This window comes from Pinus tabuliformis, chromosome 6 (genome assembly GCF_031772625.1).
Source record: "Pinus tabuliformis cultivar Carrire ecotype Pingquan chromosome 6, CPIR1, whole genome shotgun sequence".
NCBI lineage: Eukaryota > Viridiplantae > Streptophyta > Pinopsida > Pinales > Pinaceae > Pinus > Pinus tabuliformis.
Genome location: NC_142292.1, coordinates 41530559 through 41674737, shown reverse-complemented (window position 1 = coordinate 41674737; position 144179 = coordinate 41530559). Strand labels below are relative to the sequence as shown.

The 144179-nt window shown below is 40.4% G+C and overlaps 2 protein-coding genes across 4 annotated transcripts; one reads left to right on the top strand and one right to left on the bottom strand.

Annotated features, from left to right (window-relative positions):
- Positions 1–24459: 24459 nt before the first annotated feature.
- On the bottom strand, positions 24460–141380 carry LOC149257122 (protein EIN6 ENHANCER-like). Of its 3 annotated transcripts, none has more exons than XM_089413622.1 (4): positions 141154–141380; positions 124484–124712; positions 72913–73028; positions 24460–24908 (listed from the first exon to the last, which is right to left on the bottom strand). In XM_089413622.1, exons 1-4 carry the CDS (start codon positions 141154–141156, stop codon positions 24777–24779), a joined length of 480 nt encoding a protein of 159 aa, XP_089269748.1. In that variant the 5' UTR covers positions 141157–141380; the 3' UTR covers positions 24460–24776. The 3 variants fall into 3 exon arrangements, with proteins under 3 accessions (XP_089269748.1, XP_089269745.1, XP_089269750.1); XM_089413619.1 differs by lacking the exon at positions 141154–141380 and adding an exon at positions 134450–135043; XM_089413624.1 differs by lacking the exon at positions 141154–141380 and adding an exon at positions 134450–135029 and having other exon boundaries at positions 72961–73028.
- LOC149257123 (uncharacterized) lies at positions 59362–72634 on the top strand. Its single transcript, XM_089433834.1, has 3 exons — positions 59362–59878; positions 59961–60154; positions 72629–72634. The coding sequence occupies exons 1-3, from the start codon at positions 59425–59427 to the stop codon at positions 72632–72634; spliced, it is 654 nt and encodes a 217-aa protein (XP_089289960.1). The 5' UTR covers positions 59362–59424.
- Positions 141381–144179: the final 2799 nt, after the last annotated feature.

Below are 144179 nucleotides of genomic sequence, written 5' to 3'. Positions count from 1 at the left end.
TATGGATGCAATATAGCTTTCATTGTTCCCTGTCATTAAAAGATCATCTACATATACCACTAGATATACAACTGTTTTGCCAACTTTCTTGACAAATAAAGTTGCATCATCAAGATCAAAATGATTGAAGTTGAGTTTCAAAAGATGCTCAGTTAGTTTTTCATACCAGGCTCATGGTGCTTGTTTGAGGCCATACAAGGACTTCACAAGTTTGCATACTTTGTGTTCATGTCCTTTCATAGAAAATCCTTCAGGCTAGGACATAAAAACATTCTCTTTTAGATCTCCATTCAAGAATGCAGTTTTTACATCCATTTGATGAACTTTCCAACCGTTCTGAGCAGCTAGTGCAAAGAGTGTCCGGATGGTTGCCCATTTTGCTGTGGGGGCAAAAGTTTCCTCATAATCGACCCCTTCCTTCTGTGCAAAACCTTTTGCCACAAGCCTAGCTTTGTGCTTGTCAAGTGAGCCATCAGCTTTGTACTTGTTCTTGTAGACCCACTTGCAGCCAATTGGTTTGGTTCCAAATGGAGGATCAACCAGCTTCCAAGTGCCATTCTTTATGAGGGCATCATACTCCTTCTGCATCACTTCTTTCCATTCATCATGAGAAGCAGCTCTTTGAAGGAAGTTGGTTCAAAATCTATAGACAAGTTCAATTCACAATCATAAGTAACATCCATATCAACAGGTGAATTAGAATTATCTACATCACCTCCATCTTGTCGGTTTGTATTTCTGGTTCCTGTTTTTCCAATTTCATCAGGATGAACACTTTCAAGTGTCTTTGTCAGCCACTTTGGGGGACCTTTCTGAGATGGTCTAGGCTGTTCTGTTGATTGAGTTGGGACTGAATCAAGATTAAGTCTCCCAATTCTATCAATTACATCACTTAAAGCATCATCCGTTGTTGGAGTGTCATGCAGTGGAGATTGTTCTTCAGAAGGAGATTCCACATGTTGATATAGTATAGGAATCCCCCCTTCAAGATGTGGAATCTGATTATCAAACTCTTGGAATGATTTCGGTTTTGTGAATCTATCCAAGCGATCAAGTTGCCGCTCAACAACACTGTCAGATTTGGATGATTCAAGAAAAATGACATCTCTAGATAAAACAAACTTTTTATTTACTTCATCATAGAGGCGGTATGCTTTAGATGTGTTTGAATACCCCAGGAAGATACACTTACGACTTCTAGCACCAAGTTTGTTTCTATGTACCTTTGGTATTAAAGCATAACAGGTGGAACCAAATATCCTGAGATGTTTTACCGAAGGAACATGTCCATACCACAATTCATAAGGAGTCTTGTTTCTTATAACACTAGATGGACATCTATTCTTTATATATGCAGCACATAGAACGGCATCAGCCCAAAACATTGTCTTTACATTTTTGAAGAAAAGCATGGATCGTACCATATTCAAAATTGTTCTGTTCATTCTTTCAGCTACACCATTCTGTTGAGGATTATAAGGCACAGTTGTTTGATGTTTAATCCCATGTTGGCGAAGATAGTGTTCAAATTCATTTGATGTATATTCTTTTCCATTATTAGTGCGAATAGACCCAATATGAGATTGTGCATCATTTTCAATCCACTTATGAAAATTCTTGGATGTTTGAAAAGCATTAGATTTATTCTTCAATAAGTAAACCCAAAACATTCTGGTGTAATCATCAATAAATGTCATGATATATTTATTTCCATTTGAAGAAGGAACAGGCATTGGACCACATAAATCTGAATGAATAAGTTCAAGCTTCCTATGTGCTCTTGAATGTGAATCATGAAAAGACTGTTTGCTATGCTTTCCTAGAATGCAAGCATCACATTTCTTATGTTTTCTAGGAATTGTAGGCAAACCAGCAACACCATTTTTCTTCAACAAGCGAAGACTATCATAGTTTAAATGTCCAAATCTAGCATGCCATAATAAACTTGATGGAAGTGTACCTTCTTCATGATGAGAAATATATGAAAAATGTTGTGCATGAGCAGAGGTTCCTTGCAATTTAAGAAGTCTTTCTTCTTCTATACCCCTCATGACAAGTGAATGGTCAGATGCCTTTCTTACCTCAAGCTTTCCATCAAACATATGAATGGAGTGACCTTGCTGGCAGATGTGGACCAAGGACAGCAAGTTTCTCTTGAGTTGTGGGAGATATAGAACATGATCCAGAAGAAAGTCTGGAAGACCAGGCAGTTTAAGCCTGATTGTGCCAAGCCCTGATGGCTTGATTTTTGACTGATCTGCAAAGTATACTGCTCCATCAACATTGTCAGTGAAATCTTCAAAAAATTCTTTCCTATGAGTCATATGACAGGTTTCTCCTGAATCAAGCAACCAGTCATTTTTCGAAGAAGTAAGTGAAGCATTAAACAAGTCTTCATTTACTCCAATGTTACATTGTGCCTCAATATAGTGAGAGGATTCAGGTGCTTTACCTTTGTCTGTGTCATCAATTTTACCTTTTTGCTGGTTTCTTCTCTGCTCAACCTTGTCCCATGGTAGCTTGCATGTAGAAGCATCATGTGATCCATTTCGTTTGCAGCGAATGCAATGCAGATCTGCCTTTTCTGCTTGAGGATGTCTGCCCCCCCTGCCTCTGAAGTATCTTCCTCTTCCTCTTCGTCCACCTCTTCCCCTTGTAGAATCTTGAGCAGGATGCTTTTCTTTATGAGCAATGCAAACAGTCTCTTCAGAAGATTCAGGGACTGTTTTCTTTCCAAAGGCTTTCTCTCTTTCAGCAAACTTTTTCACAAGAGAGTCAAAGGTTATATCTTTAAGATTTCCATTTGCTTGTAATGACTGAAGATAATTGGAGTAGGTAGGATAGAGTGCTTTGAGAAAGGCAATAAGAGAGATATCCAGCTCAACCTTAGTGGATTTAATATCATGCATTATAGACTTTATTTCAGATGCAAGAGCAAGAGGATCATTATTTTTCAGTTCAAGAGTGAAGAGTTTAATCATGAGCTGAACAACTTCAAGTGCAGAATTTGTATCATAGAGTTCTTTCAGCTTTTGTAAAGCTTCAAAGGCAATGGAAAAGGATGAAATATGAAGACTTACTTCTTCATTTACAGATGCTGCGATCAATGCATAGGCTTTGTTGTTCTTGTTTTCCCAAATGGCGAGTTCTTTGTTTGATGTAGGCTGCACAGGGTCTTTGTCTTCTTCTCCGACACACACTCCTTTCCACAACTCATTGTAGATGAGGGTGTGTTTTACCATCCGAGACCATTCAGAATAGTTCTCCTTGCCAGTGAGAACTATTCCGACCATAGAGATGATTGAATGCATTCTATAAAAAAATACTTCTTCTGAAAAGAAAAACTTTTGCTGATAAAAGGAACTTCTGATGAAAAGAGAAACTTTTGCTGATAAAAGGAACTTCTGATGAAAAGAGAAACTTTTGCTGATAAAAGGAACTTCTGATGAAAAAAAAACTAAAAGTTTTGTTGCAAGCTTTCCTAGCCTATTCCTTCTGCCACAGATTCCAAAAAAATATCAATCTTTAGATGTTTAAGACACTCGTTCCTTTATAGCCAAAAACTGTCACATGCTACAGAGTAATTCTATGCATTTTACTTGTTCTCGGCGCATTGCAGTATTCTATGTATCTACCTTTAGCATTTCGGTTTTGGCTCGACATCGGTCTCAATACAGTTTATATAATGCCTCGGCATCGGTCTCAATACAGTATTCTATGGCTTGGCATCGGTCTCAATACATTTTATATAATGCCTCTCCAACCTTTCACTGTAATTGCTGACGGCTGCTGGCCGAGCAGGTCTTCAGAGCATCTCCCCAACGCTCCCCATCGTGCTGATAACGATTGATTTCACTGTGGAACTGCTTTCGTATTATAAAGAGAACCCGGTAATGCTCAATGTCGAGAATCTGTGGAGGTTGAAGGAACGGCAGAAGCTGAGTGAAAAGGTTCCGGAAAAATGCGAGGAGGAATTACGGAATACACAGAGGGAAATTTCACGGATTCGGCGTGCACAATTAGGTGGCGGATCATCAGAAGAAGAATTGGAAATCCAGATATTTAAATGAGTTCTTGAGACCATACGGGACCTGCAACTTTGTCTTGTGGCAAAGAGACAGGAGGTGATAGACTACATGCTCGTCAGTCATAGATATTAACTATTTGAAAATGTAGATTTTTTTTATGGTTTCTAAGAACATTGGTAGTTTAGTGACGGTGAAAGGGATGCTGCGTCCGATTCAACATAAAAACCCTGCAATAATCTCACTTGTGGGGCGTGATGGCATCAAAAGGTGCAAAGACGAGGATGTAAGTCTACAGGAGAGGGCTCCATTCCATCAACAATAAGAGATTCGAAATCAAGAAGTGGAATGCCAGTCAAACGTTCATAAAACAATGCGCAAATTTCTGTATAGTTTTACCAAAAAAAATGGGATAGAAGAATATCAAATAACACAGGCATTCAGGCAAACGTTCATAAAAACAGTGTGCAGACTCCAGGACAGAAGCACAGATGCGCAGAGAAAACGGATGCGCAGTCTCTCAGGACAGAGGCACGGATGCGTAGAGAAAACGGATGCGCAGTCTCTCAGGACAGAGGTTTCATGAGGCAGCAGAAACCTGGCAGAGGCAGGAGTTACAGCTATTTCTGGGACCTGTGCTCTGATACCATGTCAGGCCAGGGTAACTCCAGAATGAGCGGAGGAAAGAACTGATGATTTATTCATTAGCTAACATATTATTTATATACATACATATGATGGATCAGTTCATCTTCTAGATGACTGTCCAGTTCACCCATCCGTTTCGGATTAGGTGTCAACAAAATCTTCCTCTTCCTTTTTGGCATCACAAGGTACTAAAGGACATTGGTGTTACCTTGGGCACTTCAAAAAAAGGATGTTGAAAGAACAGAGAAAGGTTTATTTACCTTTGCTCGTATATGTGCAGATCCTATCAATGAATCTAACCCTTGGATTATGAAAAAACAACATTCAGATGTCGTACATGTTTCCAAACATGACACTTACGAGATTGTTGTCCACAAGCCAAAAATCCCCCAAAAAAGAAAAAGGAGCAAGTTTGTAAAACAAAAGGTTGGCAGCCTTTTGATCCCATTTTTTCGGACAATGAAGAAGAGAAAATCAAGGACTACCCTCCCAAAAACAATGATATGAGCACTCAAATCCTGACAAACCCGTACAACTCATGCAGAATGTTATAGAAACAAAAATAATCCCTAAATCTGATCATTTTGGAGTTATGGCACGCAAGGATGATGAGTTGGAGGATTCAAAAAGAGTCTATGTTTTAGAAAGTTCAGATTCTGATAAACAACACCTCGTTGTGGTAGTTGTGACTAAGTTAGAAATTGTACCTCTTGATCCACCTTCAAGGGCATGGAAAAAGGTCCCAAGAAAGAAAGGAAAGAAAGAGAAGTTAAGTGACTATAATAACACTTAATTTCTCTTTTGTTTTTGTTTTGGTTTTGGTTTTAGAGTCAACACACTGTCAATCTACGCTCACAAAGCTATAGTGTTGTTCATATTGAATGCTTCTAGCATCTAGAAAATGTAATTTGGCTCCTTTCTAAGTTGCAATGAGATTACGGTTTTTTTCCAAGGAAAAAAAGAATAAGGCATTTTCATCAAGAGTTTAGGTTTCCACAGGCATAACTAACCTAACATTTCTTAAATGCACTGAGGGGTTATAAAAAATAAAATGACTTCTTTACGAGAAATAATAGCTTTCTTGCTGGGGATGTAATTTTCAGCATACCATGTTAAAAATTTGAGAAAATGGAACGTTTAGGGAATGATGAACTAAGCTAAGTAGAATTACCACAACAATGAGGTATCTGTAAACTCTTAAAGCGTTGGAATGCTTCATCTCTTAGTTTAAAAAGGCCAAATTGGCAATGGGTATCACACATGTCTAGAAACTAATAGGTTGAGAGGTTTAAGCACTCTTGGGGTTAGACATTTTGACCTTCATTCTAAAATCAATTTAGCAAAAAATTCGAAAGTACTCTGAATAATTTGAACAAACTGATCATGACCTTTAAAGGGAAGAGCTTCAATCCCCCCAACTAGTAGTCATTTGGTCGGTTTTTGCTTTTCACAAACTCACATATTACAAAAAATCCATCCTTATTATTATATAACTAACCCATTTAATGTCGAACACGCGACACTCCTTGATTTGCTAGTGACATATGAAAACCTTTACTTTTGCGCTTTGGATTTCTGTACATATTGACATCATGTCTAGGTGGGTCCACGTGGACCAATACTTGATTACCACGTGCTTCGATTCTTGACTTGGATGTCTTGTTCGATTTGTCTCGTTGACTACGAGGCCCACCGCTATCCCATCAACTTCTTAGAGTGGTTTTTGAGGGGGTCAGAGTGTTTTTGACATTAGGGGATCCTGAAATGCATGTACACTTGCTACGTAAGTTAGCAATAAATCGCTTGGAAACTATTTGGTCCCCTGCTACCCCAATCCTATTAATCCTATTAATTTTAATTTTAATTTCAATCCTAAAGAACATTGTGCACAAGAAAAGTTGAAAAAAAAAAAGCTACAACAAGTCTATCAACAATGTCAATGTCCACCCTATCACACTTCCATGTCAATTATTGACTAGGAACTCAAGTCAACCTCTTTGAATCCACAATGATTGAAACCTCAACAATGCAATGAACTACCAAGAGTAGCCTACAACTAAAAGCCCTCACTCTATCACAACTCAACCCTCCTATCCATCAAGATCCCAAACACCATACTCAATTCCCTACAAAAGGAAAACTTCCATACAATGTGCTAGAAGCACCTAGGCTCATTCCTTGGTCTCATCAAAGTTACCTCAATTTCCCTTTCCATTAGGATGGCATTCTCTACATGTTGACAAAATTGTTTTAGATTTAAGGCATGGGAGCTACTCAAATACTTTATAAGAACATTTAATAATTAACAAATATGCAAATTTTGATTTTAGAATATTAATAAATGCATATCAATTTATTTGTTCATAGTAACAAATGAATATGAACTATATATATATATATATATATATATTGTTGGCATTATGATACAGGTGTTGTCCTTAATGGAAACTCACTCAAATGAAAGATCACAGTGCAGTAGGTCAACAACAAAAAATTACATATCAGACTCCAATGAATGAAGAAAGAGAGGTATATGCAGGTTCACCTTATCCAAGTTGCGTATACATGCAGGTTTACAAAACAAAAGGAGCGTATACGTAAAAACACACTTTCACAGAAGGAAAAGCACGTATATCTTGGAAAACCAAAAGTTTTGGTCCAAGATATTTGATTGGTCCGAAATATTTGGTCCAAGGTATTGGTCCTAAGTAGTTCTGGTCCATGGTATTGAGAAAGGCATAAAACTATATAAGGAGGAGAAGATCATTAGGCCAGGGGTGTGCAAGGATTTGAATATCTTATGAAGCATTGGATCATATTTGCAAGTTAATGAGCTTTTGATGGTTTGCTTGATCTGATCTAAGGATGTACCTAAATGGCTGATGAAGGTTGATGGACCGGGATCATAAAGGCTCAAGAGTATTATCATTATGTGGTTTGATCTTGAACAGTCTAGATCTGAATACTGACGCATGTTTTATTTTGTAAATATGATGATCTGGGTATGATTGAAGTTTGGAATAGTTGTGATGTTTTAAGTTAGCATTTACATATCTGTACGTAGGTTAGCTTTCGTAAAAGAGCGTATACACGTTGGTTCAACATATCAAAGTAACATATACATCATAAATTTGAATTTGCATATCTGTACGCTGGTTCCCCTTGGTAAAAGTGTGTATACACATTGGTTCGACACATGGAAGTAGCATATACTTTATGAAGTATGATGTTTAAAGTTTCCGTTGTTTCTGTTTGTTGTTGCAGAGTTCTGGGTTTTGCTTTGTGTTTTGGTAACTGTATTCTGGTGACAATGTTCTGAATGATCAGATTGATTGATTGTGATTTGCTTCAGTGATGATGGGTTGTCAAGTGATTGATTGATTCAGTGGTGGTTGATTCAGAAAGTGATGACTGAGTTTCAGTAATTAGGTGATGCAGATATATTTGATGGTTGTATTGCAGTTATGATTTTCTAAGTTTCAATGTTGTTGATGGGTCTAGTATGAAAATTGGATGAAACGTGGTCTTCAGATTATGGTGTTGTGTTCTATGAGTATCCAGTCCGAAAATTCATGAAACGTGGTCTCTAGTGGAAGAGTGGAGTTTTCTGTAAGCTGACACCTATGTACTAGTAAACATATTGGCTAGTACAAGAGCTAGGGGGTTGTAACTCCCTTCTAGTAGTAGCTGGAGAACAAGAGAAGGTTGTAGCCTTTTGCAGGTGAGTGCCTGCATACTGATATGAGTCTGCACCAATACAAGATAGTAAACAGATTTTCTTATTATTAAAAAGAAGACAGACGATAGCAGCAGGTGGTTTTTACCCACATTGGGTTTCCACATTATATCCCAGTGTTCATGTGTGTTGCTTATGTGTGATGCTTTATTCTGCTTTTACTGCACTGTCTAATAAATCTTTGATATACTGGTTTAAGCTCAATACATGATAAATTGTCTAAATCAAAAGTTCTCTGCATATACGCTGGTTGCTTTAAGTACAGTCGCATGTACACGCTAGTTCACTTCACTGAAGTAGCGTATATAAATCTGTTTGGGAAATAAAATTATAGATCTGATAATACTAATTCACCCCCCCTCTCAGTATTATTTGCAAAAATTGGTATCGGAGCAGGTCCTTCAGAAGAAGCTTGATCGCTTGAAGGGAGATCCATCATCATGAGTAATCAAGAAAGCGTGGGATCCATCAGACCGCCAATCTTTGATGGGAGCAATTTTGTTTATTGGAAAATAAGAACCACAACCTATCTACAATCACTTGGAACAGATGTCTGGGAAATTGTGGAAGGAGGATATACATTTCCAACAACAATTCCTACAGATACGACAGGTAAAAAGCAATATGAAACCAATGCCAGAGTTGTCAATACTTTATTGGGAAGTTTGTCACAATCAGAGTTTGTCAAAGTCATGCAGCTCAAATCAGCGAAAGAAATATGGGACAAAATCATTCTGAGCTACGAAGGAGACTCAAGTAAAACATGCTAAGCTTCAAACTCTCAGAATTCAGTATGAAACTCTCAAGATGCACAGTGATGAAAGTATAGCTAGTTACCTCTTACGTATAGATGGGGTTGTTAATTGTATGAAGAGTCTGGATGAAGAAATAAAGGAAGTTACCTTAGTTGAGAAAGTTTTGAGATCCTTGTCTGCTAAATTTGAATCAAGTGTGTCTGCCATAGAAGAAAAACAAGATCTGCAAGCTATCACTATGACACAGCTTCAAGTAATTTTAACTACCTTTGAGATGAGAAAAGGAGGACCATCAGATATGAGAGAAGTCGCATTTAAAGTTTCAGCAAAAGGAAAGGAAAAACACAATGAATCAGCACATATTTCAGAATAAGAAGATGAGGTAGACTTTGTCCAGAAGCTTCAACAGGGTTCCGAAAGATTTAGAGGTAAGCTACCCTTCAAATGCTTTGCCTGTGGCAGAGTCGGTCATTATGCCACCAAATGTCCTCATAAAGATAAATATGAAAAAGGGAAAGAATATGCAAAATGGAATAGAAAACAAGTTGTAAATAAAAGGAGTTACTACACTCATGAAAATAGCGATGGTTTATCAAATAGTGATGAAGATGAAAATAGTAATGATTATAGACTTCTAATGGCTTATGATGATGATAATTTTGGGATGCTTTAGAAGACGATGACCTTCATGAAGAAATCTCTAAACTCAAAATCTGTTTACAAGAAAAGAATATGATTATAGATACCTTGACATAGCAACTTGCTGAAAAAGAAAAACACAATGAAAAACTAGAATGTGAAATTGTGGGTTTAAGAAAGGATCTTGAGAAAACGAAATCTCTCAATCTTAGATTTGCTAAAGGGTCAGAAACTTTAAATGAAATTATCAAAGTGCAGTGTTCTTCTCTGATAAAGACAGGTCTTGGATATACTGAAAAAGCATCTCAATCACAGAAGCCGTCAACCTCCACCAAAAGCTATCTTGATGTAGAAAAGACCAGTGAACAGTATGACAATCGTCAGCAAAGGCATAAAGAAAATCACCAAGTAAATCAAACTCAATTTACTCCAAGGATGAATAGAAGCCACAACCAACCTCAGATAAATCATACTCAATTTGCTCCAAAGATGAATATAGAAACTACAATCCCCAGGTTAATAGAGTCGATAGTCGCAGGAACTTCTTTAATGGGCAATGTTTTTCATGTCATAATTTTGGACACAAAGCTGCTCAATGTGTTGCTTACAAAACCATCATGGCTAGAGAAGCACGAAATCAAAGGAATGTAACAGAGATCAAGAAAATTTCCTATAATAACTTTTCTCTTCTTGAAAATGAAATAGAATGCTCAATCTGTAACAACTTTGGTCATAGAGAATCTAAATGTAGGAGAAAATTTCGGCAAACATCTCAAAATGAGCAAACTCCATTAAATCCCAAGATATGGAGAACGAAAGAATCTCAAACAAAAAGATGTGGTATAGCCTTGTATGCAGAAGGACAAGAAAATCAGTGGTACATCGACAGTGGATGCTCAAAACACATGACAGGTGACAAAGAAAAACTTCACTCATATAATGCCTTAGAAAAGGAAAATAATGCCTCATTTGGAAACGACACTCCTGCTGTCATAATAGGTAAAGGCTCTGTTTTCTTGAAAGAAAAAGTTAAAGCTGGAAATGTTATGTATGTAAGCGGTTTAAAGCATAACATGTTGAGTGTCAGTGAAATGTGTGATCAAGGAAATGAAATGGTGTTTCGATCAAACGAATGTATTTTTCGTGAGCTTGATACAAGAGAGACCATGATCAAAGGTACAAGAACTCCAAACAACTTATACATACTCAAGGGAGGACAACAACAGTGTTATCTAAGCAAAAATGATAAAAATTGGCTATGGCATAGAAGATTGGGACATCTAAACTTTTCTCAAATAAGAAAAACATGCAGATTCAAGGTTGTTTGTGATCTTCTGGATATTAGCATCCCTGAAAATACAATATGCAAACCATGTCAAATCGGTAAGCAAACCAGAGCTCACTTCATTGAAAAAGAAGGGTCAGCTAGTAAGCCTCTTGAACTTGTCCATACTGATTTATGTGGACCATCAAGTAAAAAGTCACCTCGTGGAAAAGAATACTTTATTTTGTTCATTGATGATTTTTCCAGAATGTGTTGGATAGGTCTTCTAAAGCATAAAGATGAAGTATTTGAAAAGTTCCAAGCCTTCAAAGCTTTGGTTGAAAATGAATCAGATCGAAAAATCAAATGCCTCAGATCTGATCGAGGAGGAGAATTTACCTCGGATGAATTATTTGACTTTTGTGAACAACATGGAATAAAAAGGCAATTCTCCACCGCAAAGACTCCTCAGCAAAATGGAGTGGTAGAAAGAATGAACAGAATTGTTCAACAAATGGCTCGAGCTATGCTAGATGAATCTGGAACTCCTGCAACCTTCTGGGGTGAAGCTGCATTCGCCGTCGTAACTATTCTCAACCAAGCAAATGTTCGGGTAAATAGCACTCAAGCTCCACATGAACTTTGGTATGGTAAGACTCCTACTGTAAAATATTGTAAAGTTTTTTGAAGCAAATGTTATATCAAAAGGACTGATGAAAAACTTGGTAAGTTTGAGCCCAGAGCAGATGAAGATATTCTTATTGGTTACTCTTCCCGAAGTAAAGGATATAAATGTTATAATAAAAGACTTGGGAAAATTGTTGAAAGTATTGATGTTGTAGTTGATGAAGCATGCAAAAATCCAAATTAGATAAAAGTAAAAGATTATAACAATGAGAAAATGGAGATTATTTTCCCACATCAAATCACAATGATATTGAAGAAGAAACCAATGAAGCACCAGAAGAAGAGATAACGGTAGAAGAAAAGACTCCATCCAGGTATGCTCAGAAAAATCATCCAGAAACTCAAATTTTAGGGGAAAAAAGAGGCAAGAATACAGACAAGAAGAACTATTACAGAAACCTCAAGCTATCTAGCATTACCATCCTCCATCGAACCTCAAAATGTAAATGAAGCATGCAAAGATGAATGTTGGGTCAAGGCCATGAATGAAGAACTTGAGCAAATTGAAAAGAATAATATTTGGGAATTAGTTCTTAGACCTCATGATAAAAATATTATAGGAACTAAATGGATATTCAAAAACAAGCTGAATGAAAATGGAGAAGTCATTAGAAACAAGGCCAGACTTGTTTGTAAAGGGTATGCTCAACAAGAAAGTATAGATTTTGAAGAAACTTTTGCACCTGTTGCTAGACTTGAATCCATAAGGATGTTTCTTGCTCTTTCTAGCGTTCAGAAATTCAAAGTGTACCAAATGGATGTAAAATCTGCTTTCCTTAATGGAGATTTAGAAGAAGAAGTTTATGTTGAACAACTAGAATGATTCATTCTTGGAAATGATGCAAAACTTGTATGTAGACTCAAAAAATCTCTCTATGGTCTGAAACAGGCTCCAAGGGCCTAGTATTACCGCCTTGACAAATATCTACACCAACAAGGTTTTACAAAAGGTTTAGCAGATAGCAATCTATATACAAAGATTGAAACTCATAAATTACTATTTATTATTGTTTATGTTGATGATATCATTTTTGGTAGCAATGAAGAATTCATGAGTCAAAATTTTGCTTCAGTGATGCAGTAAGAATTTGAAATGTCCTTGCTTGGTGAACTTACCTATTTTCTTGGTCTGCAAGTTCAACAAAATAAAGATAGTATTTTCCTTTCACAAACCAAATATCTCAAACAAATCTTGAAAAGGTATGGCATGGAAGATTCTAAACTTGTATGTGCCCCAATGGTAACATGATGCAGTATCAGCTCAAATGATGAATCAGCGGTAGTACATCAACCAATTTACTGATCCATGATTGGCAGTCTGCTTTATCTAATAGGTACCCGACTTGACATCATGCATGCAGTAGAAATCGTTGGAAGATTCCAACCAAATCCAAAGGAATCACACCTTTAGGGAGTCAAAAGAATTTTCAAATATCTTCAAGGAATTCAGAACTTTGGTTGATGGTATCCTAGAGATATAGATCTTACTCTTCATGCATATACAGATGCAGATTGGGCAGGAAGTGTTGATGACAGAAAAAACACTAGTGGTGGTGCATTCTATATGGGTTCCAGGTTAGTGTCTTGGTTCAGCAAAAAACAAAAGTCAATTGTTTTATCTACAACTGAAGCTGAATATGTGGCTAATGCATCTTGCTTCACACAACTACTTTGGATGATGCAAACCTTGCAAGACATTCAAATCACATGTACTCCACCTATCTTCATTTTATGTGATAATACAAGTGCCACCAGTGTTTCAAAGAATCCAGTCATGCACTCCAAGACCAAGCACATACCCATCAAATACCATTTTCTACATGAACAAGTGCTTGAACAAAAGGTCAAATTGGAGTATGTTCCCTCCAAGGATAGGTCGCTGATATATTCACTAAACCATTGCCCAGAGAGACATTTGAATATCTCAAACAGAAGCTGGGAGTAGTTACTACATCCTGCTGTTAAATCCAATTTTTCAGAGAGAGGTTATTATACGTGTGTTTCATGAAGTATAGTCGCGTACACACACGGGTTTCTATGGGTCAAGGAGCGTATATGTTTTTCAGACAAGAAAAACAGTGGGGCATGCTCTGATATGGGTGCTCTGACTAATATTGATGTCTATCGATATGCTTTGTTCATTAATTTTTATCTAACTGACAAAGATGCCTTGATCATTGACCTGTTAACAATGCACAAGTAACATAGGTTCAGGGGAAGCATTAGCCTTCACGTACATTCAGCATTGTTGGCATTATGGTTGTTGAGTCAGCTATGGCTTCAAATATTTATACCATTTGTTGCTTAAGTCATGTAAAAGTCTAGGGTGTGATATGTCTTCTCATACATTTGAATGAGTCCTCTTGGACAATAATGTAATTTGTATCCCCACTTTACATGGGATGGATGATGTAATATTTATTGTCTCTGTCATGTATAAACAATTGGTATATCCCCACTTGGTTGGGTGAATGAGTCAAATTTGGTATATCCCCACTTACTTGGGAGATGGATGTATGTATGAGTCATTGGTGACAGGAAAGTCATGCTCACATAGTTGAGTTATAGTCATGTTATTCTTTTAGAAAATATTTTTTGCAGACTCTGCTTGTGCTCAAGGGGAGCATGGACGGTTTCGGTGCATCTCAGCATGTACAAAAAAGGAGAGCTCAATCAGAGAATTCAGCGTGTACTCAAGGGGAGCATGAACATCATAATGTATGTCAAAGGGAGAAAATATCTTGGTCCACCCTTTGCCCTTGATGTCAAAGGGGAAGAGTGACTTGGTGTTGTTGTTGCCATCAAGTCCAAAGGGGGAGATTTTTGGCATTATGATACAAGTGTTGTCTTTGATGGCAACTCACTCAGATAAAAGATCACAGTGAAACAGGGCAATAACAGAGAATTACAGATCAGACTCCAAAGAATGAAGAAAGAAAGGTATATGCAGGTTCACCTTGTCCAAAATGCATATACATGCAGGTTTACTGAACAAAAGGAGCGTTATACGTACACACGCACTTTCACAGAGGGAAAAGTGTGTATATCTTGGAAAATCAAAAGTTTTTGGTCCAATATATTTCTTGGTCCGAGGTATTTGGTCCAAGATATTGGTCCTAAGTAGTTTTGGTCCATGGTATTGAGAAAGGCCTGAAACTATATAAGGAGGAGAAGATCATTAGACCAAGGGTGTGCAAGGATTTGAATATCTTATGAAGTGTTGGATCATATTTGCAGGTTAATGAGCTTCTGATGGTTTGCTTGATCTGATCTAAGGATGTACCTATATGGCTAATGAAGGTTGATGGACCGAGATCATAAAGGCTCAAGAGTATTATCATTATGTGGTTTGATCTTGAACAGTCTAGATCTGAATACTGACGCATGTTTTATTCTTTAAATATGATGATCTGGTATAATTGAAGTCTGGAATAGTCATGATGTTTTAAGTTAACATTTACAGATCTGTACGTAAGTTTGTTTTAGTAAAAGAGCGTATACAGGGTAGTTCAGCATATCAAAGTAGTGTATACATCATAAATTAGAATTTGCAAATCTGTACGCTGGTTCCCCTTGGTAAAAACACGCAGGTTCGGCACATGGAAGTAGCGTATACCTTATGAAGTATGTTGTTTAAAGTTTCAATTGTTTTTGTTTGTTGTTGCAGAGTTCTGGGTTCTGCTTTGTGTTCTGGCGACTGTATTCTAGTGACAGTGTTCTGAATGATCAGATTGATTGATTGTGATTTGTTTCAGTGATGATGGGTTGTCAAGTGATTGATTGATTCAGTTGTGGTTGATTCAGAAAGTGATGATTGAGTTTCAGTGATTGGATGATGCAAATATATTTGATAGTTGTATTGCAGTTATGATTTTCTAAGTTTCAATGTTGTTGATGGATCCAGTATGAAAATTGGATGAAACAAGGCCTTCAGATTGTGGTGTTGTGTTCCAGGGGTATCCAGTCTAAAAAATCATGAAACATGGTCCATGGTGGAGGAGTGGAGTTTTCTGTAGCTTGGCACCTATGTACTAGTAAACATATTGGTTAGTACAAGAGCTAGAGGGTTGTAGCTCCCTTCCAATAGTAGCTGGAGAACGAAAGAAAGTTGTTGTCTTTTGCAAGTTGGTGCCAGCGCACTGGTATGAGTCTGCACCAATACAAGATTGTAAACAGATTTTCTTATTATTAAAAAAAAGACAAAGACGACAACAACAGGTGGTTTTTACCCACATTGGGTTTCCACTTTATATCCTGGTGTTCATGTGTGTTGCTAATGTGTGATGCTTTATTCTTTTACTGCACTGTCTAATAAATCTCTGATATACTGGTTTAAGCTCAATGCATGATAAATTGTCTAAATCAAAAGTTCTATGCATATACGTTGGTTGCTTTAAATACAGTCGCATGTGCACGCTAGTTCACTTCACTGAAGTAGCGTATATAAATCTGTTTGGGAAATAAAATTATAAATTTGATAATACTGATTCACCCCCTCTCAATATTATTTCCAACAATATATATATAAACTTGTGACCAAGGTACACATCAAATTAGTGTATGAGGCCCCTTTGTTTGTGGGAGAAAGGATCCACCATGCAACAATTTAATTACTAATATGTTCTTTTTTGTTTGTTCCTCATGTTGTTGTTAGTTTGTCACTATTTGTGATAATTGTTGTAGCCATGTCATAGTTACTTTGTCAATAAATGATAAGGTATTTGCCACCAAAACAAGCCCCTATCACTAAAATGGCCATCAAATTGTCACTTACATGTCATGAAATCATCACCTTCCTATCATTAATATCATTGCATTTCTTAATTTTGTCACATTTCTTGCAGTAGTTTGACATAACTACATTGCAAAATCATTATCATATTTATAATTGCCATTACAAAATCATCACTATTTTTAAATCCATTCTCATTGTAAAACTAAAAAGTTCAAATAAAGCCCATTGTTGTATCATATTGTGATTGTTCATTGTCATATTTATTGTTGTATCATGTTGTGGTTTTTCATTGTCATATTTATAATTGTCATTACAAAATCACCACGGCCTTCCCTACATTTTTAAATCCATGCCCTATAAAAATTTAAAAAAAAAAAAGATCACTATTTTAGTATCATGTTTTGTAGTTGTTGCTTGCTGGTAATTTTTCTTCTTGAATAATTTATTCATTTACATGCATTGGGTGCCTTTCTATTTTGTTTGCCCATGAATCTTACATGATTGGAGTGATACCATACATAATGAATGACTCGCCATCAATAAATTTTAAATTTAAACAAACAAATACACATGGATAGATTTGATTACAAATAAATATTTGTAAGAATTGATAGCCATTTACATCAAATCCTACCAGCATTCTGGAGGGAGTTTATAAAGCTCTCACTAGCTATAAATTTTATAATTACCAAATTAGGTTCACTCATGCAAAAGAATTTTAATATCAATTTTGTTGTAAAGCACTGAGACTTACAAACACCATAAAATTAGGTTCACTCATGCAAAAGCAGTAAAGCACTGAGACTCACAAACACCATAAAGTTCTATTACATCTGTTTGTACTTTATGAACATTTTTCAGTATTCACTGCCTTGTTTACTTCCAAAAATCTGGTGAAAAGAATTTCAAAAATTTAATCCTGAGAAAGTTTGAATCATTTTTTATGGTGAAAATAGATTCAACGCCATCAAAAACATGTGGGGCACCCAAAATCCCCTGAAGCTTAATAGATATACCTTAGACTTCCAAAAAAAAATTACCATAATTTTTCAAAATTTCCATTGTTTTCCGAACCATTGTTTTCCATGGTTTTTGGAACAAAATTGTGGCCCATTAAACTCCCCTTCACTATTTTATCATTGACAATGAACCTCAATAGAGAATCCAACTGATTGTATTTGATTGATGTAAACATGGACAAAAGCCTACATGACGCTGACACTGAATTCCTCCGTACCATTATACTAATAGTTGGTTAGTAGACTATATATAACCATGCCTGCATGATTCATAACCTGACCAATTACACGTACTCGTTTTTTCTCTTCTGTTGTATCTATAATAACCTATCTAGCCCTAACCCATTCATCACAACGACGCTAGAACAATTTCACATTGAATGATCACCTTAGTTCTCCCAGAGCCCCGAAGACAACATGAAGACAACATGCAGCATTCATTTCAACTACACCAAAGAGAATCAGAAACCAAAAAGCACCGATACAATCCTCGTCTCGAAGACAACATGCAGCATTCATTTCAACTACACCAAAGAGAATCAGAAACCAAAAAGCACCGATACAATCCTCGTCTCTTAATTTGGTTCTGGTAAAGACAATGACTGTCTAACACCTGTATTAACTCAATCTGTGGAACTCTCGACTTTTATTATACTTTGATAACAAGCATACCTGTCTTCCTGTGGTATCACAGTTTGAGGAGCTTTTGATGCTCAGTTATGAGAAACGAGCTCATTTTTCAAGAAAAGCTCTCCTCCATTCTGTTGGAATGTTAATTCCAACTGCAAGCAGCAGGCAGACGTGGGCAGCCGACTCAGCCAGCACGCTGCACCCAAAACCACCAGAACAAAACCACAAACCCGCTTGAGGCATATCGCACCGCTCTTTGGTATGGAGTGGTTTCCGTACACAAGGGCCCGATAAAATTTGGTGCAGACGCGTGTCACTCGCCTGACGTAAGCCAACGTAATTTATCGGAGGCTAAAGTTCGGCAGCAAACTGGCTTCCGATATTCTTGTCAGCCGTCCGATGGGGTTCTTCGTCCTCCGCCGTCCATCATTTAAACTTGCACTCGAGCCAGCATTTAAACATTTACGTGGAGTAAAAAAAAGTCTGGTTGACCGCCGAATTGTCAGTGAATGAATTGACCGCCATGCTGAGAATTAAATGGGTTCGTAAGTTGTTGGTAGAACCTTAAATTTTATTTACACGGAAGCATGGGCACAAAAATGTTTTTCTTATGTTATTTGTTTTGTGCGTTGACCATTTTTATACATATGCATTACAATGAAAAGAATGTATGTTGTAGTGTATAATGTAAGGAGAGTATGCATCGCACAGTTGTGCGTAGAGTGATAAGGGGCAGTGAATGTTCATATTTTGCGTGAAGAATATTGAGGAGTGCATATGAAAAAGAAAACAAGGGAGCGCACATGTGTGTAAATTTTTTTTAACCAGCGTGAAGCAGGAAAGATATTGCACAGCAGTGCATAAGAGAAGATGCATGGGAGTTTAGTTTTGTGAATGCACAGCAGTGCAAAACATATGAATAACCAGGAGTTGAAAGGTATTTTTGTGTGTTGCTTAAACGAATGAAAAACGCATTGTAATATGAATGATTGTGAATTTTTATTTTTGAAAATGAAATGCAATGTAAAATTTTACTGCATATATAAATTTATTTTTACAGCAGTAAGTGTAAAATGTTTTTCATAGCAGTGAATGTGAAAAGGGGTTTTACAGCAGTAAACCCAGCACAGTAAAATCTCAGGTGGAAACTGAGTTTTGTTTTGATGGGTGAAAGTAATTTTGGTGAATCCCTCTCAGCAAAGAGGATGAATATGTATCAGAGTTGGCTGAATGTATTTTTGGTAAATCCCTTTGAGTGAAAGAGGATGAATGTTGTTTCAGTATTTATATTTTAATGAATAGAAAAGTTTTTATGGCTGTGTAATACTCTGTTCTGAGATTTTTTTTAAAAGCTTCCCTGTGCAAAAAGATCCTGTGGCAAAAGGAAACAGAGCATTGCCTCTGTGGTGTTTGTTTGTTTGGTTTTGGTATTTTCCCATTGAAAAATAGCCAACAGTGGTATCAGAGCTGGTCCAGGCTCTTTGATGGTGACAGAGCAGGCTTAGGCTCCTGAAAAGTGTCAAAGAAGCTGAAGGAAAGACTCTTGTTGCAGCAGCAGTAAAACTTCTCCAGCAGTGTGAAGACTCAGCCAAAGGGATTCAGGTATTTCTCAAGTTTTTGAGTTGCTGTTGAAGAAACAGTGAGTCATTTTAAAAACACAGTCAGGGATTTTAAAAATAGTTAAGAATGGCAAGATCAAAGAAGAAAGTGTCCAAATCCCCTAAGGTTGTGTCTCCCTCTTCTATTAAAATAGAAAACAATCTATTTGAAAGCATTGTATTTGAGGCTTCAAAGTTTAATGGAAATTTTGATATGTGGGAAATAAAAATGAGGGCTGTCTTACAGTCTCAAGGGATTGAAGTCTGGGAATCAGTGATTGATGATAGCAAGATGGATAAAAAATCCATGGAGTATGATGCACAAGCAGCAAAACTAATCTTGGATGGACTGCCTGATTCAGTGAAGAAGAATCTTGGAAAATATACATCAGCAAAGGATATATGGGACAGACTGCATGACCTTCATGCAAAGGGAGCACTGACCATGACAATGAGTCAAGAAGAACCCATCATAGAAGCTGAAAATGAAAAGCTTGACCTCATCAAGCTTCAAGTAAAAGAAAGGGATGAAGAGCTAGCCAAGCTCAAGAATGAGCTTGACCAATGCAAGAGGAAACATCATGAAGAAGTCACATCCATGACAAAGCAGCTGAATGAAGCAAAGAAGCAGGCACAAGAAGCTGAGAAGAAAATGGAGAGCAGTCAAGCAGAAATCTCCAAAATGAAGTCAGATATTATCTCCCTTAAAATAGCAGCAGCTGAAGCTACTCGTAGCAAAGAAGAAACTGAGGAACAACTAGCAGAGAAAAATAATGTATGTGAAAAGTTGGAAGAAGAGATTGTCCTCCTCAGGAAAAAGGTTGAAGGGATGAACAAGATCATGAAGAGCTCTCAAGCTTTGGATGACATGCTCAGCTATCACAGATCCCCATTTGACAAATCAGGACTTGGGTATGTAGGTGAACCCTCAAACAAGGATGAAGATGCTTTAGGCAAAGGAGATGTGAAGAAGCCAGGAAGAAGGTGTGATGCTCCTAGTTCCAGCAAAGGCAAGGAGAAAAATGAAGGCTGCAATAGAAGAAATCTTGCTCCAAGTAGAAAATCAGCTCCAAGAAGAAATGTAGCTGATGTCAAAGAGGCAAGAGGCAATGGTGATCATCAAAGAATCTCAAGGCAGCAAGGCTTCAGAAGTACATCAAGGAAACCTCCATCTCCCAGGTACCAGAGTTCATTTTTTGGTTATTGTTATGCTTGTTCAAACTTTGGTCATATGGCAAAAGACTGTAGAGCATTTCATGGAGATAGATGTTGTGGTCCCCAACAATCTCCAAGAAATAATTCCACAAGAAGAAATCATGAATTCTTATTCATGAATAAAGTTGAATGCTTCAAGTGTCATAACATTGCGCATATGGCACGTGACTGTAACTTAACATGGGCTCTTACACAAGCTAGACCCATGCAAAAGAAGAAAGTTACACAAGTGTGGAGAAGGAAGGAAATACAGTGTGAAAGTCCCTTTGAGCTTTGCAACTGATCTAAGTTTCTTTTAAGAAAACTTTGCTGAAAGAAGATGATGCATACAGTGAAGGGGAGCTTGTAATTTTTTTTGTTGAACTGTCTTAACAGTCACTCTTTGATGAAGACCTTTTATAAAGGAAAAATATGAAGTTAAATCTGCCATAGAAGCAGAGAAGAAAAGTATGCAAAGCATGGAGACCCTCACAGCATGGGAAGATAGAACATAAAACAACAGTTTTTGAATTTTTTTTTGTTATGGAGCACATGCATTGAAATGCATAGCAATGGAAGGTAGTTTCCTTCTATGTAATGTGATAGAACATACTCACAGCAGAGTGAGTACAATACACAGCAGTAAAAAAATGTAATGTTTTTTCTTCATATGCAATGCAGCATGCAAAGAAATGCATAAAGAAAAACAGGGACAACAGATTTTTAATGCACATGGGTGAATGATAATGTGTGGCAGCAGAAAAATGAAAGGAACTGCACAGCAGTGCATTGTGTAAATAAAAAAAATGAATGGAGACTAAGATTGTGTGAAGCAAGGGTGTAAAAGGAAAAGGCAGCAGCTCGTGTTAATTTTTTTTGTTGTGTGGAGAATGCAGCGCAAAATAGCGTGAGGATGATTTCTCTCTATGTGCAAGTAATGGAGAGTAAAGAGTTAGTGTATGGGCACACAGCAGTATGATGAAACAAAAGGCAGCCACAGTGCAAATTGCAGAGGCAACGCAGCAGCAAATAAAAACCCAGGGATGACAGTCTATGGTTATGGGTATGGACAGCAGTGAATATGAAAAATGCAGCAGCAAGAAGTTATGGACAGCAGCATGATGGCAAGAAGGAGAAGCACAGTAGTGCGAAGAAAATGAAACCAGAACTAAGAGAGAATGAAGAAATGTGTTTTTACACAGCAATGCAAATAAGAAAATGCAGCAGCATGAAGTTTTTGTTGAAGAAATGAAAGGTGATGGACAGCAGCAGAGGTAAAAGAAATTTTTCCTTACAGCAGTAAATGTAAGTATAGTGAATGTGTTGTTCATTGAATTGAAATGCAACATATGCAACAGCAGTGAATGTAAGAAATGTTTACACACAGCAGTGTAAATTTGTAAGGTGGGACAGAGTAATTGTTCCAGAAAAGACAGAGTATTATGTCTTTGAAGAATGCACAGCAATGCAGAGTTTGCAAAGAAATGTAAGTGAAGTGCAGCAACACAACAGCAAGTGTAGACACAGCAGTGTGGGGTAGACGCAGCAAAGAAGATGGCACAACAGTGCAGTAGAGAATATGCAGCAGCATAAAAGAACAGTGCAATGATTGTTTGTTTTTGAAACTGCATGTAAAGCAGTGTCTGTTTGTAATCCCTCTATTAATGAGGAAGGTGCTTTTCAGCACAGTCATTTGGTGAAACCCTCTATTAAAGAGGAAGGTGCTTTTCAGCACAGTGTCATGGTAAATCCCTCTGTTGAGAGGAAGATGCTCTTTAGCATAGTTTGGTAAATCCCTCCGTTAAGAGGAAGATGTTTTTTTACACAGGTGAATCCCTCTGTCAAGAGGAAGGTGCTCTTCAGCACATTGTTATGGTGAATCCCTCTGTCATGAGGAATGTGCTCTTAAGCACAGTCTCAGGTAAATCCCTCTATTAAGAGGAAGACAACTTTGTTGTTTGTGGAACTGCATCAGAAGCAGTTGGTGAATCCCTCTATGTGAGGAAGATGTCTTTGTAACAGCAGTGTTGGTGAATCCCTCGATGTGAGGAAGTGTTTGGGTAAGATTGAATGCCCAGCAGTTGAAATTAAAGGGGAGTGTTGGAATGTTAATTCCAACTGCAGGCAGCAGGCGGACGTGGGCAGCCGACTTAGCCAGCACGCTGCACCCAAAACCGCCAGAACAAAACCACAAACCCGCTTGAGGCATATCGCACCGCTCTTTGGTATGGAGTGGTTTCCGTACACAAGGGCCCGATAAAATTTGGTGCAGACGCGTGTCACTCGCCTGACGTAAGCCAACGTAATTTATCGGAGGCTAAAGTTCGGCAGCAAACTGGCTTCCGATATTCTTGTTAGCCGTCCGATGGGGTTCTTCGTCCTCCGCCGTCCATCATTTAAACTTGCACTCGAGCCAACATTTAAACATTTACGTGGAGTAAAAAAAAAAAAAGTCTGGTTGACCGCCGAATTGTCAGTGAATGAATTGACCGCCATGCTGAGAATTAAATGGGTTCGTAAGTTGTTGGTAGAACCTTAAATTTTATTTACACGGAAGCATGGACACAAAAATGTTTTTCTTATGTTCTTTGTTTTGTGTGTTGACCATTTTTATACATATGCATTACAATGAAAAGAATGTATGTTGTAGTGTATAATGTAAGGAGAGTATGCATCGCACAGCTGTGCGTAGAGTGATAAGGGGCAGTGAATGTTCATATTTTGCGTGAAGAATATTGAGGAGTGCATATGAAAAAGAAAACAAGGGAGCGCACATGTGTGTAAATTTTTTTTAACAGCGTGAAGCAGGAAAGATATTGCACAGCAGTGCATAAGAGAAGATGCATGGGAGTTTAGTTTTGTGAATGCACAGCAGTGCAAAACATATGAATAACCAGGAGTTGAAAGGTATTTTTGTGTGTTGCTTAAATGAATGAAAAACGCATTGTAATATGAATGACTGTGAATTTTTATTTTTGAAAATGAAATGCAATGTAAAATTTTACTGCATATGTAAATTTATTTTTACAGAAGTAAGTGTAAAATGTTTTTCACAGCAGTGAATGTGAAAAGGGGTTTTACAGCAGTAAACCCAGCACAGTAAAATCTCAGGTGGAAACTGAGTTTTGTTTTGATGGGTGAAAGTAATTTTGGTGAATCCCTCTCAGCAAAGAGGATGAATATGTATCAGAGTTGGCTGAATGTATTTTTGGTAAATCCCTCTGAGTGAAAGAGGATGAATGTTGTTTCAGGCTTTATATTTTAATGAATAGAAAAGTTTTTATGGCTGTGTAATACTCTGTTCTGAGATTTTTTTTAAAAGCTTCCCTGTGCAAAAAGATCTTGTGGCAAAAGGAAACAGAGCATTGCCTCTGTGGTGTCTGTGGTGTTTGTTTGTTTGGTTTTGGTATTTTCCCATTGAAAAATAGCCAACACATTCCATTTATTGAGATTACAAAAATCAGTGTTACATCGACCTTCCGTCATTAATTTTAACCACTGCATTTTCCCATTAAAATAGCTACTAGTATGATAATATGATAGTTGTTTTATTATTCATAGCATTTGAAGAAATGTAAACATGCTGATTAAACCACGCCAGAACCAAGGGAACTGAAAGAACTCCCAGGTACAACACGGTAAAGAATCAACATACAACAGCAAAAGGGCCGCCCTAGGCATGTAATTCTCCATCTCAAAAGTTGAGATTTTAAAACATAGTATATCTAGAACAAGAAAATTCATAGCATTTCATATACAAGCACCTAGAAAGAATCTTTTATGAAACAGAATATCTTATGAATTCTTGTAATGCAGAAATGACTGCATTCGAGGTAAGGATTCAAGCTATTTCAATACAACCGCGGCATTCCTAAGAGCCAAGTAACCCTGAATATATTCCTCGGGAAGGTATCTTATGCGCTTGAAAAAATCAACATTGGCAAATCGAATTTTGGTTCTTGGATCCGTATATGGAGCCTGCATAATAAAATCAAGTATTCAAAAGAAACCATTAAAACCCAACAATTAAACATGTACAAAGCAACTATATTCCATGGCAACTGAAAATAATCAAAGCAAATTCCACTGTGCAATAAAGGCCCCTATAACAACACGAGTAATCTGATGATACGAGTGGCACAGCGATGTGTCACGTCTGTAAGCCTTTTCAATGCATGAATCAAAACTGACATTCACAGTAAGAGAGAATACGACTGGTGAAAATGCAGCTTTCAACTACCCATTCTGTTGTCAAAAGTTCACCATTCTTATTACATTATTGCTTTACATATATTACCAAAGCTTACTGACCAAACAGATTCCTTTTCTAAAAAGTACAAATAATGCTAACAGTATTTTAGTAAAGTCAAGTCCTTTTGTATGCATTCAATGGTCAGTATTCTGAATATCAATATGCCCAGAATCACATAACCATCCCATTCATGGCAGAACCAAAACTCAAGTCCCTCACTTGCAATAAGCTGTAACATAAAATATGAGAGCTTTACCACATGCACAAACTGAATGACAGGAAGGTCCCTAGAAAAGTCTGCATGTCTTGTTGACAGCAGGTAAGTACACGGGAAGTGCAGGACAACCGAACTTGGAAGATTATGGCTTACAAAGTACAGGACCACAGGCTATATAGGTTGTGACAAATTCGCAAGAGTTGGTAGCCAGAGTAGAAATTGATGTCAGGCTTGCATTCGCATAAAAGTTACAGGCATTTTTATAGCTTTCAGTTTCTCTTTCGATTAGAATAAATGAATGATTTTAATGACATCCACGAGGCTGAGCAGCCTATGGGACCCAGAAGAATAACAACCTTAACTCATCTTCATATTCCTTTTGATGTCAGATCTTCTGCTATGAGTCTTGACTAAAAGGCTAGCAATTTGATTGATCTTATCTTTGTCAAATAAATGGTGCATGTTGTCAACCTTTAGATTGTTTTCATATTGAATGTGGATATCCTTATATGCTGCACACTCCATGACAAAGTGTCATTCTGTCTCCACAACACCCTTACGGTAGAAAATGCAAGTTCAGCCTTCCCACACTTCCTTGGGGTTCTTCCACTTGCGAGTTTCACATCTAAGGTGATGTGACCCTGTCCTCAACTGTGCCACTAGCACCCTTGCTTTTCCTTTAATAGCTGCTCCTAAATATGTTTTCTCACCATGGTCACAAGTTGGATTGAACTCTTTGATGTAGTATGCTTTTTTACGCCCATTGTGATTGGTCCACATGACAGTCTTAAATTTTTCCATCACAATTTTTTTTATTTCTTCATTGGTGCTAGGGCATTCATGCAGCTTGATATTCCACTTACTCGACCACTTTTTGTTTTGCTTCATCCAAGTTTTCTTCCTATGATCTAATCCCTCTTCCATAGCTATCTTGGGCCAATGCTGGTTATCCATGTTTCTAGTCTTATTTAAATAGCTTATTAACCTGGTTATCGTTGTTGCCTCCAATGGAAAAGTGTCTGCTTCAACCAAAAGGATTTTGTATGGCACTGTGGCTTCAACTTTGAGATTGCTAGTGATTAGATGTTTTTGTATTCTTTCTAACTGCCTCCACTGCAAGTTGACATGCTGCTTCCCCATACTTCACAATTGTAGAGAACAACCAGCGCAACCAACAAACCAAAAAAGGTTTTCTTGGTTTTCCAATCCCAAAGTTCAGCTTTTCTGCACCTATTTTGGAGTAAGTATGAGACTCTCCATCCTCCTTGAATTATTTTTGTCCTTCAATTCTTATTATTGTTCACTTGCATGCCCACCTTCCAGCAAAAGTGTTATAAGGCCTTTCAGTGTTCTCTTAATCCATGCATATGCGTTGTTTTTGAGATTAGGATAAGATCATCTACGTATAGAAGCAACTCTACCACGTAGCTTGCTAGATGAACGCCTTTCCCATCCGCTTTGCTTAACCAAGCTTCTAGCTTATCAATATATAAACCGAACAAAGTGGGGGATGGAGGACATACCCGTTTGACACCAATATCACTACCAAAACATTCAGATATTCCTACACTTGTTTTGATTTTAGCTCTAGCCTTCTCATAAAGTCTATGCACTGATGCTCTATACTCATCTGGGATACCCAACTCTTCCATCATATTCCATAGTTTGTCTATAGGCACTATGTCAAAGGCTTTCTTGAAGTCCACAAAACAACAATAGGTTGTTTCACCTTGCTTGTCCCAAACTTTCTCTATCAAATGTCTAAGGGTGATATAGTGGTCAATGGTAGAGTGTCTATGTCTAAAGCCGGCTTGTCCTTTTGCCCTTTTTCCCTTACTTTATGCCCAACTATTGATTCTTTGCTCTATCATGCTCCCAAAAAGCTTGCCCATGAGGGGGTTGACCATAATAGTGCGGTATTAGGGGGGTTATTGATATCTCCACTCTTAAAGACAGGAATGACCACACTAGTAGTCCACTCTCCTAGAAAGTCGTCCTAGATGATCCCATTGAAAATTCCTTTTAAAGGAGGAGAAAGTAGCTCCGCTCCCCATTTTAGGAATTCAGCTTTAAGCCCGTCTATGTCTTCTGCTTTACCGCTTGCTAAATTCTTTATTCCCTGCTTGATATCTTCCTCTATGAATAGTTCCACTAAAGTGTTCACTGTAGGGGGGTATCTTTCTCGTGCACCCGCTCATAGAGGAGCCTTGCATACTCCAACCATTGGCCACCTGTAATATTGTTTTCAGCCTGCTTTCTCCTTTGTTGTAGCTCTTTCCAAAATCCTTTGGGGTTGTGCTTTACAAGAGAGATTAACTCCTTTCTTCTTCCATTTACATATTCTTCTCCTTTTATTCTATTAATTTTTCATTTCTTCTTTGTTTCTTTGCTCCACTTTCTCTCTTTTAGAGATCTCATGGTTTCCTTGCATTCTTCATCATACCATCGATTTTTCGGAAAAGTACTTGTAGTTCCCTTCTTGGGGCGGGACCTTTTGCATGCACTTAAGGCCCTATGAATTGTTGGGATCAACGAACTGCAATGAACATGGCAGCCAGCCTCAGTGTTTGTCTTATCTGCCATGCCATGCTCTATAGTCTGAAATTGATGCTTAAGAGCAGCATTGAACCTTTCCTTGTTTTCCTAATTTACGAGAATTTTTCCTTTGTAGAGAGCTTTCTTTTGTATTCCTAGATTTTGCCTATTGTGTGGACTACTATGGGCAAAATCGAGCTTAACAAATAGAGGGGCATGGTCAGATTTCATTTCGATAATCCCCAATATCGAACTTCAGCAGTCTAGAGGTGAAACTTTGGGAGCATATTACATAATCTACCACACTTTGACCATTGTAAGTTTTGCATGTGATCCCTCCTGAAGTTGGCCACCTTCTCATTCCATTACAAATAACCATGTCAAACAAACTACAGATTCCCAGTAATTCTACCCCAAAGTGCATCACACCCCAATTTTCATCTTGTGAATCCCTTTCCCAAGGTTCACCAGCCCCCTCTTCCAACCATAGGGGATTGTTTTCTCCTCTTTCTTCATTGCTCAACTAGAGGGATTGGTTGTTCGTTGTCCTTGTGTTAAAGTCACCTATTAACAATATTTCCCCAAGAGGGTTGAATAAAGATATATCTCTTCATTGAGGGATATGGGTCTTCATTGTCTAAATTTCTTCTTTTATAGATCTTTGAACTTTTTGGGACAAAGTAACAAGCCACCAACCTGAAAGTAATCTCCTTTGTTGTTATTTGCAGCGAAATGTATTGTTTATTCGAATCCTCTTTTTCTACTTTTACAATTCCATCCCATTTTTCACTTATTAACACTGTGACTCCCCTGTGTCCTTTGCCTGTCTCATTCCTTTTGTTCCAAACTGAAATCTTCTTGTAACCCTCGAAATCTGGAACCTTGCATCCATCATGCTCGTGTGTTTCTACAAGAATGATAATATCTTCCCTTCTGCTATGAGCCCCAATCCTAGACCTCTTCTCCATGGATAACCTCTACAATTCCAACTTACTCACTGTAAGCAGTCTAGTGGGGCCCCTATTTCCTATTTCTTATTTGGGAACCGGTCACTGATTTGAGCTTTCTCATTCTTCAACCATGCCCATTTTCCCTCATTTCTTGTTGCTTTCACTTTTTCCCACTCCTTTCTTTGTTGATCTTGTTGAGCAAGAGTCAAGTCCTCATCTAGGTAGATGCGTGTGCCTCTAAGCAATCCTCTATTTCTAAGGATCATATTCTTATCCTCTATACTCCTCAAGATAACTCTTACATGTCTATCTCTTCCTCCCTCTACCTTCTTTCTAATCCTACTTGCTTGATGAATACACCCTATCCGCTTAAATTGATCTTTAAGGAAGTCCCTTGCTAAGATGTCGCTCCTTTCATTTTCCCCATAGTCCCTCAACCCTCTGATAATGATATTCGTAGCCTTGCATTGCTTGTCATGTACTTTTATTTGAATTTTGATTTGCTTCTCAATGATTCCTTTTTTATTGTTTGATGACCCACTTACAACTTGCAAGTTGTGACCATGATTTAGCCTTTTCAATTTGATATTTTAGTTTATTTTCTTTAGTTTCCAATTCGGCCAATGTTAACTGAATCTCCTTTATTTCTGGTGTGTCCTCTTCTTTTACCAATTCTGACTTCTCAAGGTCGGTTACCCTTATCTATTCTAATTCTTGTTTCAAGGCAACCACTTCTTGCTGCCCTTTTTCAAGTTTACCCTGCATGTTTGCGATTTGTTCCTTAACAACTTTATTTTCCCTCTCTAATCTGCCCTTGAACTTCACAATTTCATTTACTTTGTTACCTTCATACTACTTATTCGCTTATAAAATTTCAAGTCTCCTTTTCATGCTCATGGGCTCTTCTACATATAGTCCTGATGACCACATTAATGGTGTTGATGTGAGACTATATAAGCCTTTGTTGCCATGTTTATCTGCTCTTTTATCTTCTTTGTTTGCTACAAAACCCTCTGTTTTGTTTAGACTTGATTTGAGACCCCTAATAGCTTCTCTTTGCCCTACATTAGTCTGAGAGACCTTGTTGGATATGTTGTTTACTTCGGCAGGATCACTGCGAATTTTTCGGATCTACCTACACCTTAAAATCCCCTTATATTGTTTTACGTTTACAAAAGCCAATCTCGCGTCTGTGTTGTAAGTGCTCGTCTGAAGAAAATCTACCATAGAAGAACCCCATGATCTTGTTGAATCCTCCACTATTATGGCAGGGTGAGGAAATGAAGTTCCATTAATGAGCTGAAGGTTGTGTTTCCAATAAGAACTCCCACCTACTTGATGCACTTGAGATTACAAACCACCGTTGTACCCTACCCCCTCCACAGTAATCGAATAGTTTGCAACTTTGTATCTTGCTATGTTAAGGAGTGGTATTTGTGTCTCCTCTATGGTGGACTCCTCTCTTAACAACGACAACCTTTCCTTTGGGTCCTTCTCCAGATTAACCATCATATTTGTTTTATTGTGTTTTGTTTTGGTTTTATATTGATCACAATTAATTTTTGCCAGTTTAAATGAAATAAACACAACTCAAATCATAAGAGACAGAAAAGAAAAGGAGAAAACGTCCCTTGGAATCTTTGGCTCCCTCTAAGCATTCTGACACGGACATCGAAACCCCTGTTCTCAGTTGCTCGGTCGTTGCACTGTTCTTGCTGCTCGGTCGCTCAGTCTGCTCAGTCGCTGCAAGCTCCCACTGAACTCTCCCTCGGTCGCTGCATTGTGCTCAGTCACTACAAGATCCCACTGAACTCTCCCTTGGTCGCTGCACTGTGCTCAGTCGCTCAGTCTACTCGCTGCTCAATCTTAATGTCTTTAAATTATCACTCATAACTTGTCAACCAGGGTGCGTAGAGTAATGAAGTATAGATGCACTATATGTGCTAGAAGTTATTCCTTATGTCGCTATGTTCCTGTTAGGGTCTAAACTTAAGATTAGTATGGAGATGGTGTCGTTGATTATATTAATGTCTCGATCCCTAAAGTTATCAGCTAATTTCTTAAGAGTTATTCTGTATTGAATTAGTTTATGGATGATATGAGAGTGCTTCTAACTTCTACTTGTGTTAGATTATTTTGGGATTTTTGTCTTGAGTCTTTAGGCTGCAGCTCTAATTCACTAAGTGCAAGAGAAATCTATCTTATTAAACTGAAAAGAAGTATTGTCTGAATTCAATTGTTAAGAAGAAGGCATATTCCTAATTAGCCATGGCTAATTGGAATATTCGATTTTGTTCGATTTTTGCCTTTTATAGTTATTTGTAAATAAAAAAAGTGAGGAAGGGAGACATAACTCACTTTTAGAATAAAAAGTCACTTCCTAGTAGCACAACGTTGTGACTTAAAGGGGAGCCAAGGAAGCCAAAGGAGGACGCAGAAATGGAGCCCACGCAAACACATGGAGGAACTACGCAGGAGGAAAGGAACACGTGGCAAGAGGGGAATCACACAGGAGGAGGTGAGCCTTGGGATTGAGAGATGCAAAGACTATAAAAGAGAGAGGAGCCCCCTCATTTTGATCATTCCGGTTATGAGCATTTGTTATAGTCATTTCGACTTAGAGCACACTAGCTGTTTAGCTAGTCTGCAGCACTGTTTAGTGCATTGAGTGTCTCTGTTCGGAGATCTCACCCTTAGCCCCGGGGGACTTCGAGTGCTTGCTCGGGCAAGGTATTTCCATTGGCATTCCAGTAGTAGTTTCATTAGCATTTCAGCTGCAGTTTCATCAATATTTTGGAGGACTGTGCAGCACTGGGAGGAGGACGCAGTTCTTTCTGGCAGGAGCCTGGGTTGAGGGTTTGCAGGAGGATTTGTGCTGAGAGGTAGAGCAGGGGATCAGCCCTTGCATATTGGAGAGTTTTGGCAGGAGTTTCAGGTCGTTTTCTAGAGGGTTTCATTCAGTGGCAGCGCAGAGGATAGAGGGACTACGCAGAACCCCAAGGGGGTGATTTTCGAAGGTCAACCTTTTCTGAGGAGGGGAGCAGCACCAAATCCTCATTCGATTTCCAGCAGCAGCAGCACGGCAGATTTCCAGCAGTTGGGACGCAGATCAGTGTGAGGCCATTCCTTTGTTATTATGAGTGTATTTCTTCACCTGCCTTGTGCAAGTCGAGGTGCCGTCTTTCTGATCACCTCTGTACTCATTCCTTTACTCAGTATAATAAAATGGCTTAGTATTTCTTGCTGCATTTCTTGTGTATATGTTTATATTTCATATGAACATTATTGTTGCCGCACTACTATTATATCTCTGTTATTATATCTATGTGATTTTCCCGGCTACTATACCACTTGTGCGTTTTTCTGGTTGAGAATTTGCTGGGGTTTGAGGAATATTCCGGGTTAGAGATATTATAGAAGGAGTAAAGTGTCAGTGCTCAGTGCTCAACAGTCGTTGGATTTGGAAGATCAACGGTCTAGATGATGTTGCTGAGGATGATCCAAAATGGATCTTGGATAGACTTTTAAGTCTAAGTGTTCCTCACTGATCTAAAAATGGGGCTCTTAGGCTTCTTGTCTAACTTACAAGAACCTCTCCCACTTCCAAAGCTTGAATTATTCCCAAGTCTTATTGATTAACCACTGCGGAATTAATAAGTGCCTAATTATATGGGTGTATGTTGTATTTATTTTTGACTGTTAAGTGTTGTAATCACTGTTGCTTATGCTGATATTTTAAATACAAAGAACAGTAACTAATGCAGTAAGTAAAACACACACATAACAGCAAGTTAATTAGGAGTTCACCCACAACTCTTGGGCTACATCTTCGTGAGCTCTAGTTAATTCAACTAGGCTCTCTGGGATTATGGCAGCAGTTCTTTTATAAGTCCTTGACTCAAATCCATCAGTTTACACAGAACACGATGGGCTTACTTTACCATCTCATCCCTGGCTCTTGAAGCTCTGGCTCTTGGCTCCAGCTCTTGCCTCTTGGTTCTGGCTCTTGGCTCTAACTCTAGCTCTTTGGCTCTTGGTTCTGGCTCTTGGCTCTGGCTCTGACTCTAGCTCTTTGGCTTTGGCTCTGGCTATTCAGCTCTAGCTTCTTTCTGCCCTCAGGCTGTTTACAGCTCTCTAGGTTTTTCACTTGAACTCCAAGTGACTCCCTTGGCTGCGTATGCTTCAGCTTTTGCTTTCTGCGTTGCTTATTTGGCTTCTGTGCTGCCTCTTTGGCTTCTGCTTCAGTAGCAAAAACCCAACAACAACCTTCAACAACCCAGCAATGGTCAACAATTCAGCCAGCCCCCCTGCGATTCAGCTCTTAGACTTTCTTTAAGGCATTTCTAGCTTTTCGACTTCCTCAGTCATTCCTCTATCAACCATGATCATGAGGAATCATTCCTGTTCCCAGCTTTGCCGCTTCGCACTTCAAAACGCATCCCTATTGTAGATACGCCCACCTGCAGCGTGGCACAGGGAATGATGGTTGTTTCCCATGGAAAATGAACCGGCAGCCTCCTTTCAAGCGAAAATCCACGAAATACTACGTTTCAGGCTTGAAATGGAAATACACAAGAAAAGCACTATAGGGCACGAAATCCAGACATGAAAGTCCATGGAATCGCCCCTAAAATCCCCATCCGGTCTGCCTTCCATCGCATATCGCAATCACTTCGGCGACATGGCCAATGGCCAAAAATCCATTAAACGGGAAATACAAAGGAAAATCTGAATTCCCGAATTAGAAAATATATGAAATCGGGCTTTTAAACCCCGTCGGGTCGAATCCCGATCGCGGTAGCAAATCGCACGGCCCGAGGTTCTTCTCTTTCGGGATCGCCGACAGCGATCCGCCGATATCGGCGATTGCAGTTGCACTATTGCATCGGCCCAAGGCTTTTGCCTTATGGGTGCATATGCCTGCCTCCGACCCGATCCATTGGTCCTATTATCACCCCAAGAAAATCTCCTAGGTTGTAGCTCAAAGATGCTCGAGAACATTACAAATTCAACTTATTGTTGCAAATGGATGAATGGGAGAGATGATGCTTGTTCAAGCCAGATAACCACTTCTACTATGCTTAACTCTAGACATGTGTGAACACCCCCAGACTACAAGGCTTTAGACCACCAATTACTCACAGTTCAGAGATTGGGTGAATATGGAGAATACTGACCACACCAGCAGATGCACAAGACCTTGTGATGGCCGGCTGCAACCAGTAAAGAGGTCTGCAAATCTAATTCCCTAGTGTACAAACAGGATGACAGCTCTCTGTCACTAAGTGAAAAGAAACCTGAATAACTCATTCACTGATACATACAAGACTTTAACACAGAGGTAGGATGACAGCTCCTCTAATGCTAAACATCAAGAGTTCAGGAAAAACCGCATATCAGGCACAGCCTGGAACAGAATAGAAATGGAAAGTGAGCAACTAACAGCAAAAGAAGCTTGTATTAGCTGAAAATGAAGACGAGATGCTGCAAGTATCAAAGTAGTTACAGTCTCCAGAAGTTGAACCTTACATCAAAACAACAACCATCAACCCTGATTACATCTTGTTTCTGGGTATATATAGAGTTTCATCACAAAGGCACTCGGCCATTCTAGGTATGGAGGGGTCGTAATTAACCACCAACCGCTTTAACTGCCTGGAGGAACTTCTGAGTGCGATTGCTTGCTGTAGTTGATGGATGTGATCTTTTCCTGCGCTCTGTTGTCCTCTCGGGTGGGTGGAGTGTCGTGCAGAATGAAATTCCATAACTATTCAATGCCTTCACCTGCTCGGGCCCTGTCCTTTTCTTTCTCAGCCATACTGTCTATTGAAGGCGGTGGTTGAGGAGCAAATGCACTGGGTACAGGTAAACAGGTCACCTTCATCCTTTCGGGAGCATGGAATGGTTAAGGTACGTGGACTGCACAGTGGGTGGAATAGTCGGATGGCGGAGCGAGACTGGCCGTTAGATTGGGCGGATCAACAGCGGGGATTGCTTGGCAAGGAGTACCGGGAGATATGGAAGTGGAGTGGACGCAGGCCATTGGATCTCGGGCGGACGAATCCAACGGTCATCGGGCGTCGAAGATGCGCGGAGTTTATCGGGCGGGAAGGGCAGTTTTGATCGCACCAGCGTTGGGGTTGGGCAGTAAAGGTACAAGGGCGCGCGATACCACTCAAAGTGTGACGCATGGCAGTGGAAACCGCTCTTCATTGCGCGTTAACGGGCTGTCACTTCGCGGGCGCGGGAAGAGCGAATGCCATCCGATCGCGGCGGAGATGATCGGATGGTGGGGATTTAATTGTGTGGGTCAGTTTGTTTGACGTGACGGGAGGGCCGTTGGATTAGGGTGACGGAGGTCAACGTCCAAGGCTGCGGCAGAAGGGTCTGCGAGGGCGCGCGGTTGTATGGGCGCAGGGTTATGGGGTATGGGATTAAGCGTTCAGGGCTTAAGAACAATGGAGCGTATATGGTTTTTAACAAAAGAGCGTAGGAAATGTGGATGAAGGGAGAGGGAAAGGGGTAAAGGAGAAGATGAGGATGACCATTACAGGCTTTCTTTGAGCACATCCAAGAACCGAGTTTGCCTCCAGCCCTGGAGAATCCATGTTATATAGCGGAGCTAACAGATCCGATCATCGGATATCGCTGATCGAGGGTCCCTTCCACCCGATCGTAAGTCCTCCTCCTTGCCTTTTGCGATGCGATTTCCCAAATAGCCTTTTAGGCTATTTTTAATGAATTTGCCCCCTTTCCAAAGGATAAAAGGAAACTTCTTCCTGCGATTACTACTTCATCTAAAGTCCGTTTTCGCCCATTCAAGTGGCGTTGGATTCAGAATGAGATCTCTGCAATGAGGTTATTTCTAAGAGTAGCATGCAACTTTCATTTTCCTCTGATTTACAAAGGATTTGTGCCATTAGCACCTTTTACCTCTTATATGAAGTCTTTTAGACTTAGAGGTTTATCCAGGGTCCATTTTTTGATCACGCCTTTTCACTAAAGAACTTTTGGTCTCCAAAAGACTGATATACTGATCTGAACAGTAAATGAGGGTGACTCACCCTCTTCTTTTAGCCTCCCTACACTTGCCTTTGCATAGTGCCTCTGAACCAAAGTTTCTGACCACTTCCCTTCTTGAATGGGTTGGTCTTCCTTCTTGCTTTTATGCAGAACTTCTGCTGAAATGGTTATGGAAGGTAGTTTGAACTCTTCTGCCTTGATCATTGACCCAAGGTGGCTCAAACCAATGTGAAGTCATCTGCTCCACAAAACTTTCATTTGTACCTGTTTGACAAGCTGTCAACAACAATTGTTAACAACAACAGAAATACAAACAATAACTAGATGGCCTAAACTCCTACTTCAACAAAAGAAACAGATTCACATTTTGTGAACACCTCAATGTCTTACATCTGCATATAAATGATGGACTAGATACAAGCCCACAAAACATGCCTTTAAACAAATGACCCTTCAAGTCAAGCATGTAGAAAAAGACCATTAGGAATTTAGGACTCTTTTTCAAAAGATGAAACACTTCATCATTATCTCCATTTGGACACCAAGTTAACTTCTCCCAAGTCAACATGGTATCACATGCATGTCAAAGCAATCAACCCTACAAGTTAATTACACATACATGTTCAAAAACAAGGAAATCATCAGCATCCATGTGTTCATGCATATCAATCTTATGCATGCATTTCATCATTCAACTTTCGCTTAAGCACACTGTACTTTCGAAGCTGGAATGAAATATAATGTAGATGCATCAATAGACATGCAATCTTAATCAGATAAGAACTCTAACTGTTCCTTACCAATCCCTTTCAAAGGTACTACCTTTGCACATCAGCATCATCATGTGAATCATTCTAAGACACATCATTCATGGAATCTTCACTTCCATTTCTGCCATCTTCTCTTTCCACTTTCTTTAGCTTTGGCGGAAGCATTGTTGGATTAAATGTCCAAAATTTTGCAGCAAGATGTCCTTGCTTATGGCAGTAAGTGCACTGCATGTGCATCCTCTTGATAGCATGATTTGCCTTGTCCAATGGACCTTTGCCTTCTTGCTTCTTTTCCTTCTTCTGCTTCCTGTATGCGGCCATTCTCTTCCAACATCTAGAAACATCATGCTTATCCAAGCCACAAAAGGAACACGCAACTCTTTCCCATACTTATGTGAAAATTTATCATGCTTTGCAAAATCAAAAGGAATATGTTTAGAACCAGATTTATACCTTTCTCTTTCACCTTTATTGCCTTCATGAGGAGGTGAAGCAAATGAAGAAGTGGCTCCCTTTGGAACACCATCAATCTCTTCAAGGTTGTTAGAGTCTCCCCAACTCTCTAGTTGAAGTGTGTGCTTCTAAACACCTACATCCTGCAATTGATGTTTCAAGCTATTGTATTCCTCTTGAATACAACCTTCACACTTCTGAGGTGGAGGACATCAAACGAAACTCCTCCTTGGGACTATTTCTGATCCGAATTGGATCCATGAAGAATAATCAAAGGAACCATGGTTGTATCAAGTCGAGACAGACTTCAAATAATTAAGAGCAGCAATCAAAAACACCTCTAAAACAGTGGCAGTTAGCAGCCAGCATGGAACGACGAGGACCTTGGTCAAAGCACGCTGACCAAGGCCCATGGAGACTGCGCGGGAGACGAAACTAGCCCCTGGGGAGCCCGGATCGGGAAACAGAGGGAGTTTTTGATGCACGATTAGCACTAATCGCGCATCACTAGGCAAAAACCCTCAAGAAGGAGAGCCCGGAGCGCTCAGTCGCGTGGGAGCCGAGAAAACCGTGGGATAAAAGGCTAAAAGCTAAAGGCGAGACCCGCTCCAAAACCGGCGGTATTGATCAAGGGCATCCTTGGGCGGTAAGCAGTTTTGGTGAAAGTGGAGCGATTCCACTCAGCGCCCGACGCGTGGCAAGCGGAGGAGAGAGAAAACCGCCACTCATCGCGCGCTAATGGTCGAGCAAGTCAACCGCACGAAATGAGCGGATGGCGTTGGATCTGGGGGATCTAGATCTGACGATTGATATCGCGCCCGACGGTAAGACTGGATTTAACGAGGGAATAAGCCGCGATTTAGAAGAATTTGAGGTCCGCTTTGACCGCCAAGGTGGCGGAAGACTCATTCCACGACGTAACCAAAGAATTGAACCGACGAAGCAGGCTGGCATAGTTTGCAGGAGGACAAGTGGCCACTACCTGTGGGTCTGATGATGACGTCGAGACAGGGAACTCCAAGCGCAGCTGCAAGCAGGCGAATCGACGGAGGGGAAGAGAAATCGAATAGCCATGAGCTCGAATGGCTTTAAAGCCATGAACAGAGAACAGAAGGGACACAGAGAGAGAATCGAAGACAGAAGACAAAAAAGAGAACTAGTAAAGCAAAAAGCAGACCGAAGACAGAGGGTCGCGCTGACCAAAGGCAGCATCGAGCACCAGAGAGCTTGAGAGATTCAAGCCATCCCTGAGAGGATCTGTCAGAGCAAAGAGGTCAAAGAGATAGTAAGGAAAAGAGTCTGTGCACTCTAGTGGCTGGCGAAATCCAAGAACCACCCTGCCAAGAAAATCTGTTTCAGGAGACTCATATTGAGCTCCTTCATTGTAATTCTCTGCTTCAAGACACAATAAAAGAAGGCCACCACTGAGAGCTGGACCGGAGATGTAGACCTGGAGGATAGGGTGAACTCCTTATTAATTTCTTGTGTTCTTGTATTTGCTTACTGTATTTCTCTGTTCTTTTCCATTTCAAGTGTCTGTGTATTTTCAATCTGATCGATCCGTTGCCTAAATAACATAGACACACACCAGCACGAGTCTGTAATACCTTCATTTAATAGATCTTTAACTGAGGTCACTCATAGGGTGATTATTAGATCAAGTGGTATCAGAGCTTTAGGTTGTAAGGTTGGACAAGCTTGTGTTGGTTAGCTATTGAATGCTCACTAGATCAAAGCCCAAACTAGGAGAAGGAGAGTTGGTCGAAACTAATCCTGAAATTGGGAGAGTCTATCCTCGGAAGACAATGTCAGAGGAAGGTTCTGTGGGGCCAGACCCTCAATTCATAGAAAGTTTCCTAGCTATAAAGTCTATGGTAGAAGAAATGTATAGGGACTTTAGAAAGCATAAGGATGAAGATTCATCAGGTTCTAAACAAGACAAAGAAGAAGATGAGTCTCATTCCCATGACCACTCAAAAGGAAAAGGGAAAGAGGAAAACTTTCTCACACCTCCTAATAGCCCTGTGCATAATAAGAAAGCATCTTTGATCAAGTTAGATGTTAAATTTGACTTGCCTATATATGATGGAGAGCTAAATGCTGAAAAGTTGGACAATTGGATTAGACAAATTGATGTTTATTGCAGAGTACAGAACATCGACTCAGACAAGAGCAAAATTCAGCTGGCAAGCCTACGCCTAGGAGGCACTGCCTTGGTTTGGTGGGAAGGCAGAACCCAAGCTGACATGAAAAGACATGGTAAGACTATCTCTGTCTAGAGTGACTTTGTTTCTGCAATCAAGAAGCAGTTCTATCCATTGGCCTACATGCAACAAGCCATGATGAGTTGGCAAACTCTTTGGCAGTTGAAAGGGCAAAGTGTGCAAGGGTACACTCAAGAATTTAGAAAGAGAGCATTGATTCTAGGGATCTCATTAGACTCACCAGAGACTCTTTTGAAGTACATTGGTGGTATTCACAGCTACATGAGGCATACCATCCTCATGTTTAATCCCACTAGTATAGATGAGGTATCTGTACAAGCTACTCATCTAGAAGCTAGAGGAAAGAATGGAAATGCAAAAGTTGGGGGACCATTCCAACCCACTACAAGCAAGAGCAAGGAGAAAAGAAAGCAGAAGTGGAAAGCAAGGAAGGCCAACACTGCACAGAAAATCAAGGCTTCATGCACTCACTGTAAAAAGGTTGGGCATGATGATCAGCATTGTTGGATTCTGCATCCAGAGCTGAGACCTAACAAGTCCGAGGGCAAGAAGAAGAAGACTGTTGCAGCTATCCAGAAAGATTTGGGGTCAGACTCGGGAGATGAAACAGCGATTGCAGCCACAAGTATAAAAGGTAAGAATTCTGAAGCATCTACTAGTAATTCTGCTCAATCTATTATTGATGAAGAGCATGAGAGAAAAAGACATGAGCTTTTCCATATTCGAGTTGTTTCCAAATATCAAAAGATTGATACTTTGTTTGATAGTGGCTCACAAGTAAATTTGATTTCTGAAGCAATTGTAAAGAAATTGGGATTAGCAACTACCCCTCACAAGAAACCATACCCATTAGGATGGCTCACAAGAAACCATACCCATTAGGATGGTTGAATGATAAATCACAACTACAAGTGACCAGACAGTGCAAACTCAAGTTTTCTTTTGGGTCAACATTTGTAGATGAGGTTGAGTTAGACATAATTTCTTTGGATATATGTGGAATTGTTTTAGGAAGTCCTTACTTGTATGATAAGAAGACTATTTTCTATAGAGCTGAGAACAAGTATCTACTTGTTAAAAATGGAACCGAATACTTTGTAAGAACTCACAAGCTCAAGAATAATTATACTCTCATAAACTCAGGGTAGATAAAAAGAATGATAAATTCATGCAAAAAATTCTTACTGATGGTTGTAAAGGAAAAGAAACCTGATAAAACCAATGTATTTGAGGGTTGTAATGCTAAACAGCAAGCTGATTTAGAAAAGGTTGTTTCAGAGTATGATGTCTTGTTTCAAGAACCTAAAAGTCTGCCACCCAAAAAGGAAATAGTACATGATATTATTTTGCAGCAAGATGTTCCATTGCCTAACATTGGAATGTACAGGTTTTCTACTTTAGAGAATGTTGAAATCAAGAAGCAGGTGCAGGAGTTGCTCGAGAAGGGGTTCATCAAGCCTAGCACATCACCATGTGGATCACCAATCATTTTGGTGAGAAAGAAAGATGGCTTGTGGAGAATGTGCATTGACTACCGAGCACTGAATAAGATAACAATCAAAAATCGTTATCCCCTTCCTCGCATAGATGATCTTTTAGATCAATTAAAAGAAGTTGTTTATTTCACCAAGCTAGACTTGCACGGTGGATACCATCAGGTCAGAGTTGCAGAGCAAGATGCATGGAAGACTGCTTTCAAAACAAAGCAGGGATTGTATGAGTGGCTGGTTATGCCTTTTGGCTTGACCAATGCTCCTGCTACTTTCATGAGATTAATGAATGATGTACTTAGACACTTTCTTGATGATTTTGTTATTGTGTATCTGGATGACACTCTGATTTTTAGTAAAACATAGGAAGAACACTTAAAGCATGTTAAGCAGACATTAGATGTTTTGAAAAGAGAAAAACTTTATGTTAAACTCTCAAAATGTGAATTTGGCAAAACATCTTTAAATTATTTGGGTCATATAGTAGGGGGTGGTGAATTAAAAATAGATCCCTCTAAAGTGGCAGTCACTGTAAACTGGCCTAAACCCAAGTCTGCTACAAAAGTGAGAAGCTTCTTAGGAGCAGCACAATATTGGAGGAAGTTCATTTCTAACTTTTCCTCAATTGCAACTCCCTTACATGCTTTAACAGGATTGAACAAGGTGTTTCAGTGGGGAGGCAAACATCAGAAAGCCTTCGACACCTTGAAAGAAAAGATTAGTACAGTACCTGTACTAGCACTTCCTAATCTACAAAGACCATTTGAGATCCAAATAGATGTCAGTGGCTATGCCATGGGAGTAGTGTTGACACAGCACAGTAAACCCATATGTTATCATTCTGAGACTTTTAATCCTGTAATAGTCAACTATCCTACATATGATAAAGAATTGTATGCATTAGTTCAAAGTGTGAAAAAGTGGAAACATTACTTAATGGGCAAAAAGACAGTAATGCATACTGATCGTCAACCACTTCAATATTTACACTCCCAAACTAAGTTGCAACAATCAAGACATTTTAGATTTCAAGCTTCTGTGGTAGTTTTCTGGAGTAGCATGATCTGGATTATGGGTTTTCTACAACAGTTTCATTTAGTCATCAGATATAAAAAGGGCATACATAACAAAGTTGCAGATATGTTATCTAGACCCATGATAAATGCATCTACTATACTTAAGCATAATTCTGTACTACATGAAAGCTACATTGAACAATATGCTCAAAATATAGACTTTAAAGATGTATATGCAACTTTGAGTCAAGGCAAAAGAGTAGAAGAATTGGCTTATCATGTAAAGGATCGACTCTTATATCATTGTGGGAAACTCTGCATTCCACAAACAGAGAGAGTAAAGATAATCAAGGAGGCACACACTTGTCTGATATCAGGTCACTTTGGGGTAAGTAAAACAGTTGCACAGCTGCAAAGATTTTGTTATTCGCCGAAAATGAATGAGGCAGTTTCTAGATATGTAAAAGGGTGTACTATGTGTGCCAAAAGCAAGCCCAGCAATAGAAAACTAGGCTTGTACACTCCATTACCAGTTCCTTCTCACCCTTGGGAGAGTGTTTCCATGGATTTTGTTGGAGGTCTGCCTAAATCTAGGAAAGGTCATGATTATCTATATGTTGTTGTGGATAAGTTCAGCAAGATGTGTATTTTGATACCTTGTAATAAACAAATTACAGTTGAACAAACTGCAAAACTGTTCTTTGAACATGTATGGGTTCATTTTGGATTACCCACTTCCATTGTATCTGATCGAAACACCCGATTTGCGGGGGAGTTTTGGTCAAGTCTGTGGGAACTGATGGACACCAAACTGAAGAAAAGCACAGCTTTTCATCCACAAACTGATGGCCAGACAGAAGTAGTTAACAAGGACAGTGATCCAGTTACTCAGAGGATATTGCAGCAAACATCCTAAGCTTTGGGATGAACATTTGTGTTATGTGCAGCATGCTTACAACAGAGCAAAACACTCTTCTACACAGAGATCTCCTTTTGAGACCTGTTTTGATTTCACACCAAGGTCTCATTTGGATTTTGTCTTTGGTAAAGATACCACAGTTGATAGACACAGTGATGTGGACAAGGCAACTAGGTTCATTGAACAGATCCAGGAGATCCACCAGGCAGTACAGGAACAACTGGAAAAGAGCCAAGCCAAATACAAGGCTAGGGATGACAAGCATCGGATGGAGCATAGTTTTCAAGTTGGAGACCAGCTCTGGCTGTATATCAGCAAGGACAGGACGCAAAATGAAGGTAAAAAGCTAAATTCTATCAGGTATGGACCCTTCAAGATACTTGAGAAGATTGGTGAAAATGCTTTTCGCCTTGATCTACCAGCTTACATGCACATCTACTCAGTCGTAAATGCAGATTGTTTGAGATTGTTTGAACCTTCGATGATTGAGGATCCGGAAGAGCAGAGTCAATTGCCTTCTATTGATGACCTGCTACCTAAATATCTTGATGAATTGCAGGAAGACACAGTGCTGGACAGGAAGGTGAGGACAACGCACAGAGGAGATGTTGAGTACCTCAGAATTGGGCTCAAAGGTTCAAAGCCGAGCAGTGCAAAGTGGATTGAGATTCGACAAGTGAGACAGCAATACCCTCACTTAGTCGACACTTGAAAAACCAACTTTTGGTGGTCCAAAATCTTTTTTTAGTGGAAAGGTCGTGATCCGAATTAGATCCATGAAGAATAATCAAAGGAACTTCTTCCCTGTGCCACACTGCAGGGGTGCGTATTTGCAATAGGGATGCGTTTTGAAGCGCGAAGAGGCAGAGCCCATTCAAGTTGCAGCCTCCTTTCAAGCGAAAATCCACGAAACACTGTTTCAGGCTTGAAATGGAAATACACAGGAAAATCACTATCGGGTGCGAAATCCGGACGTGAAAGTACATGGAATCGCCCCTAAAATCCCCATCGGGTCCGCCTTCCATCGCATATCGCAATTGCTGAGGCGGCATGGCTAATGGCCAAAAATCCATTAAACGGGAAATACAAAGGAAAATTTGAATTCCCAGATTTGAAAATATATGAAATCAGATTTTTAAACCCCATTGAGTCCGGTCCCAATCACAGTCGCAAGTCGCACGGCCCGAGGTCCTTCCCTTTCGGGATCACCGACAGCAATCCGCCGATATCGACAATCGTAGTCGCACTATCGCATCGGCCCAGTGCTTTTGCCTTATGGGTGCATATGCCTGCCTCCGACCCGATCCGTCGATCTGATCATCGGAGATCGCTGATTGGGGGTCCCTTCCACCCGACCGTAAGTCCTCCTCTTTGCCTTATGCAATGCAATTTGCCCAAATAGCCTTTTAGGCCATTTTTAATGGAATTTTCCCATTTTCCAAAGGATAAAGGGAAACTTCTTCCTGTGATTACTTCTTCATTTGAAGTCCATCTTCGCCCATTCAAGTTGTGTTGGATTCAGAATGAGGAGATCTCTGCAATGAGGCTATTTCTAAGAGCAGCCTGCGAATTTCATTTTCCTCTGATTTACAAAGGATTTGTGCCATTGGCACCTTTTACCTCTTATATGAAGTCTTTTAGACTTAGAGGTTTATCCAAGATCCATTTTTGGATCACTCACAGATGAAAATGAAAGTCCAAGGATGCTCCTGGAAATAGTCCCATTGCGTAGATATCTTCATTCTGAATCTACTGCAACTTCAGCGGGCTAAAAATGGACTTCGGATGCAGAAGTTATCGCAAAATGAAGTTTGCCTTTGTTCCTTTGAAAATGAGGCAAATTCTTTGAAAAATGGGCTTAAGGCCTTAATAAAAGAAATCACATCAGAGAAAGGCTAAGGGCGGACTTAAGGCAGGCAGAAGAGACCCCCGATCATCGATCTCCGACATATCAAGTCGGAGGCAGGCATGCAGGGGGTGTCAGGACCCCGGGCGAAGCCGATTGCGATATGCGATGAATCGGCGTCGACGATCGGCATAGTCAATGGACAGAACCCTCGAGCCATAGCACTGCGATATGCCGATATGCAATTAGCGATAGCGCCGATGTGAGGGGGCCGATAGTGATACGCCGATATTGCCGGTCGCCAGTCGGTGATCGGCGAACCCCTGATACCAGGGCCAATGCAAAAGCAACTCGCGACCTGCCGATAAAGCGACTTGCCGATGTTGCGATGGGCGATAATGCGATTGCATCTGGACCGTTGGATCGCGAGTCTGATCAGATGGTGGATATTTAACGGGGAATATCGCAACATCGCTATTTGCGTTAAGACCATCGACTGGGGCTCCTGCGTGTTGCAATTGCAATATGCGATCAAAGGCGGACCCGATAAGTTTATAGGCGCGATTTCACAAAATTTGAAATCCAGGTTATGTGGATTTCTTTGTATTTCTGTGTATTTGGGTTTCTCTACTTCACGCAGTACGATTGCAATTGTGATGACAGGACGGACCCGACAGGTTTATAGATGTGATTGTATGTATTTTGAAGTCCGGCTAAACGACTCATGATGTGTTTTTTGCACGTTTGCCTGTGTATTGCCATTATATGGCTAGTTTCGGATTTTATGCAGAGGGAGGCCAAACGACCGGGTTTCTTGTGCCCACCGGTTCATTTTCATTTGTGAACTGATTATTGACATGAAACAGTCGATTCCACGCTTTAGAGGAACTATAACTATTGTGTATTAAATACACATAGAAACATAATTGACAGGGGATTTTTTTTCGCTTGGAGGCCGAGCAAAACACAGATGAGCGCAGAGGTCGAGAAAAACACAGAAAGCATAGAGAGCAGTGGATTCTCGAAGGCCAAGAGAGAGGAAGGCGCAGAGGAAGCTCCAGAAGCTCAAAGAGGCTTAGACGTTGAGAATTTGCCAAGAGGCCAGTGCACAGCGTGAAGTGAATGCATGGGCAAAGTTGGAGCGCTGAGGAACCCATTGGGAAGCTCGGTGTGCCAGAGCGCTTGATAGGAGATAACCACCAGAAATTGCAAAGGCAGAACTAGAGCGCTTAATAGAGCGAAGCCACCAGAGGTTGGAGGCAGCGCATAAATGCTTCAGTGAAGTATCAGACAGCAAAGAGACCGAATGATAGAGCTGTTGTTGGTGCTGTTTGAGTTGAAGACAGAAGGAGGAGTCCAAAGACAGTGAACAATTATGAGGGAGTCAGAGAAGCCAGAAGCTCAAAGGAGCTCAGAGCACTAAATGAAAGAATTAGTCCAGAGAAGCCTAGATCTGTTTGCAGCTAAAGGACAGCCAGGGGTAAGATGGTATTTTGAGCCCATTGGTTCATTTGTAAACCATATGGAGTTGATTCAAGGACTTGTAAAAGAATTCAGCGATAATCCCAAAAAGCCTAATCGAGTTGATTGGAGCTCAAGGAGACGTAACCCAAGATATCAGGGTGAACTCCATATTACATTGTTGTCTTATGTGTTTTCTTTTTTGCTGCTTTATTTACTGTTATATGTGTTTTACATCAACATAAGCAAATGTACATAAGCACTTGAACAGTTAAAAAACAACCACAAGCATACACCTATTTTCAAGCACATTTTTAATTCCGCATTGGTTAATCATCTGGGTCTTGGGAATATTTAAGCTTTGGAAGTGGGAGAGGTTCTTGCAAATTCACAAGAAGCCTCTAGTGCCCCCATTTTCATATCAGGTGGTATCAGAGCTTAAGATTGATTAACCCCATCTTCGAGAAGGTGATACCAAAGTTGGTTATCCCAGAGCAAGAGGTATCAGCTCAGAATGCTTGATTGACAGAGCAAAGATTGCTTGTCTTAAAGGTGTTTGGGCAATCAAGGATTGATTGTATGCTTGTTTGCAGACTGACTATTGTTTGAGTTTGCAGAGGTGAAGGGAAAGCTATTGATAGCTCAGTCCAAAAAGAACAAGAAGGAAGAAGGGCTGAAGGCATTCCTCTATCCCAAAGGACCTCAAAGCAATCCTTGAAGCACAAGAGGTTTGTGGCAAAAGTTTTCTTGAATAAGCTCTTTATTAATCTTGTTTGAAGTTCTTTGTTCATTGGCATAATGACAACTTCTACAAGTGAGTCCTCAAATTCTTCTTTTTTCACAAGCTTCTTTGATGAAGACATGAAGCAAGAATTGTTCATCATGATGGAAATGGTAAGAGAAATGTATGAGGATGGAAGGAAGAGTAGCATACTTAGAGAATAGTTGAATTCCGTGGAGGAAGAGACGCAGTTGCTTTCTGAAAGGGAACTTCATATTGCAAATATGAACCTGAAAAGGATGCATGAGTTGGAGTCACAGCTCTTTGTTGCCAAAGAAGCCTTGGTCAAGTATCAGCTTGAAGAAGAGGTAAACCATTACAGTTTGTCTTCAAATTCTTCTAAGAATGCTTATATTGGTTCTTTTGAAAAGCATACCAAAGGCATAGGTTCCAAGCTAATGTCCAAGATGGGCTATGAAGGAAAAGGCTTGGGCAAACATGCACAAGGTATTGTAGAGCCAATGATGGTTGAAGAAAGAACTAAGTATTTGGGTCTTGGCTATGGACAGCCTTATGGAGAGAGTTCCAAAGCTGCCATGAAGGCCATTGAAACAGTTCCAAGAAGGAGTTTCATTTTAGGTCTTCTACTTCAAGAGTGCAAAGATTGTATTCAGAAGGAATGCAATTGCTTGAAACATCATTTGCAGGATGCAGGTGTTCAAAAGCATACACTTGAACCAGAGAGTTGTAGAAACTCTGACAGCCTTGAAGAGATCGATGGTGTTCCAAAGGGAGCCACTCCATTTGATTCACCTCCTCATGAAGGCAAGAAAGGTGAAAAAGAAAGGTATAAATCTGATTATAAACACATTCCTTTTGATTGTGTTCAGCATGGTAAATTTCCACATAAGTATGTGAAAAGAATTGCTTGTTCCTTTTGTGGTTTGGATAACCATAATGTTTCTAGATGTTGGAAGAGAATGGCCACATACAAGAAACTTTTGAAGGAAAAGAAGCAAGCAGCCAAAGGTCCATTGGACAGGCGAATCATGTTGTCAAGAGGATGCACATGTGTTGCACTTACTGCCATAAGCAAGGACATTTTGCCGAAAGATGTTGGACTCTGAATCCAGCAATGCTTCCACAAAAGCTAAAAAAGGTGGAAAGGGAAGATGGCAGAAATGGAAAGAAAGATTCCATGAATGATGTGTTTCAAGATGATTCACATGTTGATGATGTTGATGTGCAGACAAAGGAAAGACCTTTGAAATGGGTTGGTAAGAAATGGTTAGAGTTCTTAGCCAAATAAAGATTGCATGTCTATTGACGCATCTCTTTGCATTTCTTTGTTGATGGAATGCAAGTTCCAGGTTTTTACCAAGATGGTGAATGGAAAAGTTGAGTAGGAAACTCACTTTGTTGCTGCAACAATATATTTCATTTCAGCTTCGAAAGTACAACGTGCTTAAGCGAAAGTTGAAGAATGAAATGCATGCATAAGCTTGATGTGCATGAACATAGGGATGTTGATGATTTCCTTGTATTTGAACATGTATGTGTAATTAACTTGAAGGGTTGATTGCTTTGTTGTAAGCACGCATGCAATGTTGACTTGGGAGAAGTTAACTTGGTCTCCAAGATGGAGATGATGATGAAGTGTTTCATCTTTTGAAAAGAATCCTTGAGATCTTTTTCTTACATGCTTGACTTGGAGGGTCAGTTGTTTTAAAAGCATGTTTTGTTGGCTTGTTATCTAGTCAATCATTTGTATGCAGATGTAAGACATGGAGGTGTTCACAAGATGTGAAAATCTGTTTCTTTGTTGAAGTAAGAGTTTAAGCCATCCAGTTGTTGTCTGTATTTCTGTTGTTGTTGTTGTTAACAGTTGTTGTTGACAACTTGTCAAACAGGTACAAATGAATGTTTTGTGAAGCAGATGTCACATCACATTTGTTTGAGCCACCTTGGATTAATGATCAAGGCAGAAAAGTTCAAACTACCATCTGTGACCATCTTAGCAAGGGTTTTGCAAGAAGGCAAGAAGGAAAGCAGTTCTTCCCAAGAGGACCAGCACATCCAAGAAGGAGAGTGATCAAAGGCTTTGGTTCAGAGGCACTATGCAAGGCAAGTGTATGGAGGGTGAAAGAAGAGGGTGTTGTTACTCTCATTTACTGTTCAGATCAGTATGTCAGTCTTTTGGAGACCAAAAGTTCTTTAGTGGGAAAGCGTGATCCAAAATGGATCTTGGATAGACTTCTAAGTCTAAGTGTTCCTCACAAAGGAAAATGAAATTCCAAGGATGCTCCTGGAAATAGTCCCATTGTGTAGATCTCTTCATTCTGAATCGACTGCAACTTGAATGGGCTAAAATGGACTTCGGATGCAAAAGTTATCGCAAAAAGAAGTTTGCCTTTGTTCCTTTGAAAAGGAGGCAGATTCTTTGAAAAATGGGCTTAAGGCCTTAATAAAGGAAATCGCATCGGAGAAAGGCCAAGGACGGACTTAAGGCGGGCAGAAGAGACCCCCAATCACCAATCTCCGACATATCGGGTCAGAGGCAGGCATGCAAGCGGTGTCGGAACCCCGGGTGGAGCCGATTGCAATATGCGATGAATCGGCATCAGTGATCGGCTTAGTCAATGGACAGAACCCCCGGACCGTAGCACTGCGATATTCCGCTGCGATATTCCGATATGCAATCAATGATAGCACCGATGCGAGGGGGACGATAGCGATACGCCAATATCGGCGATCGGCGAACCCCCGATCCCAGGGCCAATGCACAAGCGACTCGCGACCTGCCGATAAAGCGACTTGTCGATGTTGCGATGACCACTAATGCGATTGCATCTGGACCGTTGGATCACGAGTCTGATCGGACGGTGGAGATTTAACGAGGAATATCGCATCGTTATTTGTGTTAAGACCATGGACCAGGGCTCTTGCCTCTTGCGATTGCGATATGCGATCAAAGGCAGACCCGATAAGTTTATAGGCGCGATTTCACATAATTTGAAATCCGGGTTATGCGGATTTCTTTGTATTTCTGCGTATTTGTGTTTTTCTACCTCACGCAGTGCGATTGCGATTTGCAATGATAGGATGGGCTCGACGGGTTTATAGATGCGATTGTATGTATTTTGAAGTCCGGTTGAATGGCTCATGATGTGTTTTTCACGCGTTTGCCTGTGTATTGCCGTTATATGGCTATTTTCGGATTTTATGCAGAGGGAGGCCAAACGACCGGGTTTCCTGTGCCCGCCGGTTCATTTTCATTTGTGAACTGATTCTTGACATGAAACAGTCGATTCCACGCTTCAAAGGAACTGTAACTGCTGTGTATTAAATACACAGAGAACAGAATTGACAGGGGAATTTTTATGAGCGCAGAGGCCAAGCAAAACACAAAAAGCACAGAGAGTAGTGGATTCTCGAAGGCCGAGACAGAGGAAGGCGCAGAGGAAGCTCCAGAAGCTCAGAGAGGCTTGGACGCTGAGAATTTGCCAGGAGGGCAGTCCACAATGTGAAGTGAATGCGTGGGCAGAGTTGGAGCGCTGAGGAACCCATTGGGAAGCTCGGTGTGCCAGAGCGCTTGATAGGAGATAGCCACCAGAGGTTGGAAAGGCAGAGCCAGAGCGCTTAATAGAGCGAAGCCACCAGAGGTTGGAGGCAGCGCATAAATGCTTCAGTGAAGTATCAGACAGCAAAGAGACCGAATGATCGAGTTGTTGCTGGTGTTGTTTGAGTTGAAGACAGAAGAAGGAGTCCAGAGACAGTAAACAATTCTGAGGGAGTCAGAGAAGCCAGAAGCTCAAAGGAGCTCAGAGCACTGACTGAAGGAATTAGTCCAGAAAAGCCTAGATCTGTTTGTAGCTAAAGGACAGGCAGGGGTAAGATGGTATTCTGAGCCCATTGATTCATTTGTAAACCATAAGGAGTTGAGTCAAGGACTTGTAAAATAATTCAGCCATAATCCCAAAGAGCCTAATCGAGTTGATTAAAGCTCAAGGAGACATAGCCCAAGATATCAGGGTGAACTCCATATTACATTGTTGTCTTATGTGTTTGCTTCTTTGCTGCTTTATTTACTGTTATATGTGTTTTACATCAGCGTAAGCAAATGTACATAAGCACTTGAACAGTTAAAAAACAAACACAAGCATACACCTATTTTCAAGCACATTTTTAATTCCGCATTGGTTAATCATTTGGGTCTTGGGAATATTTAAGCTTTGGAAGTGGGAGAGGTTCTTGCAAATTCACGAGAAGCCTTTAGTGCCCTATTTTCAAATCAGAGGAGCAAAGCGAAATATCGCATCGGCGGAGCTTATTACACAGTTTAAGTCCCGCAAGTGAAAACCCCAACTTACACTAAGAATCGGCGTAAAACATAGTCGGATTTGAAATCCGAACTTGAAATCCTATAAAGAGTGGCCTATATCCATATCGGGTCCGTAAGGATATCGGATCGGCGCATGGAAGTGGAAGGGGTTTGGCCTTGAGGTTGAGCGAAATGCGATCGCGCGAGTTAATCACAACCGTCGGATCGTGAACCAAATCGACAGTCGCGATTTGATCGCTAATTCGCAATCGGAGGAGTTAAGGGCTAGCGGTTATTGGAATGTCGATGCGCCGATAGCGATAAAGCACTGATCGGCGATCAGAGGGTTCGGAGATCGCAGTTGCGGAAAGGGTCGGAGCGAAGAGCAGACTCAACGGATATATAGATCTAGGTGAATTGTTTTTGAAGTCCAAACAAAGGGTTCGGGCGGGGTTTTCCTTTGTATTCGTGAAAGTGTTGTGCCGAGCCTTTTAAGGCTAGAACATATGTTAACTATTCTGATAGTCGCATATCGGAGTCGGAGAAGTGGTGAGGCATACATGTATGTATGACCCGCAGAAGAGCCGATAGCGATTGCGATAGAGGTAGCCTCGGAAAAGGGTATGTTTGCGTAGTTTTCCTTTGTAAAAAGTGTAAAAAGAAAAAGAGTGTCGATAGAGTATTTCATGCGATAAAACATATGTAACCAATGCATTAAAGGGGAAGGTTACATATGTGCAGGCATTAAAGTGATAATGAAGGTTATGAAGGTTTCAAGGTCCCGATAGGAAGGATTAATGAAAGACTTTAATCAAAGTCTTATAAGAAGGCTCGAGGGTTGATAAAGTCCCGATAGGAGGGTTTAAGCGGGGTGATTGAGTTCTGATATAAAGGAACTGATAAAGGGGTCTTAACCATTTATGGTAGAAGATTTGACTTCTTTGTGAGTTAAAATACCTGGGACTAAGGTGCTTATATATTGTATATGCATACTGTGGGTGAAAGCTGAGTAACCCTGGCATTAATGACCATTCCCAGTGATCAATCCATGAATAATTGATCTTCAATCTGGTTGATTGTTGTTGTTTGTTGCATTGTGCTGATGAATGATTTGACTTGCCACAACTGTGACAAGGATGGAAATCAAAACACTAATCTTCCAGATGACCGATTCTTTGACAATGAAGGCATTTTGGTTTGACTGCAACTTCAATGTGCTTGCATGTCTGTTTGTCTACAACTTCAGTTTGTCTGTATTTCTATTTGTCTTCAACTTTCTCAGAACTAGCCGATGTGATTTGTGAAAGAAACCACGCACTGACAAACTTAATGGGCCTTGAATAATTTGGGATATGCAAGTTGGCGTCATCTTTGACATATCCTAAGCCTCGTCAATTTCTGTTACTTTGGATTTCTTCCCATGGCTTGATGATTTGTTTGGAAGAAAGCTGAACTGGATCAGGAACCATTTCGACACTTGAAGTTGGTTGGATCAGTGACTTGGAATCATCAGTTGTATTTGTATTGTTCAAAGACTTGGAAGCATCACTCTTCTCTAGCAACTCAATTCTTTGTAGTTGAGACTCCAGTTGAAGGAACTCAATCATTTCATGTGCATGTTGAAGATGCACTTGAATATCAGCAAGAGTTGTTTTGCTAATGTTCACCATGCCGCCCGTTGATGATAAAATCAAATTGTTAAGAATTTGGGACAGTTGAATGTGTGTCGCCATGTTAGCTTGCTCATTTTGAATTCAGGCTTGCTTGTATTGTTGCTTATTGTTGATGCTTTAAACACTTGTTGAGTTTTATAAATTGGTTGCTTGAACTCTTGATTTCACGTTCGCTTGATGACGATCGTCGTGCTTGAATGCTTCACTGAAACTTTGTGAATGCTTCAATCAACTTCACACTGGCTCGTTTCTTGTAGATGTCGTGCTTTGAACTTTCGCACTTGATTTTGACACGCTCAGTTGCTTGGTTGTTTGAATGACATGCTCTCTTGATTTATTGTTTGAATGACACGCTCGCTTGCTTGGTTGTTTATTGCACTTGCGTTAAACAATGGTTTGATTTGATGCTCACTTGAAGAATAGAATACTAGAATTTACACTCATTTGATGATGATTGCTTACTAGATGGCTTGCTTGAACTTGCTTGATTGATTACCGACACTTTGTGCTTTCTTGAATGTACTCACTGAATGTGTTGATTTTAAAAAGGAAGGGTGTCGAACACTGTTGAAAATGCACCCAAGAGACAAATGACAAGTTCAATTTTGATGACTCAGTTGAAGACTTACTTGACTTAATGTATTCACCTTAACAATTCAAATTAGGGTGTTGGTTACAACTGAGAATGCACCCGTACAATTCAGTTAAAAAATGTTTATCTGCAAGTGATACAAAAAATGTTTATGATGTTGATGTCGTCTTGGCTTGAAATGCTTGATTTTGTAGCGACCTTAACTTGATTGCTTTGATTACATGATGTGAAATGTGCTTGCTTGGAGGATCATCTTATCAAGTTGATGATGTGACGCTTTGTGCTTGTGTACTTAAGCTTGATTACATAAGCTTGAATGGAATTGATTATGTGCATACAATTCGCTAATTTGTTGTGTGCTACATGTGTACCATATTAGAAGGATACCACATGAAGGTTAGTGTCAAAACTAAATCCCTCAGATCCCCTCATTCAATTTTGGGCGGATCTAGGGCACTTCAACACCACAAAAAATTGTCTTTATTAAGTATTGAATACATAAACAATCAATTGTCCCTTATAACTCCGTTTGTTGACATTGTTTAAGCACAAAGCTCTATCTTCAAAGTTAACTTCAATTTCTGCTCCACTTAACTTTCACGTCAACCCTCACTTTGCTCACTTGACATTATGACTTCTCAGTTACAATTTTAACTTTGACTTGACTTTGAAATGAACTTGAGCTATCTCAAAGTAAAGCATTACTTTGGATTACAATAATAACATTTCAAATTTTATTTTATTTTTTAACAAGAAAAATGCAGAAGCGAACATAGTTCACAATTTCACTCACAAATCAATTCACATTTCACATCAAAAAAACAACTTAGACTCGAACGTAATGCCATATCTCCCTAACGCAATGCAAGTATCTTGCTAAATATATAGTCCTCGTATTGAACATGAGGAACAACCACTTACCAAATTGCAAATGAGTGGTAGCTTCAATCTTTGACATCGACACTCATACCATGGACATCATGATCCAATGGTGTCTTGGTTGCACGAGGTGTCGCCACTCATTAAGTAAGCTTTGAAAGACAATGACCGGTTTCAAAGGTACACAGACCCCTAAGAGCGCAGCTGCAAACCCACTTTTAGCCCTTCTGCGATGCAAAAAGACCATTTCGTGGTAAATTAATGGGACTCCTTGCGTGGCCTCACCAAAGAAGTCGTAAGGTCTGTCGTTCGTTCAAGTAGCAGCGGAAGGAGCTCCTTCAAAGCAATAGGAAGCCGACCTGAACTTCATTTTGTTGAATTGATTTTTCATTTTGAGACTGAAAGTGCTTAGAACCCTTGGTTGGTTTAGGACCATTCCTTTTCGGATGCTGCTTCTTAGGATTCTTTAAACTTGGTTGTTGTTGGGCGGCTAAGGCTTTCTTAGAAGAGTTTCCAAAATTAAGAAGACCAAGATCTAAGAGTTTTTCTTGTTCTCTTCTTAAAGAATCATAAAAGGCATCAACAGAGGGGGACTTGTAGGTTTGTCCTTGAGAAATAAAGGCTTCTCTAGTAGAATGGAAGGTGGAAACAACACAGAGTAGGCTGGTCTTAACTTAGTAAGAATAGAATATATAAGGGTACCATCTTCTTTCTTAACCTTAACACCTTCCAAGAGAAGTCTAAGGGTCTTGAACTTGGACAAAAAATCTTCAATGGAAGAAAAATTATTGGGTTCCAACGTAAGCAACTCATTTTCGAGTTGATGGGCTCTAATTTCATTTTTAATTCCAAAAACTTTATTGAATTGTTTCATTGCTTCATCAGGGGTATCAAGTTCTGTGATATGGAATCTAAGGTCTGGAGAAATAGACATTCATATCAACCCACGTATTTGATCTTGCTTATTTTCCCATTTGACTGCCTTATCTTCATCTTTAGGTTAAGATTCGTGGCCTAAGGCTATTCTAAAAAGACCTTTACTTCTAAGTAAATCCTCCATGTAGGACACCCATTGGAAGAAGTTGGTGCTGTCAAGAATAACTTGGCATGGACTTTCCATTTTAACAGAAATTGAAATTGTAGATGCTGAAACTAAGTGTTCCAATGGAAAGATCTCAAAAAATTAGGTTGATTAAAAAAAAAACAGCTCTGAAAAATAACTTCCGGATAAAGAAGTTATGGATTTTTGAAGAAATGTTGTTGACGATGTTGATGAAGTGCGTGAATGTGCGGAAGTGAATGATAATGTTATATTTACAAAAAATCCCCCCCGTCACTTTCCAAACTTAATCTATTTAGCTCAAAAAAAAAGATTTTATGTGACCCTATTGTTGGAGAGGTAAATCCCCTCTACGGATAGAGGCGATCCCTACTAGCCCAATAGGGGTCTAGCAACAATCACACAATGCTGCCACGCATGTTCCTAGTTACACTTAAACAAGAAGTAAAGAGCACCTACTTGGATTCCTGCGCTGTCGTTGGACGAAGAGATGTCTCCTTCGCTCCTTCGCTTCGGCTGGTCACAGTCCTCCGCGATCCCCGCGAACGGACACCTGCACACACGAAGAGAAGGCAAACGCAAGCGTGAAATCTAGTAAAAGTAACTATATGCCAGTCAGAAAAGACATAATTCACATTTATCCATTGCATAAACAAACGAGAATGGAACAATAATAGCAGTCATCTATTATTAATCAGAATAGAGAAGAGTACAACCAAATGTTCTGACGTCGATAAACTTCTCAGGAGGGATCAGTCAGCATGTATCTCAAGCATTCACCTTTGAGGATGGTTCTCCCAAGACAAACAACTCTCTCTCTCTCACACAAATGTCACAAACAAACTTCCCCAAGCAATCAATCACTTCCACTCCTAACACACCAAACCTATAGCAGCAATCTGAGCACTACAAGCTCTGTACAATCCAAGCTAAGTCTAGCTAGTTCCCACTAGTTTCTAACTAGCTGCTCATGGTAATGGTGGAAGTTTATATAGGAGAAGGAGTCTCCTAAAAAGGTGGAAGGATGAGCTTATCTTCAAGGGGAGTAGTTGCAAAGGGTCGAACAGACATGCCATAGAAGGGAGTCGATATTCACAAAGCTAACAACCAAGCCTGGAGAGATCTGGAAGGCTGGTTGTTTGAACAAATTCGCCCAAACTGGATCAGCGCGGATTATATGGAGACTGCCGCGCTGTCAGCACATAACAATAACTGAACAAGTCATGTCAGCGCGGAAGAACACGGGAAAGCCGCGCTGTGCGTCATCGCGGAAAAGTGATGTTCTTCCGCGATGGCAGCGCACGAAATACACTGTGAGGCGCTGGTCATCGCGGTTATTTTAGGAACAGACGCGCTGATGCACAAAACTTTGGAAAAATGGGTTTTTAAGCCAGTTCAAGGATCAAACACTTAGTGATTGTGACTTCTGGACACAGCAGGGTGACTGACAGGAAGGCAGTGATAAATTACTGTGTAACAGATGCCCCCTAAAGCATGAAGACCGAGAGAGTGGGAGGGGTGAAATGCTTTACAACACACGCCGAACTGGAATACCGCCAGGAAGTACCGAAAAATCTTTGACAATCATATACATGCAGTCTAGGCATGGGCGCAGCCATCCAAAAGACATGCGAGACTGGTCTATGGTATGGACGCAGCCACCCAGCTAAAGAGACCATAATAATGACAAGGTATGGTCGCAGCCATCCATGAAGACTCAGGTATGGGCGCAGCCATCCATCAATGAGTCATGTAATGATTATCCACAAAATCGCAACCTGGACCACAGTGAGCAAGGATCCAGGGTCTTGCGCTCCATCTCGACCCGAACAGAGTACAAGTCCACACATGTGAATACAGGGGTTGGAGTCGAACATGCATGAACATCGTCTGATTACCGGCCAATGATGAGAACCGTTAACAGACGCGAGAGGTACCACCAATAATGACAATGGCCCTCAAGGTACTATAGGTACAATCCGTGGCGTGTGAATCAATGAGCTGGTGTCGAACACCCACGGAATCATTCGATCGTAGGTCAATGATGTAAACCTTGCGTCGAACACGAGGAACCTGCCATTGAGGCATGCAGGCTCCAAGGCACCTGGAAGGAGTCTCTAAGTCACTTTCTCGGATAATGAGTTGAAGTCGACGAGAAGTGGCCTTGATCGAAGGTGGGCCATGATGATTCCCACATCATCGACACGAGACAGAGATATAATAATTTGTGATGAGATAGCGAACGAGGTTGCATTGTGGCAGAGGACAACTTCTCTTGAACATATAACGGCACTGTAACGGATTTGGCAGTACTTGACATCAAATGAGCAGCGGATAGGATGATGACGGCAATGAACAGATGAGAGGTCAAATAGGATATCCCAAACCCATGGAGGCTAGTGAAAACGAGATGAGATGACCCCACCCAGACACGAAACAGCGGAGTGCCATGTTCAAGAGTGACGTACTGCCGAGACGACTGTAATCAAAGTTCCATTTTCCCCACCTTTGCAGGCAGGTACCCCGATTATTTTTGGATGACAAGCTTGACGGGGGTAACATATGCTTGATGTGTGTCATGTTGACAATATCCGATGTCATTGAGTGTTTAACGAGCCTGACAAAGGAAAAACTCGGCTTCTTTTCTTGTTTCGAGAGTCTGAAAAGAATGCGGAAAAGGAGACTCCAGGGGGGTCCTTTTTCGTACAGTTGTGTCTCTCGAGCCCGAAAAAGTATAAAACTGTGCTCGAAAGAACCGCCCGGTCATTACAACCGAGGAGTACTTTTCATGAATAGTGTCTCCGACCGGAAAAAGTAAAAAAGTGGTCGAAGACACGTCGTTTTAGAGCCAATATCGAGTGCGAAACGACAAACACCCGGCGATCTTTTTGGTTTAACGGTCGGAAAAAGAGCTTAAAAACGACCGCCTTTCGTTCCCTTTAACGAGCTGAAAGGGAGCTCGGCCATCTTCTCTTGTTTAACGTCGGAAAAGAGCTTAGAGACGACACTTTGGGAATCACATGAATTGTGGACTGTCATGACCAAGCTGCGATACCTGTACCTGCACAAGGGCACTACCCGCATAAATCCATTCGATATACGTAAAAAACATATTGAAACATGCTTGAAAACAGAACCAAGGCTAGTTTTATGGCTAAAAATGGTAAAAACCCAAAAAATATGGTAATTTAGGAGTTTTTACTATAAATAGGGGGGTAATAAGTCATTTTTACCATTTTACTATTTGGAGTGCGAAGAACGTGGAGAAGCCAAAAAGTTGACGGAGCGATTTCCAGCCCATCCGGAGACCATTTTCAGATCTGCTTCTTCCAGGTAGGTTCTCATTCCTTTGCCCTGCATCCTGGTTCATTTTAGGAGTTTTTTAACGGTTGAATGGGCCCAATTGGGCATTTTTTATTTGCATGGGTGCGCCCTCGGTCAGCGCGGAAATTGCCCACCGGGTCGCGCTGACCGAAAAAATAGCCAATGTAACCAACTTCGGCTCAGCGCGGAAAAGGCGTGTTCTTCCGCGCTGACCTCGCATTTTTTACACAGAGCCGCCATTGTCATCGCGGCTGTCCCTAAAACAGCCGCGATGGCGCGGAAAAGTTTTGTTTTTTAATAAATGAACGTAAATTTCTCCATGAAAACAATTCTGATTGTTTTTTATTGTTCATGCAGGACATCATGGCCTTTCAATGGCAAGAGAGAGTTCACGATGTAGAGGATGTGGCTGCTTGGGGAGACGTGAATTGCTGCAACGCCATGCGGGCGTGCGGATTCATGAAATTCTTCCTTACGCCGCGTCTGAGGGCCCAACATGATCTGCTGGAGCTGCTGATCAGGGCATGGAACCCGGTGGACCAAAAATTCACCATCTGTGGTCACGACATTGAGTTTGACCACATGGATATCTTTTTCTTGACTGGGTTGTCGCGCCGAGGTGCGAGGCCCATCTTGGAGGGGCAGCGACCTAGCGGCGGTACTCTGGATGACCTGATGGCTGAGGTTTGCCCGGGGCGGTGAAAACGCGGAGTGGGAAGTGCTCGATCCCCACAGTGAGAGACATAGTGCTGCGCACCATCCTGTTCATGGTGACCCGGGCGGCAGGTAGCATGGCGAATCACGAGGCGTCCAAGACCCATCTCCTACTAGCTCTCGAGTGCCTCGAGCCTACCGTGTTTGATTGGTGCACGGCAGTGGCCAACAACATGAAGAGGCAATTGAGCAACTGCCGTCGTGGGGAGACGAAGCAGTTCGGCTATGGATCGATCCTGGTCCCGCTCATTCTGGAGCGAGTACCAGCCATGCGACTGCAGTCTATGGCTGTGGATGCCCCCAGAGATCCTCGAGAGACGAGGGCCTCACGATGGGCTCGGATTATGCCACGTGGGGGTGGCGGCCGACCACATAGCTGGGGGGCATTTTTCAGAGACTGGTTGGACCAGCAGGAGATCTTCGTACAGGATTGGCCATATGCGGGGATGGATTTCCGCAATGATCCTGACTTGGTGCTGCCTCCGGGTGAACAGTGGGATGATGCAGGTATGACACTTTTTGTCTTTTGAGTTTTGTATTGTTTTTTAATTTTTTATGTACATGTCCTAATGAATGTCTTGTCATGCAGATGTGGGGCCTACTAGACCGATTGGCCTGGCTGCCACGGCACGGAGAGAGGGCCCGGGAGCCGGAGCTTTGGCCTTAGCCCCTCCAGGGGCCAACACACCAGAGATTGTGGCTCGCAACCTTGAGGGGTTGCTGGAGGGGGTGCCGGACTTCCAGGGGGTCGAGGAGGTTCCTGTGGAGGATCAGATCCACACAGTGGGTGTGGAACCCAGAGTGCACCGCCTTCTGAGGCGGGTGGCACGAGCGGTTGTGTACTACAGAGAGCACCATCCAGCCGATTAGTCACCTAGGTTTTATTTCCACTATTTATTTTGAGACATTATGACTCAGATGTATTGAGATTTTGGGACATGTACTTCTATTTTTGAGCGCCTCAGTGCGCCACACGATATATATATATATACATACCGATTTTGGATGAGTCGTTGTGACATGTGATGATGTGTTATCTTGTGTTATGCGTTTGTTCAGTACAATTTGTGATCTTATGTATGAATTTGCACGACACTCGACTCATGGATTTTATATGTTTAATGCAAGCTTAAAGACACACACGTGCAAACTATGCTTGAAATGATTTATTTACATATGCTTATGGTCTTACTATGCTGTTCTATCCTTCCTTGTATGATGTTTATCTGTTTCGCAAATGTCTATCTAATACACGATTTGCCAATGCATCAGTCAACGTATTTAATCGTCTCGGAATATGCTGATAAGTAATGTAATCGAAATTCCGTTCTAACAATCTTACACGTAGGTACAACCTTAATATGCGCTGGTCTCTGACGGAATATCGCCTGTTGAGTTGATGGACAACCAGCTGGGAGTCCAGGTTCACCACTAGCTCTCGGATGCCGAGGTCAACTGCTTCGGCAAGTAATTCTATTACAGCACTGTACTCGGCAACGTTGTTAGTGGTACGACCTAGGCATACACCCTGCAGGTTTATCAACTCCCCGTGAGGATCGTAGATCACCCACGCTGCCGAAGACAAATTACAAGTACTACGGCAGGCACCATCAGCGAAACCAACATAAGGAGTACGAGACATCTGCGCAGGAAAGAGAAAGCATAATAAGGGGCAAAAACATGCCTTCACACCAAAGCAAAAGAAACTCATGCAGTAAAAACTCAAAAACACACGTATATACAAAGTGATTGTGAGCAGCTATGCATAGTACTTCTTCAGATACAGCCCATTTCGGGGCTTGTCAAGAGGATTTCCTTCATAATCAATCAACTCATATGCGCCCTTTTGTAAAACACGTTTCACGATGTAGGGACCTAACCACATGGATTCGAGTTTTCCTGCCCCCAGCTTATCCTTAGCTTGATCGTAGAGCAGTACTAAATCTCCCTCAACAAAGGAACGAGGATGAATATTCTGATCGAAGTGAGCTTTGACTCTCTTCTTCTGCGCTTCGATAGCCAGAGAGGCCAAACGACGAGTCTCGTCTAACCGTTCTAGGTAAAGAAGCCGTTCCTCCACCGGAGTGGTGTTGGGAAGCAACTCGACAGCTAATTTTAATGAAGGAATTTCACATTCGACGGGAAGGGTAGCCTCCAGTCCATAGACCAGTTGAAACGGGGTGAAACCGGTGGCATCCTTCACAGAAGTCCGGTAGGCCCACAAGGCTGGGAAAAGCATTAGATGCCAGTTTGACTTGTGTGTATTGACGGTGCGTTGAAGCATGGTGATCAAAACTTTGTTCACGGCTTCAACTTGACCGTTAGATAACTGGATAGGTGTTTGGAGAGGGATATGTGGGAGACATGAAGCAAACTTTCCGAGACACGTGGCCATTTCCGAATGAGGAGGGAGGAACGAAGAGCGATGGTGGTGATCTGACCAAGGGAGCTCTTCGGGAGACATAGTCTCGATAATAGCCTCGTCGGATGGGAATGATTCCTTCAGGGGGTCCGAAGTGGCCTTCTCTCCCAACCAAGGGAAGGTTTCAGGTGAATCGGGAATGCTGCCTGGAATAGCAGGTTCGGAGGTTGAAGCCGATGCAGCAACTATTTCGATGTAGTTGAGCTCGGCTGGGCTCAACGGCATCATCTCGCCCCAGGAGTCTTCTTGATTCACGAGAGGGAGAACCCATGGATCAGAATGCGTTGTGATCATGTTAACGGAGGCGAGATTTGGAGGTGGGAGGGGAAAGACTCCCATCAAGGAGGGATCTTTAAATAATCCGGCACCCACACTCTCGAGCGATTTGAAGGTATGCTCCACGAATGGTACATTCCCTTCAGAAGAGGAAGCAAAAAAGGACAGCTGGTCCACCGTGACGATTTTTCCTTGATGGGGAAAACGAACGACACGGAATAAGGAGGAAGCCACGGCTTGCATGGCATAAGTCCAGCTTCGTCCTAGAAGGAGGTTGTAAGTGAGATTAGCGTCAACGACTTCAACCTCGACTTCTACAGTTTTCCCTTCTAAAGAGATAGGTAAACGCGGGAGGATACCAAGTGGACGAGATTCTCTTCCATCGAACGCCTCTAGGGTGGTGGGAGACTGGCTCAGAGCAGGCGAACCAATAGCCTTCCAACAAGCAACCGACATGATGCAGGTTGAGGCTCCTTCATCAATGACAGTACGGTGAATCGTCTTGCCTTTGATGAGAACTTGTATAAGGAAGGCCACCTGATGAGGCAATCTCTGCGTGAAACCTTCGAGGTCAAAAGAAATTAGATCCGAATCTGCCGGGTCGATGCCACCAATTGCTGATAGCAGGGACTTCCTCTGGGAGGGGCAGCTCTGGAGGACTTCTAACGCGGACATAGCAGAGGGAGCCTGAGCTAAGTCCTCAACAATGCTATAATGCTGAGCGGCACGAGCATTGGGGTTATAAGATGACTTCCTGAGTACACCTTTGGGAGGGGGTCGGGGGATCGTCTCGGTGCTGGGCCGTTCAATGTGAAGAGGGCCAGAACTAGACGCGGGAGCGCTGGAGGGGACCTCCGGCTCCTTCCCGGCTGAAGATGGATATTCTTTCGTTCGAGTCGTAACGTGGACGGGGATGGTTCCCGCCATGAATACTTGAGAACCGAACGAGGAAGAGGATTGAGAAGGGTCTGCCACCTGATGCGTCTGCTGGGATGGGAAAGGCTCTTTAAGCACGGCGGGGGACCCTGAAGCACCTTTTAAAAGCCGACTAACCTCGGACCGCCTGGGGCAGTCCTTGGTGTAGTGATCCTCCTCACAAATGAGGCAGGGATACTTAGGCTTCCGCTTGGCTCCTTCCTCGGCGGGAGGTTTAGGAGGATTCTGCTTAGGTTGTCCGGATTTTTCTTTGGCCTTTCCTTTCTTTTTGCCTTTCGAGGATTTGTCTGCCGCGGTGGACTGAACGGCATTTACCTCGGAGGTATTCCCAGGAATAGATGGGCTCTGAGAAGCATTCTCGTTAGAGGCGTTTTGTTTCTGCTTCCCAGAGTTTGCGGTTGATTTCTTACTTGATGAATTCACGGAGCCAATAACTCCATCAACAGACGGTTTCGGTGGAGCTTTGGTTTGTCCGTGCCTCGGGGCATCTGGCAAATAGTCATACAAAGTACCTGACTGAGAATATACTAAGTCGAGCTATTGAGCTCGCGCAATCGCTTGCTCTTCAGTTACACACGCCCCCATTGCAATATCTTTGGCAATTTTAGGGACAAAGGACGTGGTAAACCAGTCGATCAGGAGTTGATTGGGAATCCAAAATTTAATCAAACGACGGCGCCTTCTCCATTCATGTATATGATCAGAGATGTGCGTTGCCGTATCCTGTTTCAGAGACGTGAGCAAATGGGTCCCAGTCTCGTACCGAATGGGTAACTGAAAATGAGTAAGAAAGGCCATAGCCAACGAGTTAAAGTCTGAAAACATACCGCGATTAAGTTCGATGTACCATTTTGCGGCTGAACCAGTGAGGGTCCTCTGGAAGAGGCGCAGTCGGATAGAATCATCAAGCCATGAGTTAGATGAACACCAAAGGTGATATGTCATTACGTGGGCTTGAGGATCCTCTCCGGCTTTGCCGTCGAACTTTGGACAGTCACCTGGTATTTTGGTCGGAACCGGTGGCCAATATGAGTTATGCAAAATAGGATCGTTTGTTAACTTGGACACATCGGGTAGTTCCAACGTAGCCAAAAATGGTAGCTGCGGGTTGAAGGACATCTGTGGCTGAGGGTTCGAGGCAGTATTAGGGTTCCACCCAGATTGGGGTTGCCCCCACGAACTTTGTCCAGACGGACCTGGCCCGAAAGGACCGGCCGCATAGGAATTTTGTCCCGATGGACCTGGTCCGAAAGGACCTGGCACATAGGGAGTTTGTCCGTAGGAGTTTTGTCCGTGTGCAGACGACTGTCCCTGTGTTTGCCCCCCAGCTCCCCATGAATTAGCAGCTTGCCCGCCAGGTTGACCATATTGATAATTTTGATAGGGAGTGACCTGTGGTTGCTGATAATTTTGGTAAGGAGCATACTGATTTTGCCCCTGGGGTTGCTGGTAGCCATGTGACTGCTGGGTCGCATACGGAGCCTGGTAGGCAGGCTGCGTTTGATATGGAGGTTGATAACCTGTTTGAGTCTGAGGCCCAGAGTACTGTCCTTGAACCGGTTGAGGTTGGACCACACGTCCCGAAGGTTGACTTGGTCGGATTCGAGATGGACCTGGTTGGCCAGCAGGATAGCCTTGCTGAACGCCAGGTTGTCCATGTGCCACCAAGGGTTGTCTTCGCGGAGCGGGTGGTCGAATTGGTTGGATAGCTGGTTGACGCCGAGGCTGGCCAGCTTGTCCAGGTTGACGGTGAGGGTAGACCCCGGGTTGATTTGGCTGTATAGACGGTTGGCCCGTTTGTCCCCCACCGTAACCGGGTTGGGAAGAGGGTTGGGCTTGCTGTACGGCAGGCTGCCCTCTTTGGTATATAGGCTGGGCAGAGGGTTGCCCCCCTTGCCCAGAAGGATTTGCGATTCGAGGGGTAGGTGGGCCCTGTTGAACATAGGGTTGTCCACCCTGGCCATAGGGATACCCTTGCTGGACGGCTGGTTGATTTGAAGGATTGTAAACTGAGCCAGTTTGTCCAGAGGGGTACCCTGGCTGGAAACCAAGCTGGTCTTGAAAAGACGGTTGCTCTGGCTGCCCAGTAGGTTGATTCTGATATGGGTATGGCGGACCTCCCATGTCCATAGGTTGTTCCTGGTAAGGTTGACCTTGTGGATGCCCAGATTGTCCTGGGTCAGGCAGGCCATACAATGGTTGCCCTTGAGGGGGCTGCACGTAGAATGACGGGTCCTGATTGGGTGGTCCTATGGGCTGCCGAGGAGGGTCTCGGTTTCCAAAGTACTTAGTAGTGTGGTCATACATGACATTCAAAGATTCCTCGTTCTCTTCGAAAGGGCGACGAGGGAGACCTGAGATTTCCTCAAGGAACTCACCATTTGCATCGAAGAAGAAAACAGGACCATCGTAATCTGGGTCCGTTATAGGTTCCCCATAAGCATCATACGGTCCTGATCCTGGAATGCCTCCAACAAAAGAACCAGCTTGAGGAACTTCAGACGAGGGAATCGGTACAGCACTGACGACCGGAGTCGAACGTGCTACACAAACAGTAGGTTGAGCGGGAACTGAGGTGACGGGCGGGTTGAGCTCTGACGTGAGGGGTGGGAAAAGAGGCTGCGAAACAAAAGGGCCGATCGAGGCAGCGAGAGTAGGATCCCATATAGTGGTAGAAGTTGTTCTAGCATCATACCTATCCCTTAGCGATTGATATCGTGGAGGGAGGGGAGATGAAGACGGGATCGGGGTCTCAATGTCTGTGACCGCGGGTGTCTCGATGTCTGTGACTGTGGGTGTCTCACCCGTGCTGGAAGCTGCCCCCTCCATCGGAGATGACATACCTAAAGGGGTACGGGGGGTTTGGGGGGTATCCCAATCTTCTTCCCAGACGGGATTCCAATCCTCCAAGTAATCTGGGTTGCCTGGGGACCGTGCGTTGATAGGCTGGATACTCGGAACAATGGGAAGAGTACCGCCTACAACTGGTACCTCGGGAGCAACAGAGGATTGAGAACCTTGGTCACTTATACCGGAAGTTGATGGGTCAGCCAGGGTGACCAGACCCCTTAGAACTCTTAAAGGAAACTATCGATAAAAGCCTACTCAAAACTATCGCACACAAGACCTAGAAAAGGTGATGTTATCGTGGCCAAATTAATTTTAAGACGCAAGGACCAAACTTGACCTTTTCATATTTCAGGAGTCGAGAAAAGGACAAAGATGACTCCAGTCTCCTTCGAATGTTTAATGAGCACGAAGTGACAAGACGCTCACAGGCACCTTTTCGTTTAGGGGGTCCGAAAAGGATCAAAAGCGACTGCTCTGGAACTCTAGGTAGAGGGTGTGCCAAACTCTTCGCAAAACCACAGAATACTTTTTAGGGTACGGGTGGTCAATCTTCGTGAATGATGTGTTCACTGCATTGCGAATTGTAGGGCGGCCGACTCGGCTTCCTATGGATAAAGGATAAAAGCCTAGTGGGGTCTCCCTATATACTCGACGGTACGTGGGAGCGCAGTCCGTATTAGACCACTATCGAGTCACAGAAGGAGGAATCACCCAACCTAATGTGAAACAACAGTGACTATGTTTTAAGACGCCGGAACACGTCTCTAACCTAGACCTCTAAATATTTGCGTTTAGTTCCAATGCGTTTTTAGATTCATTTGGTTCATTTTATAGTTGATCTTGAGATTAAGTTTCGATTTCAAGCTCTATCGTATGTTCGCTCACAATTACTTAGATGCAATCTATATGCAAAAGAATTTCGTTTCGTTCGATGAATTCTAGCTACGAGAGAGCAAAGAATTTTTTAAACAAAACGAATACAAACAAACAAGCAGCTAAATGCAACTAAAGCGAGGAAAGGAAACTTTTCTTTTGAAAATGCAAATCAATGAAATGTTCTTTTCCTTTTCGAATTTTAAAGCAAGCTACTAATTCGTTTTCTTTTCAGTGACATAAAACACCTAAAGGAATTTGGAGGAACTTGAACACCAAGTAAACTACTTAATGAGAGCACACAAAGTTCCCGAAAACACTCAACCAAAGTCTCGAAATCAAAAGGAAACAAGGCAATGCACGAGCTATGTGATCTAAGCTCTGCAAAACAAGCAAGGATCGCAAGCAAGGAGGAAGCGAAAAAGACCACTTGGAAGCACAATCCAATACACTCTGACAATCACTGAAAAAATGCGAAAACGAGTCTAGAACGAGCTGGTCAATCAAGCAAACAGGGATCCTCACGGGAGGCTTGACACACACACGGCCACTAGATGTCCTAGGGTTCAGAGTGCGCAATCAATAGAGAAAAGCAAACATCCGACGGACCAGAGTCGCAACCAGTCAATTAGAGACCCAACACAATCCAGTAATCGCAAAAGTAAGGATGAAAACACGAACCAAGCAGCGAGAAGGGAAGTTGTTTGCAAACTCAAAACCAAGCAAAACGAAACCCTATGGAGTTGAGCTCCGTAATCAAACAGTTCAAAGTTCAGAGAGTGAAAAACAAGTCATCAGACAAGTGGGGAGAAGAAGGGAAAGTCACAGCAAGAGGTTTAGGAGGTCAATTTGGACAAAAATGAGTTTTTCAGGCTCAGCGCGGGTAGCCTTCAGCAACTTGGCGCTGACAGGGGGAGGCCTTTAGCAACTTTGCGACGTCAGCGCGGAAAGTCAGGGAAAAAGCGCGCTGCCCTAGAAGAAACGAGGTCAGCGCGGATATAAGGCACACAGACGCGACGACCAAAATCACAAAGAAGAGTGGGCGCGATGTCAGCGCGGAAGAACACGAATAAAGCGCGCTGCCCTTGAAAACGAGGTCAGCGCGGCTGTTAGACGTACAGGCGCGATGAAGAGAAAACCAAAGAACAGAGTCGCGATGTCAGCGCGACTGTTCCGAAATAAAACGCGCTGAGAGCAAAAAACAAGGAAAACCGAAATAAAACTTCCCAAACCAAAGGCAGGAGCTTTTCAATGATAAAAATGCTTCCCAGAAACGCCCAGAAAGTTCATAAGCAAAAAGACAATCCCAAAAACTCGAAAAGAGATCAATCAAAGCCAAACACAAAAGTGGACTCAAGAGACAAAAAGGCTGATCCCCAGCGGAGTCGCCAAATTGTTGGAGAGGTAAATCCCCTCTACGGATAGAGGCGATCCCTACTAGCCCAATAGGGGTCTAGCAACAATCACACAATGCTGCCACGCATGTTCCTAGTTACACTTAAACAAGAAGTAAAGAGCACCTACTTGGATTCCTGCGCTGTCGTTGGACGAAGAGATGTCTCCTTCGCTCCTTCGCTTCGGCTGGTCACAATCCTCCGCGATCCCCGCGAACGGACACCTGCACACACGAAGAGAAGGCAAACGCAAGCGTGAAACCTAGTAAAAGTAACTATATGCCAGTCAGAAAAGACATAATTCACATTTATCCATTGCATAAACAAACGAGAATGGAACAATAATAGCAGTCATCTATTATTAATCAGAATAGAGAAGAGTACAACCAAATGTTCTGACGTCGATAAACTTCTCAGGAGGGATCAGTCAGCATGTATCTCAAGCATTCACCTTTGAGGATGGTTCTCCCAAGACAAACAACTCTCTCTCTCTCACACAAATGTCACAAACAAACTTCCCCAAGCAATCAATCACTTCCACTCCTAACACACCAAACCTATAGCAGCAATCTGAGCACTACAAGCTCTGTACAATCCAAGCTAAGTCTAGCTAGTTCCCACTAGTTTCTAACTAGCTGCTCATGGTAATGGTGGAAGTTTATATAGGAGAAGGAGTCTCCTAAAAAGGTGGAAGGATGAGCTTATCTTCAAGGGGAGTAGTTGCAAAGGGTCGAACAGACATGCCATAGAAGGGAGTCGATATTCACAAAGCTAACAACCAAGCCTGGAGAGATCTGGAAGGCTGGTTGTTTGAACAAATTCGCCCAAACTGGATCAGCGCGGATTATATGGAGACTGCCGCGCTGTCAGCACATAACAATAACTGAACAAGTCATGTCAGCGCGGAAGAACACGGGAAAGCCGCGCTGTGCGTCATCGCGGAAAAGTGATGTTCTTCCGCGATGGCAGCGCACGAAATACACTGTGAGGCGCTGGTCATCGCGGTTATTTTAGGAACAGACGCGCTGATGCACAAAACTTTGGAAAAATGGGTTTTTAAGCCAGTTCAGGGATCAAACACTTAGTGATTGTGACTTCTGGACACAGCAGGGTGACTGACAGGAAGGCAGTGATAAATTACTGTGTAACACCTATTTTATAAATAAGTGAAAGTCACTTTTACAATGGCACTTTATGAGCTACTCACTAAATTGTAACTTAAATAAAAGATAAAGATACTTTAGAATAATAAGTGACTCACTTTTATAATGGGTGAAAACACTTTTACATAAAGTAACTTTAAAACATAAGTTACATGTGTATTTTCGAAAAATAACTCAACAAAAAGAAAGACTTGAACTTAAGACCTCTATTCTCATAAAGTAACTTTGGACCAAGTGAGCTAGTTTAAAAGGTTAGTAATTTTTTGAAAAATAGAAAGGGGTTTTTTTTAGTCACTGAAGCTTTGGAGTGTGTGCTTACTTGAAAAAGCCCTTTTTGCCTACAAAACAAAAACACACAACCCAACACAGACATGCAAGAAACACCAAACCTTATGGCTTGAAGTTAGCTTTCGCCATAAACTAAATATTTTACTCAATGTTTCTGATTTTCCGAGATCACACTAAGGCACGGCGGAAAAGAGCATACGCATGAGAAAAAACCTTCCTTTCTGTTTCTGATTCGTCCATATCGCACTGAGTCGCAGGGCAAAGAGCATACGCAAAAATTAAAGGTATAGATCTCGCAATAAAAAACAGAGAGCTGCATAAACCGAAATAAACAGAGAGATAAATAACTAAAACTGCAAATAAACAATATATACCTCCAGATCTTAAAAATGACGTATCTAGGGCTATCGGAAACCTTTTCGCGTGAAATGAAAGGGGTTCCTCACTGGAACAGATGCTCCTAACACAATAGAGCAGTCCTTTCGGCCTGAAAGCGGTCAAAAACAGTAGATCTAGGAAACGACAGTCAGATGCAGTCATACCAGCTTCGAATTTGGATCACCAACGGATGCGACGCTCAAATAGCTCTGATACCATGTAGGAATTTACAGGGTAAGTTCCACAGATAGAACACCAAAGGACACTCTCACAAATAGATCACAAATCAATACACCAGTATTCTTGACGTGGTTAAAACCCTCAAAGAGGGAAACAATCCACAGCCTGAGCCAACACAGCCACTTCAGGCAAATTATTAATGTAAAAGAAAGAAAATTTACATAAGCTTCTCTCATGAACGATCACCTTACAAATGACCCTCCATGCTCTTTAAATAGAGATCATGGACCAATCAGGTGTTAAGCCACAAATCAAGTGTCGGTAATGTTGTACTTGTTTCCCGTAGGTAGTCCTTGCCTGCAAAAACTACGTCAGGAAACCAACTCAACTAGCCTTTAAGTTCAAGCTGGCCCTTGAACTAGAGGTGGCTCCCTCAGTTGTTACGAGGCTTTGCTTAACGTTGTTCACCTGTGATTGAACAATAGCCTATGAAGCACAATGGCCAGATTTATGGTTTTAATGGGGATGGTTGGCGATCAATGATAATCCCTAATCATGATTAAAGGCCTCTCTCATAGGGTCCCTTCTGAAAGTGTCAGCTTCTAGCCTGACAGAATGGCTTAGCTTTTTCAAGAATGATGGTAGAAGAATGTAAGGAGATTCCTAATAATTGAACAGTCAGACTAACTACTTAACAACTAGGGAAATTTAGATGCGTGTAGAAGATTTCTACAACCCAACAAAAACATATTCAAAGGTAATAGAAGGCTAAAGTGAAACCAATTCCAAGAGGAGTTATTTCAGATAGATAGTCTAATAAGCTAATCTCTTTTAATGGCTATCAGAGAACATAAAGCAAAAACCAATCAAAGAGGAGTTATCTTGGACAAAGAGTACAATAACCTAATCTCTTTCTAAAGGTTATGATTTTGCAGGGAACTACAGAGAGATTAAGACTTAATCTACCTTACCCAGACCTTCCTACAATTGTTTTGAACATATGTAGAAACAAGTTATGAAAACACCAGAAAAACATACGAGAAACACAAAATTCAGTCATAACTAGAGCTGGAAGGCTTTCATTAGAATTCTAAAAGAGAAGCTATTACATAGTTTAAGAGCCTTGGCATCAAGAGCCCACCCATATTACTTCAATTGATGAAGTATTTATACAATTTCCTCACAAAATATCTTGATAAAAATATCAAGAGCTATTACAAATATCTAAAAACTGTATTACAAAAATAGAACACAAATAAATGTAACTAAAACTATTTAAAGAGTTCTTGTACTATCCTTGAGGATTTCTGTTGATAAAGAAAATAAATTTGAATTTGATTGCAACTCATATTTGATGAGGTGGCCTCCAAGTCACTAACTCTCTTTGAGCTTTTTCCTCCGGAATTTATGAAAAATAGGGTCCAATCATCCCTTCAAATATCTCAATCCGAGCTAGCTATGTGAACACTGAGAGAGGTTTTTGTAGTATAGTATCTTAGGAACAAAAACCTCCTCCAATTTTCCAAGATTCATCTCTGATTATCCACAATAGTTTATGCAAAAAGGTGGCTTAAATAGGACACTGCACAGTCAGAAAAATAGGCTAAACATGATGAGAGTGTATCTTCCAAGCCCTAACACATGTATGAAAAGTGAGATAGGTTTTTGTATTGTGGAATCTTATGAACCAAACCTCTTCTAGTTTCCAAATATTCATCTTTGTTTAGTCACAATATCATCTGCAAAAAGGTGACTAAAACAGGAAATTTCTGGAAAACATGCATTCAAAGATGCATTTATATCTCCCAAACCATAATAGTTGTTAGAAAACTAAGAGAGGTTTTTGTACATGAGGATGTTATCAACAACAACCTCTTTCAGTTTTGGAAAATTCTTTCTCAGATGTTCATAAACCATGTTTGAATTTAATTTATTACATCATTTAATCATGTTTAAATGCATGATTAACTAAATCAACCAACTAGTGAAACTTAAATTTACATTTTGAGAGTGCATTAACTCTTGCAGACCCATTTATTATTTCCAAACTACTAAAACCTATTATATCAGCAAATTTAAATTATCAAAACTAATCATGTTACAACAGGTAATACCGAGGAGAGAATGAACCGTCGGATCACTTCATGTCTAGAACATATCGTGACCATCGAATTGTAAGTTACAAAAGTACATATTAAAAAAACACACTTTACCTAACTCTACACTAGACCAAGTTATACTTAACTATTTCCTATGTGTCAGAATATCCTAACATTCTTCATATTAGATTGCCAGCTAGGCGTTTAAATTATTGTACTCGAATTTGTTGTTGAACATAAATAATAAAACCCTCATCTGCTGCACCGGTTTTCCCAAGTTGGGTTTCTCCAGGGACAATTGTCCAAAAATATTTGTGTCAATTTTATTGTGTGTGTGCTAGAATTTCTCAGTTTCCAGTGTTTTAGTTTCTGCAGTATTTGTATGGTTAAAATTGCAGCTTTGATTTTATTTGTTATTTGGCATAGTAAATAAACTCCGGAATTAATTTTTGAGTTAGAAGAATAATCTCCAGTAGCTGCAATAGATAGAATTTTCACAACGAACCTATAACAGTACAGAGAAAAGGATGCAAAGGATATGGATTTTATGACAACAAGACTCCTAGAAAAGTTAAACTTATATAATGCATGATTACTGACATTACCTATTAGAAATAACAAAAATCCAAGTATAAACGGTTGCCTAATTCAATATAAGATATATAAGCAGTTTCACTTGCACCTTGAGCATGAAGAATGAATTCCAATGCCAAAGGGAAAATATACACACCACAAACCCTGAAATATCACAATACTTCTTTGCAGGATACATAGACGGTGGAGATTCAATATTGACATCTGGAAACACAAAAATCACACTACAATAAGTCCATCACATATTCATATTCGTTGCAATTGCTCCGACTGCTGCATTGCATCTTGGTAAGCTCATTGAGAAATGCCAACAATAAAAGACATTTTAGAATGCATTCAGAAATTAGTTTAAAGTTTAAACAAGACAAACAAGGCTCTAGCAAAATGGATGTTTGTCATTTAAATTGAAGTTGTCATGGTATATTACAAATTTACAAATAACACAAGGAGAGAGAGAGAAAAAAAAAGTATTTTGTAAAAGGCACATTACAGGCTGGGTACAAGTAGAGGATACAGATTCTTTAAGCTCATCTAGGTAGAAAATATTTATTTTAACAAATGGATAAATGAGCAGATAAGATTCATCCAATCAAATTACGGGATAGGGATACGTAGAACATGCAGATTCCTTAGTCCCATCAAAGCAAAATATATATATATATATATATATAAATGAACACATAAGACTCATCAAATTTTAAATCCCCAAGAATTCAAAGATTGTTTTGTTTCCATCAATTTCAGAATATATTGCACTCAACCATCAAATGCTTAATCATACAATTATTATTTTCTACTTGTAATTGTACCCAAAAAAAGGATATAGGATCACAGATACAACGAACATAACATATTTATTTTAACGACTGGATAAATGAACAGTTAAGATTCATCCAACCACATTAGAGGATAGGCACACGTAGAACATGCAGATTCCTTAGGCCCATCAAAGTAGATCATGTTTATTTTTATAAATGGATAAATAAACAGAGAACAGTTGCCAAATTTAAACCCCTAGAAATGTGAAGATTTTTTTGTTTCCATCAATTTCAAAATATGTTGCACCCAACCATCAAATGCTTCATCAAATAATTATTATTTTCTACTTGTAATGTTACCAGAAAAAAGGAAATAGTCACAGATACGAATTTTATAAAAAACTATCAAGATGAAGAAAAGATTGCGCAGTCTAAAGATCCATCTACAGTAATAAATTGACAAGGGAGTCAACCAGGTGTTTAATTGGTTAGTAAAGCAGGGGTATTGTTATTTCCCCCAGAGGATCAGATCCCCCATATATATGGTCATCACTTGTGACACTTCTCGCCCATGCAGAAAGGCCATTTCATGTGGTTCAGATTGTTACCCACCAAAAAGTGGGTAAACCCTAAGAGAAAAAATTTCTCCTTTTCAGCCAGCTAGCAGCCCTATCTGATCAGCACATAACATGATGCCAGGATCCTCCAGCTATTGCTTCGGTCAGATGTTATGAGCATAAATATATCAATAAATAATAATATTAATACTAATTAATGAAGAGACACATGAAGCGACATGTCTCTATGAAAAAACATGACTCCATATGAAAGAGCACTCTTGCCTAGCTATATATACAGAATCCTCATTGTACAATCATCCATTCATACTTTTATATATATATATATATATAGATCCAAATGGATACTTTCATATTCCAAGTCTTCTGAATTAATTAACTTGTGAGTCAGGGTTGGCTATCACATTTGGTATCAGAGCCAATCTAATCTGGGCATTGACCACAAGACTTTATTTTGAGGATTTTACCGACATACACAAAAAAAATCTAGGGTTTCTCTGATTCGAAGCCTTTGACCCCCAAAGAAAAACAGAAGGCAATTTAAAATATATATATATAGACACAGCTCCTACTACAGGGTTAGGTGGCAGAGTTGCAGCGATTAACTTTTTATTTATTTATTTATTTAATTAAAATATATATATATATATAACTCTGCAGCCCAACCCTGTAGTATCCACCACCAACCTTGCCACTGCCTACAACTCTGTCATCTGAGCCCTATACACCATTTGTATGCTTACTAGCCAAATTTCACCCCGTCGCCCGTGCAGTTGCCATACACAGCCTGCATCCACACCATCACAGCGATCCGTACACTGGCCACAATTTTCATCAGCAAATTAACCAAGACAACCACCATTTTTTCTCCACCGTACGACCATACACTCATTGTTGAACATAGCCACCACCAATCCATATGTTAACAGTCGTTGTTCCATACATCGTTTACCCGTCATCGTACTGCACATGTAATTGGCCGTACACAGACCACCATTTTAATTGTTGTACAACCACCATTACAAGTCATGGTACAGCCAAAATTGAGGGTTGTGTTTGTGCCTGCCCACTACCACCAATTCATTGTACCCTCTTACCATCTATATTGTGCCATCAACTAGCTACGGCCACTAGTCGTTGTGTTCATACAACGCATCCCATCATGTCCTATTGTCGCACTGCCCAATTACAATTCATACACCAATTAAAAAGAAGAGAGAGAAATTAGCATCCAATTTGTCCACACTAATATGTACAGTCGCACATGTATGATAGTACAATTGTAGGTAAATCATTCCTAACTAGTGCAGCCATATAAATTAAATGCCTAGTAAACACCGATAGGCATCAATCCATAAAAAGCATCAAAACACTTACTACATGATACATCTCTCACATTGCTAAAATAAAAAACAAAACAAAAAAAAAATCATAAAGACTAATTAAATTATAACTTTATTTTAAATCATTATTATTAATAATAAATAATAAAATGAATTAATATATAAGTTAAACATATATACATTTAAAAAAACATGAGAAAGATTCTTAATCACCACCACTTTTCCATGGTGATCCTTAAGCTGTAAATGACCTTCTTTACAATATCATGAGCCAATACCATCAATTATCAAAACCACATGCCCAAAAAACCATAACTCACTTTATATGACACTTGTTCATATGAAATTGTTTTTAATTAAATCAATTTATTTAAAAGGGCAAAAGGGGTATAACTACTTTGGAGATAAATCTCAACCTTTGATTTGTGTATAGTACTATGAATATTCTAGAATATTCCATGGAGGTTAATATCTACCATCCATTTAATAATTATTGATAAAAATAAACACATCTATCGGCATAATTAATTATTAAGGAATGGTCAAGGTTATATAAAAGTAAATAAAAAAATCATAAAAAAGGGATATTATCAAACAAATAAGACAAAAGACAAAAGGGAATATTTTATTGGTATTAAAACTATTTTTTTAAAAGAGAATTAAAAAATTATATTATAGAGAGAATATTTCATTTGATATTAAAAGATACTTTATAAAAAAGTACTTTTCACAAAGTAAAGTAAAGAAGGGGCCATTTTAGCCCACATGAGGCAGTTCAATCGGCAATTGTTGTGTTATGAACTCAAGGTTCAAAGCCCCTATGGGTCAAGCCAACAAAAAAAAAGAAGGGGCTATTTAAAAAAAATGCATAAACAGTAATCAAAAGTTTCCAAGAGCCCACAGAGCATAGAATAGATGGTGACAAGGTGCTTTGTTAAGACACTTCGTGGTGAAAAGGCCACTGATTTGAAACTTTGTGGGCAAAAAATCTAGTCATGCTAAAAGTTCGTGTGGCTCAGGCCAGGTGCAATCCCTAGAAGATTTTGACAACTTATATGCCCTTGGATCGCACTCACTCAAGCCATAGGTTAGGTGTGCTAGTCACATCTAGATTCACATTACCTAACAAACAAAAAAATTAAAACTTTCCAAATATTTAATCTATTGCAGTTTTTCGAAAACGAAGGAGCTAAAGATGAATTCAATATATAAGTCAACATTTTGGCCTAAATGCCCTTTTTGTGAAACAAAATTTGAGCATTGGTCGATTCTTAAAAATTGCAAACATTGTTGTCCAATGTGTGGGAAATTATTTATTATGGAAGAATATCAATATAATACACAAATACAAACAAAAAACTTAGAGGACAAACGCGCAAAGTTTCAACAAAGCAAGAAGGTATCACCACAAAAATACAAAGAGCTCAAGGATATGTTTTACACAAAATCAACAGACAAGGACAATGAAATTTCTCACCTAAAAGATCATAGTCAAAAATTACTTGCATAGGTCAAGAAGTCCAAGGCTACAAAGCAAAAATTAGAACATGAAAAGGAAGGTATGGAGAAGAAACTCAACAAGAGTCTATCAGAGAAAGAAGAATAAAAATGTGCACTTAAAAGACCTTAATCAAAGATTATTATAACAAATCAAAGTTTAAAAGAAGAGAATAAAGATATTAATCATAATGTGGACAATCCAAAGAACAAAGAACTTTCGCGTCTAAAAATTCATAATCAAAATCTACTTACTCGAATTACAAAACTTAAAAATCATAAGAAATCTTTGGAGAACATACTATAAGAACTCATCACAAAAAAAGCATCAAAATCTTCAAAAATCCAAGTTGAAGAAAAATGAACAAACACTAATCCAAATAATATCACAATTCAAAAAGATCCCAATCTAATTAAAGTGAAGACATATTCCAAGATAACAATTGGACAATGGCCCACTGTCACCACAGCCAATGTCCGTTGCTCTTTGAGAACTTTCACCGATGGGACGAATCCCGGTAAGATGGCCAATCACCTTTGATGGATATTCTAGGGTTTATGGTGCTAGGTGACAAGTTAGGACCTCTCAAGGGAAGCTCTATGTGATAATGTGATTTCTTTGCTCCCTCTATGAGACCTAGAAAAAAAAATTGTGCAAGACCTAGGGTTTCGTGAATTATCGTGTACAAAGGTACTTCAGAGATCAAGGCAAGGAGGAGAAATGGCTTCTTATGATTTACTCCTCCAAGTACTAAGCTCATACAACCCTCAAAGAAGTGCCCAAGTTAAGAAAATACTAGCTAGGGTTTCCCTCTTAGGGCACACCTAGGGCAAGAGATTTTGTGGATGAAAACTAATTGGATGCTTGCCAAACTTTGAGGTCTTGTATATAAGATCCTAAGCTTGATGCCTATGCTCTTGGAATCCACCATGTCTTCCTCTAATGTAATTCGCGCTATGCCCTAGCCTAGTCGTCCTATTCAAGAGCACTGAGATTTAGAAGAAGAAAATTATGGAGAAGATTTGAAGTTGATCACCAAAGGCTTGGACCAATTCCTTGTCCTTTGGGCATATGGAGTTATGGATGCTTTAGATTAGCCAAAATTGTCTTTGAGGTCAAGAATTGATGCCCTAGGTACCAACCCTCAACAATTACCCACCCAAGAATTATGGAGTTTTATGGAGAAAAACAATATTTTCACCACTAGGAACATTCATCACATGTCATACTATGAGTAACATATGCAATTGCCAACCAAATAGCTTTCAAAATTAATCTTCAACAATTAGGGCATAATATAGCATTAATCTAGTTGAAACAATTCCATACATTAGACATCATTTCAAGAGAAAACTTCAACAAAAGCACTTACAAGATGACAACATGATATATCCATCCACAATTCAAGAGATAGCTCCAAAGAAGATCAAAATTCAGCTCCAAATATCGAAATGCATCTAAGATCATCCAATACCCAATCCAAGAAAAAGTGTGAATTTGCCAAAAAGGCCAAAATTCCCAAGTGTGATGATGATCGAATACAAATGAAGTTATGTTCTATTTATATGAGTCTTACTAGGTCAAATTATTAGCCTAAGCCCCCTAACATTATAAAAATGGGCAAGATACATCCACTGGTCATAAGCCGACTAAGTAGCTTTACAAAATTATGAATTAGCCATCCAAATGCAAGCTAAAATGATGATGTCATGTTGATGTATGGCCATTGGAAGGCAATGTTGAGTCCTCATGGTGCCAAAATGTGTGAGAGGGCTCCATAAATCTCGAACTAGGGAATGGCCCTTCAAACTCCATGTAAGTCATCATGTGGCCCCAATTTGAGGGTTCTAACGATGGTGCTTGCCCTCCCGTGTCCCTAGGGGTGAGACAAACCTCCTTTGGGCCTTGGATCAACTACCACACCATGTGGTAAATGCTAAGCCTGTTGGGGCACACTGGTCCAAGAGCATCATCTCGTGAATAATGTGGGGCAATGATCAGACTCTTGAGGGTGATGGAGGTGCCCATGGTGTGAAATGATGCTCTGCACATAGATGGGAGTCTCGTGGCTCTTAACACTTCACCCAGGCATGTCAATATTATCCTCTCGTGGACTTGGGCCCCAATTAAGTTGCCTAGCCCATGATGAAATCACCTGCCAATTACATATAATGTCCAATGCTACATCCAAACCATCAAGTACAATAATTCATTAGCGCATCTAAGTGAACCAAGCTTGTTAATCAAGGGCACATTGAGACTTCATATTGGGCTTCCCTTCCAAACTTGGGGATTTAATCTCGTAATAGTGTTACCTCCCTAGGTAAGAAAAGCTAATAATGTAATGTTCCTATGCCGAAATATAAGTGATATTCTAAACAAATAAACAGTGCATCAGCATAAAATTAAAAACATGCATTATACACCCATAAAACACTGTAAATATGGAACTATTGAGCCATATATTATAAAATATGAGAGCATAGGTACAATATAAATGCGATGGTGCACCTGGGCTTATCTCAAGGACAAGTTGGACCAAACCCAGGTGATGGAATAGCTGAGCTAAAGGCTGCCCAGTCGCTGCACCACTTTGCATTGCCCTATCCCAGTAAAACTATTGTCCTGCTAAACTTCGACCTGCTAGAATGTGCCCAAAAACCGCCCATAAAATTATATCCTTTTAGCCTTAAACTCCTTGGACAAAACCCAGCAAAACCCAGAAGGGAAATTCTCTAATTTTGAATTTTGATTTTCAGCTTGGAGCCTCTCCCTAGCTGCTGCTGCCAAATTCGACTTGCAAGAAACAGCGTGCAAATCCCTCTGAAAACACCCCAAGAGTGTTGAGTTCGCCTGTGATGACTACAAGCTGGACCAAACCTAGGTGATGGAATAGCTGAGCTAAAGCTTGCCCAGTTGTTGCACCACTTTGCACTGCGAAGTCCCAATAAAATTGTTGTCCTTTTGAACTTCGACCTGTTGGAATGTGCCCAAAAACCGCCCAGAAAATTATATCCTTTTAGCCTTAGACTCCTTGGACAAAACCCCGGAAAAAACCAGAAGGGAATTTCTCTGATTTTGACTTTCAATTTTCAGCCTCCTTGCAGCCTCTCCCCAGCGGCTGCTACCAAATTCGACTTGCAAGAAACAGCCTGCAAATCCCTCTAAAAAACACCCCAAGAATGTTGGGTTCACCTGTGATCACTGTCTCCTTGCTCCCCGGATGATCCTTGGCCCGAATGACTGCTCTCCTAAGCACCACAAGTTTGTTGCCAGAGGCCTCTGCGCAATCCCTCTACGTGGTTGGATGAAGTGTATGCTAATGCTGGAACCCCTGAAACCTCTGTGGAACAGCCTCCCTAGGGCGGCCACGAATAGTCCCCCGAAGTAGAGGTTAAATCTCCCCTGCGGAAGATTCGTGGCTAAACAGCTAGTAGACTCGCTAAGCAGCAGAGCGTACAAAGATAAGTTAGTTTGTAAAATGATCAAGATGAATCCCAAAATGAGAGTTGCTCCTTCATTATAACTCCTTGGGCCTCCCTTGCCTCATGTGGGCCCCTCTATCCACCTATTCGACTTTCCCTACAAGCTAGTCAAATGGGCCAATATGAATTCCCATGTAGGTGGCCCCCACATTCCACTAGCATGCAAATTAAGTCGAATTGCCTCCTAAGTCCCTAAAAGTCAAAAATGATGGGTTCTCTTCCTTAGCCAAAATTGTGCAAAATTGTGTGGTAGCACTCTGTTACAAATGTGTTTGAGAAGGGACATGACAGTTCTCCCCTCCCAAATGTTTCTTGCCCTCAAGCAACCTCAAATCTACTTGCTCTAATAAGTGCTCACTCTCCCAGGTGGCATCCTCATTTGGCAAGTTCCTCCAACGCTCCAAAAAATCACTTGTCCTCAGCAATGTCTAAACGAGTATCCTCTCTAACTGTTGCTCCCCACTGTCACTACAACATGTGCCAAGGTCCCAGATGTGCCACTGAATCGTCCCTGACCTTCAGCATTGTCTTGAGATGAAAGAATCCTTCAATACTAGGATCCTAGGCCATCTTGACCAACATGAAGCTCCCTTCATTCCACTCACTATCCTGCCCAATGCAAGTACCAGAAGTCCCTTGCTCCATCAGTGACTCGCTAAAGCCCAATGGAAGATCTGTATGATCTCGCCCTGCAGTAGTCGGTGCATACCTAAAGGTTATTGAGTTGTGAAGAGCTGTGACGCCCCAGTTCCCTGCTAGTCCCGAAGTGGTGCCACCATGTTGATGTTGCACTACACTGACTATGTCATACTCCCCATCATGTGCAGACAGTATCCTCCTCTCCTGGAACTCGATGGTGGAATATTGAAAGAGGCGAGACACATCCTACCTAGGAATCCCCATGGCACCAAGGCCTACCCATCCAAATCTAACTCTGAACCTGTGCAGCAATAGAGAATGTTTGTCTCCCCATATGGTGAAACCTTCTGTGACCCCCATGTGTCATCCCAAGAGCGAACTATATCACTCTCTGCCACGACTCCACCCATCACAAGTGATCTATCGATCAACTAAATCCCTGCATCCCATAGGCAGACCTGCTGTGGCACAGCCCTGACAACCAATGGAAGCCCTTTGGCCCTCATCTCTAGTCCCTACATGCCACCCATATATAGGCTCCATACATCATGAAATAATATGAGGCATGCTAAAATGTCTGGTGCCTGCCACTGTGTAGTACTAATGACCCTGGAAACCACATGTGCCAAATAGCTACCCCCTTAATGCAACCAATAGATGAGTATCTAATACACACAATCGACTCAATGTATGCGGATCCGTCCTGCTCCTGCCAACCATCGCAACTAGTTCGACTACCCACCCCCTAGAGAATGTGTCGATACAATGTCGGGAACCCGGATACATACTAGAAAACTATCTCAACCGTACACAGTATCCTCTGCTCATGCATGGTCCAGACATGACCTGTGGAAAGAGTGAAACATGACTCCCCTATGACCAGCTCCTCAGGCATAGGATTAGTGATCACCTCCCCCCTGTCGGTGATCACCTCATCCCTCAACCTGTGGCTGTCAACTCGCACACTGACTCGATGCCCCCACTGAGAAGTCTCCCCTCTATCGCACCAAGTGTCATCCAAATATCTTGGGTGAGCTCCCCACCCCCTGCTGCTCGTGCCAGAGTTTCAAAGGACAACAACCAGATCACCCGTTCCTATAAGTGACATAAAAGAGGGTCAGTATTGTGAGTCCCCACAGATTCCATCAAGTATCGCTCATCTGTGTCCCCATCGATCCTAGGTGAACTACACCCAAAGGTATGCCCAGTATCTCCATCCATGGGTGTCCCTGGAGGCAACACTCCAAGACCTCGTTGTGTAGCACCATACGCCTCTGCATACCACCGATCATCCCAGTACTCCTGGACATGCCACTATACACCACGACCTACCCTGTACACTGTTGGATACCCTCAGTTGCAGCTATGCCATCCTGTGTCGTCCTGCTTCCTACTTGTGTCACTACACCTGTCACTCCCCACATGTACTCACTGCGATGTGAGGCACTCCCACTTCGCAACGCAGTCCAACACACTACAACACACCACCATGCATCTCCATGCCCACCTGTAGACCACTGCTCAACGCTAGATGCTCCCACACATCCCTGGATATGATGGCCTAGAGCTATGTCTCTACGTGTCAGGCCACACCCGATCAGTATCATCACCTCCACCATCGCATCATTATCCCCGCCAATGAATGGATCTTCCCTCCAAATCCCCCCTGAGGCATCCAAGAAGTGACTCTCCCTGTGTGTTAGCAATGATGCCACCACTACTCCACTCCTCTGCGTCCTCTATGCCCTGCACAAAAGTGAAGAGCCCCTAGCTCCATGCAAGGCACCGTCTGGTGGTCTGCCAATGCCACCTCCTCTGACAAACTTCTGCCAGAGTATGTTGATCACCCAGTGATCCCGTGTACAAATACCATACAAAGAAAACCAAAAGAGTTTGTCCATAAACTGGTCAGCCACTGGTGTTGACTGAGAGTCCCCTAGCAAATGTGCATGCTCAACTGCTAGGTCAACTGCACCATCTCGGTTGTAGTCAACTAGCATATATGGGAAATGATAGGTAGTCCCTCCCGGATCCCAATGCCAGTTGGGGCTTCCAGCATCCCCAGTGCCTGGAAACTCCTGTTGAGCTCCACCTGGTTCCACTACCATCTCCATAGTCCACTCCACCGGGTACCAACTCAGAATCTCTCGCCACCCAACCCCAAGAGAGGGATCAAATGCACGAACTCCTGCACATAGAACAACCCCAGCATGCGAGTGTTGCACCCTATGCAACTCAGGTCATCTCATCTCGCTATCCTGGTCAATACATACAATCTGACTAGGTAGCTCTGTCTCCCTTTGTCCAATGGGCCAAGGTAACCTAATAGTGTTTCCAGCCTCGTCTATGTATGCCCGAAGAGGGCTTCTCTCACGCTCCAACGTGCACTCTAGCTGCACCAGTAGGGAATCCAACTGCTCCCCAATGTGAGTCAATTTGGCCGTGGACTCGGCACAAACCGCTCTCATGCCCTCCAGCTCCTCGTTCTACTACAAAATCGCCTCTCGCACTAACACGGCCTTCCTTTTTAATGCTAGAAGGTCGGCCTGAAACTGATGGAACTGTCGTGGGCATCTATCACCTGTAAACTCGATCATGGCTCCAAATACCTTAGCAACTGTTGGCATCTCGTCCAGGGATGGCACCCCCTCAACAAATGGCTCTATGCGAGTAGGCTCTATCCTCTCCATCAGGGTGTCAACTAGGGCTATCAAAGAGGTCTCTAATAAAGGTGACTCCTGCGCAACATTGGGTATATCGATGTGCTCCCATCCTGTGGGCTCTCGGCATCATGCTCAACCTCCTCCTCAAGCTCCCGATAACTAAAGCTAGGCCTCCACTAGCAAAAGAGCCCCCTAGTCTCACCCTCTAACTGTATTTGTCCTGTTTGCTCCTTTTCAGGAGATCTGGTGCCTTGATTTGGTCGACTTTCCCCACATGATGTAGATGGTTGCACCCCACGACTTGCTCACCTCTAAGGGTGAGGATGGGTTTGGTCTGTAACCCTCCTCAACTAGGCCAACCTCTCATCGTCCCAATGAATTCTACCCCAGAATTTCTGCATACTGGATTTCCCTTGAGCCATGGGTTTGTCTCTGGTTTCACCCACCACTGTGCACTCATACCCAAAGCCTCCATGATCTTCTGTATAATTTCCCACAGTTGGGCCAAGATCAAGCTCTGATAGCATTGTAATGTTCCTATGTCGATATATAAGTGATATTCTAAACAAATAAACAGTGCAGCAGCATAAAATTAAAAATATGCATTATACACCCATAAAACACTGTAAATCTGGAACTGTTGAGCCATATATTATAAAATATGAGAGCATAGGTACAATATAAATGAGATGGTGCACCTGGGCTTGTCTCAAGAACAAGTTGGACCAACCCAGGTGATGGAATAGCTAACCTTAAGGCTGCCTAGTTGCTGCACCACTTTGCTCTGTGTTGTACCAGTAAAACTATTGTCCTGCTAAACTTCGACCTGTTGGAATGTGCCCAAAAACCGCTCAAAAAATTATATCCTTTCAGCCTTAGACTCCTTGGACAAAACCCAGAAAAACCCAGAAGGGAATTTCTCTAATTTTGACTTTCGATTTTCGGCCTCCTTGGAGCCTCTCCCCAACTGCCGCTGCCAAATTTGACTTGCAGGAAGCAGCCTTAAATCCCTCTGAAAACACCCCAAGAATGTTGGGTTCGCTTGTGATGACTACAAGCTAGACCAAACCCAGGTGATGGAATAGCTGAGCTGAAGGCTGCCTGGTTGTTGCACCACTTTGCACTGCGCTGTCCCAATAAAACTGTTGTCCTTTTGAACTTCGACCTGTTGGAATGTGCCCAAAAACCACCTAGAATATTATATCCTTCAGCCTTAGACTCCTTGGACAAAACCTAAAAAAACACAGAAGAGAATTTCTCTGATTTTGACTTTCAATTTCCGGCCTCCTTGGAGCCTCTCCCCAGCTGTTGCTGCTTAATTCGACTTGCAGGAAACAGCCTGCAAATCCCTCTGAAAACACCCCAAGAATGTTGGGTTCACCTATGATCACTGTCTCCTTGCTCCCCAGATGATCCTTGGCCCAGATCACTGCTCTCCTAAACACCACGAGTTTGCTGCCAAAGGCCTCTGTGCAATCCCTCTACGTTGTTGGATGAAGTGTATGTTAATGTTGGAACCCCTGAAATCTCTGTGGAACAGCCTCCCTAGGGCAGGCACGGATAGTCCCCCGAAGTAGAGGTTGAATCTCCCTTGGGGAAAATCTGTGGCTAAACAACCAATAGACTCACTAAGCAGCAGAGCGTACAAAGATAAGTTTGTTTGTAAAATGATCAAGATGAATCCCAAAATGAGAGTTGCTCCCTCCTTATAACTCCTTGGGTCTCCCTTGCTTCATGTGGGCCCCTCTATCCACCTATTCAACTTTCCCTCCAAGCTATTCGAATGGGCCAATTCGAATTCCCATGTGGGTGGCCCCCACATTCCACTAGCAACCAAATTAAGTCGAATTGCCTCCTAAATCCCTAAGTCAGAAATGATGGGTTCTCTTCCTTAGCCAAAATTGTGCAAAATTGTGTAGTAGCACCCTGTTAAAAATGTGTTTAAGAAGAAACATGACAAATAAGCAACCCTATTAGGTGTTCCCAACCCTTAAGGGGAAAGAGGAGTCTTTAGTACATCCTTCAATTAATAAGTGGCATATGAATGATGATGAAATGGATGGGGTCACAAGGGTCTCGAGGCCAAATGTCATGGGCACAAGGATAGCAATAATGATGGATGTCTACATATTGGGCATATAGATGTAGGAGGGAGCAATCGTGGATACATGAGCTACCCAGCCTTTCTTTTTTCACCCCTCTTTATTTGCCTTTTGCCTTTTCTTGATTTTTCTTTGTATTATTGTTCGGGACTCCGAGAAATTAAAGCATGTTGTGTATGATGTAAAGGGGTTAGGACGTGCATGGGTTCCTTAACGATGTGGGGGCACTCATGGGGCCCTAGGAACCAAGGTGACGGCCATGATAAGGGGTAGAGCTCATGTTTGGCTTTTGCCCATGTGTTATATTAAATGTGTCGGCGATATTTTGCATTTTATCATGTTCTTTTTTTTTGTTTCTTGCTTGTGGCCATGATATGCTTTAATGTTCTTTTAGCCGCATCAACCTTTGGGGCAACATTTCAAGGCTCGACCCAGACATGTGGACAAGGGGAGGGGGGAATGTCGGTGCCTTGTGGAGCCAAAGAAGGAAAATAATGAAATAGGGCTTGTAAAGTGCAGAAGGGAGTGAAAAATGTGGAATGGAAAAACGGGACCACGCTACCAAAATCGGGGTTTCCCAAGTAGTGCCCTTCCTAAAACGGTAAAACCATAGGTCAATAGGGGAGATTCCACAGGACTAGGATTGAGAATTAACCCCCCATTTAAGGCGAGAGGGAAAACCCACGGTTAAAGCCCTTCCTTCTTCCAAGTCACCCAATAGTCTATGCCCAAAATGCTCAAGAAAAACAAGCATAAGCACTCAATTGCACAGTGAAAAACGTACCTTTTGGGTTGGATTGCCTACCTTCTAACATATGCTTTTGACAGGTGGGCGGGGACATATGACTGATGCAGGGAGTGGAGATCAAATGGCACAATGTATCTTCTACACTGGTGGCTGTCAAGGGTTGTTGCCTGTTAACTGAAGAGACAAATACGAAAAAAATTATCTTATGGAGTGACCTAGTCCCAACCCTAATGGAACAGAAATTGCCTCATCTTAAAGGGGATTGGAAAATACAAAAAGCAAGATTGGGTTCTTAAACTATGCACCTCATAAACATAAATCATAAAAAAGTAAAGGCGCATGGAAAAAGCAAGCCAAGGAAAGGGGTAACTCATTCAACCACAATTACTCACTCCTAAATCTATACAAAGAATGTTGGACCCCCACTAGTTGGTCACATGGTTGCGGCACCTACCCTTAAGTCTTTCCCACTCTATAATCATCGTTATCACATACACCTATGGATTAACGGGCTAACCTGGGACATGTCACTCCCCTTGGGAGCTGGAAACACCCAATAGGGTTGTTGATCTAATCATCCCTAATATAAGTAAGGTAACTTCTTTACATGTCTTGATCTAGTTAGACATTTGAAGATGAGTTTTGTGTGAAGCATTCCTGTGCCCCCCAACAAGAGATCTGGTCCACTATGATGCTCTAACGGTTATTGTCCCTAATGATTATTGATTTCACTTGAACCTTAGAGGTTTTTCTCAACTGGTATTAGCACAACAACAAAGACCTCTTAAGAGATGAGCTTGCTCCCTTTTAGCAACATTCAAGAGGTTGTTGTACCCATCGAGAGCGCAGTTTTGACCTTGATGATGCAGTGTTTCCCTTTTGAAGATGAATGTTGGGCTATCAGATGATTCCAACTGGTACTTGAATCTCATGAGTACTCCAAAATGTTGAAACATTGAGCCACAAGGTTGAGCGTTGGATTTATTGATGGTGTGCCTAGATGGACCCAAGATACCCCCAAGCTAGCCTTAACATTGTTTGATGGGTGTTACTTGTTTCGGAGCCCGAATGACAGTTGGTTATCCTTGAGATGACATGGGAGGGTTTTCACATCACTTTTGGACCCAATGCTTGAGTATGATGTTGACACGCCATTCCTTCTACCCGTACAAGGGTGATGTAGGGCACTATGGTGATGATGTCATGGTATTGGAGGCACTTTTGGAGGCATAGCCATGGAATTTGAGCTTTCCTTGGAGTATGGAGCATTCATGATCCATTTTGTCACTTGCGTGTGGCATATTGAGCATTTATGGAGGGGGACATCACAGTGAAGGACATTATTTCCCACATGTGGGCTATTTTGGCATTTATTGTTATGCTTTTTAGCTATATTAAGGTTAGCTTGTGACCTCACACTTGTTAAACACTTGAGCAAACTTGTTTTAAAGATTTGCTTGTAAAAATAGTGGAAATAAGGCAAGTTAGTCCTCATATAGATATAGGAGGCCTCATTCCACTTTCAATCATCACACATTCATCACTCTTCTCTTCCAAAAGAGTGTGAATTAGTCTCATCTCTATTTTGGGCTGAAATGTGATCTTTTTATAGTGCAAGTTCTCTTGGAGATGTTTTCATGGGTTTGATTGAAAAGTTTCTCATTAGCAATTTTGTAAGTTTGATGCATATTTCTATATTTTGCATATTGTATTTGTTTAGTAGGGTTTCTAATTGTGCCATAATATTGTTGAATTTATCTTGAAATCTTGCTCCTTTATGACAAGCAAAATTGTTTTCCTAAAAACCTTTAAGGGAACTCCAAGTGTGCATCCCTTAAATTTAAAATCTCCCCTAACAAGAAAAATTGCTAGGGTTTTATAAGTGGATGCCCATGTTGAAATTCCCTTGCACTCTAGGCCCGGTCTATGACTAGACTAGCACATAAACACATTAGAAGTGCTCAACAATGAACAACTTTGCATAGCATAACATATCAGCAATGAAATCAACAAAGTTCACAAGATATATATGGCCCAAAACTTGTCCTTATCAGTGCATCAATAAAACAAGCATAGGGCTCCTGTACCAGGGATCATGGCCCTTTAGAACTCTAATAAAAATGTTATAATACAATAAAATACAATTAAGGCTTGGGCCTTATCCTTTAGGACTGTCACTGCCCACAAAACAAAGACAAAATAACTTCACTTACTTGTCTGCTATCCTTTGCAAGCAGCCCTTTCTATCCTCTTTGTCCATTGTTCCTGGTTGTCCTTTGCCTCCAAATACTCACATGAAGATAAGCTCCTTATAACCTCTGTCAAACTGTTGCTCACTAGTAGGCTTCTCTGTTAGCCCTCTGTACTAAACCAACACTGTAACACCTTGTTGTTAGCCACTCCTTTGGCTAGCAGACTTCTCTTCAAACCCTGTATCAGCGCTACAAAACTTAGCAACCCTCCTTGTAGCCCTTTGTCCAACCAATCAACTCAACCAGTCTATTTTACACCTACAACAACGTTTCACAAGAAAAGACCCTCAATTGGCTTATTTTTTAAGTTTGAGGCCCTCAGCTCGCCCAGAAATGATCTTGGTCAAAGATATCCTAATCCTGAGGCCTCGCGGCCTACCTGGGCACAAATCCTGAGGCCCTGCAACCCCTCTACTACAGCCCTACGGCCCCTCTACTACAACCCTCAAAGAATAGAACTCAGACTCTCTTCCTATAGATAGAACTCAGCCTCTCTTAGACAAAACTCAGCATCCACCAAGAAGATTAGCTTCCAAACTCGCTTCTCTTGAATAGTTATCTCCTTGCTTGATTATCTCTCTAGGTTGTGGCTTTTTTAGGGCAAATGTTCTAACTTCTCCACAAGATGTGGTCCTTCACTCTTGTGATTTGGCCACTCCATTGGCCTCCTATATATACTTGTTCAACGGGTGGAAACCCCAACAATCATGTCCCTTGGCCTTGCTGGCCAACTTGAGCCTACATGACTCAAAATCAAAATAAATTCATTTTCTTAGTTTTAAGCCTACACTTTGGGTCCAAAACCCCCAAGCTTGGGTACTTTTCCCACAAACACATATTTTTGTGGGTTTTCTCCTCACAAGTCAAACACCCACGACTTGTGGGGGTACCTCCCAAGCTACACAATTTTCAACACTCCCTCTTAGCGAAGGAGGTACTTCCATTCCTCAAAATTTTTGGACACCTAATCCTCAATGGGTTAGTGTGGAAGCCGAATAGACAAAGCAGTCCAAGAGACCTTGGGATGTGAAACCCAACGGTCACAATATGTACTATAAATGTATATCAATTGTTAATAAAAAAATGTACTGTAATGTTTTATCTTTCCTATTTTATGTTGCTGCCATGTGTGTTTAACATGGTATCAGAGCAGGCGTATTCCTGCCCTGCATAATTAATTTGAGCCATTTGTTTTATGGCCTTTTTGTGCAGTTTATTTCTGCCATGAAATTCATGAATATTTCTTCAGCTAAATTTTAGCTACAACCTGTTAATACCACTACTGGTGTCTGCTCTCCATATAGAAGCGCCTCCATACTCCTGACACTGCCTGCGCTGCTCCTCCATATAATTAGCTGCTCCTGACACTGCATGCGCTACCTCCTGAGAATTTTCTGCCTGAAATCCGCTGCTGACTGACATCTCTGCTCTCTGTCTGCCTGAAGGTCTGTCCATGAAGGTTTGTTGTTCTGCCATATTCCATTTATAAGACCTGCGCCTAGCATTAAACCGTCACCTGACCTCTGGCACTGTATACGCTGCCCCTGTCTGTCTTTTACAGTCCTGACCCTTGCATTACCTGCGATCTCTAGCTATCCTGACTGTTCATAAACGTTTCATAAAAGAAACATTGTCCTGACACGGTAATTTTAGCGCTATCCACAATGAAGAGATGCGACTGCGTTTCACCCATTGCACATGTTTTGTTCCATTTCTGCACTATTACGTTTCCTACCATATCCACCTTTCTGTCAATATAGAAATCCATTTCCCGTGTGCACCCATGATGGACAGGGAATCCACAGTGATATTTCATAACATCTATGAGTAGTCTTATGAGAAACGACAACTTCCAGTCCGAGTCTCAATCCAGGCATAGAAGCCAACGACATTTATATTTATCTCTAACCTAGTGACGTGAAGGCTCCACATATTTTTTCTATATTACTGTGCCAGAGATTAATATTGTATCCTCCCCTCGGTACATTTTTCCAAAGATTACCAATCTCACCGCATAGTCGGCCTATGCACAGTCGACCTGTACTGTTGGCTCCAGTCCCCTCCATCGTGACTGGTGTTACGTGGTAATATATATACCATATGTTACGTTGTAACCATTGTATGTTATATACCTATGGGGGATAATATGGGGTACCAAGGGAGGTACCCAAGGTAATAATGTAATAATGGGATGGGCCATAGTAATAAATAAGGTGGTTAACCCATGTCATGTAAGGGACCATAAGTAGTTAATAATAATGTAATGGGCCCATGGTATTAGTTTGATGGTATGAGGGAACCATGGTAATGACCCATGGTATTGTATGTATGAGGCCTATATAGAGACTAGAGACTCCAAGTCAAGGAATATAGTGAAGGATTATTGTATGAACAGGCATATGGCTTGTGGAGTGTTCTCCTTCCTTAAGGAGTGAATGTATGGTGTTGCCCTACCTTAAGGGTTCGATATCAATAAAGTGAATAATTTCTATCTATTTCTATCTTGTTATTCTTGGGTTATTTTCTATTCTCATATATCTTTTGGATCAGATCTATAACAAGTGGTATCGGAGCTATAACAAGTGGTATCAGAGCACTTTCTTGGGCACAAAAGTGGAGAATTTTTTTTTTATTTTTGCAGGATTTCGGGGGCGGCGAGTTTGCAGATCAAATCTATACGTTTTGGTGCAAGATCTGCAAAATCTAATTGCAGATCTAGATTCTATGTAAAAAAATACCCGTTTTCAAAAAAAAAAATCAGGTGAATCGGAGTCTGGATGAAGGAGATATCGCTGATTTAAAAATCAGTGGGGTTGCAGACAATTTTTCGGGGCAGCGAATTTGCGGCGCAGATATGGACGTCTTGGCAAAAGATCTATAAAATCTAATTGCAGATCTGGATTCTTTGTGAAAAAATACCCAATTTCAAAAAAAAAATCAGTCGAATCGGAGTCCGGATGAGGGAGATATCGCTGATTTAAAATCGGCCCTTTTTTCAGAAATTTTGGGTGACGGCGGGAGAGTTGCAGCATAGATTTGAAATTCTAGTGTCTGGATCAAGATTTCTATCACATGGGTAGATGCAAAATGATTGTTCCATTTCTGAAAACAGGTCATAATAGGGATTCTGAGCAATATTGACAGAATTGTGACAAATTCAAATTTTCACCATTTTTTTTCAAAACCCTCTTCATGGCTTCTAGCAAGGTTCTATTATTTACAGGAAAAGATAATGGTTCTACTATTGAAGAATACATTAAAAAACAGAAGTGGTTATGGAACAACAATTGGAAATGGTGGATAGTGCAGAACTTTAGAGATGAGGCAACCACATGGTGAGGATTACTTAACCAAAAGAAGTGTTCCAACCTGCCCAATGAAGAATTTGAAAAATTACTTTTAGACAGATGGTCTCATGCTAGAAAACAAGATAAGGAGAAACATGTGGGGTTATTTCCTACTGGTATATCCTTATTGCAGGTTCATGGATTAATTCAGAAAGAGAAGATCATTGTTTCTATCAATGTTGTTAAAAGCGCGAGCGGGATTTAATCGGCGCCGGGAAAAAAGTGGAAAAAAGCGGGAAAAAAGCGTTTGGCACAAAAATATTCATTTTTTTCATTTTTTTTCAATTTTTTTAATATCTAAACCATCTACAACATAAAATAAATACATTGACACATAAATATGATAAAAAAACTAATATATAAGATGTTTAATATCATTTCTAGCGCTAAAATCACACATAACATTGAATCATGTCCTGAATAGTAAGTCCTGAGTCCCAACTCAGCCTCAAAATATCAACAAAAAATATGATAATGTATCTCATCATGTCATAATGTCATATACAATAAAATGAAAGTCTAAGACTCTAATCCTATTGATTTCCTCTGCCCCTCTTGCGAGAAAATGTCACTGCTTTCCCTTTCCCCCTAGATGAAGATGCTGGTGCCTGTGCTGGTGGAAATGGCAGTGGAGTCTGACGTGCTCTAGAAGCTGAAGAAGTAGAAGTAGCAGCTACTGTAGGTAGACGGAGACCACGTCCTCTACTGGTGGTAGTGGTAGCCCGGGTAGGCGGTGTCACCTCCTCCTCCTGCTCCTCCAACTCCTCCTCCTCCTGCTCCTGCTCCTGCTCCTGCTCCTCCTCCTCCTCCTCCTCCCCCTCATCCTGCACTAACCAATCATCAGTGGGATCCATGAGAGGCCTCTCGGTCTCAACCCTCCATTCAGCAGTGGTGTCAATCCCATCCAATGAGATGGCATCCATATCAGGTGTCTTCTCTAGTTGCCTCACCCACAATCGAAGATTGTAGTAGACATAGACCATGTCATTAAGTCTATGGGACTCCAACCTGTACAAAGTTCATGAAATAATAATTAATAATTAATATTATAAAAAAAATATTGTTTAATGAATTCAAAAGTTGTTAACCTATTGCGCTTCTTGTTGTGTATTTTTTCAAATACACTCCAATTGCGCTCATATCCCGAGGAGTTGCATGTTTGGCTGAGGATGCGTACGGCAAGCTTTTGCAAAAGGGGTACTATGCCACCATACATCTTCCACCATGCGTCTACAACAAAATTACAAATAAAATTTTAAATAAACATAAGAAAAAAATGGAATTTGAAGAGACAATGAAATTTGAAACAAAGTTACAAAGTACAAACTAAAAAATACCTAGCATTTTAATCGTCCTATCAGTGACAGCCATCTCAAAGCCAAATGTGCCACCTGACATCTTATATGTCTCAATTTGTTTAGAGATCTCTATACGTTGTTCTGGAGATCTCACCATCTTCTGGACACAGGTTAATAATCCATCCACGATCTCAGCATCAAAATCAAACCCACATGCATAAGAAAATGCAGGGTTCAGGAAAAGCCCAACAGCATGAATGGGACGATGGAGTGTGTTGTTCCATCGCTCATCAATCACTTCCCATAGAAGAGTTGTCTCTGAAACCCATCATCTCCCTTATCATCATAGTAGGACCGAATGGCTTCTTTGGCCCTGTCCATGGCTTCATACAAATATCCCATTGCGGGCTTCTCACCATCAACCAACCGAAGAACCTTTACCAAAGGTTCAGTAACAGCGCACACCTCCTGCACTCCCGCCCAGAAGTCTTCCTAGTATGAAACTAGTCTGCACACGGCCTCTCCTTCTGGTTTGCGGCTCATTGACAAAGCACGCCACTCCTCTGAAAGAAACATTCTCTTCAAATCCCACATAGAATTCAAGAGGGATTGAAGAGATATAAAACTCGTCGCAAACCGTGTAATGGCGGGGCGAACCAACTCTTTGTTGTTGGTGCATTTTCTCATCAAGCTAAGCACAGATGTGTGATTGTAAATAAATTTTGTGATGCTTTTTGATGAGTCAACAATATCTTTGACAAAGGGAATTTTCCCTATGTCCTCTAACATCAAATCAATACAATGGGCAGCACAAGGTGTCCAAAATAAAGTAGGATGCCTGTGCATAAGCATTCTACCAGCAGCAACATAATTTGCAGCATTGTCCGTTATGACTTGGACAACATTTTCTGCACCCACCTCCAAAATAAACACATCCAGCAAATCACATAAAGTTCTTGCATCTTTGATTTGATGAGTTGCATCAATAGATTTGATAAACATAGTCCCCTTGGGACAACTAACCAAGAAGTTTATAAGGGTTCTCCCCTTTTGGTCAGTCCAACCATCTGACATAACAGTGCATCCTGTTTGTGCCCATGATGCCCTAAAATCCTCCAATCTTTGGGTGCAGTCACGCTTTTCCTCTTGAAGAATCCGGCCTCTGAAATCATGAAGAGAAGGGATTTTGTACCCTGGGCCAACACTGGCAATAGCATCAACAGTAGGTTGGAGAAATGGATTATTCCTTACAATGCTGAAAGGAATATCACTCCAGAGGAGAAATTTTGCCATCAACCTATCAGCTTGTTCTTTTTCAGTTCTTTTTAGCATTGAACCGATAGTTGGTTGTGAACCAGGTGTGGTTCGAGGAACAAAAAATGATGATGCAGCTACCGGATTGACTGACGCTGCAGTGGAACCAGTGCCACTTGGCCCACTTCCTTCAGCTGACCTTTTTAGTTGCCTTTTGAGTTCTTCTTTGGCCTCTCTAGTGTGCTCTAATTCTCCCAATGCTCTCATGGCTCTTTGGATAATTTCAGGATTTGTATTTATACAGGGCCCCACATCACGTCCAGGGATTTGTGCAAGGTGGAACTTCAACCTGTACACCCCCCCGCTTATCTCCTTTCCACACAACTTGCAATTCAAGTTTTGTCTATCATTCGGAGCTTTAGGTTCACCATATTCCCAGAAAGGATCCAATTTCCTTGGCATGTTTGTTTTTGAATTTTGAATTTGCAAACCTATGGAAAAATAAGGATTAGGAAATAGGAATTTAAGATTACATAATACAAATTACAATTTAGCATTTACAAAATTACAAGTTAATTATTTCCAAAATCCCAATTTCCAAACCCAAGTTACCCAACCAAATGCCAATGGCAAATGCCAAAAAACAATGAAAATTCAAAAAACATAAACAATGTTTAAAAAAATGAAAAAATAAAAATAAAAAATTGGTTCTCATAGTCATAACAAATTACCCATCCCAAATCAATGAAAAATTACAAAAAATTCTTTAAAAACAATGAAAAACAAAGTTTTTAAAGAAGCAAAACAAAAAAAAATTAATCTACATACCGTTTTTATGGACAAATTGGTGATCTTGTCTTGGATTTCTCCTAAAAACACTTGGATTCGCTCCCAAAGTCGACCCAAACCCTTCAGCTCTTCTCCTTCAGCTCTTCTCCTCCTCCTCCGCGCGGCGACAGTCAAATGACATAAAAAAAATTCATTTTTCCCTATTAAAAGCCCGCTGCCCGCGCCCTTGGCGATTTTTTCGAAAAAAATCGCGATTTTTTCGAAAAAAATCGCGATTTTTTCGGAAAAAATCGCTATAAAAAAATCCGACGATTTTTTGGGATAAAAATCGCGTTTTATGCGGAAAGGTGAAAAAATCGCGATTTTAACAACACTGGTTTCTATCAATCCTAGTTGTAAACATAATTTTATCAATGTTAATTTGGTAAAAAAATTGCAAGTTCCAGCAAAACAAATTGAAAATACACGGGTCGATGATGAGGATGTTCAAATTTATAAGGATTTGAAGCTTTCTATGGATAAATATGTGTTTCACGGTGATTTTTATGCTTCAGATATGGATAATATGGATGTTGTTTTAGGATATCCTTGGATGGAATCTGCGGGTACAATCAATATTAATGTGCAGAAGAAATTCCTGAAGCTCTGGTATAAAAAGAAGAAAATTACATTACAGGATATTTCCATCAATAAACAGGTAGAGTACATGGAGGCGGAAGCAGAAGATGTTCCAGGGACTGACCTATCAGATGATGAGCCTTTGTGATCAACAATCGAACACAAACAGAGGCTGAAGAAGAAGAAAAGGTTACAGGTGATGATACATCAGAGGAGGGCTCAGTGGTTGAAGTCATATTGGAAAAGAAGACACCACAACCAGTACCACAGCAGGGAGAATTAAAGAAAAAGACACCGTGGGTTAAAACTTCAACATATCATCACCCACATCACCCCGCAAGAAAACAACCAACAAGCTGGAAACCAATTAGCCACAAGAACAACAACCCCCGTATGACGGATAGCGAGGAGCGAAGATCCACCTACTACACATCAACACAGAAGAGCTGTCATGGTCAACCTCCCTCTCAAGCGAGTGAGGCACCCGCGAGATCGAGGGTTCACCTTTCTCTTGGATGGCTAGATGCACGTGCATGGTACCAGTGGACTACTCTTTTGAGTAGATCTTATTATTTGTGTTCTTCCCATGTTTCGGAGACGAAACATGCTTAGGGGGGTGGAATGTTATATACCTATGGGAGATAATATGGGGTACCAAGGGAGGTACCCAAAGTAATAATGTAATAATGGGATGGGCCATAGTAATAAATAAGGTGGTTAACCCATGTCATGTAAGGGACCACAAGTAGTTAATAATAATGTAATGGGCCCATGGTATTAGTTTGATGGTATGAGGGAACCATGGTAATGACCCATGGTATTGTATGTATGAGGCCTATATAGAGGCTAGAGACTCCAAGTCAAGGAATATAGTGAAGGATTATTGTATGAACAGGCATATGGCTTGTGGAGTGTTCTCCTTCCTTAAGGAGTGAATGTATGGTGTTGCCCTACCTTAAGGTTTCGATATCAATAAAGTGAATCATTTCTATCTATTTCTATCTTGTTATTCTTGGGTTATTTTCTATTCTCATATATCTTTTGGATCAGATCTATAACAAGTGGTATCAGAGCTATAACAAGTGGTATCAGAGCTATAACACTGTAAATCTACTCCTGATTTCACTCCTCGACTCCGGTCCATATTTACCATCATGGCGCTGACAAAGAGTGAGAAATCAATGTCTGAGGAGGGCGAAGGACTATCCACCCCTTGAGAATCCATGTCATTAATTCTCGCCATCGCCTTGCTCCTACTCTTTGAAAGGACCAAATTCCCATGAGAGAAGGTATTATAATGCGAGAGTAGGATACCATAGTGGGAACGATTGGTATTCTATTCGTTCCGATTATTGTCTGCTCCGTGCAAGCTGTCAATTTATATTGTTGGGATTTGCTATTGTGGAGTTGGCCTCAACTTTAAGATTGCCTTAACGACATCCATTATGGCATTCGTAACAACAATAGACAATTATCTGAGACCCTGATTTGAACTTTGCGTGGATTGAACCTGCTCCTGGGAGTATAATAACATTATAGTTTTGAAGCAAAGAGGTCGTGTAGGATTGGAAAAGAAAGGCATATTGAAAGGGTCATATAAAAACAGTTTGACCTATATGAAGCAGTGAGTCATGTCCATTGAAGTCACCTTGCCTTAACGACTGTTGGTTTTCCCATCAACTATCATGCTTGATTCTCATATGAATTTTGAATCTCACGTCTCCTCATAGCGCCTTATTATTATAGTGAAAGCTTTGAAGGCCACAAATGTGGTGAAGTGATGACCAAATATCATAGATGCATGAATTCAATTCATTGGTTGATACTTTGAGCCCCAGCTTGAATTCCAAACTGCACAACATGGGTCATCAATCAACACAATTTTTGGTGGGCGTTTAAAAAGAAATACGACCTGTGGGATTTGCAGTGTTTGTGCCTGCTTTCAAAACGCAAACACTAGAGCTAAGTGCGTTGGAATAGTAAGTGCGCCCATATGAGCTATGTTCCTCTGAAGGATATTGTTTATTTTATATATGTGGTATATATTGTATACACCTGAGTTGATTAATTTTCAAGGCCGATACATGCTTTATGGTGAGCATAAAAAAAAATGGCTAGTATCTTCTGTGTTGTTTCCAGTGAGTAAATTACTCCCAGTGACTGATGTAATGTGCTCAGCGGTGATTTAATTTAATGGTGAAATCATTGAATATATCATATTGCTGATTGAGAAGTTTCTGGAGGCATTATACTCTCACTGTGCATCTCAATTTGGAGTAAAACTCAATAAATATATTTACAACTGTCTAGACAAAGAGGAGCCTATTTCAAGAGGTTGAGTTAGTTTTAGCTTATCCAAAGAGGAAAAGTTGGTTTCAAAGCATCTTCAAATCAAGTTCTATCAGTTTGTGTTCGAGTTGTCCTTTGTGGGCAGATTTTATCACTATCAAAGAGTCAAATCTCCTTAATAATTGGCTGCATATACATCTGAAGCAGGGTCGAGTATTCTCTAATCTCCTAGAGGTTTTCCTGAAACTGTGCATAGTTGGAAGGCTCTTGAAAGGTCATTGTAAAATGCTATGGTATATATGACCAGCATTGTACAGTTTGCTAAGTATTTGGACATGTAAGGAGGTCTATCACTGTTGTTTCAGCGTGCTAGAGACTCATTCCCATGCCTATGACCTTAGTAAGTGTTGGAGCAACATTTTGGGTCTAGAGTAAAGTCCTTGCTGGAATTTACTCTCATTGCTTCTCTTCATTGCTAGAAAGTGGTGTTATAATTATCGAAGTTTTGATAGTCATCATTTCTGATTTGAAAGTGAAGGAGTACTTGAAGGATCCAAGCAAGTTTGCAGTTGTTGTTGCCCCAGTTGTGGTATTAAAACTCATTATAGTCTCTGTCTACATATATATGCATTGATTCCTTTATTCATTTGCTGCACATTTACAAAGGATTTTTTTGTGTCTTTGTACTGTGAGTGGGTGTTACTTTTACTCATTGGGTCATAGTTGTGATCAGTTTTTTAAAAAAGTGTAATTTTGACAATGGAAAATATGGCTCGAATTACTGAAATATTAGAGTTCTTAAAAACTCTGATACATTCCTCTAATCATGATACATTAAAAGTCAGCAAAGTTTCTCTCACAGACATTCAGGTCTGTCTACAAAATGCACAAGAGAAAATTGATTTTTTGCAGCTTGAAACTCAGCTACAGCAAGAAGAATTAAAACAGAGGAATCATCATTCTGAACCTGTTTCTATTCAGAACAATGAAACAGACTCCCATAAACAGCAAGTCAATAATGTTACAGTTCATTCAGATTTAGTACCCCATAAAGCAGCAGTTGTACATGCAGATGCAGAAACTCAGTCTGCACTTCCCAAGCCCATCATCAGACCTTGGGAACAGCTTGTCCACAACAAGCACAGAACCGGTCTTGGATATGACAAGGACTTGTCCTTTCATATTCCAGACTACTCAAAGCCCATTCAGTTTCAGAGTGCTGGATTCATTCATGACAGTTCACCTGCTCCTCATGACAGTTCAGCTTCAGCGGTTCCAGACTCTGCCCCTCTTCCACAGCAACAACAACAACAACAACAGCAGATTGTGAAATGCCAACACTGTGATGGAGTTGGCCATTTGAAAGATCATTGTTTTGATCTTCATCCATGTAAGCACTGTCATAAAACCAGCCATTCTTCACACAGATGCTTCAGAAACAAACATCCTGCAAGAACAAAGATTCATCTTGGATGGATCGCTTCTTAGCAATGGGCATCAACAGCCAAGAAGATATTCCAATCACATGTCAGAACTTGTTCCAGAGTATTGAACAGTCTTGCAGTTGAGTTTTCTCCATCATCTCACCTTATATCTGACAAGGGAGGAAATGATGGTCATCTACAAGCTTCAAAGCCACATCAAGCGAGCCTGAGCCACAACCTGCCACACCAGTTTCAGAGTTGTAGCCAAGACAAAGATGCCCGTGAACATGCCTTTAGTTGGCAATCTCGGACACTTCCTCTAGCAGAAGACTTCAGCTTCTTGCCAGTTTTGGAAGAATTCCAGGAACACAATTGAGAACACTTCCTCTAGCAGAAGACACCAACTTCTTGCCAGATTTGGAAGAGTTCCAGGAATTGCATTAAGCATTCCAGAGTTGTTGGTCATCCTTAAACCATCACAGGTTGAGACTTCCCTTTTCAGGTTGAAGTTCTCCTTTTTATGCGGGGTGAGACCTCTCTTTATTGGTTGAAGGTTTCCCTTTTCAAAACAATAGGAGCACTTCCTCTAGCAGAAGACTTCAGCTTCTTGCCAATTTTGGAAGAGTTCCGGGAACTGCACTAAGCGTTCCAGTGTTGGTGGTCATCCTTAAACCACCGCCCTTTATACCAACATTTCAGAGAGCACATTCAGCCTAGTGTTGCCATGCATTTTTGCACATTTTGTATTACAGCTCTCTTCTTGGACTCATACATAACCCTTCGGATTAAGGGGGGGAATGTTGGACACCTAATCCTCAATGGGTTAGTGTGGAAGCCGAATAGACAAAGCAGTCTAAGAGACCTTGGGATGTGAAACCCAACGGTCACAGTATGTACTATAAATGTATATCAATTGTTAATAAAAAATGTACTATAATGTTTTATCTTTCCTATTTTTCTGTTGCTGCCCATGTGTGTTTAACAGAAAGCATCTCATCTTCCCATACTGGCCAACAATCATGCTTCACAGCTACTCTCCAACAATCATTGTATGTTTCATTATCCATCACAGAAGCATAACCTGTAGTATGAACAACACTCTTCTTGGATGTATCCCTACCACTAGAAGCCTCTTGCTTCTTCTCCTAATAGGCCTTTAAGCCATTCCAAGGTTCCTCCTTGTCAACTATAGAAGTCTCCTTTCTTCCCTTTGACGGTGCGCTCTTCTTGGGCTGCAAATTCTCCCTCTGAACCTGCAAACTGCCTCTAGAACTCAACTCCCCCCGAGTCTCAAAAACCTTCATTCCTTGGTCAATAAGCTTGCCCTTCATCCTGTACAGACCATTCTCCCTAACTCCAAGAATCGCTCCTGAACTACAGCTAGAGCCACAAGGCTTGAGCATCACCTTTCAATCCCGGAACAAAACTTCAAACCCCTTAGCCTCAATCACACAACATGTTGCACCTGAGCTCCGGTACCCTAAGTACGTCCTGGACTCATAGCAACCCTCTTGACTCCAATTTGAATGGTATAGTCCCTACTCCTTTGACTGTCTTCTGACTCTTATCACCAATCTTTACGTGTAGATAAGACTTCCATTCGTTCGAGGTCTCAAATACTTCCCTCGATCATATTATATGCTTCAATGCTCCGTTATCTATGAACCATGCACCCTCACCAATGGTGCCCTCTAAGAAATGACAGACCAAACAGAATTCCTCATTGAACCTTCTCGTGAAATCATCCTAGTCAGTTGTCGTTGAAGTTTCCATTGTTGTCTCTTGCTTCTTCTCATTCCCTCCTTTCTTCCTTTGTGGACACTTACTCACACAATGACCAAACTCACCACATGTAAAGCATTTCACTTTACTTGAATCCTTCTTCTTCTTGCCATTGTCGAACATCCCTTTACCCTTCTTCGACTTACTAGCAAGGGTCATATTCTCTTCATCAGAATTCTTCTTTTGAAGATCCTTGTCCCAAAGTTCCTCCTGGATAAAATCATCCCATAACCTGTTCCAATCTGGAAGCTTCTCTTAAGAGACTATTCCTTTGATAAATGGCTTCCATTCCTCGAAGAAGCCCTTCAAGGCAGTGCTCACTAATTTAGTTTTTCAGATATTATCACCAATGGCAGTAAGCTCGTCACGAACTTGTTGAACCCTTGTAAGATACAAAGTCACATTCTCTCCATCTGTAATCTTGGGGGCCCCGAGCTTCTCTCTCAATACCATCTCAGATTCTCGTTATTGTTCTACAACAAAGCTTGAAGAGCCTTCCACATCTCATATGCAGTAGTCTTCCCGGAAAGATGGGTTGTTGATTTGGGGTAACATCGGATGTGCTCTAAGCCTCAAATTTGCAGGGAGGCTTGGGCACAGGTATTCCAAAGAACCTAGAAAGCGTTTTGGGAAATTCCACCCAAAAGTGATTTTATTAAAATAATTAATATTTTAATGGGGTTCCTAAGTCTAAACTTAGGAAAATTGAAATATTAATGGGTATTAATCTAATCAGGGGTGAAACTTCTAGAAAAAGCCATGGATCAATTCAAAACGATATGAGCCTTTGATTATGTTTCACTCTAGGTCGTTGGTTGCCCAACAGGAATATATAAGAAGGGACTTGAGGGTCATTTGGAAGACACACACAAAAATTGTAAAAATTGATTTTCTAAAGTGAGAAATTCTCAGAAGGAAAATTGATTGAGGAGATCTATCAACAAAGGGGCAGTGAGAATCCGGGAGAAGGAATTTCCGAAGAGTACAAGGTAGAGAGAGGACAAAAACAAGTCCAGAGAAAGGTTGACGCTGGCCTACGCAGTGCTGACGCAGAGGCAGCGCAATCAGTGAGGGGAAATCGAGTTTCTGCAGAGGGAATTCGAAGTCCAGTTATCGAAAGCCAGGGTGTGAGTCTGGGAGGTAGGAAAGTCGATTTCTAAGCCAGTAGAGGATCCAGAGCAGAGGGGCAGTGTAATACCCAGGAGGGGTGACACAGAAGCTGCCCAGGGTGACGCAGTTCTGCGCAGAGGGTGACGCAAAGCCTCCAAAGCCAAAGGATCAAAAACTGATTCTCCAGTGACAGGGTGAGATAATTTCACCAATCTTTTGTCCAGTATTCTCTCTATATCGGATTGCTAGTTCAGCGTCCTAAGAATTGTACTCAAAATTTTCTCCTGTATAATAATAAAACCTCAAAGTTGTTGCACCGGTTTCCCTGCATTGGGTTTTTCCGGGGACTATTTGTCCAAAAATAATTGTCCTATGTGTTGTATTTTTCTTTCTTGCTCAATATTTTGTTTCCGCATATATGTTAATTAAGTGAAGGTTGCAAATGTATTTGCTTCGATATTTACTGTAGAACACGGTAAATAACTTGCATGAATTAACAAGTAAGAGAAGTAACGTCAATTTGTTGCAATAGGGATTCCGGCTTAGGAATTTTCACATGGTATCAGAGCTAGTGCAGGTGAGACAAGAAGAGAAGAACCAGAAACCCCAGTGCTGAGCAGAAGGGGAAATCGAAAAGTTGCAGGAGGCAGCAAGTCGAAACCCCAGAAGGTTTGCGTAATTCTAGCCGGAGGATCGAAAATTCAAGGTAGTCTCTCTCTCCAGGTGAGTTGATGGAGAGAAAAGAGCTTCCAATTCGAATTTTTGCAGTGACAGAGGGAGCAGCTCTGAGCCTCAGCGTGAGGAGCAGTTGGTGGACGCATATTTTTCAGTAGGTAGCTTTGTCGGGCTGAAAATACGTCAGAAGAAAGAAGCAACGAAGCATAGTGAGGGAAAACTTCCTCATTAATTTCTTGTCGAGAAAATCAGCCTTTCTCAATTGCTGAGCAGCAGAGGTGCAGCAGCTTACCAACTCCATCAAGGAGTGCGTAAGTCAACCCAGGAGCTACACAGTAAGGATAATGAGGGAGTTGTTCAACAGTTTTCAGAGGATATGACAACCAGTGGCTAGAGGGATCAAGACAAGCTAGACGGAGCTTCCAACTATGCCATCTAGACGGCTAGGATGACCTTCCTGCTAGATGAGCATACCCTCGAGATGTACGTTGATAATGTGGTGGCTGAACCTGCGGATGCAGATCCGCTGAAAAAGTACAAATCTGAGATGGATAAGGCGAAGAGGATGATCCTGGACGGAGTCAAGGATCACATGGTGTACCACGTTTCTAGCAAAGGGACCGCTAAGGAAATGTGGGATGCCTTGGCCACATTGTATCAAGGAACTTCCAAGCAGCGGAAGATGTACTTAGAGCAGACGCTGAAATTTGCTCAAATGCAGAAGGGGGAGCAAGTGGATCCATTCCTTACGAAACTGAAGGAGACTTGTGATTGCCAGCTGCATGGCATACTCCTCAAGACACGGAGTTAGTGAGACTGGCTCTAAATTTCGTCTTAGATGATTGGAAAATCTTTGTCCAGGGTATCCTAGGCAAAGCAGCGTTGCCAAATTGGGACGAGATGTGGGCAGCTCTGAAACAAGAAGAGCTGAGGAGAGGCATGCTCAAGGTCAAACTTGACAGAAGCAGCAGCAGCAGTGGGTCGAAGCCCAAAGTAGAGGAGGATAACACAGTCGTTGCATCGAAGGGACAATCGGGGCAACAGAGACGTAAGAAGGATGTCTCCAAGGTGAAGTGCTTTAAATGTGCCGAGATGGGCCACTATGCATCCCAATGTCCTTTGAAGAAAAAGGACAAGGATGAGAAGCATGATCCAAAGGTTGCAGCGGCAAAGATTGACAAGGAGGAGTTCACCATGACAGGCGAGATACCTCTAGGAGGGAGGTTCTGTTACACAATCTTTTGTCACACCTCGTGCACTTCCCTATGACATACCTTGAAGTGCCCGAAACATGACCATTATGCAGTGTACTCATTCATGTATGCAGCTCAAATCCCTCTTAAAACATTGATTGGAAAATGCCTTGAGCTTTCCCTGAAGAAATAGCTCTAAAAACCCTAAATTGAGAATCATCGCTCTTATAAGGCTTAAAACAGCGATGGTCACATGTTGCATTGTACTTGACCAGCGATGACATCGCTCGGTTCCCTTGCATCCCCGCGATGATCCCAAAGAGGTAATTTTCCTAGAGGATGAGAAGCTTCGTGATCTAGAAGCTTCCAGAGCGACGAGCTGGAGGTTGTTTGGCATCTGATGAGGCCGAATCCTCCCAACTTGTCCGCTTGGTCTTATCCCTATGAGCTACTACCTCCTTGAGATGAGGGCCTAATCCTATCTTTGGAGAGGTCCTAACTCCCTTTCCCAGCCTATAAATTCATCCTCTCCCATTCCCTCTTAAAACATTGATTGGAAAATGCCCTGAGCTTTCCCTGAAGAAATAGCTCTAAAAACCCTAAATTGAGAATCATCGCTCTTATAAGGCTTAAAACAGCGATGGTCGCATGTTGCATTGTACTTGACCAGCGATGACATCGCTCGGTTCCCTTGTATACCCACGATGATCCCAAAGAGGTAATTTTCCCAGAGAGGATGAGAAGCTTCCAGAGCGACGAGATGGAGGTTGTTTGGAATAGATGAGGTCGAATCCTCCCAACTTAGTTGCTTGGTCTTATCCCTATGAGCTACCTCCTTGAGATGAAGGTCTAATCCTATCTTTGGAGAGGTCCTAACTCCCTTTCCCGGCCTATAAATTCATCCTCTCCCATTCCCAAATGGTTGGTCTATGTCTATTTGCACCCTTATGCTAAGATTGTTCCCAGAGGCTATTCATTTGACTTGGAGAAGGAGTGCTTGGAGAGTTCTTGCCTTGAACTTGGATTACCACTCAAGGAGAGCCTATCAACGTCAAGGCTTTGGTTGTAAGCTTCCCTTTATTTTCTAATAATACAACATTGTTGGTTCATCTTCCCAAAATGCATATGTTCATGTATCATTTAGCTTGACATTCCTTGATCAATTAAGTAGATTTCTATTGGATTTGTTATTCGTTTTGGCATGCCTTGTTGTCTCTTGATCACTTGTGCAGGTACATAAACATTGAAAGAAGCAGGAACAAGCCCGTGATACAAGCGGTTCAAGGTACTCAACAAAGGAGATCGGAATAGCATCAGAACGAGGTAGGCCATCTCTTTCGTTCTTATTTTCAATTGTAACCTAGGAAGACGTCTAGTTGATTGTCACTTCAGTTCCTAGACCCACTCATTGGGCTAGAGGAATCGTCTATGTCCATAGAAAGGATTAACCTTGACAACAGGGGGGCTGCTATAGAGATGTAGTCGGGAGGACTGCAGATGGGCAGGATCCTTGAGGACCCCACCTCTTGGATCGCCACCTTGCTACGGGAGCCCATGATTAGGAGTAGCGGGATGGTGGAGTTTCAGTTGGTGCCATGGAGTGATGATTCGACAGATGCAATGGCTAGGAGAGACAGAGACTGAGCAGTGCAAAATAATGAAGCAACAGTGCGAGGAGGCACAGTGCAGAGCTTCAGTAGCGCAGTAGCTTCAGAGGCAGAATGGGACTAGAAGCAGTTGGGATATCAGCACCAAGGAGTATCCATTGCATACTTGTCCAGTTTTGGGTGTTTTTAGTTGCTTCTCTCCGCAACTGACTTGCAGTACGGATGCAGTGTTAGCAGTGGCAATGCTAGCAGCAACCAGATGCAGCGTTTGAGAGGGAGCTGCAGTACAGATGTAGCATTGGCAGTGGCAGTGTAAAAGGCAGCAGTATAGTGGCAGCAGCGCAGTGGTTGGTGGACAGTACGTCAGATATCAGCAATGCAGAGACGATGCTTCAAAATCAGAGCAGTATGTAGAGAGGCAGTATATTGCTAGAGCACATCCCTCGCTAAGAAGGAGTGTTGATTTGGGGTAGCACCGGATGTGTTCTAAGCCTCAAATTTTGCAGGGAGGCTTGGGCACAGGTATTCCAATGAACCCAGAAAGCATTTGGGAAATTCCACCCAAAAGTGATTTTATTAAAATAATTAATATTTTTAATGGGTTTCCTAAATCTAAACTTAGGAAAGTTAAAATATTAATGGGTATTAATCTAATCAGGGGTGAAACTTTTAGAAAAAGCCATGAATCAAGTCAAAACAATCTGAACCTTTGATTGTGTTTTAATCTAGGTCATTGGTTGCCCAACAGGGAGATATAAGAAGGTACTTAAGGGTCATTTGGAAGACACACAGAGAGATTGAGAAAAATCGATTTTTTGAAGTGAGAAGTTCTCAGGAGGAAAATTGATTAAGGACATCTATCAACAGAGGGGCAATGAGAATCCGGGAGAAGGAATTTCCGGAGAGTACAAGGCAAAGAGAGGACAGAAAGATGTCCAGAGAAAGGTTGACGCTGGCCTACATAGTGCTGACGCAGAGGTAGCGCAGTCAGTGAGGGGAAGTCACGTTTCTGCTGAGGGAATTCGAAGTCTAGTTGTCGGAAGCCAGGGTGTGACTCTGGGAGGCAGGAAAGTCGATTTCTCAGCCAGCAAAGGATCCAAAGCAGAGAGGCAGTATAATACCCAGGAGGGGTGACACAAAAGTTGCCCAGGGTGACGTAGTTCTGCGCAAAGGCCATGCAAAGGGTGACGCAAAGCCTCCAAAGCTGAAGGATCAGGCACTGATTCTCCAGTGACAGGGTGAGATCATTTCACCAGTCTTTTGTTCAGTATTCTCTCTGTATTGAATTGCTAGTTCAGCATCCTAAGAATTGTACTCATAATTTTCTCCTGCATAATAATAAACCCTCAGAGTTGTTGCACCAGTTTTTCCACATTGGGTTTTTCCAAGGGCTATTTGTCCAAAAATAATTGGGTCCTATGTGTTGTATTTTTCTTTCTTGCTCAGTGTTTTGTTTCCGCATATATGTTAATTAAGTGAAGGTTGCAAATGTATTTGCTTCGATATTTACCATAGAACACAGTAAATAACTTGCATGAATTAACAAGTAGGAGAAGTAACATCAGTTTGTTGCAGTAGGGATTTAGGCTTAGGAATTTTCACAGAGCTATCAAGTGATCCTTAACTCCATCAAGAATAATCAACTCTAAGTCAAGTCTATGAATAGAATAGCACATAAACATACTAGCAGTGTTCAACAATGAACAGCTTTGCACAACATAAAATATTAGCAGTGAAATCAACAAAGTACACAAGATATATATGGCCCAAAACTTGTTCTTATCAATCCATCAATAAAACAAACATAGGGCTCCCGTTACCAGGGATCATGGCCCTTTAGAACCCTGATACAAATGCTATAATACAATAAAATACAACTAGGGCTTGAGGCCTTATCCTTTAGGTCCTCCATGTTTATTTTTGTGTAGTATCGGGAGGTATTCCCGCATCCTAAGAAGTCTCCCAAGTTGGTCAAGGAAAATTAAGAAAATTAAGATTAAAAGTTTAATTGTTGGGGTTCATGTAGGCTCCAAACTGTTAAGTCAACCCCACCATGAAAGGGTGTGACCCTTGGTCAAAACCTACCCATTTGACAAGTATAAATACACAGGAGACATCCTCATTTCAATAACTCATCACCGCACAAGATATCTTCTGAAGTAGCCGCAGAAAGGAGGGCGAATAGACCAAGTTTGACTGTTGACTGCAGTACGAATCTAACCGCAATTCCAAGCTAACAGCAAGCCAAGATTTTTACTGTTGACCAACGTTGACTCTTGCTATTTCTGGTGGTTTGACCAACATTGACTCACTGGTATTTGACCAGGTTTGACTGGTATCTTGGACTCGGTTTTTGGCACAGATTTCTAGACAGTTTATGTAATTGTGAACCTTACGAAAGAACAATTTCTCCTAGAAGAAAAGTTGTTGGGTTTTATCCCAAGTTTAGGTTTCCCAAGGAAAATTTGTTGTCTTTATTGTGCATGGTTGTCTATTTATGATCTTATTGTTTTCATTACATTCTTGTTGAGATTTTTTGTGTATAATTGCTTAATGATATAAGTGGCATAAGATAAATTGATTGGAAATCATTAGGAAGTAATTATTAGATCAGAAGATTAGTTTCTACTGTGCATCCTAATAGAAAAATCAACACTCCACTCCCCACAAAACAAATACAAAATAACTTGACTTACTCGTTGTCTGCTATCTTTTGCAAGCAACCCTTTTTGTCCTCCTTGTCCATTATTCTTGGTTGTCCTTTGCCTCCAAATACTCACACAAAGATAAGCTCCTTATAACCTCTATTAAATTGTTGCTCACTGGTGGGCTTCTCCTTTAGCCCTCTGTACTAAACCAACACTGTAACACCTTGATGTTAGCCCCTTCTTTGGTTAACAGACTTCTCTTCAAACCTTGTATTAGCCCTCCACAGTTCAGCAACCCTCCTTGTAGCCCTTTGTCCAACCAATCTATCGTACACCTACAGTAGCCTTTCCACAAGTTGTTAGGTCACTCTATCTCCCAAAAAAGACACTCGACTGCCTTATTTTTGAAGTCTAAGGCCCTCGGCCTGCCTAGAAATGATATTGGTCAGATTTGTCCTGATCCTAAGGCCTCTCGACCTGCCTAGGCACAAATCTTGAGGCCGCAAACGGCCCTCAAAGAAAAAAACTTGACCTCTCCTCCTATAGACAGAACTAGGCCTCTCTTAGACAGAACTCAACATCCACCAAACAGATTAGCTTCCAAACTCACTTCTCTTGAAAAACTATCTCCTTGCTCGGTTATCTCTCTAAGCTGTGACTTCTTTAGGGCAAGCGTTCTCAACAAGATGTAGTCCTTCACTCTTGTGATTTGGCCGCTCAATTAGCCTCCTATATATACTTGTTTAAGTGGTGGAAACCCCAACAGTCATGTCCCTTGGCCTTGTTGGCCAACCTGAGCCTACATGACTCAAAATCAAAATTAATTCATTTTCTTGGTTTAAGACCACACTCTCGGTCAAAACCCACAAGATTGGTTACGTTGCCCACAAACACATCTTTTTGTGGGTTTTCTCCTCACAAGTCAAGAACCCAGGACTTGTGGGGGTACCTCCCAAGCTACATAATTTTCAACAGCCCCAATCACCCCCCTTACTCCAACAATGTTGTTCTCATTGATCTTTACCCTAGTAGACTCCATCAAGCCCATTTAGGACAAAGTAGTATTCATAGAAGTGTTGATCAACCTTCTTTGTTACTAATTTTTTCTTTCTTTCTTTTCCTAGATACCTAGGGCTAGGCTAGAGTTTTATATGGAAATTTGCTAAAAAGTAAATTATGTTTAATGTTTTATTGCTCTTAAAGTAGGAAATGCATAAAATAGATGTTACACAAGCAAAATTTAGCATCATTGCATGTTAAACCCTCCTCTTTAGGGCTGACATCATTATCTTATATGTTGCATGTTTCAGCCATAAAATTCCATTAAAAACCCTAAAAAATTGGTATTTATTTGAAGGTCTTTCCTCCTTTGTTGATTATTCATTGAATGACCTTTTATTTTCGCTATAATATGACATCATTTGCCATATCATTGAAAATCTGCAAAACCTTTGGTTATAATTTATAACAACCCGCTCATTGGTCTAGGAATAAAGCACCCAAACTTTGGCATAGATTAGTTGGGCCTTCTAGGCTCCACCAATACTATATCTCAATTAGTAGATCCCATATCCACTCACCTTGAGCCATCCTCATTGAATATCCTTTAGGCAAGCATTTAGGGAAGCCTCCCTTGTGGTCAAATACAACCAAAGAGCAGGAAAAAGGTTGTTGAGGTGACAATGGCAACCAATTCTATTGTTGCCCTAAGATGTAGTTTTGCCAAGTGGGGCTTTGCACTAGGCCCACTAGATTTTGTGGCAATAGGGACCAACTACAAGTCCTAGGCGAATTTGGCAGAATATATAACCCCCCAACAACATCATCTTATCCAAAGGATTGTTTTTATAAGTTGTGAGACATACTAGCTTCATTGCAATAAATTCCCATGTTGGGGAATGTCCTGCTTGTACATATTGGTTGGAGAAATTAACCAAAAACATGATGGAAACATAAATGAAGCCAAAGTGGTTGTGCAGCACTGGAGATAATTTGTGATCCTCAGCAAAATGGAACCTGCCATACATAGATGTGAAAAAATTAAAAACCAAAAAAACCAACTTGCAAGGCAGTGAATTAAGATGCATAACACTGTTGAAGACAAATCATACAATGCAATGTTCCAAACTTTAATAAATAGTGATATGCAAAGCAAAAACGATTTACAACACAAAAATTTTAAACAATCAGCAAATGCTCATAAAAACTCTGGAATTAAGAGCCAGCTGAGCCATTTTATTAATCAATGGAGGAAGTACAATAGCATGGAGGAATGCACCAAGGCTTGCCTCAATGGCAAGCGTGATAAAGCCCAGGTGATAATACAATGATCTCAAACGCTAGAAATCACTGCTCCTCTAATGCTCTGCGTTGCATAGAAAACTTCATTGTTGCGTGGAAACTGGAAAGGGACTGCAAGAAACTCCTCCTCCGGTGCTCAGAAAATGATGAAACTTCAGCCACAAACTCCTTCGCCAAAACCCACAAAAACCCAGAAATGATTTGACCCGATTTGGACTTCCCAAAATCAACCCCCAAAGGCACTATTCAATCCCCAACTATTCTACACTGTCTGCTGCAAAGATACAGCTTAAAACGCCACCTCTAGTGCTAAGAAAATTATGAAACTTTATATTTGGGACCCTCGTCAAAAACCCATAAAGGATTTCAGTTGGTTTAGACTTCTGAAATTCGACCCTCTTGGAGCCCAACCTCAGTTGCAACTGCAAAACTCGGCTTGCTAGAAACTGCCTATAAATCCTCCCAAAAATGCCCCCAAAGCGCTGGATTGGCCCTTTCTATCCAATCCCTGACTTCCCAGGTGAGCTCTTAGCCTAAGACACCTGCTCCTAAGCTCCACGAAAAACTGTTGAGTGACCTCTACGTTGTCCGCTAGCCCAGCGATTTGAACTGCTCGAATGTTGGCTCTGTTGGCTGTAAGACTCAACAAGAATGTTGGTCTATCGTTGCTATCTCAGCTCTCTAACTCTCTAGCAAACAATTTGATCTCTGTTGGCTTCTATCTTCCTCTGCGTATTCTCTAGCTACCCAAAAATACACACTCCCTACTCTGTGTTGGTTGGTGGTGCTATGTCACTGCCCTGGAACTCCTGAAATCCTTGTAGAATTGCCTCTCTAAGGCAGGCACAGATGGTCTCCCGAAGTAGAGGTTGAATCTCCCGCTTGAGAGATTCATGGCTATATAGCTGGTTGACTCAGCTAAACAATAGAGTGAACAGTCAAGTGATTTTGTTTGCAAGATGTATGAAAAATGAATCCCAAAATGAGAGTTGCTCCCTCCTTATAACTCCTTGGGCCTCCCTTGCCTCATGTGGGCCCCCCCATCCACCTATTCGACTTTCTCTCCAAGCTATTCGAATGGGCCAATTCGAATTCCCATGTGGGTGGCCTCCACATTCCACTAGCAACCAAATTAAGTCGAATTGCCTCCTAAGTCCCTAAGTCGAAAATGATGGGTTCTCTTCCTTAGCCAAAATTGTGCAAAATTGTGTAGGAGCACCCTGTTACAAATGTGTTTAAGAAGGGACATGCCATAGAAGTCTAGAACAACCTTGAACAACAAGGCATTTGTCCCTAAAAAGATTTAGGTTTCCCAGTGTCTTACAAATTGAGTTTCAACAGAGCTTTAAAAGCAAAACCCAGCTATGCAGGAGGAGATGATGCATTATAAGGAAACATAACCTTGATCCATACTGTTTGTTTATGCCATGGCTTCAACAATTGCACAGAGTTTTAAGATTTAATATCAAGGTTGGAACTTTGCCTAACCATTGGGGTGTAATCTTGGGCTATACTATATTATATTAAATTAGGTGCCTCCAAAATTGAGGCAAGGCTGAGGCTATCCCTAACCATGGGAATTAAGGAGCTACTCCATAAGAATAATGGGAAGTAGAAAAAAGAGAACTAAAATCCAAAATATCAAGGAAGAAGATGAACAACTTATCAACCAGTAGAACATGGTAGAAATAAAGTTTGATATAGAAATGAGTTTGCACATCACATGGCTAATGAGGAAACACTCCTAATCAATGTTACCAGACTCAGAATCAGTGAAAAATCAGTGAGGCAAAAATAGTGAAGAGTTTGAATCAGATTGGGAATAAATCAGGAAAAACTCAACAAGTACAAAAAATAAAGATATACACATAGATGTCCAATAGCTTCAGTGAATGATCTTAGATGGATTACTTCATCCCCCTGTAATTTTGTTTGTCACTTGCAATCATTTGGTAGAGGAGAAACTAGCTCAAACATGCAGAAAAAATGACAAAAAACCAACAAAAATTGCATTTACAAACAAGCCCTTCACTAATAATTTGAAATCACAATCTGTAACAAAATCAGGAGTTTGAATCACTGAGCTTTGGATCAGCTCTTTTGGAGGCCAATCTGATTTAAACTCAGAAAATAGTGATTTAGAGTGCAATTCATGTTTCATTGATCCTAACTACAAACAAAAGCTAATAAATCAAACACAATAATAGAATGACAAAGAAATATCTAATCAAGCCTGTTGATGCAAAATCTAGCAGGACTTGGAGAGGGGTACCCTAAAGGGCTATTACTAGACCAAGTGACTACAATGGAGTAATGGCCCACTGTCACCACAGCCAAAACACCCTACTCTTTATGGACTTTCACCAATGGGAGGAGTCCCAGTATGAGGTCACCTAAGATGGATATTTTAACAATAAGGGCATTAGAATGACCAAGAAGCTTCTAAGGGAAAGACTCAGCTTAAGTACAAGGCTCCAATCAATGAATGAAGGCAATTCGCTTTCCTTATAGAGACCAATTTTGTACAACACAAGACCTAGGGCTTGTTTTGATAGTTGATAATTGGGATGGCCAAAGGTCAAGGTAAGAAGAAAGGGCTTCCTACGATGTTTTTCAACAAGGACAAGGCACACAAAACCCTCAAAAGCCCCTAAGTTTAAGCTAAAACCAAACTAGGGTTTACCCCAGGGCAAAAAAATTTATGGACGAAATTGAAATGAATGCCCACAAAAAGGGAGGATTTTGTGGCAACCACTACCTTATTGATGTTTAGACTCTCCAACACCAAAATTTCTTCTTCCCTAGGAATTCATACCAAGCCCTAGCTTAGTCGCTTGGCCTTAAAGGGGACAAATTCATACGAGAGAAGGAGAAAATTTATGGATAAAAAGTTGAATTGATCACCAACAAGGAAGGCCATTGCCTGGTCCTAGGGCCAATGGAATCTATGGGTTCTTAAAATTGATTTGATCTTACAAGGGAGTAAGGACATTTTGATGTCCTAGCATCAAAACCCTAACAATCGCCTTTGTGAGGAATCAAGCTTCACTTGTGAGAGCTAACATGAGATCACCAAGGGGATTGCCATTCACATATCATACTATGAGTAATCCATGCAATAATATGACCTAGTTTTCATTCAATTGATATTCAACAAAATTAGGGCAAAAAAATAACCTAGATCATTAATTCATTCCATACATTAGATATGAAATCAGAAATTTGCAATAAACATGGCACTTACAAGACAATATGCATGAAACAATCCAATTATCGATCCAAAGTGACTTCTCCAAAGACAAGAACAAATGCTCAAGACAAATTTCGCTCCATAGATCACATCTTTCCCATTAGAACAAGAGGCCGAAATCTCCAAAGAGGTCGAATTCACAAGTCCAAGTGATGATGAATTTACAAATGATCCTCTCCTCTATTTATATGAGGCATAATGCCTAATTAGCCTAAAATCCCCTACGAAAACAAGTAAAGTCATAATGATGCATTGGGTTACAAGCCAACCCACTAGCTTAGATCAAAAATCACATGATTTTCCCACACATGCAAGTCGTAGGGCTGAAAATGTTGACATCATCCATGTGTTGAGCTCTGTGTGGCATTCGTTGAGGCTTTTGAGAGCGAATCAAGGTGTAGAAGCCTCTAAAACATCCCCTGAGGGTTGGCCCTCAAGTCTCTGTCAAAACTCCTCTATGGAGCCCAAAATCCAACTTGTGGCACCAAAGGTGGTCTCACCAATGTTGCAAACATCCCGGCTTTATCTCGATTTTATCCTGATTTCACGATTTTTTGGCCTAGCCAATGTTTGTCGTTTTTTACAGATATTTTGGTGTATCTTAATTTTGCCGATTTTTACTGATATTTTCAGGATTGTTATGATTTTTTGGTTTTCCAGACCCTTGTCGATGTTATCTCGATGTCGATGTTTGCAACATTGGGCCTCATGGGTCTCCAAATGGTCATAGTGTTAGTCTTTGCTCCATAACTTGAGGGCTTCCAAGGTGCTGCTAGCCCTCCCATGTCTCAAGGAGTGAGACCATCCTCATTTGGGCCTTGGATCAACTACCATCCCTCACAAAGTGCTAAGGCGGACTAGGGGCATGTTGAGTCCAGGTGCATCATCTCGAAAAGCCATCAAATGTAGGGAAAAGTGCCTGAACGCTTTGGGTGCTCGAGGTGCCCAAGGGTCTGTGTGGTGCTCTATTGCTGCTAGGAGTCCCATGGCTCTCAACGCCTCAATTGTGGGTGTCATTATGCTCCTTCATAGGCTTGGGTACCTGTGGGTTTGGGACCCAGGTCATGGCTATGGAACCACCTGACAATCACAACATAAAAGTCTAATGGAAGCAACTAGTCATTAGGTACAACAATCATTTTTGCATCTAAGTGAACCAAATCTTGAATGTAAAGGGCTATTTAACACTTCAAATAAGGCTTTCCTTCCGAAATTGAAGCTTTGAACTCGCAATGTTTCCTCCCTAGGTAGGAGTGGCTAAAGGGCAACCCTATTAGGTGTTTTGAAACCCCAAGGGGAAGTAACGTTTCCTCAGTCCATCTTTCAATCAATAGGTGTTATGTGAACAATGATGGTAATGGAGGGGAGAAGACTTCATGTTGATTTTTGATAGCTTGTGAGGTACTCCAAGCCCTATGGTTCAGGGTTTGGAGGTTGGAGGGCCACAAATTCATTTGTGGGTTTGGAACCCAAGGTTGGGGTTTTGCACCCATTGATGTTTGGGCCAAAACCATGGAGATGGACATGTGTTGGATGGAGATGATAGAGGGCATTGAGGAGAATCCAACAAAACGAGAATCGTCGAATTTCAAGTTGTCTACGATGAGATATGAATTTTTGAAGTTGATAATGGCTTTTTGGACATTCATATCATGTAGGCTTGAAGTGAAATGTCCAAAAGACATGTCTATTGGAGCCCTCATATTTCATATAAATATGAGGTGAGTTAAGTCACCTTAACATCCAAATGTGCGTCCATCTCTTTGTAAACACATATGAGGTAGCGAATTTTTGGAGAAAGAAGGCTTTGGGCATGGTATTCTTCCTACTACAGGTCCGAGTTTACCTCAGGTAGAGGCCGCAGACATAAGGTGGTTTCTGAGTTGCGTTTTGGTGTGATTTAAGGGTGGTTCTCGTCCTCAAAGCAAGCCACAATTCTTCCATGTTTGGTATAGGTAGGCCACAGACTAAACTCCTTGGACATGGGGTCGTAAACTGGAACAATAGTTCAGGTTAGCCACAAACCTGATCTTCCTTGGAACAGGGGGTTGTAAGGCTGGAACAATAGTTCAAGTTAGCCACAGACCTGATCTTCCTTGGAATAGGGGGATGTGAGGGGTTCTTTGGGGCTGGTATTAGCCCAGAACAATAGAGAATTGTGGGCAAAATTGATTGGAGGTAAGCCGCAGTTGTGGGAGAAGGTTTGGACGTGAAGGAAGTGTGTTGATGCGGTGTGTCAACAGCCCTATCCAATAGTACAAACCTACAACAAACTACAGTAGCCTATGAAGAAGCAAGGTATGTGTTTATGATGGTTTTGTGCTGCGATAGATTGCTAGTTGGGTGGTCTCCAAGTGTGGACAGTTTGTGCAGCCTATGGGAGCCAATTGCAAGGCTTAACTTGGTGCTTAAAAGCCTTTCCTAGGAGCAGATTTCACAGTGGAGTTGTGACAGTTGTATTGGGAACTTATTGGTTGGTGGAGGGCAACAAGAAAGTGTCCAAAGTAGCCCTAGATCAGCGTCACAAGAAGGACATTGACAGTTGTGTGTTGGGTGAAGATTGGAGCCTAATATGTAGCTCTTTGATGGATGAAAGAAGCTACTAGATTCGCAGATTGGAGCTCAGGTATTGGCCAGCCTAGAGGACCAAATTGGATCAGCCTGTGTTCATTGTAGCAAAAGTGACTTGCAGCAGTGATAGGCAACAACCCTCCTGGAGTCTCTATGTGTTGTTTCTGATGGACTAATGGGCAGCTAGAGAGAAGATTGCAAGCAAAGGACCAATAGGACAAGATAAGACATAGATGTTGAGCTTGTAGCGAGATTGTCATTGTATCTTGTATTCTTGTACTTGTAAATATTTGAGGGCCATTATCCCTTGTACATGAGCCCTAGACAGTTGTATTATATGTTGATTGATATAACAAAGTTGGGTTGAAAATTTGTAAAAAGTTGTCGATAATTGTGCATGTGTGATTTACTATTGTTTATATTTCACTGTGCAAAGTAGCTTTGTTGAGATTCTTGGTTTGGTAGCATCAGAGATTTTAAGATTCTATCCTACCACCAGGGTCGTGGAAATTCAACGCTTTGTGTCAATTTTATTGTGTATGTGTGCTCTATTTTCTCAGTTCCGATTTTTATTTTCAGCAACATTTTTACTGTGAAGAAATTGCAATGTGATTTATTCGTTATTTTGTCGTAACAAAATAAACTACATAATCAATTAGTTAGAAGCATAAATTCCAATTGTTGCATTTCAAGGAATTTTCACATGGGATCATAGCAGTTTGAAGACAGATTGAAGGCTTAGTATCGAGAAGGAAACATTGTGCAGGTTGAAAGGGAGTTCTAAGTGCAGTTTTCAGGATCTGCGCAAGCCAGCCAAAGCAGTTCGAATTGTTGGGCAAGAAATTCGATTTCCAAATCCATACAAGAGGAAGAGTTCGATTTGCCTAGTAGCAATTCCAATAGGAAAAACAATTCTGATGGAGCAGATCAGAGATTTCATTGAGCAGATCTAGGAACATTGATTTTGCAGCAAATTTCACAGTAGCAGATTAGCGTCGGGTGGAAGAGAAAAGCACATTGTAGAGGAATTTCCTGAATTTTCAAAGGGTTTCCAAATCCATTTTTCAGGAGGAGATCTGTGATTTCCAATTGCAGTAGGTCGTAGCAGTTTTGCCAGTCAACCAGTGCGAGTTTCAGGTACAGCAGATCATGTGCCAAATTCCGGAAAAGGACTTCCGGAAGGTTGAGTGAGTTGCCCAATTGAGATAGCAAGCAGAGTGAATACCGGAGAAGGGATATCCTGAGGCAATCAATAACAGATTTGTGCATTCCAGAAGGGAGTGCGAGTAGCAAAGAGAAATTGAGCAAGAAATTGAGGAGATTCCTATTTATTTCCCATTTTTTGAGTTTCGCAGATTTTGCGGCTTTCCAGAGATGGTCATATGAGATTGCTAGAAGAGGTCGTGCGAGTTAGCTAGAATGCAGATTTGGGCAACAGATCGACTTCTTGTTGTCGAGGACAGGTGTAGGAGGAAGTGCGGACTATCTAGTGCAAGTTGCAAAGCGAAGAAGTGTCCCAGCCATGGATAAAGCTCAAAGGGGGAAGAAAAGAAGAAGAAAGATCTGTCGAAGATCAAGTCCTTCAGATGTGGTGAGTTTGGCCACTACAATACCCAGTATCCCAAGAAGAAGAAGGATAAGAAGCAGAAGCAGAAGCAGGCAGCAGCTTCGGCAGAGATCGATAATTTGTCCAACAAGTTGGAAGACAAATTCGCTTTGTATGCAACTATACCTCCAGGAGAGAGGTGGGGAGATCTTGAGCTCTAGTTCCCAGAGTTAAAAAGACTTGGAGAGGATCCATAGAGGACAGCATCAGACAGACGTTTCCTCACGTATCATTACCTTAGCTACAGGGGCCCAAAACATTTCAGTAGCAGATGGATCAATGTTCAACATGGCACAGTCAGATCTTGAGGGACAGTTGCAAAACTAGATGTAGCCAGTTATTGAAGGGCGCAGACAAATACTCAGTAGACAGTGCAAAGGCTAGTTGCAGTCATGTAGAAATTTATGTTTTCCCACCTCGGTTTTCAGTTTCATCTTATTTCTCCCATATAGTTAAATGCCCATTCCCATATCCATACATTTAACACTGAAAAAATAAATTTTTGCTGAAAACACAAATTCTGGAAATTTTTCAGAATGCTGGAAAATGCAAAAATAAAATTCAGCAGTTACAAACAGCCATTAAAACACATTTAAACACAGAGATTTTTGGTCAAGGTGACCCTGGAAAAACCCCCTACAACGCTTGGGGAAAACTAGTTCGAGAGCTCTTTTTTATTTCTGAAAATTGCCTTTTTACAGTGAGAAATATTCAGCAAAAAAATCAGCAAGCAAATTTACAACTTATCTCTTTTCTCGTGCCTCACAGCAATCTGGAAATTACAGCAAACAGGACAGCAATAAATGTTGTACGGCCTCCTCGACTTTCGTGCCCTCTTTCAGCATTAAATGTTGTTGTACGGCCAGCATTAAATGCATTGTACGGACTGCAATAAATGCATTGTACTACCTACAATAAATGCATTGTACGGACCTCGTTTTGCGTGCAAAAAAAACCAGCAAACTGCTCCTCGATTTTTGTGCAAACCACTCCACGAAAATCGTGCCAAAATCTGCCTTTCACTGTGTGCTAAATCAGCTGTACAAATCTGCTCAACTGCTGCCTTGGAATGTGTGCCAAGCTGCTGTCTCCTTCTCCTCCCTGCTCAGAAATCTCTCTTGCTCTCTTGCTCTCATTCTCCCAATCTGCTCATGAAAGAATGAATGACCTTTTCCTCCTTTAATCTAACCCTAAGTGACTTTTGGGTGATTCCTAAATCCAATGGCTGAAATAGATTTAGATCTATGGCTGAGATTAAATGTTCATTTAAATCTCACTTTCTATTTTTTAATTCACCCCACTTTAATAAAAACCCACTTAGTCATTTATTTCCAAAGTCACTTTTCCTTTCTAATTTTACATTGACTTTAACAAAGTCACTTTAAAATTAGACTTTAGTAACTTTATCACTTAAAGTCACTTTTAAATTAGATTTAACTTTATAAAAATTATAAAGTCACTTTAGGAGAAAAATTAAATTCTTTTGGACACTTTTCCCTAGGCCAAAGATCAAAGCCTTAGGGAACCACCTGTCCTCCGGTACCAAATTTCAACAAGTCAGAGACTCGGGAGACAGTTGTAGAGCCAAGACAGGGACACATTTGATTCAGAGTGTTATTCTCAGTCGCAGTAGTTGCAGCATCAGTAGGAACATGAGATCAGTTGCAGCGCAAAGCAATGTTGGCAGTAGTACAGGATTACAATGCAGTGTCAACAGCGTTGCAGATGCAATATGGTTCAACTAAAGGAGTGGCAGATGAATCAGTGTATGTACAGTAGCTTGGTGGGCAATGACAGGTCATCACAGTTGTCAGACATCAACAGTGGGAGGGAAGATGTTATGCGAGAGAACACCTACCTCGCTAAGAGGGAGTGTTAGTTTTTGTAGCATCGGATAGGTGTTCTAGTCTCAACTTTTGTCAGAGAGCCTAAGAAACACAAGATCTCCAAAACTCATACAAAGTTTCCGAAGAAAACACCCAAAGACAGCTCAATTAAATTAATTGATCTATAATTAAAAAATTGCCTAAGTCTAACTTAGGGAAACCAATTAATTAAAGAGAATTAATTGAGAAAAGAGAGAATGCTCTAGAAACTCACACAGATTGAATTTGAGATGATCTCAGTCGTTGATGGGGATATCTAATCATGGTCATTGGTTCACCAACGAGAGATTATAAGAGCAGGACGATGGGATGGAGATAGACACATCCAGCTAGTAGGTGATATAGGCAGATCAAATTTCCCAAAGAGCAGAGATTCAACCAAGAAGAGAATTCGAGCTAGAGATCAGTAGCAGAGGTAGGGTGATCTGATGGAGTTTTCCAGTGCTGGAAAAGTCAACCAAAGGGGGTCGAACTTATTCCACAAGAGGTTGCGCAAGGACTTGCCCAGAGCCTCAAAAAGGCAGTTTGATTCAACCATAGGAGAGGTCGATTCAGTTGCCAGAGGCCAAGATCATTTTTCATAGGGCCGGAGAATCACTTTCAGAGGCAGCAACAAGCAAGACATTTGATTCAAAGTCAGATCCGGCGAGTGTGTGTGAGAAACTGCACAGGGGTATTCCAAGGCCAATTTCTGTGGCCAATTTGTTGCAAGATTGCTTGTGGAGAAGGGAAAAATTCTCTTGATAGTTTTACCAGTGATTTCTCAAGAGAAGATTACCAGTTTGGCATCCAGTTTATTGTACTCTAATTTTTTTGCTGATGAATAATAATAAAACCCTCATCTGATGCATTGATTTTCCCACATTGGGTTTTTCTAGGGACTTTTGTCCAAAAATAATAGTATCAATTTTATTTTGTGTGCACTCTATTTTCTCAGTTCCATTTTTTATTTTCTACGGCGTTTTTATTATAAAGAAATTGCAGTGTGATTTATTCGTTATTTTGTCATAAAAAAATATACCGCATAATTAATATGTTAGAAGAATAATTTACACTTGTTGCATTTCGAGGAATTTTCACAGGAAAGTGGTAAGTATGGAATAGGGATAGATGGGGCAATGTTCTCAATCATGGCTTCCCAAATAGTGCCCCTTCCTAAAGCCATAGGCCATTAGGGGAGGTCCCATTGTACTAGGATTGAAAATTAACCCCCCATTTAAGGTGAGGGAACAAGACTACAACCAAGACCCTTCTTTCTTCCAAGTCACCCAATAATCCATGTCAAATGCCCAAATACAAACAAGCATAAGCACCCGATTGCATAATGAATAAAGTACCTTTTGATTAGAAGCCCACCTTCCAACATGTGCTCTTGACAAATGGGCAAGGAGACATATGACTAATGCAGATGGTGAAGATATGAATGGCACGTCGCATCGGCAACAAAGTGGCTCTCATGGGTTGTTCGCTGCTGGTTGGAAGAGATGAATAGGAGAAAAGCTTCTCTTAGAGGTCACCCACTTTTGGTGGGTGATAGGGTAAAAAAAAAACACTTTTAAATGCCCTATCTCCTTTGTAGATAAAGATGAGGTGACTAGGGCCAATGACTCAATAATCTCCTAGCTACTCTACATGAACATGAAAAACAAGACCCTACAAAGAAAGGGCCCTAGAAGGAGCACCTCCACTAGCAATATCAACTATACCTTAGTAATTGAAATCAATACCCTTGCTAGGATTCCTAGAGGATAGACAAAGCAAGAGATTAATGAGCACTTACGAACTAACAAAGGAAGATAGGGGAGGAGTTACCTCACATCAATTCCCTTCCAAGTGGTAGAGTTTACCCTTCAGATGGATCAATTTGCTAGCATGGTAGAAGACTTGCATATCCACATTCAAACGTGAAGCACCAAAAAGTAACCGAAGGAAAAGAGTTTGAATTAACGCCAAATCACCTCAATGGGAAAATATTCAACAAGTTGTGCTCTCAATAGCCAATCAACAAACAATAGTGTGAAGGGGGAGCTCAACAACCCTCTCATTACAATAATACCTTTCTCTCCTTCGATCTAGCCTAGAATATCTCAAAAAGACTTGTCCTCCAACTAATTACGAGGACAAAGTCAAAAAATACACAAAATGAAAATATCATAGTAGTTATGCCACATGTACAATATTCCCCCTAGAGAGGCATACATCCCATACAAAAGTAGCAAATTAGGGTCAAGGGAGGCTAACATCCCTCCATGATGCATGGCAATCACCACAAAAGTCTCCTCCAGATCTAACATCAAAACCAGCCAATGGTCTATGCAAGAGAGGGGAAAGGTCCACATGTATGGCATGTGGGAGGCTCCAAAAGGGGGTGGCTCCTCAAAAGTAGCTCCTAACAGTCATAAGTGAGGTCAACAATGTGTAACCTCCTCCCAAAACATGCTAAACTCCTCCAACAAGCCTAGATGGGTCAAAGTAGTCCACATGTACCAAGTAGATGCTCAAACAGCCAAATGATGCAACCTCCAAGGTGAGCTCCTCCAAAGGTGCATATGTGCCTCCATAAATGGTGATATGGCCTGGCATGACAAGTCCATGTACAAGAAGAATAGCCTTCAAATGCCTAGGGCATTGTGAAGATGGGCACTCCAAAGTCTCTCTGCATAAAAATATGCAGAAGCCTCTCATGATGTGGTTCCAAATGATCTCAAGTGTTAAATACATGTCATAAATTCCTAAGTGGTAGGGAGATAAGATAACCTAGGCCAAAGTGTGACCAGTACATAGGGAGATCCATGCTTAAGTATAAAATAAGTGTGCTTTTTAGGTATGATAACCTTTACAATACATTACAAAAGCTCTTACATGAGGTAAAGTGGAAGTAACCTAGGGGTTCCCTAAGTCATGTGTCTTAACAGGTTTACTCCAAGACACCCATACACCAACTGTGGCCATAAATGATCTCCATGACATGGTTAGTAAGAACCATAAGGGCAAGGACTATCTTGAAATGGGAACTAAGAGGACAGGCCATGACAAACCACAAAGGGTTTAAAGCAACCACCTAGTCACTGTCTAGTACATTATATACGATAGAATGGTGACACTTTTGGTTGATCATGCTACATAATCCAAATTATCATGATGGCTCAACTTATCACAAAAGAAAAAGAGGTATTATAGAATCTAAAGTGAAATTGAGGGGTAACAAGTCCCAAATTAGGGCAACAAAGCAGCATGTTATGTTTGTAGCAAGTATAAAGCACATGAAGATATGTTCGAATATAGAAATGGTTCTGGTAGCTCCTTGCAATCTATTTAGTTACCATGGCAATAATGACCAATCCACAAATATTATTTTGTCAGATATATTTTTTTTAAAAGAAAAAGCATAAATTAATGGGATAACAGAAATAAGGTTACAAAGTTGCATAGCACAAGGAGCCAATATAAAGCCTCCCTTGTTGTCTTTATTAGAAAAGAAAATTTCATCTATACAAGACTTACAAAGCAATGGTTGCATAAGCTACCCAATCCACAAGTCTGACCATGGAAAACTGTAATATGTAGATGAATGATAGGACAAAGACTGTTTAAATTTTTGTGAACCGAGAGCCTTGGGGCTTAGTCAATGTATATTTTGATTTCTTACAAGAAATATCAAATATAAAGAGTTTTTTTCCTTGTAGAATAAACAAACAAACAAAAATAAAAAACTACCCAATCCTCAACATTCAGACAAAGAAGCTGGCATTCGAAAGGAAACAATCTTTATGTAAAGTAACACATAAAACATTGACAATTTGCAGGAAAATATGTGAAACGTGTATTATGAAGCATCAAGACACAGGGCCTCGGATATGCTCTCAACTGACGGAAATATAGGCTTAGCATACAATCAACATCATATTGAACAAATACTGATCATCATTACAACTAAACACTTACAATTTGTTTCATTGGCGGGATATAAATGATAGTTCTCAGCTTGAAGAATCTGCTTTAAATGCTTCCAATGTCTCCCCCTTGAAAGCCCCTTTGGATACTTCTCTGACATCTGTATCCTTTTAAAGGGCAGAGCAGAAGGCAAGAGGAGATCAGCATCTAAAACCTCTTGCTCTATCCCAACGGGCAAAGATGCTGCAACTGTCTCCTTGGCATATGGTGAGCTGCCTTTCTGCAAAAAAGACAGTACCTCATGAATATAATTGATATTCAAGCTTTCTGTCTCTTACTACTGAATTCTCTGGTTACAGGAGAGATTCAACCACTTGTACAGAATGCATTATATCTATTCAGATTTATACATCTGAGAAGACTCCTTAGAAAAAGCTGCAGATGTCCAAGGGCCATGCTTGCAAAAGAGCAAAAGCTAGATAAAAAATAAAGCAAAATGTTACAACAAGATGGACGGGAAAAATACTGAATTTCTGTTATTCATTTCAGAAATCATATAACACTGCTTGGTGGAGTTACCTAATGAGATAAAGCTCATCACAGTCAAAAGTTGTGAGCAAAATATTGTCAAGCTGCCTATTTTAAAGGAACCTCCAACAATAAAAAGGTAAAACAATGTAGAGACTACAAGTTTGAAAAGATGAACTTGATGTAAAACAAAACATAAAAGATATTTTAAGTGTACATTGTTGACTGAGTCTCCCTTTACAGATACTCCTCATAATTTACATTCAAGAGATAGCGACAACAAATAGAACATATTCTGAAATGAGAGTGAACATTAATGTAGATTGTGAACTGCATATTAGAAAAGATTCAGAAAGTACACTTCCTCAGCAGGACCTTACATACTACGATGCATACAAACAGAAAAGAGACCTGGCTAAAATTTTGTAGTATAACATTCAAATACTATATACAGTCCAATGTAAAAGTCATGGTAATTTTGTTGAGAATTGTAGCTCGAGCAGCAACTTCTTGCACAGGGTTCAGTGTGAATGTCCGGGAAGTAGTTCGAGACAGTTCTTTGGTGACCACCTTGGAAAAGTCATCACTAATTCTATCTTGTAATTTCACTTGAAAAATCAAATAAAAGTCAAAGTCTAATGTTTTGAAGTCAACTAATCTTGATAATCTAAATTAGATATTCTAGAACATTAATGACTTAGATTAGGATATAATCTTGGCCATACTTCTCATAACCAATTTCAGTTGCACCCACAGTTTGTGTAACTTCACTTACCAATGTTCAAATAATGGGGGACTTCAAACTCATTGTTGAGTGGGAAATGTTAAAATATAAGGTAGCTATGGTCGGCATTTTTCATCAAATCATGAAGAAGAAATGAAATTTAAACATCCACAAGTCGGCCCATCCTAACTTTACAAGTCTGCTAAATCAGTTCTTCATGTCGGCCTCAAGAAAGTCTTCATGTCAGCCCTTTATGGCTAATTACCCCTCTTATGATGCCTATTAATAAGAGGACAATGGCTCTCATTCCACTCACCAAAAAAAAAACTCAACTATTCTGTCTGCAATCAAAGACTAAATTGGGCATCTATTTCAGAGTATTTTCTCAAGTGCAAAGAGGAGTATAAGGATCTTTTTGAGTGCAAGTTGAATTCTCTTTAAGGTTCGTTGATACAGTGACGTGGGAACTCCTATACCTCTGTTTGACACCATTCTGAAGTTGACCGAGTTTCTTTTGGACGTATATTCTGGACTGTTAGTTGGAGATTACAGTAGAAGCTTTGGCTTCCCATCACAATGACTTCAGACCTATACTTTTGGCCTCCTTGTGCAGACCTTTGGGCAGAAGTAAAATCTTTCTCTCTCATTATTCGTGCAGACTTTGATTAAGTATCTTATCGTTGATTTGTTGATGTACTATTGAAGGACAGAACCTCTCATGTAAGGAAAGAATTTTGGGTTCTCCCCTTGTGGATTTTTCCCCGGCTCTGACCCTAATCTTGGTGTCTCTTGTCTCTTGCTTATTGTCTATTTCTCATTGTCTACTGTGAGCTCTATTTACTGCTCTTGTTGAAGAAATTATTGGTTGAAGTTTTTCATGTATAGCTACTTGTTGACTAAAGTATAAAGAACTTGCATCAATAGAAGTAGTTATCAGTTTTGAAAAACTATAGTCATCACATCACTAGAATACCAACATGGAACCAGAGCTTTGGTGAAAGAAAAAGAGCAGAGAGATCAGCTTAAGAGCACTTGAAGAACACTTGAAAAGCATCTTGAAGAGCAGTTGAAAGGTTTTTGGGTTCTGTCCTATATTTTCATCATGAATTCTTCAATCATAAAGACTGAAAGTAAGCTTGAAGGAGCCACTAACTACAGGGCATGGAAGGCAAGAGTTGAGATCATTCTTGAAAGGAACAAAGCCTTGGGAATTGTCACAGATATCTCAAATTAGAGACCAACTCAAAGCCATTGATGAAGAAGTATCTGATAAGGAATTGGTAGCTGTTGCTTTGAGTGGTCTCCGTAGATCTTGGGACTCATTTGCATCAGGTATTAGCACAAAAAAAAATGCTCCGACCTTTGACAAGTTATAGGCAGCATGCACTCAAGAAGAGTCAATAGTCTATTCTAGAGGAGAAATTGAAGATCAAAAAATGTCCTTGAAGAACGGTCCTTGCCAAAAAAGACATAATATAAGGTAAAGGCGAAGAGGTATGTACAATTTTGTTTTTTAAAAGTTAGGGTTTTGCAGCTTACTTTGCTTGATAAGAATCTAGGGCTTGTAGATCCTATTTTTTCCTTTCTAGCCTTTTGGTGTCCAGGGTTCATAAACCCTTGAGGGGACTTGGATTGGAAAACCCTAGAATAGTGAAAGTACTAATCCTAATTGATTGTTCCCTCTCAAGAAACCCTATCTCTTGGAAAATAACATCAAGGGTTTGCAAGATCTAAATTTTGAAAGGATAATCTAGGGAATGTGGTAAAACCCTAGCAAGAGTTGAAGTAATAATGAAACCTAGGGTTTGAAAGTCAAATCCCTAGGGCTAGATGATTCCGCTGAAACTCAAAACCCTATAAGGATAAGTCATGGGATATCTAGGGTTTGTACCAAAAACCCTAGAAGCACACTTTTGAGAAACCATGAAAACCCTAGATTGTCAGAATTGCAAGATGATGATGAGCATGACGGAAAGAGGAAATTAATGACTAGACTCAAGAGGACTAAGATTAAGGAAGAGTTGTCTTGCTTAGAAAAAGATAAGTATCTTATATTTCTTTTATTGTTTTAAACATTACTAACATTGTTTGTTATGGTTTATAAACCCTGAGGTAGGGCTTGGAGATGAAAATGAACCTAAATCCTAGAACTGATTTTGTTTGAAAACCCTAACCTCTTGATGATCTGGATAATGATAATGTGGATTCCTAATCTCATTGATGATATTGATAATAATAATATTGACTTGTTGTTAACATGGACTCCTGATGATATGGACTCGTTAATTATGAATTCTTTGATGTTGATGATGTAGATGATGACATGAACTCCTTGAGGATATTGATGTTGACTCTTTAATGATGAATGATGCATACTCTATGATATTGACGATGTGTACTCCTTATTAATGATGATAAGTACTCCTTGTTGACCATGATAACTTGTATAATGTGATTGGACTCTCTAATGATGATGATGATCTGAATAATGTTAATGTGAACCCGTTGATAACATGGACTCATTGATGATGTTAATATGAACTCGTTGATGACATGGACTCGTTGATAATGTTGATGATGATAATGAGGATTCATTTGGGACATGGACTTGTTGATGACATGGACTCGTTGATAATGTTAATGTGAACTCGACTACTTGATGATGATGAAGATATGGACTCGATGATAATGTAGACTCCTTGATGATGATGATGATGTAAACTCCTTGATGATGATGATAATGTGGACTCCTTGATGATGATGATGTAAACTCCTTGATGATGATGATGATGTACACTCCTTCATGAAGATGACAATATAGATTCCTTGATGACTTGGACTTTGTGAACTCCTTGATGATGATGAGAACTCCTTGATGATAGCATGGACTCGTTGATGACATGGATTCATTTATGACATGGACCTATTGATGACATGGATTCATGGATGACATGGATTCATTGATGACATGGACTCATTGACGACATGGATTCATTTATGACATGGACCTGTTGATGACATGGATTCATGGATGACATGGACTCGTTGATCACATGGACTCGTTGATGATGATAATGTGAACTCGTTGATGATGATAATAAGGATTTGTTGATGACATGGACTCATTGATGATGTGGACTCCTTGATGATGATAATGATGTAGATGATGATATGGATGACGATGATGTAAACTCTTTGATGATGCTGGTGTGATGAGATTGACTCGGTCTAAGAAGGCTAGGATCAAGAGGGAGCTAACATACTCTCAAAAGATAAGTATTATCTTCATTATTTCTATTAATTATTTCATTATGAATGGTTTGCTTGGTTATTTGTGTTCTTTGATAACCTCCTAATGAGGACTGCAGGTACATAACGAAGACTGCCAAGGTGGCAATCATTGAAATGACAAAAGAACAATGTGACAAGAAGACTTTTGATAGGATTTGTACTCAAAGGGAGTAGACAAGATTAGCCTGATTGAAGCTCGTTCTCATGAAAGTGACTAAAAGCTTTGAAGACTGATGTTGATTTAGATATGCTAAAAATGGGCCCGTGATTTTTGTGTAAGAGGGAGTTGCTTTTGAGGCATGAACCTGGTGATATCCTTGGCACAGTAGACTACATGTCCATCAATATCTTCCTGATGAATGATTTGAAGAAGCTGCACGACTCTAATGTTGACTTGGTTGATTCATTGATTGGTTTGTTGTTATCTGATGGATTTGATTATGGTCTGTTGGATTCTGCTATGGTTGTTGATGCCTGTTTCTATGAGAAGTCACTTATTGTCTACTGGACTATACTATGGTTGCCAATGATTGCCTCTGCGATAAGCCATTGTGAGGGTTTATTAATGTCTATTGATAGTTGTTGATGTTTGCTTCCGAGAGAAGCCCTGGTAGAAGTTGAACAAACAATTGAATGTTATTCACAATGGTTACATTTTTTATGATGAACTAGTTGTTGATGTTTATATGAAGAAATTGGAATGAATGAGAATCCCCTAGAAGAGGAAGCACTGATTACATAAGCATCATATTATGATTCCTCTTGTAGGTTGTGTGCCGAGAGACATTGTTGTCCATGATATGTATTGATGATTCCTTCTGTAGGTTGCGTGCCGAGAGACATTATTGTCTGGGAGATGTATTGATGATTCCTCCCATAGGCTGTGTGCCAAGAGACATTGTTGTCCGGGACAAAGTTACTTGGGAGCGGGAGCGAAAACGAAGAGTAGGAGCGGGAGCGACATTTTTAGAAGCTCCCGGTTTGGGAGCGATTTTTTATATAATATATAATTTTTTATATTTTTTATATTTTGATGCATATATGTCAACAAAAGCATGTAGATTGATGAATTAGATATAAAAAGCATAAAAACATAGGTTGAACCATATAACAACAATCATCTAGAAGTTATAATCTTCAACAACCATGTCCACAAGTTAGTAACATACAACATATTGAGTCTCATGATTCATCAATCTTAAAGTTTCAAGCTTTCAAAATTCAATATATAACATTTATCATCATTGATCACCAAAGTTGTACTTGTAAGCTAAGTGTAACCATTACAACAAATAATATCTAACATGAAATGAAATGTTATAAAATGAAATGAAACAACTTTCAACTTTCACGAAGCATCATATTCATAATTCATTACCAGTGAGTTATAATTGCCAACTTCAAACTTCAAACTTAAATTGTCATATATTGTTTACAAAAAATATCATAATAAATATGAAAGAGTCAACAGTTATAAAAACTACTAGAAACTAGAAAAGACAAGTAAATCTATTATCTATTGCTAATGCTTGGCCTCTTGCCGCCACGAGAAATGTCTAATTTTTTAGTCTTGTTGGAAAATCATGATCTTTGTCATTAATATCACCCTCTAAGCATTAATATCCAGAAGTATCTTTGTCATTACCTCTGGATCTGTATAGGGATTTTTGTCATTAATATCACCCTCTAAGCATTAACATAAGATAGAAAAAACATAGCATGTCAAGTCAAGATTTTGTTTGAGTGATGGGTACATTTTTAGTAGGGTCATGATAGAGGAGTTCGACAACCAATGTCACTAACATCAAGGTACATAGAGGGATTGGTGCTCTTGATTAAATACGAGTTCCATACCCTACCTAATACATGACAAAATCCGATGGAAACATTGCAATCCCCCAATCCTGAAATCCTGAAAAACTGATAAGTCAGCTCGATTTTGAATGAGATCTAAAATTCTACTTTCTCCATATGAAATCCAATGAGGTCAAAACCACTCTCAAACATCCTAAGTCATTTCAAGTTAATGTTAAAAATTTAAGTAAGGATGAAAATGAAGATCAAGGAGAATGTCACTTTTACTTTAAGAATTTAACATTACCATGAATCGCATATCAATACTAGGGCCATAGGCTTGATCATTAGGCTGCCCCACTCAAAAATTATTGTTTCTTTGAAAAAAATTGCATTTGGAATGTTATTGCAAAAAAGACTAGAGAGCTCCCCTAATCGCTCCCTAAAAACCAAGGAGCGTTTTTTTTTAAAGGGAGAGCGCTCCCAACTAGCTCCCGAGTAGCCCCTGAGCGGAGCACGAATTGGGAGCAGGTTCGTGGGGGGGGCAGGCTCTCCCCCGCAACACTGGTCCGAGAGATGTATTGATGATTCCTCCTGTAGGTTCTGTGCCGAGAGACATTGTTGTCCGAGAGATGTATTCATGATTCCTCCCGTAGGTTGTGAGCCGAGAGACATTGTTGTCCGGGAGATGTATTCATGATTCCTCCCGTAGGCTGTGTGCCAAGAGACATTGTTGTCTAGGGGATGTATTGATGATTCCTCCCATAGGCTGTGCATCAAGAGACATTGTTGTCCGGGACATGTATTGATGATTCCTCTTGTAAGTTGTGTGCCGAGAGACATTGTTGTCCAAGAGATGTATTGATGATTCCTCCTGTAGGTTGTGTACGGAGGGACTTCGTTGTCCGGGAGATGCTAGGAGATGGAAGTTATGTATCTTTCCTTATGATGAGTTTGAGAGAGAGAAACTTGGATTGTGTTCTCTTCCTTAGGTTGTGGACCATGAGACCTATGGACTGATCAAGAAGATGAATCTTGAGAGAAAATGAAAAACTACCTCCCTAGCTAAAAGGGAGTGTTGAATTACAAGGTAGCTATGGTCGGCATTTTTTTATCAAATCATGAAGAAATGAAATTTAAACATCCACAAGTCGGCCCATCCTAACTTTACAAATCTACTAAATCAGTTCTTCAAGTCCGCCTCAAGAAAATATTTATGTCAGCCCTCTATTGCTAATTACCCCTCTTATGAAGCCTATTAATAAGAGGTCGATGACTCTCATTTCACTCACCAAAAAAAACTCAACTATTTGGTCTCCAATCAAAATCTATTTCAAAGTATATTCTCAAGTGCGAAGAGGAGTATAAGGATCTTTTTGAGTGCGCGTTGGATTATATTTAAAGGTTCGTTGATACAATGACGTGGGAACATCTATACCTCTGTTTTGTTGATGTTTTTGTGGCCCTAAAATTACAAAGAGGCTCGCTCTCTTTTTGTGACACCATTCTAAAGTTAACCGAGGTTCTTTTGGACATATATTATGGATTGTTCGTTGGATTACAATGGAATCTTTGGCTTCCCATCATAGTGACTTCATACCTATTTTTTCGACCTCCTTGTGCAAACCTCTGGGCACAAGTAGAATCTTTATCTCTCATTATTTGTGCAGATTTTGATTAGCTATCTTATTGTTAGTTTGTTGATGTACTATTGAAGGACAACATCTCTCTCATAATGAAAGAATTTTGGGTTTTCCCCTCCTGGGTTTTGCCCTGGCTGTGAACCTAATCTTGGTGTTTCTTGTCTCTTGCTTATTGTTTATTGCTCATTGTCTACTATGATCTCTATTCACTGCTCTTGTTGAAGAAATTATTGGTTGACGTTTTTCATGTACAGCTACTTGTTGACTAAAGTATAAAGAAGAAGTAACTTGCATCAAGTGAAGTAGTTATCAGTTTTGAAAAACTATTCTAGTCATCACATCACTAGAAAACCAACGGGAAAAAGGAAATTACAAGTTGGAAAACATATTACTAAATCCGATCATAAATAAAATTGGAGAGGTAAGGGCTCAATTTTCAAATGTCTCCTTCCAACATGTAATGTCCCCATTTACTTGAGCTTGGAGGCATCATTCCCACTTGCATGATTGTCTCCTTTAGGCTAGCAAGGAGGGGAAATTGTTGAGGGGACAAAGGAGTTTTGCCCAACTTCACTTTGATATTATTATTAAATAAAAAGGGGCAATAGTCACTTGATGAAAAATAAGTGACTTCATCAATAAAATAATAAAAAAGAGGTTCTAGAAGATTGGAGAAGATCCATAAATCTTAAAAAAGGAGAAAGGAGGCCATCCTCTCATCATTATGATTCGTGATTACTTCTAGATGATTGATTGGGGTTCCAGCAAGTCTATCACGAAAGTTTCAAGAAAAGCTCTCTAACTAGTTTTAGTGGACTACGAGTGCCACTCTAGCTAGTTCTCAACTGATTTCGGTGGATTTCAAGTGCCACCCTAGTTGGCTTGTGGGGAAATCATATAGGTTTTCTAATTGTGCAAATCGCAAGCGATATTGGAGTAGGTCGAGTTCTTATTCCAGGGGGTCGAATTTATTGGGAAATCAAGTTCCAAGGAGGTCGAGATTCATCTCTATTCTTGGAGGTCATGTTCCATCTCCCTTAGCAGGCCAAATTCATAATTTTTGGGGAGTCCGAGAGCCTATTACCTTGGAGGCTAAGTACATATTCTTCTTGGAGGGCCGAGACCACCTTTCTTGAGGCCAAGTTCTTCTTACTTGGAGGACAAAATTGCTTACCACTTCCAGATTTATTTGAGGTCGAATTTGTCCAATGGAGATTCAAATTTATCCAGGACCAAGATCATCTTCTTGAAGGGTCAAGTTCACTTGGAAGACGGGTTTATTTTTAGAAGGGTCGAGTTATTCGAGGGATCCGAGCTTATCATATTTTGGAGGATGAACCATTGAGCAAGGAGGGCGAAATTGTTGAAGTTCCAGTGCATTTGTTGGGCGAAGATCATCTTTTCCTCACAAGCCAATTTGATCCATTATTGCCAGAATTATAATAAGATTCAGCAAATTGAGTTGTGCATTGTAAACCTTCAAATCAAGTTAATAAAATATTTGTTTGCCTCTCATATTTCTCTATTGCAAATGTTTACTATTTTGTCCACAAAGTGTTTGAATAAAAGAAAGTGCAATAAGTATTTGACGAAATACATCAAAGAAAACTTTTAATATGCGTGGATTGTGTTAGCATTTGCTAGCTTTGGTACATTACACATGTATACAGAGGACTAAACCAAAAAGTAGATAAGCTTTCCAAAGAAGCCTTAATATTATAGGTGTGGTTGTTGAATATTGATGAAAAAGTTGAGGGAGGTGCAATGCTAGTAAAGGTCCTTTCAATTTTCAATTAGTTGAAGGTTATAATCTGAATTCCTCTTTATTTTCCTATTTTCTACCTTATTTTGGCACAGGTTATTGAAAAGGTTATGGTCAAAAGAGGATTAATAAGTCAAGTAAATCTCTTCTGAAGCAAGCTAATTTGAGTCTCCTCCTGAGATCCTGAAAGTTTGTTTTTCGTCAAACCCTAGCAGAATCCAAGACAGAACAAGACGGAACCATTTGATCTTCTCTGTGGCAAGTTAGAATATTACCTCTGAAGCAGGCTGCATACCCTGAGGTTAAGCGACGTGCTATGTTTCGAGAAGTGAAGTGCTATGTGGTTGAACTAGAACGAGCTCCTTGAAATAATAGTAGGACAGGCCAAGGCTCTTGAAAAATTGCAATTAAGGATTCTCATCAGTCTAAAGTAATAATGTGATAGATCAAGCCCTATCACAGGCCAAAAATTCTTAAGTATCTCAGCTAGTAACCAAAGGCCTTGAGATTGAGCGAGATCCTCTAGATTGGAGTTGTGGGCACCTGTGACAGATCGATTCAACCGTGAGAAAAAACAGATAGCAAATTGACACCTTGTGCCAGTCGCCTTGTTGCAAGGGGTTACATCTACAGTGGGCCAAAAATAATTTGGGTTGACGTCACCCTCTAAAGGGATCCCTAAGGCTCAAATTGTGACAACAAAGGTCTAAGAAGTAAATCATCGTTGGTATTGGGAACGACGCTAGAAGAGCCCTGAAACGAGACAGAGTCCAGTCATCCTAGAGTTTAATTACAGTTTGCACAGATCTGCAATAGAATAAGAATTCGGCCCTAAAGTCGACTAGTCAATTTAGTTTGAAGATAGTTAGTGTAGTTCTAATTAGAAGTAGGCTACACTTAGTAACTAGCTCTGCTTATTCAAGAATAAATTGGAAGCGGTTGGAAATCGTACTAGATTGTTGACATATTAAGGTAACACTAAATTATTTGGGAACTATACTAGGCTATTGAAGTACTATTAACTTGATTGTGCAACATCCTTAAGTTGTATGATTCATTACGTATTGAAGGAGCAGTTATGTTTATTGTATTTGTATGGAATAATCTATAACAGCGCACACACAAAAATTCGTCGAACCCTAAAGCTGAAGTGCAATAATTTCCCTAGCATATTATAGTAGTATCAGAGTTGGAATCTTGTCACCCTAAGGATTAATTATGGGATCTGGTCTAATTGGGTGAAGGACCAACACTCTTACAACATGATGCAAAAACGTAAACTTTTTAGAGCAGGAAATCAACTCTCCTCTCCAATGTTGCACGAAGCGCCCCCCCGGTTCCAAGCCCCGAAGCGCGTCCCGTACGGAAGCGCCTAGGAAGCTTGGCCGGAAGCGCCGCTTCCGAATTTTTTGCCGCTTCCTGGAAATTCGGAAGCGTGGTACGGAAGCGCGCTTCGTACGACGCTTCGGGCGTCAAAAGCATGGCGCTTCGGAGGAGAAAGCGTACGCTTCTGGAAAAGCGTTTAGAAAATCGTTTTTTTTTTTCAATTTTTTTTTTATTTTAGGTGAGTTTGCTTGTTGGGGGTGGGTCCACCTTGGGTTAGGGTGACGAATGAAGGCAAAAAAAAATATAAATATAGCAGATGCTCCCTCATGGTAATGTTAAATTCTTAAAGTAAAAGTGACACATTCTCCTTTATTTTTGTGACACATTCTCCTTTATTTTTCATTTTCATCCTTTTACTTAAATTTTTAACATTACCATGAAATGATTCAGGATGTTTGAGAGTGGTTCCAGCCTCATTGGACTTCATATGGAGAAAATAAAATTTCATATCCTATTCAAAATTCAGCAGACTTAACAGTTTTCAGGAATTCAGGATCAATGGGATTGTGGCATTTCATTAGATTATATCAAGTATGAAGGTATGCGATTAGCATTTAATCAAGAGCACCAAGCCCTATATGTACCCTAGTGTTGGTGGTGTTAATTGTTGAACTACTTTGTCACGCAGCACACCCTTAGCAAAAAATTACCTTTCAATCAAGTCAAAATCATCGATCAAGCATGTTAAGCTTTTTCTACCATATTTTAAGTTTTGAATTAGGTAGTTTGATCAAATTGGGCAATGTTGACTAATATCCCTAGACAATCGAGGTAGAGGCAAAGGCTAGATAAGAGGAGAAGAATCTAGATTCTAGATGGTTGATGCATCTAAATGGTTGATGCTTGAATAATTAATCATTAATGTACAATGGATGTTATATCTATCTTGATTTATGCAAAAATATGCATGTTTTCATGTCTTCTACAACTAATTTGGTATTCGGGATGTTTGTTTTGAGTATAAATGCAAAAAAATATAAAAATATATATATATATAGTAGGCGCTTCACTTCCTAGATTTTTGGAAAATGACGCTTCCGCGTCCCCACTTCCAAAAAACGTCCCCGCTTCGTGCAACATTGCACATTGTGAACGTACAAACTCCACTTCAAATTTGTTGATTATTGCTGGAGCATCTAGAAAAAGTCCATTTTTTTTTCTCCTTCTGATAAATCTGAAGTCTGTTTTGTCTGGTGGCTAGTGGGTAGCAACTGAATCAAGTTGTGTACAATTTAAAATTCTTATAAAGTTGTTGGATATTCTATGCAAATAGAAATTTGTGATTGTAATTAGCTAAACATTTGTAAGGTTGTGAATGGGTGTGTTTGTTTCGACTTGTGTAAATTTGTTTGAAGTATTGATGGCTGTTTTTAATAATATAACTGGCATCTGGCATCTTCGTGTTTATGCAAATCCAATTTTTAGGCTATTAATTATTATTGAGCCATTTAGATCTGAGTCTAATTTCTGCATTTCTTTAAATCTGAAGTAGCTTCCTCTAGTGGCTTGTAATTAGCTTATGTTTGTGGAGGTTGCCAATGGTTATGTTTGTTATAACTTTGTATACATTTATTTGAAGTGTTAAACTCATAAACATTAACAATTAACAATAGATTGAGGGAAATAGAAGGTGATTAACCATATTATAATTTCTTATTTTTTATAAATGCTTTTGCATGCATAAATAGATTCGTGACAAATTATGCACTTGCTCGATCACCTTTCTGACTTTTGCTTCCCATTGTGCTTGATCCTCTCTGGAAGGTTGAACCAATGTTGCATGAAGCGGGGATAAAACGGGGACGTTTTTTTAAAGCGGGGACGTGAAAGCGTCATTTTCCAAAAATCTAGGAAGCGAAGCGTCTGCTATATATATTATATTTTTTTGCATTTATACTCAAAACAAACATCCCAAATATCAAATTAGTTGTAGAAGACATGAAAACATGCATATTTTTGCATAAATCAAGATAGATATGGCATCCATGATTCCATTGTAGTTACTAGTATGTACATCAACCATCTATATCTAGCAATTACAAACATACATCAAATTTTTAAGCATATTATAAAACATAAAATATTTAAGCATATTATAAAACATAAAACATAGAGCATATTATGATTTATCTAGCAAGTGAGCAACTGTCAATATTTTTCATGTCCAAAATTCAAATAATAATGTTTACAAAATATGTCACTTGGTCACCGCCAAGACAAAAAAGGTTCAAATTCACAAGCCTACAAGTCTAATGATTAATCTATGACAAAAGTAGTAAATTGTGAATATATCTACTAATCTCTCCTCCTTCCACCACGAAGAGAACATGGCGGCGGGGCTCCACTTGGTGGCAATGAAGAAGATGGTGCATGTGGAAGTTGTGGCAGTGGCACTGAAACTGGTGAAGACGAACCCCCTGCTGTTGGTGTTGAACCGTGGAACCTAGGAACCAAGGGACTAGATGGGGGTGGCATCTCAACACGATCATCATCATCTTGGAATCGCTTAAAAAATTCATACAAAAAAAACACTAGTTAACAAAAAAATTAAAAACATGAATTAGATAAATGCTTTATAAGGAAAATTCATACCACAATGGGCATACCTAGATAAGAGCATCCTCTAATTGCTCTAATCGCAACACTCCATCCTCCAAATTGGGCTCCTCTGGATTCTTGTCCCAAATCTTAAGGTCTTTATTAGTCTTTGCATCATCATAGTAATGGGACAACAATCGCAAGTTATAATGAACATAAACCAAGCTCTCTGCCCGGTCTAAACTCAACCTGTTTCTTTTAACACTGTGGATGAAAGAATAAGAGCTCCAGCATCTCTCTGCAGAAGAAGTGTTTACTACTTGTGATAGCACCCGTAATGCCAAAATCTGTAGAAGTGGGGTAGCCCCTCCATGCATGTTCCACCACTCAAGAGAAGAAAAAGTCTCTCGATCTCTAATTGCATGCATGCTCCCAAATGGACCAGTGTTAAGCGTATAGTTGCTCAACTGTCTCCGTACCATGGCAACCTCCTCCTCGTCAGGGATTAATGCAATCATATATTTTTTGTGAACCTCTTGATCTTGGTGTGGTTTTCCCCTTGGTGTGGTTTTCCCCTGCTTCCACCCCACGTGTTGGTGTTGAAAGCCATGATGGATGATAATATTTAGGTGTTGAAAGCCATGATGGATGATAGTATTTAGGTGTCAAAAGTTAATGTGTGACTAATTTTACCAAAACAAGGTATTAACACGTCAAATAAATGTCTACGCAGTCATAAAGGAGTCAAGGACACCATCATCGGCAACTTCAAAAAACACAGGCTAAAAACACAGGCTAATTTCAGTATAGCATATACAGCCATGGAGTTAGGCCTCTATGTTTTTTTAATATTTGATGTGATTGCTACCGACAATCCACTTGAGGAAATATATTTCAGATTTATCAGAATTGCAATATGAGGTTTGCAGAAATAGAATGATCTGAGTTTTTTTACACAAACAAAAACGAAAACATTGAAACTTCAAACATATGTACACAGTGATATCAGACAACCATTGGCAACTCAAGAATCGCAACCTAATTACAATCTTATGTTCCTATATGCATAGGATATCTAGCCAAGGTGTTAGGAATCTCTCTGCGGAAAAAGGTATTAGGATTCTATGTTGTATACAATTTGATATAATTGCTAGCCATTAGATAAAACACACTTCAAATTTATAATAAAAATGAATTTGGACTCTATATAATCCCAGTAAGGCGCATATCATAAATATCAATTCAACACAAAAGATTTAATGTACATTACATGAGGTGGTTGGTTAAGTTCCAGGAGTAGTCTGGGTAGGTTCTGTGGAAGGGTTTAGCCCAGAGGATACAGGTGGACTATTACCATAAAAAAGGTGTATTTCGTATTGGACCCTACAACTTCCCAACAGTGGCTTGAGCTCCTCGCTTCAGAGAACAACATTTGTAGAGGGTTTTTGTTGCTAATTGCAGAAATGACCTGCAGTCATTGATGGATACATCTCAGACGGTAAACGGCGCCACTAACAAAATATGGAGTTGATCCAATATGGAGTTGATCCTTCAGGGAATCCGTTGCTTCCTGGGACATTATAAGCTTTATCAGACAAGTTGGAAATGAGATTTGAAGGGGTGGTTCTAAACTTGTATAGATTACCTGTATCCTAAAAATCATATTATTTTTTAGTCATGATTATACTTGAAGTGAAACCTAGTAGATCTAAAATGATTGCATTTTAGATAGGAAGTACATTGCTATCATATAGGTTTCCATTATCAAGACGATTCTTACACTAAAATATAAATGGTTGGTGCTTTCAAGGATTATGTTTATATTTTATAAACAAATCATATAGAAAGAGATAGTGGATTGTGTAATCATGAGAGTTTTTAAAATTATATTCATTATATATTCATTCCTTATATAAGAATAAGTAGTTATATCCATCCAAATCAAATAGTAATTAATATAAAAAATAATCATCGCCTATTAAAATTTTATTGTATTATAACATCAATTTAATATAACTTATTATATTCATTAAAATTATTTATATTAAAGTAAAGCCATATTTACTGTCATATTTTTTTAAATAGTATAAATTGCATTTATGTTAACCGTTAATGGAATAATAACAAAAGCTTTCCATTTTAAGTATTTTCTAAAAAGCCAATTGGCAAAACGAACCGCAATGAATATCGCGGGTTTTTACAGTAAAATTATACTTACAAAATAATAGTAAAATCTAGAACGACCCGCGACCCAGATAACAAGACCAGTTAAATAAATAAACAAAATATCACATTAAACACCAGCAAAGAGTGAAAAAGGAAGATCATCCCTGTTATGAGGGATCGGCCGCAACAATGAAAACAAAGCTCAAATACCAATTCAAATAGATTCACAGCTGTCATTGCTGTTTGCTACCAAATATAATAGATTCCCGGCTGTCATTACTGGTTCGCTAGTAAATACAGTAAATTCCATCTGTAATAGTTAGATTGCCAGCACATATAATAGGTTTCCATTTGTCATGTTAGAATGCCAATAAATATAATAGATTCGCATCTGGCATGGTTGATTGCCAGCAAATATAAAACTAGTTACCATTGAGATTATTATCTCTTCTATTTGGAAGCACTCAACAATAAAGCAGTTCAGTTAAAAAATATTAACTAAGAAAAATACGCCACACTCACATCTTATGATTGATGCAATGACCACCAGATGAGTAATACATCACTTGAAATTTGCGGATATTTAGTAGCAACTATTTAAGCGCCGATGTATGAAGAAATACAAGAAATTTGCGGCAGTTAAATACTTAGTGGCAACTATTTAAGAGCCAATGTGTGAAGAAATACAATAGTTCTGCACATAACCACAATTAATCGTTGTTTAGCTTAAAACAGGGCATTTTTCTAATTTTCGAATACACTAAAAATTCAAAGGCATCCATGGCCAAAACAATAAAAATTCAAAGGCATCCATGACTAAAACAATAAAAATGCCAACAAGATCACTACAATCCTAGGTTTAACCAGCGGCATAGAGTGAATCTGATACCATTTCTGAGCACCTCCGTCTGATGCAACATGCAGGGTCCAAGTAATAGAGCAAATGGAGGTCAGAAAAATCTCCAATATGAGAAAAGTGCCAGCCTTTGAAGATCGCCTCTGAAGAATATGAGGAAAAGTGCTAGTCTTGGAAGATCGTCTCTGAAGAATAACACTGGGCATACATTGGTGTTATCGTTCTTATCCGGGAAGGGCTTAATAATTGGCTTACCAAAGGTTGGCTTAATAAGTTAATGTTTGTGTATAACTTATAACTTAAAAAAGAAAATTTATTCAAGATTTTATAGTTTTAATCAAATCATGAATATATTATCACATATTTTATAATTTAACATTTAAATTAGAAATTATATTTTTTATATTATAATATATTTTTTATTTCATTTTATATGTGATATTAAATGTTATTTATGGTTATAAATAATATACCAGTATTGATAATATGTTAATGTTATAAAAGATAACTTATATTTTGAAAATATATTTAGAGACAAAATTAATATGAATCTTGTGGAGAAATTCTAACTCAAACCAAATTTCATCCTTGTACAATTGGAACTCAAACCTGGACCATGTGACTTTGGTTTTGGGTTCATAATCTCTCATCATAATTATCAAACCCTGTCCAATTGCATAACATAAAACGAGCAAAATATTTGAGTATCATAACCTGGTATTTTGGCCCAATCCATAAGACAACTTATTGTTTAGATGCACTTAGATTTAATTTGTGCACTAGCATATGTCCAGTTTTATTATCCTTCACTAATCTCATTCCTTCAACATACAATAAATAATATTACATGAAATATTGTCTAGGTTTTATGGTAAAGTGGGGGTTGTGATATTCGCCTAAGGGTTCAAAGGGGTTGTGATATACACCAACAAGGTTCAAATGTCAGTAACATGTTTTGTTCCTTGTTGGTTGTCTTGCTTATGTATGCGGGTTGTTTCAGGCGGTTGCAATCAGATGCAAGACCCGACAGACTTTTGAGAGATACATACCACATGGCTTCTCCGCTAAAAGGATCTTTCGCTAGAGTATTTTAAGTCGATTACAATAGATTGTAATACCCACATATTTGAATAAAGGCATGCTAGCCCCACAATGACAATAGGGAGCACCTAATGCTAAAATTTTAAGGATTTAACAGCCAAGTCCATAAAAAGAGATCGTCTTTCAAACTTCGGGGAACTAACAAATTCACAAGGACCTCAAATGCATAAGTTTGATAACAAAGAGACTTTGATTCCTTCTGGAGGCGGAAATAACAAATCTACCACATCTAATATTGACTCATTTCACTGAGCGAAATAATTAATTGGAAATAAAAATGATTCAGTGAAGTAAAAGCTAAAAACGAAGTGTTAGAGACAAAGAGATAGAACACTATGAATTGCCGAAAGTGTGCGCTTGAGGGCGTTCTTGGATGAATCTGGACTCATCTTGGGAGGCATTGTATCTGCTGCTACTCCTCCTCCTCTACTACAAAATGAGAAGGAGACAGGTGGAATAGAAGAAGAAGATATAGTCGTGGTGTTATTATATAAACTGTCCTTTGCCATGCATACACATGCACTAAAACTCCATAAGATTTAGCTAGGGCTCACACCACACCACTCCACTTCTCACCAGTGGAATGGAGGTATGAAAATGAATGCCACCTACGATTGTAAACTTCCTTGTACCTTTTAACCCTGCAACCCTCAAGTGACTGCCGAGCTTGATTGTAAACTTCCTTGTACCTTTAACCCTACAACCCTCAAGAGACTATTGAGCTTGTTGCTCCTTATGGTGTAACACATTTAAGACACTTCCCAATTGGTAAGAAATGGTTAAAGCAGTAGCTGTTAAGGGAAATTTATGCTCAACCAACATGTTTAGAATTGTTAAGCAATCCATTGTTTCATTCCTTCCCCTTTTTTGAGAGTAAACAATTTATTCTCGATGAAAGTGAGGTGTCCCATTGTGTAAAATGGGTAGGTTGTTTTTCCATTGAATAGATGCGTTCATCCTAGCTTAAGGTAAATCTAGTTATAAAAAAAGTAAAATTAAAAATTAAAAAAATGTTGTTATGGTATTTTTTATTAATGATTTAAAAAAATCGAATTAAAATTTAACTTATTTATAATATTTAAAGATAATGATATTTTTTATTTTTAAATTATTATTTATAATAATTAAAGATAATGATTTTGTTGAGAGACGCTCTCCAGACTAATATGGAAGAGATGTTATAATGTCATGTCTTGTTTTGTCATGTCTTATCCTGATATGTAGACATTTTGACTCGGTTAAATTACATAAAAATAAAAATTAAATTCAAATTCAAATTAATAATTATTTTGATCCGGATTTAAACAGGAACGCAACCAATTACAGAGATAAACATATACACAAAGATGCAGCATTAATAATACTTCATTTAATTAATGGAAAATACTGAAATATGCTTACAACTAGAAATGGAAATAAACCAGCTAGGGCGATGGTAGCTTATCTCTGAGAACAGATGTGGTGGCTACATGCCTCTGAACTGTGTTACAATGAGGCTCAAAGGCCTATTTATTGTTGAGAAACAATGGAAAACCCTTAACATTCCAAAACCTAACCCTAGAAGATGAAACGCCAAACTGTGGGCCCTGTTTGGGTAAATTGGTACACCAACTTCCCAGGGTCGTAACTTTGGCATACGATCTCCGTTTGACGCGTACAATAGCTCGTTAGAAAGATCTATCCGAGCACTGCCACTTTGGGAGACAACATGGGTCATGTTGCCCCAGATTTCCCAAAAAACGTCGTTTAGGGCCTCAAAACAGCTCCGGAAGTTCAGGACCCGAAAAACTGCTAAAAATAGTAAGTTGTGCTACAATTAAGGAAACTGAAAATGCTGAGAGACACAATGGTGGGGGTCCAGGTGGACTTGGCAGGTGGCCACCAATATCCACCTGGATCATTCCTCCCCCCTTAGGAAGCAATGGTCCCCATTGCGTTGAGTTCCTCCATGAGATGCG

Bases quoted from the DNA above. Each gene is read 5' to 3' on its own strand.
- LOC149257122 (XM_089413619.1), bottom strand. The intron at 73,029-124,483 runs GTAAGTGTTTAG...TTGTGTTTCCAG, and splicing joins TCCCGCCAATGAAACAAATT to ATGTCAATATTGAATCTCCA. The intron at 24,909-72,912 runs GTGCAAGTGAAA...TTTATTATGCAG, and splicing joins ATTCATTCTTCATGCTCAAG to GCTCCATATACGGATCCAAG.
- LOC149257123 (XM_089433834.1), top strand. From the start codon at position 59,425: ATGGTGACCCGGGCGGCAGGTAGCATGGCGAATCACGAGGCGTCCAAG. The intron at 59,879-59,960 runs GTATGACACTTT...CTTGTCATGCAG, and splicing joins TGAACAGTGGGATGATGCAG to ATGTGGGGCCTACTAGACCG.